Source organism: Arachis stenosperma, chromosome 2 (assembly GCF_014773155.1).
Source record: "Arachis stenosperma cultivar V10309 chromosome 2, arast.V10309.gnm1.PFL2, whole genome shotgun sequence".
In the NCBI taxonomy this organism is placed as follows: Eukaryota; Viridiplantae; Streptophyta; class Magnoliopsida; order Fabales; family Fabaceae; genus Arachis; species Arachis stenosperma.
This window is the reverse complement of record NC_080378.1, coordinates 114,128,369-114,272,547: the sequence shown is the minus strand read 5'-3', so window position 1 is coordinate 114,272,547 and position 144,179 is coordinate 114,128,369. Positions and strand designations below refer to the sequence as shown.

The window sequence follows — 144,179 nt, the reverse complement described above, 5'->3', positions numbered from 1 at the left end:
CATTGTATAAATATCTCATTGGCTCCTCATACTTTTTCTATCTCTTAATATATAAAGTTCCATATATAGGTACATTACCATATATATGACGACCAACCAGCTGGCTGATAATAATAATAATAATAATTATACTTATGCCCATTTTATAACACAGAATATTATCTATCTCTTTAATCTTGATATTGCCATTCACATATATATCTTTATTTTTAGTTTTTGTTACTACATTTTTGCTAAACAACAACTCATGAAAACTTTAGTAATTTAACTAGAATTCCATACATTTTTTATTCATAGCGAGTGTCACATACATGACGTTAACAAATCAAATCACAAAGTAGATTTAGAAGTAGCTGCATGAATGAAACCTTTGATCTTTTCACGCAAAGCCTTTGCTTTCTCAGGATCAAATAACTCCACAGCATGGAACCCATCGTCCACAAAATGAGCATCCACGTGCACCCCACGTGCCTTCAACAACCCAACTAACTCCCTCTGCTTGTCCACCAAAGGATCCCCGCCGTACCCGTTCACAAAACACAGAGGTAGCCGTCCGATCTTTTCTCCGTGAACCGCATCCGCAGCCGTCGGATTGCAATACTCGTGATCGCGGTCAGCCCCCTCGGGCAGCGACAACGCCCACATAAGGTCATTTGCGGGCAGGGGAAGAATCCGATCGTTGACCCAGCGAAGCTCCGAGGTTGACCTCTGGGTCCCACTAAAATAAGGAGCGTTCATTAATATCCCTCGAATGTTCAACGGCGAGAGATCAAGGTCGAGTGCACGTAGACCTGCGAAGTACACTATATTTCCCCCAGAGCTGCTTCCCATTAAGAAGGTTTTATCAAAATCCACGTAGTCGCGGAGCCATGGGTCAGATTGGGCCGGGTTTTGTGCTTGGGCCTGGGCCCATTTAATGGCATCGATTGCGTCATCGTATGCAGCTGGGAGACGGTGCTCCGGCGCGAGGCGATAGTCGACGGAGGCAACGACGGCGGGGAGGGAGGCGGAGAGGGAGTTGCAGGAGTAGTGGAAAAAGATGGTGGAAGGGTGGTAGAGGATGAAGCCGCCGCCGTGGATGTAGATGAGGAGGGGGATCTTTGACGGCGGAGGAGGGTGGGGGAGGTAGAGGCGGAGGGAGGTGTTTGTGGCTGGGTTGAGTGGGAGGTCTTTGGAGATGGCTTGTTGTTCTTCAGGTGGCGCGTGGGGTTCTACGACGGGGCAGGGAGGAACGGAGGGAACTTGGTAGTTTCGAGTAAGAGAAGCACCATCGGGGTTGAGCTCAATTTTGAGGAATTCATAAGGGTCAATGGTGGAAGAAGGTGTTTCAGACATTGTTGTTGTTTTCTGAGAAATTGATGAGAATAAGAAGATTTAGAATTAGAAGCCTCTGTGTGTGTGGTGCATGTTATGGTCTTGTGGCTGATTTATTGGGTGATAGTAACTGCTAACTAGTACTGTATTTGCTTTTTTCATTTCTTCAAAAAAAAATTGACATGTATTTTACTTTATTTTATACTAAAAAGTAAAATTGATACATAGTAAATAGGTTTAATTATCTATAATTAAAATTTTTTAAATAATTACTAGATGAAAAAACACTGATTTTTAATGCTTACTTATATTGAGTCAATCAATTAATATATTTAATTATCATTTTATATTTACAATCAAAATAATATGAAAACTATAGGATCCATAGAGGTTAAATTATTTTTGTTTGATTGTTTTTAAGTATCTCTATTTTCTTAGTTGGCATCCTTTGGGTAATTTTTTGAATAATGAAATATGACCAAGTGAGAAGTTAAAACGATAGATCCATTTTATCAAATAATATAAAAGAGTTTATATATAGAAATTATAGATATTAATTAAGAAAATATATAAAATATTTTTCTTTAATTAACTCATTAATGTTTATGTAAGTGATGATTGATTTGGTAAATTCTATATTATCAAATTATACTTTTTTTTTCGAATAATTTCAAGATGATAAGTGACTAATTTAATTTTTTTTTGTTTTTATTTTTTGTTTTCTATGGTATTTTTCAGTTCGATAAGTTAAGAATTAATCTGTTACGATACTGAATTTCATTTAAAGATTTATCATTAGTCAATAAATTTTTGCATACACAAAGTAAAATTCGAACCACAAACACTTATTTAAATAAACTATTGAACTGTCACCAAAAATAAACTATTGAACTAACTATTAAATCATTTAAATTTATTTTTATATTTAAGATGAAATTTGAATTCATAATACTTCAGTTAAGAGACTAAGTGATGAGCAATCAGACAAATTAAATGTTTTTCATTGTCGATTAATAGTTTATAAAGCATGTATACATTAAATAAAAAATACCTTTTTTTTTTACTAAAAATAGGAGATTCGAATCCGTAACCTCTTAATTGAATATGGGAAGATTTATGCCATTTGAGCTATTACTCATTGACAATAAAAAAAAATACCTTGTTAAAATTGTAACATGTATTAGATATTTAGTACTAAATGGTGTTATCATATTGATTTGTATACAAAGGTTGTTGGTTGTCATTTATATTACCTACTTTCATTTATTGGCCGAAAAATTTTAATATAGATTGCTTTTTATAGTTACGCGCCGAGGTGGTTTTGGAGGATGATATATTTAGTTGTGATATTTCCAATGTTTTCGTTAATAGCGAAATTATTTATTTTTATTTTTTAATTTTAAAATTATATATCTCGCATATAGGGAGTTAGAGATATTATAATCTAAGAAAAATTATAGGACCAGCATTTTTTTTAAAATTTGGCCAACACTTAATCATTAAAAGAAAAATGAGTGATCACATATTATTAAATGTAATTTTACACCATTAAAAATATCATTGATAACCAATTAATTATTACAAAATATAAAATTGGCTGTCCCCTAACACTCCTCATAATCTAATTATGGTGGTCTGATTATAAGTAGGTATATGATAAACTTTTGAAAGTATAGAAAAATTCTCTAAAATTTAATTTTAAAGTGTTCAGCAATATTTTTATTAAGAAAAGTGAATTAGAGCATTAAATTAATTTCTTACAAAAGCGGCTGGAAGTGATGAAAGATTCTCTTATGTAGCAAAAAGAGTGACAATTGATTAACAATTACAATAACACTCTCATACAAGAGAAATTTCTATAGATTCAGAAATTTAAAGAGCAGTGGATAAATTTCAAAGATAAAAATATCAATTTATTTCATGTTCAGAATCTGGTGTGGAGGAAACATAACAAAATTCATGGTCTACTTTTTTAGGATGGGATGTGAGAAATGGATCTGGATGTCCCTTATAGGGAAGTTGAGTCCTTTTTAAAAGTTTATTCTGCCAATTGAAAAATGTGGATTTGGAATGTCTTGGTGAAGTGCCGGTTCCTTCCCTAAATGAGGATGCTTGCTGTAATCTTATAGCGCCAGTTACATTAGAGGAAGTTAAGTCGGCTATTTTTAGTATGCATTCTTTTAAAGCGTCACGACCTTTCTTCTTAAAGGATTATTGGGAGATTATTGGTTTTGATGTTTGGACTATGATTAGTCAAGCATTCTTTGGTATGGATATTGATCTAAGAATAATGAAAACTCTCCTGATTCTTATTTTGAAGGTAGAAGTCCCCGGTTTTCATGAAAGATTTTAGACCTATCAGTCTCTATAATGTGGTTTACAAAATTATAACAAAGATCTTGGATAATAGACTTCGTCTTCATCTTACAGACATTATTGGGCCCTTCAAGGAGGTTTTATTCCAGGAAGGGAAACTCCTGACAACATTATTATTGCACAAGAAGTTTTTCACTTCATGAAGAAAATAAAGTCGAAGAAAGGTACTTTGGCCTTTAAGATTGATATGGATAAAGCCTATGACAGAGTTGATTAGAGATTTCTGAACATACCCTTGGAAGTTTTTGCTTTCCTACCCCTATAATCAATCTGATTATGCGTTGTGTCACTGCCTCGTCGTTGTCTATCCATTGAAATGGGGAGAGATTAAATAGCTTCACTCATAGCTGGGGACTCAGACAAGGAGACCCAGTATCGCCATATCTGTTTGTGCTGTGTATGGAAAGATTGTTCTACTTTATTAATCATCAAGTTAATAGGGGCTTGTGGAAGCCGGTTGCTGTTTTTAGAAGGGGTCCAAGAATTTCTCATTTGATATTCGCCGATAATTTGTTTCTTTTCTGTAAAGCTGAAAAATGGCAAGTTTAAAATGTAATGGTTCCTTTGAATAACTGCATCTGGGATGAAGGTTAATGTGGAGAAATCTAAAGCGCTATGTTCTAAGAATGTCTCAACAACAAGGAAAGAGATTTTTACTAGGGTATCATCTATCAGATTTGTCTAGAACTTGGACAAGTATCTAGGGGTTACCCTTTGTCACTCTCAGGTGACGTGAGCAACGTTCAATGATGTTCTGGACAAGATTCGAGGGAGGCTAACCAGCTGAAAAGGGAAATTGCTTAACAAGGCAGGAGACTATGTTTGATCAATTCAGTAGTGGCTGCGATTCTTTCTTACCGCATGCAAGTATCTTTCTTTCCTAAAGGGATATCCAATAAGATAGGATCTATGATGCAGAGCTTTCTTTGAAAAGGTCAAGATGATGGTAGAGGCATGAATCTGTTTAGTTGGTGACCCCTAAGAAGTTTGGTGGTATGGGGATTCGAGATCTGTTTTGTGCTAATGATGCTCTTCTTGAAAATATAGTGTGGCAATTTTTTTATCACCCAAATAAGTTATGGGTTCAATTGTTGCGGAAAAAATATCGTTCCTCTCTTGGAGACTATTTCAGTCAGTTTCGAGACACAGACTTTTATGTCTGAAAGAGTATATGTAAAACATGGGATCTTTTGAAGGCTTTGTTTGGTGCATTAGGGATCTAAACCAGAACTTCTGGTATTCTAATTGGAGAAAAGAGAGGCAGCTTTGTCATGAGATGAATTATGTTCATATTTCTTATCCGGATTTTCGGATCTTGGATCTTTGGTCATCTGGACAGTGGCACCTTCAAAATATATATTCTCCGCTAAACTAATTTTTGCAAAGCAACATTCTTTTCTATAATCTAGATGTGCAAGCGGGTTCAGTGGTAGGGTGATTTTGGTCTGGTGCGACGTCAAAGGTTTATAGATTACTTGTGACTCAGTAAGAAGAAATTTGGTTGGGAGTACCGGGGGAATTGGCTTTGGCGTCAGCGTGTTTTGGAAAACATAAATTCTTGATCTGGCTTTGTCTTAGGGAGGCTCTGCCCATTACTACTTTTCGTTTCAGGAGGGTATCTCACCGACGAATAGCTGTCGATGATGTTTTCTGGTAAGAAACCGGTTGTTCATTGTATTTGAAATTGTTCGAAAGATCAGCTAGTTTGGTAGGCTTTGGAGATTTCTAATCAACCTCTAGATTTGATGAACCAGTTTTTGCTTCATAGCAAAGAATGTCATTTTAGATTCTTTTCTGGTCTATAGCGGATTTGACGTTCTAGGAATCATGAGATATTTCATCCACACGAGTTTTGGCCCCTGAATAAGATTACTAATATGACTTTGTCCTTGGAAAAGGGAGCTTTAGAATATTTTTGAGTTGCAACGAATTTCTATTCCCTCTACCATTAGTGGCTCATGAATTTTCTCATCGGTAGGTACTTTTAAGATTAATTGTGATGCAAATTATCCTAGTATTGGTGATCGTGTTAGTTTTGCCTGTGTTAGCACTTAGCAGAAATTGGAATGGAGGTTGGCAACGAGACTGTTTGAGAACAATTGAGAGTCGTAATATTCTGCAAGGAGAATTATTTGCTATTTGGAAAGAATATCTTTTAGTTTGGGATTTTGGACAAAGAAATGCTATTTGTGAAACAGATTGTGTGGATGCCTTTACTGTTGTCAATAATTTCCAGAATAACTCTGGTTTTGTTGATTTTTTGGTGCTGAAAAATCAGGACATCATGTTTTAAAAATGACGTGTTGACCTCCAGTTAATCTTTATGACAGACATCATGACAAAGACGGCAACGAGGACTCATACTCACCAGATAAAGCTCCCGGTTGTCTTAAAAAAAATTTGAGAGTAGCATCTAGTAAAACTGTCTTACTTTTTAAGCAGTTTCTTATTTTTTATTTTCTTTTTTGTTTGTTTGTTCTGTAATTAGTTATTTTTTTAAAAACTTTTTAACTAGTAGCGTGATGAATAAAATTAATAAAATTTAATTTTTTAAACTGAAAACTCACTTCGTTAAGCATTATTAACAAATAAAACCAGTAATTAAACTATACGACTAAATACAGTGCAACAATAAAAATTAATTATATTAATGTTAATCATGTACAACAAAAATAATAATACTAACTACCAAAAAATATTATAAATTCTTTGACAATAACAAAAAAAACTTACATATTGAAAATTGTTTAAATGTGCAATAATATATTTTTCAAGTAAATTTTTATTTCGTACTATTTTTGCACCTTAAATAAAAAATATATAATATTTCACATATTCATTTTATAAACCATCAAATTTATGTCATTTATTACGTATTGATAATATTGTTGGATCATCATCAGCAGCAAGGTGAGACAATGGCACTGTGCGAAAGCGTTATCGCCCAAACTCTTTGCAGAATTCACCAGCATATAAGGATGGAGCATCGACGGCGAATGTGGTGCAAGTTTCAACGGAGAAAATTGTGCTGCAACTTGAGAGTTCATTAAAAGCGGGATCGTCGAAGATAGGGACATCATGTTGAGTCTCGAGTTTGTTATTGTAGTTCTCTTTTTGTTATTTTTTATGGATAGTTTCAATATCATAGCCTGGAATGTGAGGGGTGCGTCTAACAAGATGGCGTGTGTGTATTGTAAAAATTTGGTGAGAATATATAAACCATCTTTCTTCTTTCTCTTTGAGACTCATACTATGTTTAATAATTTGAAGAATTTTTGGGATAAGTTGGATTTTCATTGTGTTGGTATTGAAAAAGCAGTAGGACATAGGGTAGCATTTGATTTCTATCTTCTATTGCTAATGCTTCTTGTGTGGTTTTAGACCAAATTGACCAATGTATCACAGTAAAAGTGAGTGTGGGTAACTTAGTTTGGCTTTGTAGTGCAGTGTATGGGAGTCCTCAATTCGAAAAAAAGAAGTATGCTTTGGGATCATTTGCATTCTATTAATTCAGACCATAATGGACCATGGCTGGCTGTTGGTGATTTTAATAAGATTGTGGTGCCAGACGAGAGTATGGGTACTTATTTTTCTTCTCACAGAGCTAGTCTATTAGCTACTACTTTAGATGACTATGAGCTCTTTGATCTTAAAGTGACTGGTAGGAGATATACTTGGTATAGAACATTTCAGGCTGACAGAGACTTGGATAAAAAGTTGGATAGAGCTCTAGTTAAGGCGTGGATGACAATGTTTCTTGAGGGTTATTATAAAATTCTTAGCAGGCTTCATTTTGATCATTGTCCTATTTTAGTTCGTTGCCATGGTGGCCCCAAAGTGAAAGGTTCTCGTCCTTTTAGATTCCAAACTGCGTGGACAACACATCCTTCTTATAAACATGTTATTAGTAAGGCTTGGAATCAAGAGTTTGGAGGCGTTACTGAAAGGTTTAAGATGGTTCAACAGACTTCTTTGGACTTTAACTCAAAGTTTTTTGGAAATATTTTTGTGCGAAAAAGTAAGCTGGAATATCAGATTGATCAGATTCAACGGCGTTTGGAGGTTACCGATGTGTTATCTCTTAGAATTAAAGAAGCTGAATTGAGGGAAGATTACAATAGGCTTTTATTGTAAGAGAAATTTTTTTGGTACCAGAAATCTAGAGAGCAGTGGGTAAAATATGGGGATAGAAATACTAAATCCTTTCATCTTCAGACTTTGGTGCGTAGAAACCATAATAGAGTATGTTAGAGATGAGTCTTGGTCTACTGATCTAGATATTCTCCAGGAAGAAACGCTCTCTTTTTACAAGAATCTCTTTGGTACAACGGAAGATGTTAAGGTTGATTGTTTAGGGAATGTCTGATTCCCACTCTAAGCACCGAGGCTTGTGATATGTTAATTGACCCGGTCTCTTTTGCGGAAGTCAAGTCATCAGTATTCAGCGTGAGCCCTTTTAAGGCTCCTGGTCCAGCTGGCTTTCAAGCTTATTTTTTTTAAAGAATATTGGGAGATAGTAAGCACTGAGATTTGGAATATTGTCTGGAGTCCTTTTTTGGGAGAGTACTTAAATCCTAGCATCATGGAAATTCTGATTGTGCTTATTCCTAAAATTTATAACCCTACCTTTATGAAGGATTTCAGGCCTATTAGCTTGTGTAATGTTGTTTATAAAATTATCACCAAAGTATTGACTAATCGACTTTATCCTTTTCTTCCATATATTGTTAGTCCTTTACAAGGAGGTTTTATTCCGAGTCGTGGTACTCCTGATAATATTATCGTGGCCCAAAAAATTCTAAATTTCATGAAGCACACAAAATCCAAGAAAGGTACTCTTTCTTTTAAAATTGATCTTCAAAAAGCTTATGATAGGGTGTATTGGAGGTTTTTGGAGAGTACTCTCATTGCTTTTGGTTTTCCTATCATCACTGTTAATTTGATTATGAATTGTGTCCGTGCATCATCTCTTTCTATTATGTGGAATGGGAATAGATTGGATAGTTTTTCTCCTAAAAAAGGGCTTAGACAGGGCGATCCAATGTCTCCTTACTTATTTGTGCTTTGTTTGGAAAGACTTGCTTGCTATATATCTCATAAGGTGGTCGAGGGTGTGTGAAAACCAGTTTCTGTCACTAGGGGTTGCCCAAAATTTTTTCATTTGATGTTTGCAGATTATCTCTTACTTTTTTGTCAGGCTACAAAGAGTCAGGTCCAAATGGTCATACATTCTCTTAACGTTTTTTGCAAGGCATCTGCTATGAAAGTAAATCTTGAAAAGTCTAAAATTTTTTGTTCTAAAAATGTGACTGCTCGTAGAAGAGATATTTTTACTAGTATTTCTTCAATATGTTTTGCTTTGGACTTAGGAAGATATCTTGGAGTTAATCTTAATCATTTCCGTACCAGTAGGACTTCTTTTCACTCAGTGATTGAAAAGGTGAGGGGAAGATTTTGCCTGATCAATTCTGTTGCAGCATCCATTCATGTCTTTCATGTGCAAGTATCTTTTTTTCTAAATTGGGTTTGCGATAAATTGTCTTCTATGATGAGACAGTTCCTTTGGAAGGGTCATGTTGATGACATAGGTCTTTTTCTTGTTAATTGGAGGACCGTGATCACTCCAAAGAAATTTGGTGGCTTGGGTGTTAGAGATCCTGCGTGTGTTAATATATATTTACTTGGTGAATTGGTTTGGCAACTTTTTCATTGTCAAGACATTTTCATTGTCAAGACAAGCCTTGGGTTGCTCTATTGAGGGCAAAGTATCTAAGAAATGATGGAGTTTTAGATGGCCCTGTCCATTGCAACGCTTCTCATGTTTGGAAGAGTATCTCAAAGGCTTTTGGTGCTCTTAAGGATGCCTTCTCTTGGTGCGTTGGGTCACTTGATCAATCTTTTTGGTTTGACAATTTGAGTATTGAAGGTCCAATTGCTCAAGATGTCCATTTTGTACATATATCTAACTCTGATTTAACTATTAAAGATGTTTGGAAAGATGGTCAATGGAATCTCCATGATGTTTTCTCTAACATTCCAAAAGATGTTAAACAACATTTGAATGCTTATAATCTGAATTTGAATGTTGGAGAGAGTTCGGGTTGGTCGTAGGGTGTGACATCTTCTAGACTCTACTTAGCTAGAAGTAGGTACAGTTGGTGTAACATCCTAATTAGCCTAAGCCTTACCTCACGTCGTAAAGCAAAGGTTAATCAGAGATTATGATAGTTCTAAGCTCATACATATCATATATAGAAGGAATTAATAATATCTAGAAACCCGATGAAGGATATAGCTCAAAATAGAATTTGAAAAGCGCAAAACATACTAACGAAGCTACCAGCTTAAAGCACAAGATATAGATATGATATAACAAAATAATAGAGTATAATGTCATAAGAATCTAGCCACGGCTCGCGGAGTTTAAGCCGGCTAGCCATATACAGATATACAGAAACCAGACAGTCAAGACAGCTTATACAAGTTTTGTTCTCTCATATACAAGCCTCTAGGCAAAGCAAAATACAAAAGTGAGAGATGTATAAACAAAATAAAGCGAAATGACTCCAAAAGAATCCAAGATACTCCGCTGCTGTCACCATCCAAAGCAACTCACCGAGGTGGGTTGCGACCTGCATCTGAAAAACACAATAGAGATATAGTATGAGAACCAGAGGTTCTCAATATGGTAATAGTGCCCAGTGATGTAGGATATAAGACCCCGGGACGCCAAAGGCAATCCTAAGCTCCATATCCATCAAGAGATTTCAAACTTAAGCATTCTAAAACAGATAATCATAATATACCAACATTAACTTAATTAAACCAGGTAATCTATCTTAAGGGATTTTTACTCTAACCAAACACCCCTGTCCCACAGCCTTCACCAACCGATCCTCCTTGCGATCCCATCGCCACCACCTTCCGAACCACCTCAATCCCAGTAGAAAACACAGGTAATATACAACGCAAGTATAGCACAAGTAGAATCATATAAGGCAAATAATTCAAATAGCAAGTAAGCATGTTATTCAATTAGGCAAGCCATTACAAGTAAACAAAGCATACAAACAGATAGAAAATGCATATGATGAATGCCTGCCCTACTGGCTGTGATATCACATTGTCGGTTCAACTGCCAACCCGACACATTCCCATGGAGACGTCGCCCTTCAGATTTCTCATATGGGAACCCCCGAGATATAGTGCTCAGATCACTATCCAAGTACCGGCGCCTGCACGCTCTACAGATCCGAAGGGATGTGAGCAGGATACTCTTGCCTCAGACCTCACATCTCAATGTAAGCGGAATTAACCACCGTCCTTACGCCGCCGCCGCTACCTCAATAGGCGGGATTAACCACCGTCCCTGTCGGGCGCAAAGCGTCTCATAATCTCAGTAAAAATATTATTTCAGTGGTTTTCAAAAAGCATTTTCAGTATACTAAGATCCATCATCTCAATCTGAGTCCTTGACTCATCTCAACCACTATCCATCCATAACTCAAATTCCAAATATCAAAAGTTCATCATTCCTCATCTCATATATCAAACATCCTTCACCTAACGTCAAATTATTCTCAGCACGCCAAAAACCTAGGCCTCTGTTTTCAAATACTTAAAACCAAACCCAAAAGCCTTAAAATGGTGTTATAAAAGCTTACAACCTTGTCAAGAAGGTAAAATAGTTTAAAAACAAGTAAAATTTGAAAAACAGGACGTGTGCGGCCGCACAGGGGTCTGTGCGTTCGCACGCCCAGGAAATTTCAAAATGTGTGCGTACGCATAGGTGGCAAAACTTACAGAATCTGTTCACTCGCACAACCTGTGCCAGCGCCTCTAACAGATTGGCCTTCCCAACGTGTGCGTCTGCACAGGCCTGTGCGTCCGCACATATCAGAAATCATGAAATTCTGCAACTTTGCAGAATTTTAGATTTTTAACACCAACTTTGAACGATCATAACTTTCTCTACAAAATTCCAAATTTTGCAAACTTTATATCGATTTAAAGAATTTTCAAAGATCTTTAATTCTAAATAAATTTCAATTAATTTCAAAAACTTAGGCAAAAGTTATGATCGAACAAAGTTTACCAAAAATCCAATTTTACCAAACTTCACAATTTCCTCATTTTCTTACCATATACCTTCCAAAACCATACCAAACCATTCTAAACCCCACTTTTTTTTAAGATTAACCTTTGGATCATATTACAGTCAATCATACCACATTTCCTTTTACATTTCACTATCCACAATCTCAATTATAGCATATAGAACATATCCACCAATCATCATCATATCAACATCAATTCTCATCATCAACCCAACTATGATTTCAAATCAATACTTAACAATACTCATTCATCCCCACCCATCATATCTCAACTTCATCTTTTAACCACAGCAACAACATCAAATTGTTATACCTCATCAACACAAACAATCATCAACTACATAAAATTTCCAAATCTATCATATGGGTCACTAGTCTAAGTGTCCATGAATATTATATACTACATAGAGAAAACCGAAACCACACCTTGGCCGATTCTCTATATGCACCAAATCTCCAAATTAGCACAAACAAGCTTCCAACCACAATCCAAGCTTTCAACTCCACTCCAATAAGCACAATTAAGTTCCAATAGCTCCCAAAGCCACAATAATCAAACTATATATGCATAAACCATCATAAATCAACCTAGGGTTCATCATAAATCAAAATTTCACAAGGATTTAATGGTTCTTACCTTTTCCAACAGGTTTGGATGTCAAAACCCAAGTCTAAGCAAAGATTAGAGCAAACCTAAACATCCAAAATCACAAAACTCATTTAACCCAAAGCCCTAATAAACCCAAAATTTTGAAGAGAGAAACTGAGAGGGATTCGAGATTTCCTTACCAGTTTTTTACATGGATTTTGTAGAGCTCGTCACAAGGAATGCGTAGCCGTTGATGGCGCGCAAATCGAGCACCGTAGCTCAAGATATTGCATAAAGAAAAGGTGGGTGAATAGTGTTTCTTCTTCCTCTCCTCCCCTTTCTCTTTTCTGCTGTTTGTGTGTGTGTTTAATGGAACTGTGGCTGGTTTGGTTCACTTAATGAGCCTTTTATATGTTGGGCTTGGGCCTAACTTGGGTCCGGTCCAACCCATTAGCGTTTTTAGTCCGTTTGGCCTAACTTCGGGCCAAACTTTTAAAATTAATGTCTGGTTTTCAACTTCTAATATCTTTCTAAGGTTTTCGATGATTTTTCATTTTTTCTCGTGCGGTACCGGGCAGACTTGAACCGGTTCAACTGCCGGTTCGCAGTTTCTCACGGTTTTTTGCAGAAAACACATTTTCTGACTCAGAAAGACCCACTGAGTCCAAAAATCACCTTTACACCCTCAAATTCTCTATCTAACTTTTCGGAATCTAATCTGGGCAATTAATCACTAAATTAACCGGTTGATTAGTTGCAATTCTTACAGTTGGCTAGCCAAAAGAAAGTTTGACTGGAATGAGCATGATAATTGGTTGTGGGTATGACGACTGCATATTTTTTAGAAGTACGCGTTCTTGATTTGGCTCAGTCTTCATAATGCTATTCCTACAGCAGAGTTTCGTTTTGGTCGTGGCTTAGCTTTATCTAGCACATGTCATCAGTGTCAGAATGGTTCTGAATCCATTCTTCATTGTCTTCGAGAGTGCCCTAGTGCCAAGGAGGTTTGGAACCTTTTAGGCCTGTATTCAGATAACTCAGATTTACGTGATTGGCTCTACAGAGGTGCAAAGAGTGGAGATATTTTTCTTTTCTTTTCGACCATCTGGTGGATTTGGAGAAGCAGGAATCATGACTTATTTAATATAGATGACTCTGGGAGTGCTAGTAAAGTGGTGAGTTTGATTCATATTTCAGTAAGGGAGTTCCACACTATTTTTGCTATGCATCAATCTTTGTCTCCTCCTTCGCTTTGTTTGCATTGGGTTCCACCTCCAATTCATTCTGTTAAATTGAATTGTGATACTAGTTGTTTTGCTTCTTTTGGCTATGCTAGTTTTGGTTGTATCATTCGCAATTTTGATGGATGTTGGTTGAAAGGTTGCACTGGGAAAGTCGAAATGTGCAGTGTTCTTTTTGCTGAATTATTTGCAATTTGGAAAGGTTTATTTCTTGCTTGGGTTAGTGGATTTCGTGAGGTTATTTGTGAAACAGACTGTTTAGAAGCTCTTTTCTTGGTAAACAAAAGAATGCTTGGTAAGGATATTCTGAAATGAGATTTGGCAAAGCATATACTGGAGGTTATGAATTGAAATTGGAGAGTCTCTATTCTTTTAATTCAGAGGAATGCAAATAGTGTTGCAAATTGTATTGCTAAAGTAGCTGCTTCTGGTGCAGACATTCACTCGAATTGAAGTCAACCATGGAGTGAATTTCAACATCTAATAAATTTAAATATGAATCTAGCTAATTAATTTAGTTTTATCTTTATTTTTTTTTCTGTTTAGTCACCAAAAAAATACTGTTGGATCATGGATGCCTAAAATGCATAGCATGAATGGAGAAAAGAAACATTTTTTTCTCCCTTTATTTATTTATTTTTCGTTTTGACATCATGATGTCGGGTTAACTTGACCCAGATGACTCTGCAGATTTTTTGGGTTGATGCTTATAACTGAATCATCTGTGAACAACTGAACACAGGAATACCTTGCGTCCTTTTTTTTTTTGGTAATTGTGAGAATACTATGCGTTACATTGATAGTTTGGCAATGTAAAATAATTTCAAAATTGACGAACGAGATAATTTAAAATATTGTTTGGATCCCCACCCATTTTTTTTACATAATTTATACTTAACGAACGAGATAATAATAAAAAGAATTGGACTACCATAATCCCAAAAAGCTATTGGATTTCAGGCCTCATAAAGTTTTGAACATTTTAAACGGATTATGAGTTAATGGGTTGGCTTAAAATGTATTTGAACACCAACGTAAGTTAGCACAGATGGATGAGGGTCTGAGTCAAGAACGGATATAAGGGGGGCCGAGTGACGGCCTCGGCCCCCCCAAACTTTTTTTAATAGTAATAAATTATTATGCATAATTTAATTTTTTTTAAAAAATTATTTATTATTTTGTCTAGTATAAATAAAAGTTCAGTCTAATTTAAATATTAATAATTTTTAATATCTACAAAGTAAGTAACAATATTAAAGAAATCTGAAAAAGATATTATTGCTAATATTTTTTAATTAAATAAAATTTTTTAAATCTCATAAAGTGAATTCTTTTTCTTCTTGTGGCCGTCTTTTTTTATTCATTTGGTATTAATTTTCTTTCTTTCAACTGCTACAATTAAGAGATCTTTTTCAACTATGAATATTGTGAAAAATAACTTAGAAACAAAATAAAAGATGAATTTCTTGCTAATTGTCTTTTAGTTATATTGAAAAGAAAATTACTGAAAAATTTGACACAAATTCTATTATTGGTGAATTTTATGATACTAAGATTCGACCACTTCGTTAATAAAAAGTATACACATATTTTTTTTACTTTAAAATATATTCTCTGTCGGTATATTTTTGTAATACATCTTATATTATATAATCTTTTTATATAATTTTTAATATTATGTGTTTTTGCCCCCCCAAAATATCATTTCTGGATCCGTCCCTGGTCTGAGTCTCTTAACTATCTCTCCCAAGTTCGATATTCACTGAAAGATGGAAATGGAACTTGCTTACTTAGGAGGGTCGCCCACTTTGTGTGCCTCTGCAGTACCCAAGGAATTAGTCATTGGGCTTCCAGCTTGATGAATACCCTGGTGCAAACCCAAAAAAAAAATGTATTTGAACTATTACTTGGGCTCACGGAATTTTATAAATGGTGGAGTCATTTTCAACTTAATAGAAGCTTAATCTTCCCTTAGAAAAAAAAAAAGGCTTAATCGTTTCAGTAATCATCACATCTATATATTTTCAATTTCTTAAACTTCCGAATATATTTGTGGTTATTCCATAGACATAAATCTAATCACTTTTGTTTGGAAACACTTACATTAGAAATGAGTTTCATCAATTTTGGTCAACAAAAACACTAGTTTAACATTCTACCAACTATTTTATATTTTTATGTGTCTTAGATAAACTTATATCCATTAAAAAATAACACTTTCTTTTCGCATGTGTTACCATGATAACGTGTATCGGAAAATAATAGATCTTCTTAGTATTTTTTCGATTAATCTTATAGGAAGGATTTTAAATGTATCAGAAACACCGACCAATTATTTTAACCGTTAATTTAAATTATAAAAAATATATATAATATATATTAATTGAAATCAACTGTGAAACACCGATGTTCTCGACACACTTAAAATTTTTCCAATCTTATAAAGTGTGCTACTATATCATACCGTAGAAGATTTTCACTGACATGTCTATTACCTATTCCCCAGTTGCATTGGATTCGCATTGGCTCCCATGCCAAAGGAGCTACCGAAGAAAACAAGAAAGAACCAAAAGCCATAATGTATAGTCTATCAATTAATGCTTCCTTATGAATAGTCATGATAAGATGGTTTGTTAAGAACAAAGTACAAATTTTCTCTTAACCTCAATGAATTTCGTTAACATGACGTTAATATTCTCACTTTTGTTAAGTGACCTTGGTTAAAGTGGTTAAAAGTTATAAGAATAAGCCTCACGATTGAACGTTAGACTAAATGACGAAAAAGCACATAAGCAAGTGTCGGGGGTTCGAATCCCGCCTTGTGCATGCAGCAACCTATTAACCAGCGACAAACCCTTAAATGGAGCTCAGTACTGCGACGGATTAATTCTTGACCTGCCGAGTTGGGGGATACCGTGAAAAACCAAAAAAATAAATAAAGTGAAAGTGTAAGTGGATATTTCCCATAATTGACGACATTATATTCTTCAGAAACTAAACAGATAATTAAGTCCTAAACATGCGTATAAAAAAAAAATACTCAGTCATCACATGTCAAAAATATTATTTATATCTTAAAATTAGTTATTAAAATAAATTTTTATATATTTATTTATAAATATATATGTTGTTTAAATTATTTTTAATATTTATTTTATATTTTAATATATATTTTATACTAATAATTAATTTTAATATATATCTAATACAATTAATTTGTATGTAAATATATATATTTTAATTTATTTTCAACTATATTTTATATTTAAACATATATATATTCTATATCCACAGTTAATTTTATAACTAATTTTTTTTGTACCCATAGCGCCGGTAATATCCGTTAGAGCTACTAATAAACATGATGCACCTAACACTCAATTTTAAGGCACCATTGGCCCACGCGAGATGACAGACATAGATAGAATTGCAACTATTTCTGTGCATAATCATCATCTGATTCAGGGTAAAGAATTGTCTATAAAAAATTGAAAGTTAGATAAGATTTAATAGCTAGTAATAATACTGAAACAAAATTACTATATTTACGAAATTGTTAACGGTACTTAACAAGGTTACTTAAAATGAATATTTTAAAAAATAATAAATGTAAAGCATTAAAATATTAATTTTTTGTGTTTTCAATAAACTTTTTTATATTCAATATTTTGAGAACAGTTATTAGCTAAATCCATACGAAGAATACAAAGAGTTATGACTAAACGGAGTCCACAACCATTTTTTTTTTAAGGAATCTTATTATGATCAAAAGAAATATACAAATATATAGGAAAACAAGACTTGAGATCCTCTTTAGAAGAACAAAATCAACCAAGAGATCAATAGAGGAGAGAGACAAAAATAAAATAATCTAGCAATGGTTAGGGTCTGCCACTATACAATACAAGCATATAGAATTCACAACCCACTAAATTATTTTTACAAAATATAATATAACATTTATAATTTTATATACATAATATTTATAATTATATATTTATTATAATTAGAATGATATGTTATTTTAATAATAATTAATAAATATTAAATAAAATCATTTTAAATTATTTGTAATAATTTTTTATTGTCACTCGGATAGTATTGTTATTTCTGATTACAGTACATTAATAAATTATTGGAAGTTTGAAGTCTCCTATCTTACAGATAGATATCTATCTGAGGCCTTAACTCACATGATATGAGACAGTGACAGAGTGAGGAAGTGAGGACAGCCAAATTAAGAAATAGAATAAACCAGTATCACATGCAAAACTTCCTTAAATTTTATACAAGAACAAGAAACTGGTCTCTAATGTGACATTGTTTATAGATGTTGAATATTAAAAAAAGGGCTATAATCTGTTTCCTTATATAGAGCCAGCTATTTTTAATTCATTGTGTTTTTAATTCAGAAATAGAATTCATTGTATTCTATATGGTTCTGGTTATTGAATTCTTTTTTAACCATTCATTTGGTATAATTTTTTTTCCCCTTTCTAATGCCTGATTAGAAATGGTGAAATCTCATTTTAGGTGTACATGTGAACAAAACATCTAGTTAGAAGAATAGATCAAATTAAATGAAACATAAAGTGATGGTTAGAAATAGAAGAAAATCTAAGAAAACTTTGAAAAAAATAATCAAGGGAAATTTATTTCAAACATAATATATGATAGAATTTAATAGTGTTGTTATTCCAGCTATTTAACCAATATTTATTGTTGTTATTGTACTTAAAACTCAAATTGAACAATTTGGTATAGGTTTTTTGATTCCCAATTCCTTTTTCTTTTTTCATCTTTATCATTTATATCAAAACTTTATTACTAATAGTCCAACTTGAAAATTTGTAGTATATTCTATTCCGACATGAGTTTCTTTCTCTCCCAAGACATTAACTCCATAACTCGAAACATTGAAAATGGGTCAAGTTTCTATAATCCTTCCTATTTAAAAATCAATTCTTTTTATTTGTTCCAAGGAGCTTAAAGCTAAATATGCCAAAGCATGCATGTCATAGGTCCACTAACGATAAAATGATTTTATGATTCTCATCTCGTTTTCAGAGAGACAGTGCACTCTCCACTTAACACAAAGTAACATCATAATCACTTATAAAAAGGGAATAATGGGGCCAACATTTGTTCCCCCTCTCAACTGAAACTTATGCTAATTACAAAAACATTGGCATAGTCTGTACATAACTTTAACAAATTAGACCAACTAAAAAAAGGAAAAGATGAATATGATCACGAAATTCTTAATATTTAGAGTCAGAAGGCACTTGGCATATACATATTCATATATTCTTTAAAAAGTGCCAAATTGCTTCAAAGTAAAAATTAGTGTTCCCATTTAGACCAAGTGCCACAAATTTATCTAATTTTCGGTCCAGTTAAAAATTGAAAACAATGGAAACAAATAGAAACACAACTGTTTATGTATCAATTGTCTCTGTTTCTATATTTAGCTGCCAAAAACAACCCTAATATGTGATTGAAATCATGAACTCAAAAAGTTAATTAAGATTAAAAAGGAAGAACATGGTAAGAAGAAACAGTCCTATAAGGGAAGTACTTGATTTATCACTATTTTTCTCTTTTTTTTTTGGTTTTGTTTTGTTTAACATTAGTTTCTACAAATGATGAATAAAATTAGAATTGGACCTACAACAAATACACTCTTACAAGTTAATGAACAATACACTCTCTTAATAGAACTCACCGAGCCTTCTTCCTGGACTTGAAGAGAAAATTCGAGGGCGGCGACGGCGAGAACTCGAATGGCAAGTGAGGCGTGTCGGCCTCGCCGGAGAGCATCCCCACAATCTCCTTCATGGACGGCCTCTTTGCAGGCGATCTCTGGAGGCACAACAAGGCAATTGTGATGCAGAGCAAAGCTTGTTCCTTGTCCAATGAAAGAATGTTAGTGTCAACAAGATCCAAGAGCCTGCCGTTGTGAGCAAGTTGCCTAGCCCATGAAATCAAATTAGCCCTCTCGAATTCCGAGATCGGCGATGCTGTCACTTGAAGGGGTCTCCTCCCAGCAACCAAAACCAAAAGAAGAACACCAAAACTATACACATCACATTTCTCAGATAATTGGCCACCACCACCATATTCAGGAGCAATATAACACACAGTCCCCCTCATGCTTGGAGTACTGCTGATTCCACCACTCTTCGGTATGTCACCACTCACCTATGTTGCACAAATACAAATACTAAGTATTAAGTGCGACGAATTTAATACAGCGACACATCAGCAAAAATAACTAACTTTCACATTCATAGTGTGAATAATTATCTAAATGGATATGATTACACGATCAATGTGAGTGCATCAAAACTAAACTCTAAAATACGACACGGTACTATACATAATTACGGCAGTCGCATATTTGAGTAAAAAATTGAAGTATTTGTGCATTGTCACGGAACTCACCCAATCTTGGCTATTCCTTCTGCCATTGTTGTTTCGGATTAGTTCACCACTCAAACCATCAAGCCACCAATCAATGCTTCCTCTGCTGGTCTTGTTTTTCCTCTTCCTCTTCTGATCCTGAACCACCACCAAGTCCTCATCTTTGTTCTGCCACCAAGCTTCACCACCATTGTTATCAAGGCTCCTCTTCTTCTTCTTGCTCTTCTTCGCCAGCTCCTCACAGAACTCCTCCTTCCACCACTCCCTCGGCTTCCGATTCTTCTCCTTCTTCTGCTGCGGCTGATTCTTCACCTTCTCCTCGTCCAATGAAGCCCACCAATCCAACCTATTTTGCACAAATATGAATATAATACAAGCATTGAATACAATCAAACTTAAAAGTTTAAGATAGCAATATTTGATTCAGATATAGATACACAAAATCCAATACATTAGTAAAAATTGAAGTATTTGTGCATTATAGAATCCAACCTCTTTCTCTGCTTTTTCTTCTTGTTCTTATTCTTGTTTTTGGCCTCCGAATCCAATCTTTCAACACCCCCATTATTCTCTGCATCACAACTTATGCTACTTGGAGAAGCAACCCATTCATTCTTGGGCCTTTCTTTCTTTATCTCACTACCAATCCATTCCATAACATAATCCTTGACCCTCCCTGACTCTGACCCTCCACCATTGTCCTGTTTCCACCACCAATCCCTGCCGGAACCACCGCCATTACCGCCACCCTTCCTCCTCTGATTCCCACTCTCCACACTCACCCCATCAAACAACCCATCCGACAAGACGCTACCTTTCTCCAACCCGACCTCCGGCGAAGTCCCCGCCGCCGCCGGAGACGCATCTGAATCCAAAACCCTCACCGCCGCAAAACTTTCTGGCGACCTCTCCAAATCAAATCCGGCAGTAGTCCCAGTCGCCACACTCTCCACCACCGAACCACGATCACACTCTTCATCACCACCGCCGCCACCACCACAATCACCACCGTGAACTTCCTCCTCCACCACCACAACCCCAACCTCCTCCTTCACCCTGGCAAGCCCAAAATCCCCAATTTTAGCCCTAAACTCAGAATCCAACAAAATATTACTCGGTTTGATGTCACCGTGAATCACCGGAGGGTCACAACAATGGTGCAAGTACTCCAACCCTTTGGCCACCGAAACTACAACGTCGAAGCGCGTTTTCCAGTTCATAAGCTCGGGACACTTGCGATCCAAAAGCGCGTCTTGGAGGCTTCGATTCTTCATTAGCTCATAGACGAGTATGAGTTTGCGGTTTCTTCTGTCGGAAGAGAAACCCAAGAGAGAGAGAATGAAAGGTGAGTTGAGATTCGAACAGAGAGAGAGTTCATTGTGGAACTCGCGTTCGCCTTGGAGGGAGCCCGGCGAGTCCATGAGCTTCAGTGCCACGGTTTCGCCGGAAGGGAGGGTGGCTCTGTGGACGGAGCCGAAGCCGCCGTGGCCGAGTTTGGTGGAGGGGGAGAAGGAGTTTGTTGCGCGGCGGAGGAGCGTGTAGGAGTAGCGGCGGTGGTTGTTGTGGTGGTGGTGGTGGTGGGGGAAGGGGGTGGTGCGGTGGAGGGAGAGTTTCCGGTAGAGGAAGGTGAGGAGGGTGAAGAGGAGAGAGAGGAGGAGGAGGATGGTGAGGGAGAGGGATCCGATGAGAATGATTCTTTGGTTGTGGTGGTGGTGGTTGTGTTGGAGGGGTGGCGCCGCCGTGGAGAGTGGTGGTGGACGGGAGGGCATTTTGGTAATAATAGGCGGAGAGATGTGTTAACCATTCATGTGTGTAAAAGAGTTAAGAGAGAGTGTGAGAGTGTGAGTGATGAAATGAAAGTGAGAGAGGGTAAGTGAAACTTTTATGATATCATGAGCCTAGTTGTTTGCGTTCTTTTTGGGGCCAACCAATCTGGAAATAATTAGATAATAACTCAATCAAAATTATCTATATATTTACATATTCAACTCTATTACACTATTAGTGTAGACTGCTTCTTGCTTTTTTGTTTTTTTTTTTCCTATAATAGGATTCAGCTTTCAAAGTTTCCCTATTCCTACATAAAGAAAAAAAAGAAAAGAGAGAATAATAATACTTAGTGAAAATTAATGAGTCCTTTAAATAAAATATATATTAAAATAAATTAAATAAAATACACATATATATACATAATAATAAATTTGATAGTTGATTTTAGTATACATATAATATTTTTAAAATAATGATTGGTCAATATAAATTTAAATATGTAATTTTAATTTATTTATTATTGAATAATTTTTAATATTTCTTAGTGTAATTGGTATTTATGAATACAATATATGTAAATTCAATAAGAGACAAATATATTTAGAAACCAATAGAAGGTAGTACTAAAAACTAAAAATTAGGATGTTATGCAATATTTTAACATATTATTATTATAAAAGATTATAAATATATTGTTTATTATTTCATAGTATGAACACAAGTGTGAATTCTTTAACTTTTTTTACGTTGAGGCTAATAAATTGTGTATGTGGTGATGTGACCAGAATTAAACAGGCTAGTGGTTTTGTGAGTTATGATGAATGCAGATGTTGTGTCCTCATGGCCTATTTTCAGGCTCGTAAAATAAAAAATTAAATGGCATTGTCATAAGTAACATAGGGTCAATGTAAACTTGCAAATAAAATTTTATTTCACCGAATTAATTAATTAATACAGTTAGAATTTAAAATTATAATTATTATACACATGAAAGATGAAATAAGTCTATCCATGATGTAAATGGAGTGAGACCCACCCTCTTCTCTCTCTCTCTCTCTCTCTCTCTCTCTCTCTTAAAAGTCAGGTTGTCCCAATTTATGTATTCCAACCGATTATAATAAGGTTGATGTTTACATTTATTTTATTAAAAAAAAAAAGAAATACAACTAACGTTTAAGAAGTTGTGTTTAGAATACACCATGGTGGGTGTATCCTTTTAAAGTAATGTTTTCTTCTTTTTGGTTTTGGCTTGAGCTTTTAGTTTTTATTAGATGTAGTATCACATATTCAAAACTTGAGTAGAAGTTTAATCTTTAATAAAGATATTATTATGATTAGTTTTATATGAAAGTGAAATTATGTTAATTGCCATCATGATTAAATGTGAATAAATTTAATATATTAAACAAAAGAAATAGACAGAAATTCTAAACGATGAATATTTAAACCTCTTGCTGTTGGAAAAGAAAGAATTCAATTATCTCATTTGCAATTAGTAGATGATACTTTTTTTTTTTTGTGATGATGATATTGTGGAAGTAGTTTATGATATTATCAGATGAAAGAATGATTACTTACTAGTAAAGTATTTAAGAATTTTTTTAGGGACTAATCCGAAGAGGGTGAGTACTTGAAAACCGGTAATTAGAGAAAAAAAGGATAGATAGATTAAAGGGTTAAAAGGGTGAATATTTGTCAAAGACTGAAAATTTTGTGTTAATTAAATCGGTTCTAAATAGTTTACCTATACACTATTTGAACCTTTTTAAGATCCCTAAAAATGTGGCTACAAAGATTGTATCCTTGCAATCAAGGTTCTTTTGAAAAAAAAGATGGAGGAAGAGGTTTGGCAACAGTTAAATAGGAAGTTGTGCAAAAACCAAAAGATCTAGAACAATTAGGAGTTGGTGATGTTACTTTGAAGAATCCAGCACTTTTTATTCAAATAGTGGTGGAAATTCAACAAAAAAAAGAATGCCCAGTGTAGATGAAAATAGTGTAGATGTGGAATGTTTGGGCTTGAGTTTTAATGGTGCAGAATATATACTAAAAAATTTAAAGATTTTTTTTATTGTTGGATGGATTTTAAAATAGTAAAATTAGAAAGAATGAATGAATGATATGTTTTTTTTTTTGTCGTTTAAAACGTATGGAAGACTTGAAATAACAAAATTTCAATAATACTAATGTTAGTTTGTTTGGAATAGAGAAAAAAAAAATCTTATTTTAGAAGAACAAATAACTAAATGATTGTGAATTAAAAAAAAAAATGCTAAATTTTAAGAGTGATTTGATTAATATATGAGAATAATTACAAACATCATCAAACACATTGAAACATCTTCTATGTATTGTTATCTCTTGTTTAGTTGTGCTATCTTATTAGAATTTTGCTTTTAGAGTTAATGTTATGTTTTATTCTTGAATAGATATTTTGTTAGGGATGATATTGCTTGTGTAATATTTTTTAGTTTGTTGTGATGACTCTTACATTCTTTTGTAGAAGTTTTGTGACCTGTAAAGTATTAAAAAAAATTATCTTCTAAAACCTCCTTCAAAGTAATTTTTATTTGTGTTACTTATGCTCAAAGTAGTAGTAGTAGTAATAATAATAATAATAATAAAGTGTTTGATAAATAAAAAGAATTTAATAATACTAATTTTTGTTAATAATAAGGAAAAAAGATTTAACTAATATATATTTTAAATTTGTATCAACTAAATTTTAAATTTTTACTTGAAAGAATAAAATGTGATACTTTACTCTTAAATGTTTTTTTCTAATATTTTTTTGTTTTATTTATGAAATAAATATTGAGATATCATATTTTATTTTTTAAAATAAAATTTAAAATTTAAAAGATTTAAATTTATGTATTTTAAAGATACATAATAATTTTTTATTAATAAAAATTTTAAATATCTTTATTTAATAAATATAAATAATTTGTTTTATACTTTCAATAAAAAAAATTTTTTACTTTATAAATTTAATAAGTGCCTTTTAAGTTTTAACGGAAAAATGCTGCTAGAGTTGTGAGGTGTAACTGTGGATGTTTCATGTTTCATTGGATTATCAAAGTGAAGTCAACGAGGAAATCCAATTGAAAGAGCGAGTGAATCTTGTTGGGACTTGGAACGGACATCACGCGCCTTGAACTGCGCGTGGAAGGCATTCCCATGTCACGTGCATCAATCTCTGGAACGTTTACCTTCGCAGATGCAGTCACCACTGCCATGCCATGTTAGTGGGTCCCACAAGTGTAAGTTTGTTAGTAGTAGTAATTTAATTTCTTATTTTTATACAAAGAAACCGAAAAAGTGATCACTTTTTAAGAAGGCAAAAGTGAAGTATTTTTATATAAGAGAATAAAAGGTTTATTTTTTGTAGTGTTATTTTTAATTTTTCTTTTAGATAATATATTTTGTATATAAAATTAAGTAAAATTAAACCACTATTTTAACTTTGTTTTTAGATTAATTAATTTGATAATATAGATATTTTCTTTCTTTTTGGGTACTTTGTCTAGATGGTGATTAGCAGCGGTGAGGGATTTTACCCTTTGTATAGGTGAAGTTATATGATGGCATATAATAGTAATAATGAGAATAACATGTGCTTATAATGACATAATCATCTAATTATAAATAAAAAATAATGGCAAAAAAAATAAAAAAAAGAAAAACTTTCTTGATAAATTGTGGGACCAAGTATACTATTTGGTACAAATTTTTCATTCAAAGTGATGTTTACTTCATTATACTTAAAATGTTATAATATTTAATTTTTAGTCTTGATCATGAATAATCAAATTTCATTAAAAATATATTTATTTTACTAATAAATCAAATTTTATTATGAATAAATTTATGGATAATATTATAAAATTAGTATAATTTATTATTTTTTATCGGTAATTAATAATATTTAAAAGTGTGACAAAAAATATAATGAAATTACTAAATTAAAAATATTAAGCCGCTCACTAAAATTTTTCTCTAAATTTATTAACGTGCATCTTATTTATTGAGTGGCACGGAAAAAAATAACTATTTATGAAAAGATAAAACTTTAAAATTAAAAAAATATTAAAGTCTGCAAATTAAATTCTGTAATCAGTATAAAAATCTCAGACTTTGGCAGTTATATATGCAATGTTTTAGCAGAAAGTTATGCCCACAATTCAAATCATTGTATGTGTAGCAGCTTCAAATTAAAGGGTTGACTATTAAGTATGTTGTTCAAATATCACTATTTATTTTTTTGTACTTTTTTATAACTCCTCTTCATAAGATATATATCAAGTTAACTAAATATCAATCATAATTTTTAGATAAATTTGTTAGATATATAATTATTTATTTATTTTTTTTAATTTAAATTTAAAAAAAAATAATTTTATGAAAAAACAAATAAAAAATTGAAAACCAACTTTTTAAGCCAGATATTTTAAGAGAAAACTTTCAAGTGATGATCAAAATAAAATTTGTTTCACCAACTTTTAATTTTATTCTTTAACTAAATATTTTGACTAGTCTTAACAATATACCATCAGATATTATTAGCATAAAATTCTTTTGCATAAGTTAAATGCTTGATAATATTATAATAGACTACGTAGAGGAGGAAAATTGAATTTTTGTTGACTAGAAAGTTTCACCAAAATTCTGCTTTCTACAATCCTACTTATTATTTAATCAACATTGACCTAGCAAAAAATTCCGAAGTCAAAAGGCAATATTATTTTATATGAAAAATGAGCCCAGATATTGCATGTTTCAATGCCAAGTTAACTCATCATATATATATACTTATCAATTAAGTTACCTATGTTACTTTATTTGTTGTAACAAATTAATAATTGACATCTATTATTATGGACATATAAGGAAATGATTACTTGAGGAAAAAGATTATAACAAACTTACAAAGTCTTTGTCATGATAGCACATTACATACACTATTTTTTTCCCTATTTAAATGATGTTAATTACATAAATAAAGTTATTTGGAATAAGTACAATGTTTTTCTAATTGAAGATATTTTTTCGGTTCTTCTTCTTTTTTATTTACACCTTAGCAACCGAACTTACTTTGTACTTTAGAAAATGGAAAGTGTTAGGACATAATTCATTATTAATTATTTGTGCTTGAAAGTTCCGAGATTATGTAAGATTTAAAAATAGGTTATTGTTAACAAATGTTATTACCACAAGAAGAATATTTTTTTATAGAAAATATCAAGTAAATGTTAATATTTTAAGTTTTTATGTATTTACTATATTAAAAAAAAGTAAAAATGTTCAATTTTATTCTCTTAATAACCAATATTCTTACTAGAGCATCTTTTAGCTAAATCATTAAAAATATTAACATGAGCTCATTCTCAATATTTTCAAATATTGCACTATCATATATATCCAACAAATATGGGTTTAAATAAAAGTGACAAGATAATTAAGCAGTGTCTTAATTTATTTTCTTAATTAACTAAGAAAATTCTCCGAATAATTAAATTAAAAAAATATATAACACTTAAGAGTATTTGAGAATATTGTATCATAACTCATTATCTAAAGATAAATATTATGATGACTATCATTATAGCGGTTATAATGATTAAAAAATTTAAATAACACTTAAAATGTGCAATTATAATTAAGATAACACTTTTTAATTTTTAAAAGATATGCATGTGTTCAAATTAAAAAATATTGCCAAGTAATAACAAGTAGTTATGGCTTTAATTTTAACTATACTTTCTAAAAATCATCAAAATTTTATAATAATCATATCCACCACATATAATAACTATTCCAGAATAATTTACCATATCAAAATTCTCAAATCTCTCTTATATCATTTTTTCTAGTGCATTATTATTGACCCAAAAGCTTTATAGTATGATAATTATTACCAATCCACTAAGTAAAACGTGGAGAAGAAATATGGTTCATTTACATGCTATGAACAAAACATAATATGATAATATTTCAAAGTTAAATGAAGATAATTTTTAAAAGAAAAGTCAGTGATAGCAATATTATATTATATATGTACATGCATGGCACATCAAATGTGTTGTGTGGGTGTATGGTTCTTAAAAGATGAAACATTTCCTTATATTCCTATCAATTAAAAAGTTCCACTAAAAGCAAAATTACCCTCTCAAACAAACAATTTGATCATCCTTAATTAACAATATTATATTATTGAGAACATTTTAAAATCCTAATCCTCGCTTGTTCATATAATGATGACAAAGCATAAGATATGAGTGGAGCCAACAAAATTAAAAGATTCAAATTACAGTTTAATAAAAATATAAAATATAATAATTCAACATTATTTAAGGTAATTTGCTAGTACGACATCACAGTTCACACAAATACAGCATTTGACTTTTTTTGTAATAAACTTCGCAGGAAGAATCTAAAAGGTATCTAATTAAAAAACCAAAAATTTGGAAAAAGTAGCATGGTTGCTTTTACACCTTTCGAGATCAAGTTCCATGCCAAAGCATAAAATAAAACAAGGAAGAAGCCAAAGGTTAATTAAATAATCTATCACTCTTTTGTGAAATATATTTCTCATTTAAATATATTGTATTTGATTCTTATTTCTCTTGTAGAGAAAAAAGCTGAGCTCATGAATCATGATTCTACTGGATTTCTTGTCTTTTGAAACATATGATCGATGATCTTGTTTTATAGGGAGAAAAGATGCACACTTTTATTCCATGCAACAAACCCCACTATTTTATATCACTAGTTCACTGCTAAAAAATTACCTTTACCTCAGCGGTTATTTATTTTATTTTTATCAATAATTAAGTATTAGTCGTTTTATATTTTATTATTCAAAATTTTAAATAAAAACTTTTTTAATAATTATAAAAAATATATCATGATAATATAATATATAATAATATTATATTTATACAATAATATTATATTTTTTTTCTAAAATTATTCGAAATTTGCTATTTTTAAATGAATATCGAAAAATTATCATTTAAGTTATAAGTTGTTTGACCATGATCATTACGTTATTATTATTAAAAATATTTTTATTATAGTGTATACCCTAATCAACCTATGGATAGATTTATTTCAAGGTCTAATTTTTTTTTTTATAAAAATAAAAAAAAGTAAATATATGAATTATCATGTGAGACCCACTAGTTGGGAAGTGGTTGGTTCTAAAAAGTAGAAGCTCACTATTGTCGGAGGTAGGGCTGACCCGTGAGAGCGATATTTCCAATGCCCTTACTCATCATTATTATGTCCAATTCTTTACTTTATTACTTTCGTAGTAAAATCAAAAGAGAGAGAAAGTCACAGAGAATCAAAAGACAAATTTTGTTTTCCTAGATTTTTAATTTATTTATTTTATTTAATTTGGATTAGAAACAGAATTAACACTTAACACCCTTAAAATATTATAAAAAACGTTGTACAATTAACTAACTTCGACAGCTACATAAAGCAATAAAGATGTGTATTATTGATCTTAAGTAACATTGTAGCAATTTCAAAATATACAATTTTTTCTAAAAAGATATTTAAAAATTTAAAAGTTAAAAATACTTAACGAATATTGTATTCATAATTTAACATTATAATATAATTCAATTCAATTGGCAAGAAAGGTGCAATTGTTTCTGGACGAGAAAATATTCCTTTGCAAGATTGCCGCTGAGATATCAAAAGCTTCCAAGTGTCCATAAATGATCAAATGATTAAGAAGAAAGAGCACTTTCTCCTATTATATTTAGGGTAAAAAACCCAAATAAACCAAGCTGAGAAGTTTATTATCTAAATCAGCTAAAACAAAAATTTTTTCAGCAATCCACCAATGACCATTTAAATATAATTCGAATCATATTGATTCGAATTACAAATGCATGTAATTCGAAATAACTTGCTTCGAATTACGTTTGAATGGATATGCATGTAATTCGAATCAAGTAGAATCGAATTAGAGAAGGGTAAATCGAATTGATTCGATTCGAATTAGTAGGCTCACGTGACTTTATGGAGTTCGAATCATATTGATTCGAATTATTCAATGTTGTTGACACTAGGTAGATCGAATTAAGTTGATTCGAATTACTAGTGAGTTGCCTATATAATGCTACGTTAGTTAGATATATATCAATTTTTTTTTCACATTCTTACTTGGATAGTTGGATATATATCTTATAGGTGATACAAAAGATATTTACTGTATAATTTTATTTTTCTAAAAATATTATATATATATATTTTGATGATTACACAATTTTAGAAATATTTAAAAAGTATTATTAAAATTAAAATTATATTTTTTATTATTTGACAATAAAATTAAAAATTAAAAATTAGGGATTAATATTGCTAGGTAACCAGTAGTTGTGCTGGCAAATTTGTACCCTAACAAAAATATTAGGGATTAATATTGTTAGGTAGACAAAAAAAAAGTCAAAATTTATCTTATTTAATATTAATTATATAAATTTGGTTACAGAATATTTTATTAACAAAATTAAACTTTAATTTTGTTAATGAAATATTCTGTAACCAAATTTATATAATTAATGCTAAATAAGGCAAGTTCTGGCTGTTTTTTTGTCTACCTAACAATATTAATCCCTAATATTTTTGTTAGGGTACAAATTTGCCACCACAACTACTGGCTACCTAGCAATATTAATCCCTAATTTTTAATTATTAATTTTATTGTCAAATAATAAAAAATATAATTTTAATTTTAATAATATTTTTTAAATATTTCTAAAATTGTGTAATCATCAATATATATATATATATATATATTATTTTTAGAAAAATAAAATTATACAGTAAATGGTATCAACTATAAAATATATATCCAACTATCTAAGTAAGAATGTGAAAAATAAAAGTTGATATATATCCAACTAACGTAGCATTATATAGGCAACTCACTAGTAATTCGAATCAACTTAATTCGAATTACCCAGCGTCACCAACATTGAATAATTCAAATCAATATGATTCGAACTCTATAGAGTCACGTGAGCCTACTAATTCGAATCGAGTCAATTTGAATTACATGCATATCCATTCAAACGTAATTCGAAGCAAGTTGTTTCGAATTACATGCATTTATAGTTCGAATCATATTGATTCGAATTATATATAAATGGCCATTGGTGGATTACTGAAATAATTTTTGTTTTGGCTGATTTGGGTAATAAACTTCTCAACTTGGTTTATTTGGGTTTTTTACCCTTATATTTATTTGGATATGATTTGAATATAATAGTTATATATATTGTCGAAAAATCTAATAATGTGTTTATATGTATGTGGAGAATAATATTGTTTATTGCAATAAAAAATATTATGTATAAATAAAAAAATAATCATTATATATTTGTATATAAATATATATTATAAATTTATTTTTAATATATATTTTATATTTAAATATATTTTATATAAATAATTAATTTAATAATTAAAATTTAATACATATGTATCATTATTGTTATTGCAAATATAATTCTAATAAATTTATGGTGGTTACTTTAATTATAATATTTTTACGTGAAAATAATATTATAAATTATTAGATAATTCAATTAAATATATTTAGTTAAATTTATTAAATTATTTAACAATTCATAATATCATCATTACATTAAGTTGTCATTATTAAAATAATTACCTAAGTTTATATATATGTAATCTAGTCATATATCCGTAATATTACAAGAAATTACTTTTTAAGTGCTAACAAAAAAAAAATCATGTAAACGATTTCTTTTTAAATTTTGTGATATTATACACACAACTTTTCTTTAATTGTAAAAAATCTAAACTACTGAATAATGCAACTGTTGCAAGTTGCAACTGACATTTGGACATGGCTAGCTTGTGCCTTATGGATTCATGAATAACAATACATCTATCTTATATAGTTTAATTTCTTCATTTTTTTCCTCTAAAAATTAAATAAAAGGTACGTAGCACCACTTACATGATTTGGCCATTTTGATGAAAAAGAAAGGGACAGTAATATTTGTCTTTATATATATACAACATAACAGCTTTATATATATATCTCTTGCAGGACAGTGTGTATTGTATTGTTTTATAGTAACCTTTCTCAACATGCATTTGTATGTTAATAACGTTGAAAATGAGAGAATGAATGAGATGTTTGTCGTATTAAGATTTTGTGACACATCATTCGCCTCACTCTTTTTTGTTTTCATTATTGGATTATTGTATATGCTCCACTGTGTTCTTTTGTCCTTATTATTTTTCTTATTTATTTAAATATATATTTCATGCTATATATGCCTAGAAATTAATTAGTGTCATGATGATGCTACTACATCATTTTATTCTTCGACATTCTTATTCATTTCAGTGGTCCACGGGAAAATAAAATTACATTACAAAAACCTTTACACTACTACATACTACTTTTGTTTAAGGGCCAAGTACTTATATGTCAATTATTTAATTTGTCATATATTTATGGGCAATTTACCAATTTAAAATGATTGGTTGAATCCTTTACCAGATTACAACATTTGGAAATTGCATACCAATTTGTCTTGTTTAATTTTATATAGAAACCGTGGGAGGCAACCACGGTTTCAAAATCAACATAAACCGTGGCTGGTAGCCAGGTTTTACGAAGAAATCAATTTGAGTGTAAACCGTGGTAGGTAGCCACGGTTTACGTGAAGAAAGAGACAAGCATAAACAGTGGTAGGCAGCCACGGTTTATGAAGAAATGGTTTCGTACATAAAATCCTAGAGGCAGCCACGGTTTATACATGAGCGACTATGTGAAGTAGGGTGGCTGATAGAGAATTCGAAGAGCTTTGTGGTTTATAGAGTCAGCAAATTTATTTACGTTTTAATACGATTTGAATTGTATTAGTATATTTTTATTTTTTAATTAATTTAATTTTATATAAATAATTAAAATTTTAAATTATAAAATTTGTATTAGTTTGTAATTTAAAATTTAAATAGACATAATTTAAATTAATAATTTATAAAATTGTATGTATTCGTATTATTGTACTCATATGATTTATTTTTACTATTGTATTCATATGAATATTTGTAACTAACTATAACTAACTATAAGTTTATAAATATGATACTATAAATTTACAAATATGATACTATATAAATCAATGATATGTATAAACTTATAGTTAGTTATTGTAATTGTGTAAAGTAAAGTACTTTATAAGGATATTTATTGAAACTAATATGTTAATTATTTATATACTTAATCTGGACACTATAATTTTGCATTAAGATAAAAAAAAAAACTATTAAAATTATCATGGTTTATTATAATCAACTACTATTAATATTATTGCACATCATTCAGCCATTATATTTATAATTCAATGATTATAATGTAATTTGAAGTATTCCAAAGTCAAAATACATGATACAAGACATCCAACGTAATTACATTGTGAACTTTACATATATATGTACTAATATCTCAAAAACTCAGTCAAAGATCAATAGGCATATTTAACGATTGTCACTGAAGTTATTAAATACAATTCAAAAATTAAATTATACCACTCAATGGTATTATCATATGATAATTTAAAATGTTGAGGATAAATAAAAATAAAAGATGAAATTAGATGATAATTAAATACATTCATATTATTTTCAAATTAAAAGAATATACTTATTTAAAATAATATGATTACGTTTATTTAAATTTAAAAAATTTTAATAAGAATATGTTTATTTAAAATATTAAAATTTTAAATTTTAAATAAACCTGCTTATATTAATTTTAAATTTTATTTAAAATAATACAAATATATTTATTTAAATTAAAAATTTAAAATAATAAGAGTACATTTATTTAAAAAATTTTAATTTAAAAATAATATAAGTGTATTTATTTATTAGTTAAAAATTAGCAACTGTTATTTTTTTTAAATAGAATAAATATAATTAATCATATGAATACAATAGTAAAATAAATCATATGAGTACAATAATACGAATACATATAATTTTATAAATTATTAATTTAAATTATGTCTATTTAAATTTTAAATTAGAAACTAATACAAATTTTATAATTTAAAATTCTAATTATTTATAAACCGTGGGTTTTACGCATGAATTACATCCTTCATAAACCGTGGCTGCCTACCACGGTTTACATTCAAAGTCATATCATCATAAAACTTGGCTACCAGCCACGGTTTATGTTGATTCTAAAACCGTGGTTAGCTCCCACGGTTTCTATATAAAATGAAACAAGACATAAAGGTATGCAACTTCCAATTGTTGTAATCTGGTAAAAGATTCTCCAAATTCTTTTAAATTGGTAAATTGCCCTATATTTATTTGAATTTAAAATGTGATAGCATCTTAGAATATAACTCCTAGAATATATATATCTGTATATGCATGACTGTATGGATTTGAATATCTTCTTTCATGATAAAGCTTTCTTTGGTGGTTAAGAAATTAAGTATATCCATACTTAAAAGAGATAATTTAATTAAGGGTAAATATTGAGTAGCCCCTTGTTTCATTATATTTAAAGACAAGTATTCCTTGGTGAAATATTATTAAATACTTTATTTTTCGGTAGAGATAACAATAATGTTACATTTGCGTTGGTATTTTACATCTTTTATATATCATACATTGTTTAATTAATTATTTATATAATATTATAATCAATTTTATTTATATGTTTATATTATGATATTACCTCTTAAAGAGATGTCAAAGCCAAGGCACACATATCTAAATAAACTATATATAAAGATGATGTCTTTTTCCATTTTTTTTCTTAGAATAATGATAGGTGAATCTATAGAAATGAGTTAGATATATATATATATATATATATATATATATATATATATATATATATATATATATATATATATATATATTTGGCCAAATTATATGGCGTCTTATATTTAGTGTTTAATATTTGTCTAATTTAAATTTTTTAAGAAATTTTAAATATTTTAAATGTTTTAAATTAAAAATAACAATTAGACAATAATTTTTAAGTATTATAACAAATACATATATTTTTACAGTAAAAGAGAGAAAAAGAAAAGAGATACTAAGATGAACTAACAAACACTCCTACCCAATGTGAACTTTATGTTTAATGAACAAATTGTTAAAACAAGTAAAAATGATACTTTCGTGTAAAACCATAAGTATATAGTAATGAGTGCAATATAATCCAAATCTTTGCTAGATGATAAACAAGGCTAAGTTACTATAAATTTATAATAGGATATCTAGCATAGGCACGCATCATTCTTTTGATCTTTTCTTATATGATGTGAATCAAATAGTAATTAATTCCGCTACTTTATCAACAACATTTTTGTCAGTTTCTGCTAATTCTTGTTTATGACTGTATTTAATAAAAGTGTCTTTGTGAATGTGTCTAATAAAAATATTTTTTTATGACTATATCTAATAAAAGTGTCTTTAATTTATATATATATTTTTTGAATGTGTCTCTTTATACATATGTTTAAAATATAATAATTAATTATTATTGGCAATAAGTTGGCAAATAATATATTGGTACCCTATATTTTTCTAATAGTAATTAAGTATAGAATGTTAATTCAGATACTCCTATTTGATTAGATTAGTGCTATAATTCTTGGTATTTAAACCAAGAAAATCGTATACAGACTCATAATTCCATCGTCCTAACAAATTTAATATCGATAGATCTCGATGAACATTCAATATTTTGAAATGAAGGAAGTGAAATTGGAGGACGTGACATGCATGTGGCACATATATGTGACTCGTTTTCGATGTATGCAAGGACCAAATGAATTAAGAAACGGTATGAAGGCATATATATATATATATGAGTACAGTGGTTTGGTTTTGAGCTATTAAACTGTGACTTCATCACTTGATATATTTGCAGAGTTTGTGGACACATTATTCAAACTCAACATCATCATATCCAATTTATACACATCACAATGATCCCGTGAAAGGTTTCAGTAGACTTCCATTCCTCATAATAATTTCATCATGTAATGTATGCAATGGTCCCAATAAACACCCATATCTCATTTCTTCGATACAATATCTAATTATTTATTCTTATCTTTTATGTGGTTTTTTCTAAACACTTTCATGAAAAGTTGGCAAAAATGTTTGGTAATTAACAATATTAATATGTTATACAAAGAGTTTAGTATTGGTACTAAAATAATATGGGAGTTATTCTGATAAAGACGTCTAAAATGTCTTTTTTTTTAAAGATGTTTTTTAATAATTAAAATTTAATACATATAATCAATTATATCATGTTATTTTTGTCAAAATTAGGTCAAACAAATTAATTTGACCAAAAAATTGTGAATCAAATTTTGAATCGGTCTAAATTAATATTATTTTTTTTATAAAAAATGACTAAAATACTTTTTATTATATATATTAATTTTGAGAATTATAAATTCTAGCCTTTTTTTCTTTGTCATCGTACGGAAAGGATTTAGAATTTTTAATATTAATATATATAGGGATATTTTAGTTATTTTTTATAATAGGGATATTATAGTAAATTTTTATTAAAAATATTAATTTATATTAGTTCAAAATTAAATTTATTAATTTTTTTATTAAACTGATTTGTCCGATCTAATTTCAATAAAAATAACACAGTTTAATTGATTATATATATTAAATTTTAATTTTTAAAAAATATCTTAAAAAAAATGTTTTTAAAATCTTTATTTAAATGGCTCTAAACAATATATAAATTATTTTATAAAACCATCAAATTATGTTACTTTTTTAAAATGATTATTTATACGTAATTGTTAAATGAAGCTTTTTTTTTTCTTTTCAAAGTAGTAGATCCAAGGAGGAGTTTAGTTTGTATTACAATTATAGCTTGCTTAGCCCCTTCGCCATTGTCATTTATGGCAAAGTGAGACTAATTAAAAATAGTGGCCTAAATTACATACACTCAAATGATAAATCTAGTTATGTACGGTAATAGAAAGTTATTGTTACTGATGTAATGATGCATAATTAGATATATACGTGTAAATTCCATTTGTTTTAATTATCAGAAAATTAAATTTTAAAAAAAATTAGTATATATTTTTAGAAATCAAGAGGTGTTGGGTTATATATATGAAAAATATGGAAAGACAATGAATTTAGTGTATAATATGTACAATAACAGTAAAACTGAAATTATAATAATTTAATAATTAATTTAATTAATTCTTAATAATTTTGGATTTTAAATTTTAAAAATATTTGGTTATGGGAAAGTTATATATTCCTTCATTTTACGTGTGCGAAGAACGTGCTGCAATTTCTTCTTTTTTAGCAGTTTCTTCCACTCTCTCCGAATTGACGCCGCGAAGATCACCACCGTCTGCCGTCCAGAACGCAACCCAAAAACATCCGATGAAAACACCTCTTTCGCTCACGTTACGTCCGTCACGCAGCACAAGACCGCCATGGTCGCCGCTGCCTTCAACGACGTCGCGCCTGGATCGTCCTCGCCCTTTCTGTAGCACTCGCCGGAAAGGCCGACGGCAGCGGCGGCCACAAGAGCCCTTGGTGTTTATGTGGGTTCTCCTCTGGAGTTTGTCACGTGTTCGGATTGATGATTCTGAAGGGAGGGGATTTTGCGGAGAGGCTGATAGAGAGGATCGAGAATTTGGTGTTCGGGTTGTTGCTGCTATTGTACTTCGCTTCGAGTGGGTTGAAGACTAACGAATTTAAATGTTGGATGTTCAATTTATTAGGTATGTAAATAATTATTGTAATTCTTAATTGGATAATTATTTTGTTTGATTCAGTTTAAGTATATACAATTAACAAATGCTAGATGATCATTTCACTAAATGGCTGGTGAGGGAGGTTCTAATGTTGGAGAGGCCAGATGGGATGATTGATGAGGATGGAATAGCAGACGGTTGGGGGAAAAGAGAAAAAAGGTGTTTGGATAAATTTGATTGGTAAATTAGAATTGATATAATTAATTTTTTGAAATAACTATTTGATTTTTTTTTTATATTAGACCAAATTTAAAATCTATTGTACACATTGTCAAAATTTCTCATTATCTCTCTAGGGGAGTTTATATATTCATTTCATTTCTTTGGTGTGGCGTTATTATGAATGTCTTAATTATTTGTTAACTGTAATTAATGGACGCGCGCACATGATAACCATTGGAGATAATCCTTATTAATATGTCAATTACAACATAGAATTGAACTCCTTATAAGAAAATAATTAATAACACCATAAGAATTGAAAAACAAGGCATACTTTGTCCAATTTCAATTTGTTATATTCAATTCATGGTTTGAACCGGGGTTTTTGGAAGTGAATCACCTAAGGTTTATTAGGGAAAAGAAAAAAGAATAAATATATAATATAATTAGGAGAAGAAAAATAACGATGAATTAACTTATTAATTATCTCTCTACACCTAATAAAAGAAAAATAGACAAAGACGTTAGTGTGTTTGTAATAAGACATAGTTGTAAAACAACAAAAGTAGCTGTCGGTGGAATAGATGTAGAATTAACAAATGCGTATACATTACAACTCGTATAAAAGAAAATAAAAATTCAAACATATTACATATAAGTCCATCATAGTATTTAATTTTTCTGTTTTTTTGCAAACAAGAATTCATTATCAAATACAAGTAGAATTAAAGAAAGGTCAAGATGAAGCATATTTCCTAAGCGTGATAATGAATATTCAACAAATTGAGTGACATAATATAGATATTCTATTATTTGATATAATATAAGGTTAGTTGTTTTGTGACGAGACGCCACATTATTATGACGACTTTGAAATGATCATTATGGTGTTCACGGACTATGATATTGTTCAAGGCAAGATCCTATAGTGTTGGAATATTGAGAGTTTGTAGCCATAGGAATAACAAGAGAATCAAGATGACAAAATCAAAGATACGTATGTATCTATCATGATTTAAGTTATATATATACATTAAAGTAGTTAGTTCATTTCTTTTTATCGTTGAATAGATGTGAAATTGTCATTAAAAATATAAATAATAAAAAAAAAGAAGGGAATCAATTTGATGTAAAAAAAATAATATATACAAAAAAATCATTTTTCAATGTTACCATATGGGCTATTAGGGGTGGTAGTGGGGCGAGTTTTTGTCCTATCCGACCCCGTCCTGCCGTTCTATTATTTATATACTATCCATCCCATCACTATCTGTGAGAGTAAATTACAGAATTTGAACTCGTTCTATCCCTACTCGTTCCTATAAAATTTAAATATTTTAATTTTTACCTATTCATATATAAATTAAGATAAAAAATTAAAATTCATAGATAAATTAAAATACAAACATAAAATTCATACAATGTCATTAGCTAAAATAACTTGAAATAAAAAAAAATATTGTTAGATCACTATAAATTTAACACTATAATAAAGAAATTATAATATTAGATATAAAAAGATCTTTAACCCTTATTCTTGATCACTTTTAACATCTTCATCATCATTAAAAGTTTGCAAATCAAGATTTAAATATGAAAATCAAAAGAGATAACAATTAACAAATTAATTGGTACTATGTAAAAAATTGGACAATTCATTGATATAAGCCAAAGAGGGAGAAGGGGGGAATTTACACCAGTCAGCCAAAATCAAAACTAGTTCATGAATCAACCAAGATACAATTCTATATAGTTCGAATTACCCTAATTTGAACTTCACTCTCAATGTAATTCGAATCACATTGATTCGAATTACAGACACACGCACACATCCACTAATTCGAACCAGACTGATTCGAATTACACACGCGCGCAATCCAAAGTATAATTCAGGTTCAGTGCTATATTTGACTGCTGAATTTGATTATTTGTGTTTGCTAATTAAGTTTGATTATGCTCAAGTTCAGTGCTATATTTGACTATTGTGTTTGATCAAACTTTGATCAAACTCAGCAAACACGTATAATCAAACTCAAGAATTAAATATAGCACCTAACCTGAGTATAATCAAACTTGGTAAACATGTATAATCAAACTCAATTTATAATCAAACACAATAGTCAAATATAGCACTGAACTTGAGCATAATCAAACTTAATTAGCAAACACAAATAATCAAATTCAGCAGTCAAATATAGCACTGAACCTGAATTATACTTTGGATTGCGCGCGTGTGTAATTCGAATCAGCCTGATTCGAATTAGTGGGTGTGTGTGTATGTCTGTAATTCGAATCAGTGTGATTCGAATTACATTGAGAGTGAAGTTCAAATTAGGGTAATTGGAACTATATAGAATTGTGTCTTGGTTGATCCTTCTAGAGTTGAGACATTATCCGTTGCTTGTGGAGTTTCTGAAGTTGGATTAGCATTACTTTGAACTTCAATTTCATTATCATTAGGAGCAATACTGTTGCTTTGTGTATCTTCTATAACATTACTAGCCGTGAAATAATTTGAAAACACCTATATCAATAAAATTAAAGTTGATGAGGGTATAAAATTAACATAAATCATATCATAAATGCATAAAAATCAGAATGCATAATTACAAAATCAGAATAAAATCAAAATAAAAAATGCATAAAAATGATAATTCAAAACATAAATGCACAAAATAATAAATACATCTACTAATTTTTTAATATTTCTTTGTTCCTAATATAATAAGCTCACGCACCAACCTCCTGTTACTTCATGGCTTTTGCACGATCAAAATAATTAATTCCCATGTTACTATCTTTTTAAGAATTTTGATCCATTTTCTCTTTTATAACATCACATCATAGCTGCCCACTATTTGGTTTCATATCTTTTTTATTTTGTCTCAACATTTCATTTCTTTTGTCCTCATCCTCACATATACCTTCCATTTACCCCACAATTTAAATTTTGAATCAACAAAATTTTCATATTATGAACATACACATCACCACTTGCGATGTCTTTTCATTAGTATCTTATCAATTATCACTTAGTAAAACGACACCCAAGTAGCTAGCTAGGGATCTTAATTCCTTTTTCAGCTAAATATATGAAAAACAGAGAATTATTTCCTAAGATTCTTCGTAGTTCATACTGAAATGCACAATAATTATTTATTTATATTATATGCCCTCGATAATTATTCAAAAATGTAGATAAAAGTTAAAGTTGTTTATCAAAATGATGAACTATATAACGATATAGTTATATACAGGTTAGGATTAATGAAGTTAATTAGGACATAAGAAGATATATAGAATAGAACAAAAAATTATTGCTCTGATCTTTATTCTTAACAAAGGAAAAAGAACAGTTTGTGATTCTCTCCATAATTAGAACACCATGAGCATATTTCCTTTCATAAATCAAATCATTCTGATCTTGAAGGGTGCATTCAGTAATCAATGATAATTATAAAATCAAAATAAAATCAAAATCAAGAATTCATAAGAATGATAAAGAAGGCAAAACAACTTCTGCATATAACCAATCAACAAAGAAGCCAAAACAACTTCAATTTTTCAAGTTTTATTCCAACTAAGTCTGAGAAATTGAACCAACAAACATATTGCTCTCTGAATCAAGCTGTTTCAACTCACCAAACTTAATAACAAACTCAGGAAACTCTTCAAAGAATCTGTTATCATCCAAATAAAAAAACTAAGACTCTTACAAAAAGAAGAGTTAGACAATGCAGGTTCTGAAACATGCTCATAGAAGGAGTTTCCATGAACCCTAAGAGAAACAACTCTATCACATAATTTCCAAATTAAAGTAGGAATCTGTCCAGTCAAAAGATTTCATGCACTGGATTTTAAAGGATCTTTTGAGCATCAAAATTAATTTTAGTTTTTGCTTAACTATTTTAACATAAAACTTAAATCATAAAAATTAACTTAAAAAGAAAAATTAAAGAAGCAAAGAAGCAGTAAGTAGTGAGCGAAGAGTGCTTAGTGCTTACCAGTCACTAGAGAGACGACGACGAGGGATGAAGGAGGGACGAAAAAGACCAGAGACTACAGATCAGAGAGGCGAGTCGGCGAGGACAGTGATGGCGAGAAGCGGGAGCGACACCGACGTGGGGATTTGGTGAGGATCTGAGCCCTAATTCCTTGGGTTGGTGAGCGACGGCGGCTGTGACAACGTCGACTGGCTTACTGCAATAGAACGAACTGTGACGGCGAGTCGGCGACTGATTAGTGATCTGGTGTAGCTGAACTGAGGCTATGGTTCTTAGAGAAGAATTGAAGAAATGACAAAGAGAGTTGAAAACTAAATGGGAGTGACGATGAAAAGTGAGAACTAACCCTAATTTCTAAAATTATATATATATATATATATATATATATATATATATGCACTCTGGGACAGGTCTAGCCTGAACCCGATCCCGCCCCTCCCTGCACATTAACTCGCCATAATTCGGACCTGACCGGATAGGAGCGGGACAGGTACCCGCAAATACAGGTACTACTACCATTCCTATGGGCTATATGACACGGTGTTATTGAAGGTCGAATGAGAAACTTGAAAATTATGGTGCCAAGTGTGGGATGTGGACAGAAGTTTATGCATGGCTCAAAAGGCTAAAGTTTTTTTGAAGGAATTTGAACTTTGGAAGGAATTAAGTCATGCCATCCTTTAGAAAATGTATTTAAAAATCATTGTACGAATTTAAGGTAACAGATTTTCTCAATTTTTTTCTTTAATTATTTAATGGAATGTGATTTTTTATTTTACATTCTTTAAGTGACACTAAAAGAAAATATATAAAAAAATATTAAATAATAAAAGATTATACTTTACCAAATAATTTAAAAAAAAAATTAAAAGGATCTACTTCCTGAATATTAAATGTTTGTGATGCCACCCTTTTGAAAATTGTTTAAAAATCATTTTTTCTGGTTGTTTATTTTATTTGTGTATAATATTTTAAACTGAGATTATAAATGAATTATTATTGTAAATTTGTAATGAATAATTTTAGGTAACTAATTTTTTCAATTAATATCAGCTAATTTTTTAAAATTATTTTTACTTATTTTAAATTTTAAACCCTAAATTATAAAATTTTAATTCTAAATTCTAAACCCAAACCTTAAAATTAACTAATATGTACTAACTAAAAATAAATTCTCTGTAGTTTTTCTATTGTAATTTGCCCACTCATTTACAGGGTACTTCAAATTGTTGTTTGTAGATGCCATACCAAGAATATTCCCCTAACCAAACCAAACCCTTGCAATAATAACAACCAATGAGGCTGCACAATTCATGTTGTTTAAGCATATGCAAAAACCCTAATCATTTGATTAACCTCAAATTTCAATTCCCCTGTTTGAATCACTTTTGTTTTAGAATTAAATAAGGAATTTTACAATTTGTTCTTTTTTTCTTTTTATTACAAATCCATGTCAAACCACAATTTTACATACAAAGATGGTTCACCACCTGAACTAAATTGATATTTATGCTATCATGTTTCAATCTAAAATTAACAAAACAACCTTAGAGAAGAACACTATGAAAGAAAAAAGGTAACATAGATAATATATAATAGATTACTCTCATTTACTCTTTCAATGCAAAGGTTACATTACAAAGGCTTGGCACCACCACCACTCTCCTGTCCATTATTCACCGGTGTCGACGAGCCGCTCCTTCGGGAACCACTATGGCCACCTGTGATTGTCCTCCCCATGAACTTCCCGGCTTTAGCAAAGCCGCTACCAACTGCTCCAAGACCACTACCAACAAACCCAGCTCCAGCACCAAGACCACTTCCAACAAGTCCGGCTCCAGCGCCAAGACCGCTTCCAACAAGCCCTGCGCCGGCAACAACACCAGAACCAACAAAACCAACACCGGACCCTACTATCGACGCTGCTCCATCTAGTGCGTCCATCGTGCTTCCTATCACTCCCTCCGCCTTCAGTTTCTTCCTCGTTTCTAGTATCTCTTTCTCGGCTTCTAGTGCAGCCAATTGCTCTTCCTTGTTGAATTGGTGATAAAAGACCTGCAATTCCAACATGATTATATTTATCTTTCAATCAAGAGGCCAAATGGGATGGTAGGTGTTCAATAAATATGCCAATGATACTAAGATTTCAAAACCCAATAGGAAGACAAGAATTAGTAACCTTCTCTATTTTTAACAATCCATGAAACTTAAGCTGATAGGTTAAGGCATATAAATGAAGGAGTTCACATCTTAATGCATGATCTCATCCAATAACCCTTTGAGCTTTGGCTGTGTTTGCTAAGTTTCTTAGTAATAGAAACTTGGAAAAATTAACTACGTACAAACACATTTCGCTTTTTAAGTTATTTATCTTATTTTCCAAACAGGTTTGTATCTATCAGTGTCTATAATTTTTCCCTATGACAATTATCAAATGGAGGATAATGAACAAACTCAGTGACCTTGAACTAAAATTTTTGACTTATTTTAAGTATAAGAATAGAGACAATTAGGATCCAACTTCAAACTAGATGGTAACAGAAATTCTGTTACTACCACGGATCATCGCTCTTAAATGCGTAAATTGCTTTATAGAGAGTCTCATGACTTACTTTATAATGCAAGAACCTCTATATACCATGCAATAAAGCCCTCATCATAATGTTACAATCAAGTATATTTCCATATATACCTTTATAAACAAGGTTCCTCGATCCTTCTTGTCTTTAACCTTCAATGTATCGAGAGATGGCAACAGCCTCAATTCAAGATCCTTTTCAGTTTCTGCTTCCAGATCATTGAGGAGCAACTTTACTACTCCCAATCGCTTATCTTGTCCAATATCTTTATCAAAAACCTATTTCGAGAATCATGAACATGATGTACATTAGCTCTATTAAATCAAATCAATGTATAGCTATAATAAGACAGAAGAACCTCTTGTTTTCAATAAAGGGTATTACTTCTCTGACCAAGAATAAGTGCCTTTTCAGGTTTTAGCACAAAAGTCAACAAAAAATCAAAATCGAAAAATTGGGAGGGGGGGGGGGGGATGTATCATTATTGTTTCGACAAAACTGCCCGGGTTAATAAATTGTAAAAATGGCATAAAATTATAAACCTTCACCCCCGAAAAAAAAAACGAAAGAGACATTTATTCTTGGACAGAAGGAGTAGTCAGCAGAAGCGAGAAGCATAAAATAAGGTAAGCATTAGCAGGGTAAAACCTCAAGAATAAGTGACTGTGTCTCCTTGTCTTCTACAATCACATCAAATGTCTGATTCCAAACAGGATTCAAGTTGTTGTCAACAACCTTGGTTTTAACCTTAAATAAGGGTCGAATATACAAAACGACATAAGGATCTGATTTTCCAATCATTTCCATATTCTTTAACTCGTTCGCTTTGACTATGGTGACTGTAAGCTTTCCCTGTGGTTTAAGCTCCAGTTCACTGCAAATAAACCAAAATCACTTATGTAGCATGAATATATTTGAACATTGATGGTATTCCTAGTTCAACACGTTTTGATCGAAACAAGAAGGAAAGAAAACCAAAGGCAAACTATCCTGAAGTTCATATTTACCTAGTATCAACAGGTATGCCGCCAAGGGGAACAACAATCCTATGAGGCCATTGGAGCATATCAGTAACAATTGACTTCACTGTATCCTATTAAGTGAAGTGTAAATTATAGGAGTATTAGAAGTGCTAGTTTCAAAAATCAGTACAAGGGAAAGACACAAGTGCATGAATAGACAAGACTCACATCAATCATATCTGAAATTCCGGGAATTGCTGTCAAACTTCCACCAACAGCTTTCAAAGTGTAATCAATTTTGGGTTCCGGCTGATCAAATGTTAGTTGAAAAGTCAGTAATTCTGAGACTGGAAAATTGAAAGTAGCTTACCTGCAACTATCTTCAGTTGGAAATAATTCACCAGTTTTAATCATGTACATGGAATAAGAAAATGATTAAAGAAACCTCAATTGTAGAGAAACTTGGATATTTTACAATATTACCCTCATGACATAAATTCTCTATTTAGTATAAATAGGTAGCATTGTTCTCTATATCAAACACAACAATAAAAAATTCTTCATCTTTTCTTTTCTTATCCTTTCACAGTTTCATTAATATCCTTTTATACAAATTTATGGCTTCGTTTACCTCGGCAAGTAAGGCAACAACGACAGCAGAAATGCAAGGGATCTCTTCAGCAAGTTGGAATATAACTCGGATAATGGTGAAAACCTGTAGATCCTTCAACTGAAGCAAAAAAAAACACACAAGTAAAAAGTTTTTCCCAATTGTAGAAGGATCATGATGAAACTCAACATCGAGAGATACACTGCGGAGTGAGTCTAACCTGTATAGGGATTGATGCAACGAGTGCAGCTTCAACAGCAAGAATAATACTGGGATCACCACCCCAACGGAAATCAATGTCCATTATGATTTGACCTTTGGTAAGACTTTGAACTCGAATACCTGCATGGGTGAAGGAATCAATGGTACATATCTACTGGCATACAATGATTTCACAGAATATGGGTAATGAAACTTAAACTTGTTGGAATATTAATATGCCTAAAGGAAGAGAAAAGAGGTGGTTTCTTTTGGGTGGGGGGTGAGGGGCAGTTTTGCATATGTCACATATATATCTTTAGAATAGAAAAGAATATGCCGAAGGATACTATAGTTTTGATACCTTCAATTTTCGGAGCAACATTTCCAAGTGACAACTTGCTGAACTTCAAAGAAGTAATTCCAGGAGGTCTGTAATCTTCTAGTAGTGGTTCAACAGATTCTCTGATAACCAAAGTTGCTGCCTACAAGTGAACGAAATCCACCATCAACGAGTCAGATTTACAATGAAACTACAGCAGAAGTAGAGCCTAAGGACAAAGGGACATGGGATTCATGTCTAAGCCAAGGAAGGAAAACAATGTGTACAAAATCCGTACCTGTAATTTTTTATACATAAATTTGAGAGTGAAAATAAGGGGAGAAATGCAATTAGAGGGAGTAGTTCAGGAGAAACGGAAAAAGATGAACATATATTGAGGGTAATCCTGAAAATGGACCAACGGGGTAAATTGACCCCGAGGCTTTTCACATTAAGAGTATCATTCATAACCACTTAACATATTGATATTTAAGTTAAATTAACCATTAAATTTATAAACTCAATGGATAGAATGGTAATAATCCAAAGTGATAGTACATATTTTCTTGTACTGCTATTGCTTGAGACTAAAGCAAGAAAATACATCTGTAAGAAAACCGTTTCCTTCAAACAACATAGATTTGGAAGCAATATACTCAGCTACGAGAATAATTAGAACCTAATTTGATTAAGAACAGGAAATGTTCTCTAAAATAACATGCTCAACTACAGAAACGAGGGAAACGTCAAGTTCTAACCAAGAATAATCTTGTAAGAAACCAATGGATGGCATTACAAAACAGTCCTCAACTATTATATAAATGCATAATCAGCTTACTCACATCTGCCACAAATGGCCAAAGTTTGGACAGCTCCTTGTTTAGCCATTTCACCTTTAAAAAGCAATGCAAAGAAGAGTCATACAAAGAGAACAATTATACCAGATGACAACAACAGTAGCAACGAGAAAATATACTTGCTCATATGCAGGAAAAGATATCCACTCCGGCAAACTATCGCCACAAAGTTTCTTCAGATCTTCTCTGTTAAGGGATCCAAGGATTTTAATATCAGCTGCCTGCAAGGCAAATAAATAGTCAATGTCAAAGACAAGAAATATATGTATTCACAGATTAACATAGGACAGTTTTTGAAATAGAATATAAGGCCAAGACAATTTACATGATAATGTCATACAATTCATCACAATATGAACCCCCCCCCCTTTTTTTTTTGTTGGCTCGTCTGTTGAAGATTGACAACACGAACCATCCCACATTCTTCTACTTCGGTAGTTTAAATTAGGGTTGCTTTCAATCATCTAAAAATTCCCAAGCATAACCTAAGGATAGGAACTCAGTCAATAAGCAGATGAAGAATCTAATTAAGCTTCTTGAATGACCAGTTGCTTCAAGAAGCATAATCTGTATTCTCATCCAACCAATTTCTTTTTCAGGGTATTCAAAGTTCAAACTCAATATTGCTACTCTATATGATCCTTTCTCACAATGATTCCATACCTTCAATGAAACATATGATCCCCCAAATTTCACTCCAAATTTGACCAAGTCAAACACTGTTACATCTCACTAAACTCAACCATTTTCCCCCCAACATTGCTCAGAACAGAGAATCCACATAATCTACAACACTGTTCATCAGCAAAAACCAAAATCAACACAAATAGAACAGTGCCAATCAAAACCATACCTTTCCAATTCGCTTGGCGCTTCGGTACCTCATCATGCGCTCCCATGCTGCCATCAATGCTATGCCAAACAAGATACCCATGAAAATCCCAGAAATCAACCCCATTTTTTTCTCAGATTCCAAACACCACCTTCCCTGTCCGCACAGAAAAAACACAAGTCCAAAAGGGTCAAAACCAGAAAAAAAAAACCTACCCACATGAAAAAATCACAAATTTAAGACCAATCCATAGAGAAAGCATACAAGTCAAGCCAAAAAATTGAAACTTTATGTGAAATTTGAGGAAAGAATCTCAAAGAATCACCACCTTTGGAGGAAGAAATCCCAATTTTGGGTATGAAGTGAAATTCTGAAGAGAAGGACCAAAAGTTGCAAACAAAAGGGAAGAAAAAAAACCCAAGTTTCTCTTTCAGTTTCCTGTTTATGCCAGAAACTGTAGGACTCTGTCTCTCTCTGTGTATTATTTTTTGCCCCAAAACTGTGAAAATAAGCCAAAAAAAGAACAGTAAGAAAAAGAAAAGAAAATAATTTTCTTGTTTATAACGTCACTTTCAATGTTTATCTTCTCTTCCTCCACAAGAATCAGGATTTTACACAAAGCATTAAAAGCTTTTAAGCTTAGCTGTATATAGTTACATTACATAAGCCAATAAGGACTCACTCACATCTCATTCAACGTTAGTCTTCAATTATCTTACAAGATCGCATTTTTTTCTGGGATTTTATTTGTTTAATACAACTATACAAGTGTCAATTGCAAGGTTAAATTGAAAATGGATTTATATTATTATATTAAATATTAATATTTCATTCTAATTACTAATAAATAAGGTAAATTTTGATTGTTTTAAGTTTGAAAATATTAAGTATATATATTTTTTATTTTGAGAATTTATTCTAACGTTTTGCTATAATATTTATTTGAGTTTATCTTTATTCTTTACATAATTTTTATTACAATTAACAATAAAAAATGGAAACTTTTATTAAATAAAGTGTTTAAGTAAATAATTTATAATTAATTAATAATTTTAAATTCTTTTATTAGAATGGAAATCAATAAAATAGCAACATTATAAACAAAAAGTATAACATTATACTCAAGATTTACTATTGTAGTATTGTATGTAATTAAAATTGGTGTACAAAATGGAAAACAACTATTTTTTTTCCCATCAATAACCCTTTCATATTGAGAAATTATTTTGAATTTTACGATATATTTATAAATTAATATATTTAAATAAACTTTTAATTGATAGATTTACAAATGAAATGTTAAAATTATTTATTATTATGAAATACACAAAGTATTATTTAACTAAAATCTTTAAATTCTAGTTGGGACATATGACCACAAAAAAAAAAACAATTGGGACATATATGATTGGTATTTTGAATAGTTGAACAAATAGCATTCCAATAATTTTAGTACTATTGTATTGTGGTTTTTATTTTTGAGAATGAATAATTTTTTTTTCCTCAGATAATATTGTCGTGTAATTTTTTGTTATACACTTTTTAATAGATTAAAAATTATATAAAAAGTATTATATAATAAAAAATTACACTTTTAAAAACATATTAAAAAATTAAAAAAAATGATTTCCTAGCTTATGAACAGATATGAATGTCATGTCAAAGCAAAGCAATTAATCCAGAAAATTACTCTACTAGTATTGTTGACCGTTTGGTCCGTTATAGTTTTGGATATATCGAAGCATGAAGGAAAAGTGATAGCTAAACTAATAGCTTTATGCCATTTGGAGTTTTGTCTCTTTAGGTATGTCCAAAGAGCAATCATGCCCAAGAAGCAAACCACATTTTTAGGGCATACCATGTGTTGTGTGTTCCTTCCTTGACTTTTTCAGTCATGTTTCAAGGAATTTTTGTAGACACATTTGGCTTTACCAAAAGTCTATTACTCTATTACATCTACTTACTAGTTTAGGTAAATGAAATATGTAAATGTTAAGTTTAAATATCATGTCCATGTGGCCAATTACTTCACTACTAAGCTGGCAATTAGGTTTCTTTCTTCTTCTTCTTTTTAATTTTTTTATAGCAAAATCAAACTTTACTATATCAGGTATAGTGTGAACAAAGAAATTTTCAATATATATATATATATTTGATAACCAAAAAAATTAGCTAAAAATAACTCAAATTTGCCTTATTTAGCATTTATTAATTGTTACGACAATTAATAAATATTAAATAAGATAAATTCTGACTTTTTTTATCTCTCTATCATTACCGAATATATATATTTTATCAGTAAAATCTCAAAAAAAATTATGCAACAAAAAAATGAAAGTCAATTTAAAACAAATAAATCATAGAACAAAACCATCATCTAAGCATAAATTAACCAAACTACATTACTAATGCATAAATAAGTCATCAAGGCATATATAATTTAGCCTTCTTTAATATTTTAAAGTAGCATTGTTAATTATAATCAATATTACCTTTCAAAGAATATTAGATTTATTTAAATAACTTAATTGTTATATATACTTTCATATTCAACCATAAAGGGGGTGTAGTTTTTTTGTTAGTCCTTTTCTTGTTACCTTTTCTTATGGTGGGATTAATATTTATTTATTATGTCATGTGGCGAATTGCTTCATTATTAAGATGATAAATCTTTTTCTCCCCTTTTTTTTTCCACCATATATGGATTTATTTTAAATAATTTATTGTGATCCTTTCTTATTCGATAAAGGGGCCTACAACTTTTTTTCTTCTTTCAAACAATTTATTGTTTTTTCTTTGTGGTGTGTGGGGTTGGGAGAAGCATTAAGCTAAAAAATATTGTGATACATGCTAGTTGGAAATAAATACTGAACAAATATCTATACTAAATTATTAGTATTTGGTAGATGCCTAGATGGTGATTGGAAGAGAATTGAATGTGTGTAAATATCTTATTATTGGTTGACATGAGTTAATGAGGTCCCACTTTCCAGAATGTATGGATAAAAGCACAGTTGAGGTAAAAATTAAAACTCATATGGTGTAATGGCTTTAAAGTGTTGTGATAAGAATGAGCAACGTGGATGCCCATTTCCATGCAAGACTCATATTTTTAAAGAGAGAATGAAATTAAATATGTGTTGAAAATAAAAATCCCATGCATGTATAAATAGGAGGGTATGGTACGAGGTTTTACACACAACAAGAAAAACAAATATTCTCTCTTTTCTTTCTTACACAGAAGCAAGTAATAAGAAATCTATTCCCTCTTTATGCTACAATCAAATACTATTCTCCATATATTTCTACTACAATTCTTTCTCTTATTTTATTTTATAAGCATTTTAAATTCTATTTTCTATTACTCTTTACATATAATATTAATAGCAATATTAATCATCTTTATTATTTTGAGATAGTAACGATAAATAAATGCAATTCTCTCTCTCTTTATTTTTAATACTTTTTCTTATCTTTGTATATATATACACAATACAACATATAATATTATTATATATATATATAAATTATTGAGCTAATTATATTAATAATAGAGTCTTCTATTTATACATCTTTATTTTATATATTTTTTATTTTACAACATAAAGGATCCAAACAGAGGAAATTTTTGGAGAATTTTTGTAGTGCATCACATTTTTTTTAGTGAATATTCCATCCGACCCCTTACAATTATTTTAAAATTTAATTTGGTTTTTGATTTTTTTTTGGAGACTGATTAACTTATATGCAAAAAAAAATAACATTGACTTTTTTTTGTACAGAGACTAATCAATCCTATAAAAATAAAGTTCAGAAACTGAATTAGATATTTTTTTGTCAAGAATCTCGTTGTCTTTTGAGGTAATTATCAATAACTATTTTGGATTTTTTTTTCAAGTTATAGAGAATTATTAATTACAAAAGAATTATTAATCATAAAATTACACTTGAATAAAATATTTATCAATTTATTCGTCACCATATTTGTCATTTGAGATACGAATGACAAAAAGATAATTTTTTGTGACTAAAAAAATAATTTATAAATGACATAATACAACTAAAATTTTAGAGACAACATCATTTAGTTCATGTGTATTTTTGAAAAAAGAATCACTAACTACTAAAAAAAATTAAATTAAATCAGTCTCAACAATAATAAATTTAAATTCTTTATTCCAATATAATAGAAATCCTAAAAAAAATAGCATCAAACTTTTTCAATACATCTAAATTTAAAACTAAACCCCCTAAATTAAAGCCTAACAACCCAATCTTCATTTGAGTCCCTGAGGCTTTTTAATTTGCCAAAAGTTAAAAAAGGGAATGCTTTGTTTGTTTAATATCTTGATTCTTGAGGATGGGGTAAGCAAGCTTATTCACTTCCTAGTTCCTATTTGCATTGGAAAATCACATAGGGATCTCTTTGGTTTTTTGACTAGGGGATATTGGAAACTGATGCAAATTCTAATTTATGAATTTATCTAGGTATACAATAGAAACATACTAACTTTTAGGCGTGATGGGATAACATTATAACTATTATTACATGCAACTTAAAAAAGTTTTTGGATGTTACTTGTTTTCCTCCTCATCCAATGCACCTCATCTTTCTTTGTTTTTTAAGAAATATTGCTCACTTTTATATGAAGAAAAAAGAACCTTGGATGCATGATTTCTAGAGTCCTTAGATTGTATATAATTTTTATACACTTCTTTTTTTTTTAATTCTTTTCTATTAAATCTAATTTTTTATTTAAAATGTAATCACAAGCTCAAATAAATATAGGAGAATAAGTTTGACATTCTGAATTTTATACTTATATCAAATTATATACTACTATTTGGCATAAATACAAAAATTAATCAATCATTTTTACTAAATAATAGTACATATATTTTTCTAAAAAGTTTCCACACCAACAATGTATCATCATAAATTTCTAAATATAGTTTATAAAACAGAGTAGCAAACTTTTCAAAGATTTTTATTTAAAGATGTACTGCTCGCCACATGGATATAATCAATTATTTAGACACAAAAAAAAAAAAAAACTAAAATTCAATGATTTGCTGTGCCAACAGATTTAATATTATCTTAAGCTATATTATTCATTGTTTCACTTTTATACTCAACAAGAATTAAAGAAATTATATAATTGGTGGCAAAGAGTGTCTGAATATAATTGTTGAGCTCCCATTAAGTGACTTCTTATCACATTTAGTTTGGATAGTTTTTCACCTTTTTTTATCTTGAAATAATTTCTTAACTCTCAAGCCTCAAAGCTTTCAAGGGCTTTGTGTAAATACTAGGGGTTTTTATATGAAGGAGATTCCTTGTCAACTCAATACTCAAAAACCATTTATCATGAGCATTACTTACAACAATTTGCAGAATAGATTCATCAATTCTTCATACATGTCAGTTATTAGCTCAAATTTGTAATTGTATTTAAAGCAATTGTTATCTGAAGCATGCAAACGGCCTCATTTGCAAAACAATTTTTTTTAATTTTATTTTAGAACGTATTTAATATGTACTTTAAAGTTTAGGGTTTAGATTTATCCAATGCATGCAAATGGCCACATTTGCAAAACAAAATTTTTTATTTTAGCTAATTTTTTTAAATATGAAAAAAAATTGTGTGTAATTCATTATAATAGCTAATTAATGTGTTTTTTTTATATAATTTTTTTTTAATTTTAAATAACAAATCGGACTCTTGAATTTGAAGAATAATAAAATTTATGGATCAAATTTCATAATGCACAAATGGAGAGTCCGGTTTGTGTTAAAAAAGAATTTTTCCATCGTAAACCAAATCAAAGGGTCTAACTTGTATATTTAAATTTTTTTTAATACTAAAATACAAATCTTAGAATCAAATTTATATGTTTAAAATAAAATAAATCTAACTCTCAGATTTACATGTTTTAAAAAAAATTTAAAAGTTACAAATCTGACGGTTAAATTTTAAATTTGTGATCTTTATATATAAAAGAAACATACCAAATCTTAACATTGTTGAAAAATACTATTAAAAACACACCACCAAAATTAGAAAGCGACGTATTTAACATGTACCAAGAAACATCCACAATCACTCATTTTCATTTATAATGGTGACGGTTTTAGTTTTCACCTTAATGCCTAAAGAGTAAAGACATTCCATTATCTTGTAATTTTCTTCATCCAAGATGAGATAAGCAATTTCATAACTTGTTCGACCCCCTTTTTTTTTTTATGCACATGCTATCTGATCTCAAGTCTCAATAACAATACTCTTAGTGGCTCTGTCCTTTCATCTTTCTCAGCACTTTGCAAGTGATATCTTAACTTGAACATCAAACTACCTCTTCACCACTATGTTCCTACCACCATTTTATAGTTGATTTACTTTGGATGCTTCTGAACCGTTGACGAGATAATTGATAGTTTCAGATCTAATAAGCTAAAATTATATGCAAAACTACCGATATAATCTTAAACCATTAATTTTCTTATCAACCGTTTAGATGCAACACTGAACCTGAATAGGTCCAAATCCTACGAGGGCAGCCCGGGGTACAAATGTCCTGTTAATGCAAAATTCGAGAAAAGACCGCACTAAAAGGTGTAATATAAACAGATAATTGCATTGGTAGTTAATTCTAGGCTTGAATGATCTTAAAGACAAAGCTCCCTTTCCATAGATTCAAATGTAACATCCGAATTATTCAAATACTCTTAAGGTGAATTTATGATACATATATATAATTGAAAGAAAGTATTAAATGAAAAATATGAAAATGATTAAAATAAAATCGCGAATTAAAAGAAAGATAAAGCGTATTTGAAAAGTAATATAAAGTAAAGTATTAAAGAAGAATAAAAAAAAGACAGGATATGTATTATATATAGGAAAAAACTCCTCTAAACTGATCATGTTAGCAAAGTGATAAAATAATACTTTAATCACATTTGAATTTGTAACATTATTTGTGAGTCTCACTATTTTAATCCAAAGGTGATTAATGGTGTATTTTTTTTCTTTAAAGTGACAATATAACTTTAGAAGAGCCGGATATATATATATATATATATATATATATATATATATATATATATATATAAGTACATAGCCACTAGTCGCGACCTGCGAAGTTTAGGTCGGCTAGGGTTACAAAAATAAAAATAAGTTTGACAACAATATTTTTCTATCTCTCTTAAAATATATATAAAGGCCTGTATAGGCAAGTTTTCAAAATGAATAAATATATACATATAAGTTTTTCAAAATAAGTACAAAGATATTCTAAACAAAAGTAAATCAAAGACTCAAAGATCTTCACCATCTATCAAATGAATTATAGCTCATTGTTGAGCACCAGAACCTACATCTGAAAAACAGAAGATATATACGAAATGAGAACTCCCGACTCATGGGTTCTCAGTACGATAAAAATGTCAAATAGATACTGCATAAGGCAACACGAAATCACTAAGCAATCTTAAACTCCATACGGCGTCATATCTATCTTAAATTATCTCTAATCCATAAATTGGCAACTATCATAAAAGGATTCTAATTCTAACTCAACATTCTTCATACTTTCACAACTCTCAAACAGAATAAAAACTAGCCCTCAGCGTCAACCGACACTAGTATGACTGTATGAGGTACCTATCAAATAGGCAAACACGATAAATGCAAAGAAGGAATACACAAGCAAGTTAAAGTAAAGCAAATAGTATATAATCATATAATATATTCAATTAGGCAAACTAATACAATTAGACAAACCCAAACAAATAAAAAATACACAAATGATGTATGTCTGCCCTATAACCGATGAGTTTCATCTGTCGGTTATCAAGCCAACCTGACATGTCTAGTAGCGAACCCTAGAAAGTCCCTAAGTGCGCATCCCCAAGAATTTATGCTTATATATAATCATTTATCATTCAATCAATTTCATTTCATTGGGGGATCCAGGGAGTTTAAATGCCCGGTCACAACTTGGAGGCAAACCATTGCATCTACTTCGGGATGCTCAAACCAAATCCGGAGCAAGTGAATTAATACCACTGCATCTACACAGACAAGTATATCACAATCAGAATCATGTTTAACACTAATTTCATTATCAATCTCATTAACAATCTCCTCTTCAATCTCTTCTTAATTCATACTCAATCTTAATTAATCTCATTCATCATCATAATCAATTATCACATTCATCCTCTTCATACATCACTTCACACTTTGTTCCTCTCTTTCCAATTCATCAACTCATCTCTTTAATTCTCGTTTCTAACTCCTCTATCCTTAATTACATAGGCTCTAGACTCTTTTCGGAGTTTATAAGGATTTAAAATGTTCGAGGAATGGTTGAGAGCCTAAAAATTCACTTTTCGGAAAAACAAGGCTGGTCGCGTACGCATGCACATGTTTGCGTACGCAGAACGTTTGGGTAGGGTGACTTGCTCACGTACGCATGACTTGCGTCGCGTACGCATGAGTGTTTTTGTGCCAAAGTCGTGTACGCAGCCCATGTTTGCGTAGGCATGGGTGTTGGACAGAGGCCAACGCCCGCAACATATAATGCAGTTAACACTTTACCACCAATTTCACATTTACCTCTGATCAAAGTATCCGACTTGGCAGCATCATCCGTCGTTATAGCATATACACGACCTTGTTGCGCTCTCCCAGCATTCCGGTTGGCTTTTTCCAGACAGTTCTAAGACATGTGACCAGCTCCTCCACAACTACAACAAAGTCCCAATTCAGCTCTATATGGAGAGTTCGAGTGATAACTTCCATACCTCATGCAAGTCAAATCATTCTGAGGTTGTCGCCCATATCTCCTTTGATGGTTGTTGTTGTTCCCTTGGAAAGTAGCTCGATCACGTTGAGATTGTTGAACATATTCTCCTCTCTTGAAGTCCCAACCCCTTGGAGCAAAGGATCTTGCACCTCCTCCTCGGTCGTGGTAACCATGACGGTCAGTACTAGTAGTCGCATTCTTCTTAGAGCAATCCTCCACCACACGACTCTTATTCACTAACTCTACAAAGCTCTTAAACTCAAAAGGCGCCACAACTCGCATGATATCGTCCCTTAAACCATCCTGGTACTTCATACACTTCCACTCCTCAAATTCTTCAGGAGCACCCAGAGGTCCTTGACAAACTCTTGAGAAACAACACAATTCCTCGAATTTGCTTATATAAGCAGCCACAGTCATAGATCCTTGCCTCAATTGAAGCAGCTCCAACTCCTTAGCTTGTCTCACGGAATTCGGAAAATACTTGTTGTAGAATTCCTCTCTGAAAACCTCCCAAGTGATCGCATTATTCCCATTTCCTTGTTGCAGAAGATGGTAAGTTCCTTGCCACCATTGTTGCGCTTTTCCAGCTAGCTGATAAGCAGCAAGCTCCACCAATTGACCCTCAGGTACATGTTGCACTTGTAGTGCTCTCTCTATTGCTATAAACCAGTTGTCAGCTTCCATCAGGTTAGTTGATCCTCTAAATACAGGGGGATTAACCTCCAGAAAGGTTGCTAATGTCATCGGACCTCCTTCAGCTGAGTTTTCTCCAGATCCGTTATCATTTCCATTCATTCTTTCCATGGCTTGATTTATAATCGCCGCACTAGCTTGCATTGTGTTGACAATGTTGGTCATCGCCGCCAAGAATTCAGCTTGATTATGAGACGAAGCGGGTTCCTCATTTTCTCTCCGTCCTCGACCCTGTCCACGAGTTGCCATTTTGGGTCCTATCCATACAAACCAAGTGATATCAAGGTGATCAGTCTCAATATCTCAAATTAAATACTTCAATTTTCCAAAAATATACTCATGAACTTCATGCTAAACATATCAATTAGATATCCTAAATAGCACAGGTACAATTCAAAGTATACATTGAAGCATATGCAATCCATCCCTGAGATTCACGAAGATGAACTGCTCTGATACCATAATGTAACATCCTATTTATTCAAATCCTTATGCTCGAGTCATAAGTCAATGATAATAAGGCGATACGACTCTTAAGGTGGATTTATGATACATATATATAATTGAAAGGAAGTAGACTCACGAGGAGGAACTTTGCGTCGCGTACGCAAGCCATACCAGAACTTGAAAAAGCTTATGTTATAAAAACCAGTTTTTCAGCCCAAATTTCAAACCTTTATATCTTTTTCCACAAAATTCATTTTTCAACCATTCTTGAACATAGTTTTTGATTGCGGATGGCGGCTCATGGCGGTGAGCCAAAAATCCGCCATAAAGTTATAGCGAATGGCGTTGCGGAAAATGGCGAAAATGGCGGATTACCTAAAAAATACACATATATGTACAAAAAAACATGCAGAAAAATTGCAAATATAATAAACTATAAAATCTATCTATATAAGCAATTTTCTAGTCATAAAACATCTAATTAATATAGCAAATTTAGCAAATAAACAGGAGCAGCACCAACAGTAGGACCAGCAGAGGCAAGGGTAGGGGCATTAGAATCAAGGGCTTGTCTAGAAGTGGACATAGTATACTGAATGGGAAAAATGGAAGAAGAGAAGTTTAACACTGATTATTGATAAAGAAGGGGCAGCAGGGAAGAGAGAAAAGAAAAAACAGGAGCAGAGAAGATGAAACACGTACGAACCAGCAGTGATGAACAGGTGATGAGCAACAGTGATGAGAGAACAGAGACGAGCGGCGCGATGGGCGGCGCGACGGGCGGCTAGATGGGCTGCGACGATGGATGGCAGCGTGGTGAAGAAATCTGGGTCGCAGGGATGAGAGAACAGAGACGAAGAGAGGGATTTTTTTGAAGACGAGGCAAAGGAGGTAGTTTTTGAATGAGGGACTGAAAATTAGGGTTAGTGGTTAGTGGGATCTGACTTGGGTTTATTAAATTATCCAAACCACCCTCAAATTTTTTTGAAAAACCTGAAAAAACCCCGCTATTTCCGCCATGCAGATTGCGTCCCGCCATGGCGCCACCGCAATTGCGGCCGCCATGGCGCCCCCGTTATAACCCCATCGCGGCGCCGAGTAAATGGCGGCAGGGTCAAAACCCGCCACGCCATACCGTTATGGCGCCGCCATAACCGCCATTTAAAAACACTGTTCTTGAACCGTTAGAGAGATCGATAAATGAATTTTCATAAAAATCTAATTTTATAAAATTTTCTACTTCGAGGACTGAGATACGGCCTACCAAGTTGGCTGAAAATCAGTATTAACCAAAACCAGCATTTACCAACTTTTCCAATTGTTCACAAGGCAAAACAGTTTTTAACACTACCAAATGACCCCAAACCAACTCAATTCACACATTCTCAATTAACCAAAATGAAACCTATTTCATCTACACATTTCAACTCAATTTTATTCATTCAACACCTCAAAACCTCATTTTCCACTATTCCATCAATCATTCCAATTTCCACATATTCAACACCAATTTTTCCATTCAAACTCATGCATCATCACACAATTCAATCACCACTTGCCATTCTTACCTTTTTTCAGCCTTCGGCCCAATATTCATCTATCCAATATATATATAACTCATAAAAGCATAATTCACCATCCAACATCAATTCCAACACCACATCAACTATGCATAATTACACAATCTTCATCCAAATCATCAATTACAACATCTCAACTACACATCAATTCCAACCAAATATGCAATTCAAACCTAATCCTAGGAGCATCTAGCCTAGGATTTCATACTACATTATACGATATTTAAATGAAACTTAAACCGTAACTCTTGGAAGAAAAACTAAGCTCTTCACTTGTGAATCTCCACTCCAAGGTTCACCCAAAAACTTCTCAAGCTAATTGCAAGTTCCCAATGTGTACCCGAAATCATCCAACACTCTAATATACACAATTTCATACATAAATCAATCTAAGGTGCATAAAATTTCATAAATCACAAAGTTTTGAAGATCTCTTACCTTAACCCACGGAAATGGTTGATGAAACTCACTAATAGCTCATATTAGAGCACCCCTAAACAACCAAAACCATAAGATTTCTCAATACACAAAGCTTAAATTCGAATTTATCATGAACTGCGAAAATGGGGTATGAGAACTCGAGATTCTTACCAATCTTTTTTAATAGAATTGTAGAAGATGAGAAAGGCTTCGCGTAGCCGCAGACGATGCGACAATTGGAGCTCCAGAGAGAAAGTTATGGTGGATTTAGTGTTTAGGAGCTAGGGTTTCACTCATTCTTCCCTTCTCTTTCAATTTCAGCATGAACACTAATGAATGGTGTGGTGTTGTGCTGAATGGCCTTTAGTTAAGGCTTATATATGCTGGCTTAAACCCAACTTGGACCTAGTTCACATATATGGCCCATTTGGCCAAACTTTGGGCCAAAGCCTTTAAGATTAGCGTTTTAATCTACGTTTTAAAATTTTTACCTTCTCAAACATGAATTTTAACTTTTTAACATTTTCACACAATTAATTTTCTCAACTGCAGTTCCGGGCCAATCTCAACCGGTACTGCTAGTCAAATTTTCAGTGCGCATTTTTACGAAGAAAAATATGTTTTTCGACTCAGAAAAATCCTGTGAGTCCAAATATCATCTTTAAATTGTCAAATTTCGATTGCTAAATTTTTCAATCATTTTCAACCATATTTAATTAATTACTTATTTAATTAATTACTTATTTAATTAAGGTTTGACCAGGTTTTACACCAAACCCTATATTTTGCTAAAATTTTATTATTAATAAAGCTAGAAGAGCATACATACCTAGAGCTGTTACTGAAGAGATACAAAAGCATCCCTTTAGAAATTAGGAGAATGCTATAGCAATATTAATACACACCATCTACTATGATCAGATTAGACCTGAATGTAAGAGAAACATAATTCTAAAAAAGAATGCAAATAAAACCAGATCAAGGGGCCAAGGCAAGTACTATAAAGGTCATTCACACTTGTACAATCATCAACATTCACCATTACCTTGCTGAGCCTTTGACTCGTAAAAGAGCCTCACAGTAGAGTAAATGGTAGCTGGTTCAGCCATTGCACCATTGCCATAATCACCACAAGCTAACCGCTTTGTAACTGGGGGGATGAGAGATATACCGAGCTCATCAATGGCGATGAGATGTCGTTCCGTGAAAGGATTGTTCCACATGAAAGTGTTCATGGCTGGTGCAACAAAGAATGGCTTACTGTAGTCCCACGCTCGAACAATACATGTCAGTAGATTGTCACACAACCCTCCGGCAATCTAGAACAGCACATATAATCGCGAAATAAGGAAAAAAAAAGTAAAGCAATGATTGCTGATTGCTTATGCTGAAATAGAAATATATTTGTAAACTAATAAGATGCATAGTAAAACAAAAGATCATGGTTACAGTCGGAGACTGTCCCGGGACAGAATATGAAGACTTTGAAAGCCACTAACTTGTTTGCAAAGAGATAGACACAAAAATAGGTGAAATGTTTCTGTCCCAGAACATGGTTTCTCTGTATTTTCTATCCATCTAAAATATAGAGACAATGTGTACAGATTTTCTCCATCTATACTGTCCCAGTGCCTCTATGCTGAGACATTTACCAAACTGAGGCCCATCCGCCCATGTGATGCATTGAAACACAGATAATATTGTGTAAACTTGCTAGAAACGTAGTTTAAAGTGAAAGACAAACTAGTTTTAAATTCCACGTACGATAAAATATGTTTTGGGTTTAGGGGCAAAATGTGCAACATGTATAAATCTAATTACCTTGCCAAGAGTGTTTGCTGATAATGGAGCGATGACCATGATATCAGCCCATTTGCGAAGCTCAATGTGAAGCACACTATCTCCTAGTTTCGTCCAACTTGACCATTCATTCTCGTCGGTATATAAAACTATATCCTTAGGAATTGCTTCTCTGTCAATAAAATGCAGTGACGCAGTCGTTGCAACTGCTCTTACTTCTGCCCACTCAGAAAAACAATGACAAAGATTTGCAAATTTGACAGCAGCCACACTCCCACTAGCAGCGAGTAGAATCCGAGGCTTCCTTGATCCATTATCTACCGACATATTATCTCCTACTGAACTTACAGCTTCTGAGCGCGCCATCATCCAGAGATATCAACAACGATCTTGAATATCCATGATATAAACAAGATTTTTCATCTTTACTCATTCAAAACCTCCAGATTGTAAACTAGAAAACTTCTGTTCATGCCACATCAATGCAAAAAAGGAGAAATTTCCTTTGTTGTTCAAAAACGCCACGATAATACATCTAATTCATATAGCATATATGTGACTATGGCCCTGAATTGTTAACATATAATCATATATCTCCAAATCCATATAAAAGCAACAAATCAGTGAACCCGTGATAACAATTTTCATTTAGAATAACGAAAAAGAAAGAAGCAGTGCCCCAATTCAAACCAGATTTGAGACAACATAGTATGAAAACCGGAAGGAGGTTAACTTGAGCATATTGTCGAACACGTAGTGGGAATTAAAAAAAACCCATGATTTCTATTTTCAGGAAACGCGTAAACCACAACAAAAGATCCAATTTTTACTCTCTAAAATTTAATGGGTCGTCCAAACAAATTAAAATTAACAATTTTTAAAAGAGTAACAGAATGCATGAGTATCAGACCCTAAAAGGAAAACGAGGAACAGGAAGTGGCACCAACCTGTGAAATCTTGTCACAGACACAAAATCCTAAGTACTCAGCTTGAACCTCGAGCTCTTGCCTCATGCGCGTGTTTTGTGCTGTTGAGAAGAGACAATTTGAGACAACGTAGAACAAACATAGTAAAAGTCGAAAACATTGAGCCTCTTATAAGTCATAACGACTCAACCACTGTTTCGGTTTTGCTATTGACTCAGGTCCACATGGACATTCAGCTGAATGATACACAATAAATTTTACTTTGGTTTTGAATACGTTTCTAAAATATTTTACTTTTGATATTAAAAAAAAAACTTACGATTTGGCCAAGAAGTAAACAATATATATTAACTATTGAGTATTAACACAAATTTATCTTGATCAATTTTTTATCAAAAAAATATCTTAATTAATTTATGTATATCAAAAAGAGTTAAAAAATATTAAAAATGAGTAATTTGTAGTTTGAGATAGAAATCATAAAGGCATTGGTATAATTCTTTTATGATAATTTATAATTTATAGTTTCATAAATTTTTTATAGAGGAGTTTTTCGTCTATAACTCTATATCATTATATCCATTTTTTTTCTGAATTTATACACATGCCATCCGCTTAAGCTAAAAGCATGTTTGTGAGAGAAATTTTTAAATCCTCTATGGTGAATATGTTTTTTCTTCTTTATGTTAATACTAATTATACCATAAATGAAATTAAGAAAAAAGTATAAAAAAATATTATTTTTTTCATTAAAAATGAATATAGTTTATAAATCTCTTCTTAGGTAGAGTATTGAAGTTCTCTCATCGCCTTGAAAATAGATAAATATAAGACAATTCTCTAGTAACGACTATTTCAATATCGAATTTGTCTAACTTCTTTTTAAGATAAGTTTTTAACATTTAAAAAAAAATTCATATTATCTAAATTAAATATTTACTTTTAACTCTTTTTAGTAAATTAGATATCAAAGTTTAGGCACCAAAGTCATCACCTAAAACATAATCACAACCTCACATTGAGAACTTTAGTTCATGAAACTACCATCTTATGCCATTTGTTTTTCCTGTTTCTTTTTTTTTTTTCTCCTTTCCTTTTGATTCCAACTAGTAAAAGGTAATAAAAGTTGCATGATCAAGCTTGTGTTCATCCTGTTTACACATTCAAAATTTCATACTTGGAAGATTTTGAACACAGAACCAATCTACCTAACACAGTACAAAAAAATTCAGCTATATACATCATCCTTAACTTTCATGTTGCTTTGGCATTTCAAGGGTAACACAATGCAAGTAATCGTCCCGACAACCAACGAAAATCCGGCCTCCAATCATTAACGGCGAAGAGAATATATCGCCGAGCAAGTCAAGCCTTGCAAATTCCTGCACATCAATTTTCCCTAGAATTGTGTCATCGGAGGAATTCAGGTTCTCTCTAAGTAAGTGTATTCTTCCAGAACTTGAACAAATGCAGATTAACCTGAAAAGAGAAAAGGAAAAATCAACAATGCTTGAACTTGATGTATAAGATACATTTACCCCTTTAATTAAGAAAAAACCAATTAGATTAACCTGTCTGAGGAATGTGAGGCATCATCAGAGACTAGCTGCAAGTGCTCATCAACATAAGCAGATGAAGTTATTGGATCTCCAACATTGTGTTCCCATAATAAATCCCCATTCTCCTGGAGTTAATACAGCATAAGTATAAAAGAAATATAGACCCAAATCAATCATTTATATTGGTAATTTTTACTTGGAACTACATTTAGTAGAGCTAGTATTCATTAGTATTTAACTGAGACATAAATGCAGCAATTGTAGTTCATGTCTTGTAGACGATTATTGTAAAAATGATTTATTATTTTTGCTCGAAAATTTTCTTGAGAAACTTTTGGTATATAAACTGTATTGTATCTAAAATAAGATAATCCAACTATAAACACTAAAACTACTATGAATACAACACAGTAAATTCACCTTTAAGTGATAGAGGGAGAAGGAGGTGGAGAAAAAATATGAACAAGTTTATTGACTAGCTCTCACCGGTTTAAAAGAGTACACGCTTCCCTTTCTGGAGCATACTAGCACCTAGAATGGAATAAACAAAACGATTACTAATATAGATAAACGTTTCAATGAATTGCAAACGATTACTAATTCTCACAATATTTTGTAGATCCCACCAAAAGGACATGAAGTGGTAAAGCGGAAGATATTGAATTCATGAAAATAAAATTGATAATTAGCCAAGTAATAATCCAAGAAGAGTATGACATATTGACATACCTCATGAGGAAGTGTAGAAGGCATGCATGGCCCAGAAAATATAGGTCCATCAGTTGTTTGCTGAGCAAAAGTTCACCACTAATGCAAGTTAAAATTACTTCCATAAGCTGGTAACATAATTTAATACTGTAAACATAAATGAAGTTTATACCTTCCAAACTGTGGATCCGTTTGGATCCAATGCAAGAACATGGCCATCTACTAAGCAACATATTACTGCAACAAATGGCAAAAGGAAAAAGGAACATCTAGTATTTAGAAAGACAAACAACATAATCAAAAGGAAGAAATAGTGAAACAACAAATACCAGTTCCAATTTCGGTGATGGCCAGAGAACCAAAGACAGGGGCTTCCAAGTCATGTAGCCACAATACAGTAAAAGAAAAATCCTGGATTTAGTAAGGGAACATTTCAGTCTGAGTAGAACAAGCAATGAACTTCTACATGTGGCAGAAGTAACAGACTAATGCATGTCTAATTCTAATGTTCAATCAAAGGATTAATCTCTTGGGTATAAGTTAATCAAGTTCAATTCTTTCTTTCTTCTTTTCTTTTATATTTTTCCTTTTTTGTTCATATTCATTACTTAAAAGTCCTGACTGAAAAGCTCTTCTATGTAATTCACTACGCATTTCATACACATTTTAGTCCAAAGGTTATCAATAAGTCTACTCTTTAAATCCTTAGTCCACCTGGAAAAATCTGAGAGATTATATGCCCCATATAATCAATATCATCACAAAATTGCAGTCCCCTAAAGAAATGAACACTTTTGATTGTGTCCTGATAGAATTATCATCATACCGATATTGATATAGCTGTAATTCTACCACCAGTAGAAGCCACATAAAGCAATCCGCGAACCTACAAGAAAAATTAGTATGAGTAAATAAAATTCAACAATCTTTCTGCTTGCCACTAACTGATATAGATGTATGTCATTTGGAATAGAAAATTCACCTCATCAATTACAGGTGACCCAAATATACTGCCTCCACAAGGTAGTTTATAAACACAGCAATGATTTTTGTAATCAAGCGCATATAAGTTATGATCATGAGAGCCACACCTGTATATATATATCAAATACATGTTGAAATTTGAAAACTTCAAAAAGTTTCACAACAAAGCTAGACAAGCAAGGTACTAAAGGTCCAAAGCAGACATAATATGAATGGAAAAATGAATGCAGTAAATCACATTCTGTTTGGAAATCAGAAACACCATGTGTAGGTCACTAATGGAAAGCACGATCTATGGTCCAATAATGATGTGCAAAACTTATTTATATGAAAGAATACATGATTGATCAACATATAGAAAGATGAGCATAAAAATTTACCAGATCAAATGTCTTCTTGTGTCTACAACTGGTTGTGACTTTACCTTCATGAGTTTAAAAACATAATTAGAAATTAGTCAAATTAGCTACAAATAGAGGTGACAACGAGATATCCTCCAAAATAAAGGGGGAAAGGGAATATGATAAAAAAGATTAAAAAATTGCAGGACTGATGTGTATCTGCACATCAGAAATGACATTTTGTTCAAACAACCATGCACAGAACACCCTCATAGAAAACATGAAACATAATTTCATAATATTTTCATTAACAATGTAATACTCCAAATAATTTATAGAATTTGCAATCCGCTTTGATCACTACATCCTTTCACATGGTCCATGATCTTAAGACTTTCAAGCAAGACCAGGGAACCTCAAACAAGAAAGAACAAGTACAGGAATTCGATGAAACACTAAACCAGATACCTCACCAGACGTTTGAAAACTCCAACAGATGGTTCCACTTGAAAAATCTAGAAAATAAATTTTTCCCATGTAGCATCCAACAACCACCTAGAGAAATACGATGAGTTTAGAACAAGCGGATAGAATATTATGTTGTTATGACACTAGAATAACAAACAAATGAAAACAACCTGAGAGAAATCTGATACAATTGCTGCTGTACATTCAACGCGTCCATCTAGTTTGATCTCCCACTGGACAGAACCACTATATGAAGTAGAAGTTTTACAAGTACTAGAAGCAGAATTCTTTATACTTCTCTTAATAGTTCTAGCATCAATTGTGAATAGTACTTCAAGCGAATTAAGACCATTTAAAAACTATAATTTGTCTTACCTTCTGGCATTTATACAGAGAAATTTATGTGAATGAGATCCAATGAATAAATAAATGTCTGAGCCTTTAGACACAAGCATTGGGGAAGCATCAACACAAGATTCCATGTAAACTTTCCAACAGTCCTTTATATGACCTCTGCTGCCCCTTGGCGCATTTGCCAACCAAGTTGTTTGCTGAGTACCAGTAACTGCAGGCTGCCCTTTATGCAACACCTTGTTGCATCGGCTAAATGAAGATGATTCAAATATTGGAGAGAAATGCCATGGGGAAGATTCATCAGCACTCAACATAACATCTGTAATACCCCTCTTCAAGCGCTTAGAAGGTAAAGAATTATCATCATTACCTTTAGAAATCATCCATGACTCATGGGTATTAGAATTTTCAATATGATTGGATGAGACATGGTTATCTTGTCTTTCTGTAATTAGTTCAAAACAATCATCCAACTTGTTATGCAAAGCGCAGGATCCTCTTTTCTGAAGAAGAGCCCTACAAAGCTTAAAAGGACTTGGGTGGTAATAAAGAAATCTCATGTCGATCCCCAAACTGTGAGCAACATGTGCAGCAGAAAGAGAGTTACCACCCATGGTAAAGAAATCATCATCGTTGCAAACCTTTTCAACCATTAAAGCATCATGAAAGGCCTGTTAAAGTATTCATCAAATCAATATAAAGAAAATATTTGTCAGATAGATGAGGGATGAAGTGAAACTAAGAAGAGAATAATGAATCCTTCAAAGCAAGAAAAGCCAATATACAAAGGAAAATAAGCAGTCAAAAAGACGTGTAATTTCACAAAATATATTTACTTGCAAAAATAATTCAAGTCTTATGTAAAAGTATTCTTTGGAAAGTGAAATAATGCAAAGAAAGGCACTATTTCATTCCGCATGGAATGTGTCTGATTTGCAATCCTGTATGTTTGACAATGTCTTTCACTAACATAGTCTTGATGACAATGGAGAAATTGCGATATCTTTTCTTATAGACAAGATAATTTGTCACAAAATATGAAATAATACCTTTTGAATTCGTTGCAGAAGACTGCTGCAGTCAATGTTAACAACCTTATCCTTGACATTCATTGTCAATAATCTTGAGTCCAACAACAACTCATAATTAACTTTACCACTGGATGACACAGGAAATGAATCCACGAAGATGAAATAATTAGGAACCACAGCCGATGGAAGTTTGCTAATCATCCAACTTCTAATTGCAGGTATTAATGATTCGTCCAATCTTTCCTTGTCTTCTAATATTATAAAGGCTTCCAGAAGCAAAAGCTCTTCAATATTCCGACAAATTACAGCAGCATCATTTATATATGGATGTTTTCTTAACAAATCTTCAATTTCTTCCAGGGCAATACGATGACCATTGATTTTTACAATGCGGTCTTTTCTTCCCAAAAATACAAAGTCACCACTTGACAACTGTTTGACAAAATCACCAGTTCTGAAGTATAATTTGCTTTTGCAATCATTCACAGAATTTATCCCATAACTTTGAGGCAATTTTACAATTTTTTCAGACTTCATATTAGACTCGGTGTAGTATCCCCTAGAGATGCAGGAACCACCGACATATAACTCTCCCTCCTTTGATGAGGCATTTTCACCAAAAAGCACAACATCACAATCAGTAACGGGTAAACCTATTGGCACACTAGTTAGCGTATCTTCCTTCAAAACCAATGGCATTCTCTTGCAATCAAAATATGTACAGTCACCTGAGACCTTAAAAAATGGAAAAGGTAAAAGAAATCATTAGTCAATGGTAAAACATTGGATATATAGATTACATAACTTGCATTGACAATAAAATAAGAAAAGAAACAAAGCTAATAAGAGTGACACTAATAGTATGGTGCAATGTGAAGCTTCATGAAAAAATAATCAGTTGCTCTGACCTCGGTACTTCCATATAAATTCAAGATAAATGTGTTTGGTAATACAGTTGAAAGCTTCTCCCACAAGGTCAAGGGAAACAGTTCACCACTTAGCACGAGTAATTTCAGTGAACTTTGAACCCGCAGGCCAACATGAGTTTGTAATCCAGGAAGAATTGTCTTCATTAGCGATGGAACAGCTGTAAGCCTATTAATACGATAAGCCAGAAGAAAATCTATTATAGAATAGATGTTTTCTTTGAGAACACTGAAAGGAGGAATAACTAACATACAGGCCGTCAAAATAGCACTGAGGACTTCTTGCAGGTGATCAACGAAGCTGATTGATGTTTTAAACAACAATGACTCTTGCCCATTCAGAGGATACAATCCTTGCATCCACAAAAAGCGATTTGAAAGACCTAGAAAGAATATGAAACATACTGTGAGAATATGTATTATAATAGATTAAAAAGCATATGGTTCAGATTCATTTTAAGAACATATTATTTTCAGACAAATTTCATTTTAATGTTTCTCTGGATTTTCTTAGATCTTCACTTTTGATTTATTTTCTAGCTGGCAGAGAAGGCAAACAAGGAAAGTAAAACAGCAACTACACAAACCATGTGAAACTATATTAAAGAAATCTTGCTTCGTGTACTACAATAGTCACAACAAACAATATTAACAACTTACCTTGTTCAGTGCCACACACTCCTTTCGGCTTTCCAGTTGAACCAGAAGTATACATTAAATAACAGAATGATCTCTTCTTTTCATTGGCACAAGGCCATAACAAATCTGTCAAATCACTATATTCTTGAAGGCTTTCTTCGATGGAGACGCTTAAAACAGGACAACTTACTGACTTTACCAGCCAATGCGATTCATCAAGCTGGTCCAACTCACTACCAAATGAAGATTTGGAACCTATAATGAGATCAGCGCTTGAGGAAGCGACAATCGACAATAACCTTTCTTTCGGCCAATAAGGGTCCAAAGGCAAGAAAGCCTCCCCGCATCTCAATACAGAAAGAACAGCTACAATGTATTCCATAGAAGGTGGCATATATATTCCCACTATCTTTGGCCTATACTCTTCACTCGAGTCAACCACCGACTCTGAGCTAGACGCATTAGTTTCCAAGTTCTCAGCTGCATAAATAGTTCCCTTTTCATGGTTAACCGCATTGTCACCTGCAGCACAAACACCGGATGCCAATGCTGCATATCAAGCACATTTATTCCACACCCTAACACATGAACACTAAGGGCATGTCTGGTTGAGAGTAAAAATAAGGAAGAAAATTTCATACATAAAACTCATTCATAAAAGTTTCCATGACATAACTGTCCGCGGTAGAGTGAAAATTTCACTCAAATTAGTTACTAATTTGATTTGATATGTTACCATGTAAGCATGTGTAAACATTTTATATTACTTAGCCTCCAAGCTCATCCAACCAAAACATATAAGCAGCTTTACAACTAAAATAATTTCTAATCACTTTAATTAAATAAAAAATTAAATTAAAGGAAAACTTCGCTTCACAAACCAAATAAGCAACATTATCCAACTCATAAATCGAATTCCGAGTCATAGGAAAGCTTGAGTAGAAAATCAATCAAATGCGTGAAGTAATCCCAACCAACAATCTAACTAACTAACTAACTAACCAACCAACCAACTAACTGAATAACTGAATTTTGTGTTTTTGGAGTGAATAACGAACCTTGAGGTTTGGGCGTGATAAGGTGAGGGTCATCCGCACCAAGCAGGATAGAGCTTATACGAGAGGCGAGGGAATCAACGGCTTTCAAGAGATGAGAGTAAGTAAAGCAACGATCACCGTTGTAGACCGGGGGAGAGAGTGACTCCACGCGCTGTTCTAAGAGCGTGGAGATATTGTCATGGTTGAAGTTTGGGGAGGCAGGAGGAGGAAAAGGATGAGCAGTTTGGCGCAGGCGCGTGGAGAGGTGGGCGACGCCAGACGCGTGAATGACGGCGGTTTTGTTAGGATTGGCAGAAGCGACGCGGAAGAACTCGTGCGAGAGGCAGCAAAAGCGTGGTGTTTGTGTTTCTTCTTCTTCTTCTTCTTCTTCGGGGCTTTGAGCTTTCATGAGTTCGTCGGAAAAGGATGGTGCAAGAAATGATGCTTCTATAGTTCTATCGCTTTGTAATTTATAATTTTGTGAAAGAAAACTCGTCTTCTCTAACTATGTAATTGCAAATTAAAAATAAAAAAATTGAGTATATCAGCTATAGTGATATATTTTATCATTTTATCTTCATAATTATTGTCTTCTCTAACTATTAAGTTAAATTAACGATTTGATTCTGAACTATTTTATATTGGATAATTATACGAGCCAAGAGAATCATAAAATAAATAGCGGAACAATGATTTGAAATATTTGAATGGCTATTTGCAAATCAATTTTTATCAAAACTTCTATCTCAAGTTAAAGAGAGAGTGAAAGACCATGAAAAAATAATTTAACCTTATTTAAATATAAATTTTTGAATACTTTTTCTTTACTTTACATATCTAGAGATTGGTATGTGCATAATTGAGAATGTTTATTGCACTTCATACCTTTTTTTAGGTATATATATTGTATCATGAGAAATGTTAAAAAATTATTAAAATTTCTTTTTTATAATTATTTTAACTATCAATCTAGTTTTTTTAGTCTATTAATTTAATAAATTAATAATAGATTTTTTAGTCTATATTTTTAAATATTAATAGTTAATTAATAATAAAAAACAATAAATTCTGCCTAATATTTCTCTTGTATTAAAGAGAGCATTAACAAAAAAAAATTTATCAACCCAAAAAAACACTCAAATACAAATAATAACTATAGGTATAGCAACAACTTTTTATTATTTTTTTTTTATCGGATGGATTCAATAGTCCCAATCCTAAATATTAACATCACATATTCACACACTTGGTAATGGCCAAGATTTAAATTTAGATACAACATATTAAGAAATAACATATTTAACTATTCAACCAAAGTTTTACTTGTTTCTTTTTATGTTTTTCTTTTCTTTTTTTTTTTACACGGTATCCCCCAATCCGACAGGTCAAAAACTAATCCGTCGCAGATCTAAGTTCCATTCAAGGGTCTGCCGCTGACTAATGAGTTGCTACATGCACAAGACGATTCGAACCCCCAACACTTACTTAATTGACATGGATTGGAATGAGATTGAGTGGTTGAGCCTTACGTATAGTAAGTCCATACCTCTCACTCATATCTAACTCTTGAGGCTTCATTCCATTAACAATCTTCCAATCAAAATGGTGTAGAAGAGAGGCCAAGATGAAATGCACTGTTCTATGAGCAAGTGGAAGTGCTGGACACATTCTTCTTCCAGCCCCAAACGGAATGAGCCCAAAATCAAAACCCTTAACATCCATTTTGGACTCTAAGAACCTTTCTGGCACAAAGGAATTTGGGTCACTCCAAGTGCTAGAATTTCGTCCAATGGCCCATAAGTTAATTAGAACTTGTGTGTCCTTGGGAACTTTGAAGCCACATATTTCTACCATAGACTTTGATTTGTGGTGTAAAAAGGGAACTGGTGGGTGCAACCGAAATGTTTCCTTCACAATTGCATTTAGGTAATGAAATTCAGAGATATTTGATTCATGTGGCTTGCCATCTTTGCCAAGGACTTGTAGGAGCTCCTCTTTGACTCTAGCCATCTTTTTAGGGTTGTGCACCAATTCTGTCATTGCCCATTCTATTGTGCTTGTTGTTGTTTCTATCCCAGCAACAAATAAGTCCTGTTACATCAATACAACAAATTATATATTATGTGCATTCATAGATGTATATAAATATATAATTTTCTCTTCATTTTTTAGTTAAGGTCCTAAATTTTCATTCAATAACTTAATTAAGAGTTTGTCTGAAAAGTTAAGAATCGAAATTCATTCAAAAATTGAATTCTTTTTCATGTTTTGAAACAAATAAAAGTTAATAATTCAATTTCAATGAGAATTTTAATTCTCATATTTATTCTATTTATAAATCAGATCACTTTTTGTTTGATTTTCAATTCCATTCTCATTGTTATAATTTTAAAAATTGAAAGTTTTAAAATATCCTTACAAAAGTATTTAATTTTTTTAGTTAAAGACAAATTAGTAAAATCAAAATTAAAAAAATTGAATTCTATCAAGTTATGTATCATTCTAAATTATGGATTTAAATTAAAAATAGAATTGAATTCTTTTTTTAATAGAATTATAATTCTTTTCTCTAAACAAAACATTTCAAACACACTCCAAATATTTTAAAGAAAAAAGAATTTTATGCAAAAATACTCACCACAAATAAATGTAGTAAATGATGACGACTTAATTCTGTCGAACTATTTTCTTTGATGATGTTAATGAAAGAATCCAATACATCATCATATACTTCAAAATTCTTATTTGATGAAGTTTTTAGTAGCATTCTTTCATCGAAAATATCACCAAAAACTTTCAGTAACTTCAGAGTAATGTCATCTCCCCTCTTGCGGATGCCTTGTGGATCAAGAAATCGAAGAAGTGGGAAAAGATCCGCCACATTTGCCTTCCCAGCGTCTACCATTATGGACTCTACAGTCCCTTTAAAATTTTGAAATCCATCATCCCTAGTTCCATATTGAGAAAAATCCATGGAGAAAAGGGTGTTGGACAATGAATTCATTATTGTTGTGAATACAACCTCACCAATATCAATAGCTTCACCTTTTGAAGAGCAAGTCCTGAGAAAATCCACCAATTCTTGCACCTTTTTGTGGCGAAGTTTGCTAGTTGATTCTAGTTTCTGAGGAGAAAATATGTTTGTAGCACATAGTTTCCTTAGTGTTCTCCAATGATCACAAATTGGTGACCACACTAAAGAAACTTTGTGGTGGTCAAGTGCTCTTGTGATGTCAGGGACTTCCCTGTTGGAAAATGCTAAGTCATGTTTGGTTAATGCTTCTTTGGCTATCTCTGGTGATGAAATGACTATAGCATTTAAGCTTCCAAGCTTAAGAGTCATTAGAGGACCATAAATTTTGGAAAGATTAAAGAGTGATTGATGGGGTTTTTGGCCAAGTTCTAGTATGTTTCCTATTATAGGATAAGGGTAAGGCCCTGGTGGCATTTTTTTTGTGGGTTTAGAGGCTCTATTGAAGATTAGTAGTACTAATTTGAGGATTATAATGAGGAGCATCATTACCTCAAATATGTTGTAACACTCCATATATATGATAGTGGATACCTCAATTCTTATATCTTTGTTGCTTGGTTATGATTGTATAGCTCCGAGTGAAGATTATTGCACCTCTATGTATAGGTATATATAGGCTCATACAACAACGTGTTTAATATAATTCAAAAACACCGTGCTTCACGCATTGGGTGGATTCACATATTGCAATATTAATCTTACCTCATGCTCATGGAATAAAAGATATAAGTCTTTCTATTTTCATGTAGAGGTTTTGGGTTCGAGTTTCATTCTTAATTTTAAAATATATATATAGAAAATTTAGAAAGTCAGTACTTTTATTAAAATCTAACTAGTATTTAATTAACAAAAAAAAAGTAAATAATCTCACACTATTAGATATAATCTCACATAATTAAAAACATTAGTAATGACTAATTAATAATTACAAATTACAAAACTTGTTCTCCCTAACACTATATATATTATCAATAATGCCAGAGAACCAAGATGGTTCTAGTAAAAAACCAGTCAAATACCTTTGGCTGAATCCAAAACTTCTACGTAGATGGTGTTTATGCTAAGCATTAGGATTTTTTTTTTGTAAATTGGATGGTTATGAATCTATTTTCTGATTTATCATGTTTTAGAAATTTAGAGAGAAAAAGAGAATGAAGAAACGGAAGATAATTGAATCAGTTTTCGTGATTTACGTTGTAATGATACTGAATGTATCTCCTCCTAATTTAAATATAGTGACATATTTAATAATCAATATTTTAAATCATAAATAAATAAAACTAATTATTATATTTATAATTAATTAAATCGTTCCATTTTTGGCTGATTTAGAGTTATTTCATATACTTTTCCGTGTATTATTCGGCATTTACAATCCCACAACAACTTCACTATTGGCATTATTATATGCGAGAATCACGAATTACTACTATTTTTGGATAGTCTTCGTTGAACATCAAATCAGATATTTCCAGCTATATTTTGCCTTAAATTCTATAGACATTTTGTCTGGATCTATTTTCGTATGAATTCGGTAGTGTGATGTATGTTTAAATTAACTAGCACCACAAGTATGTATGAACCGGTTCACACTAGTGATATGTTAGCACCACTATTATGTATGTTAACTCATTGAAATGTGGAAACATTTGTAACACTGTACTACTGTAGTGATGATCTTTCATTTTCAAATATTCACGCTACATGCAAATTGAATCAATATTTTTAATTTCGTATATTAGTTAATTGGTTACGACTCTTACGCCTATAAATTAATACTGTTTTTTTATTTGTTAGTAATTAACACATCAGAAAACTTTTATGTCATAATAAGCTTCCACGCCTATATATTGTTCTAATTTGCTAGGCGAATGGAAAAGTAAATTAGTTCCTTTTGACAAACTAAACAAAATCACTTTAGAAATAGAACATATATATTGCATGCACATCAACAAGTATTAAGGACAATGTAACAAGCAAAGTCAACTTCACTTGCTCAAACTACAATTTTTTTTTTCAGAAATTAGAGAAGATTTTTCATTCACTAATAATTTGTGGCTATGATAGTTTAAAAATATTTATATAATTTAGATTAGCTAAAACAGAAAATCTAAACCTTTTAACATAAAGTCTAGTTCACTAATAAATAAAATAAATTAAAATATATTAAACAAAATATGTTAACAACTTATAATATATATAACATAATAAAATACGTACTAAAAATATAGAATTTGTTTGATTGTTATATTCTTCAACAAAAAAAATTAAAGTTTTCAATTTTTTACGTAGTAAAGATTTAATCATTTATGTGTTTTTTTCCATCATCTTATTAAATTTTTAAAAAATATAATTTCATGACATAGTATTAAAATTTCTTCAATTTAAAAATTTAGAGTTCAATTCTCGTTGATTCAAAAAGAAGAAATTCAACATAAGAAAAAAAATTATATAAAAAATCTACATAAACCAAAAAAAAAAAATTATATAAAAATGTATTAAATATATATATATATATATATATATATATATATATATATATATATATATACTTTATCTTATAAATTTAAATTTTTGTGGAAAGTAATTTCATAACCAACAATACATTACAAATCCCAAACCTTCAATAATAACAAAAAAAATGATTATATATCACATATCTTTGCAAAGCACTAAGAAAAACTATATATTACCAAATGATAATCCACCATATAATTTAAATTATACATAAATAAAATTTTTAGATAAAAAAAATTATAAAATTCACACACTAGTTATCAAGTTAAATATTTTTTTAGTTTTTTATCGTATCTTTTAATTTGATAGGATAAAGATTAATTTGTTATAATTTGAGTTTTATTTAAAAATTTATTTTTGATCAATAAATTATTACATACATAAAACAAAATTCAAACTCTCAATACTTATTTAGGCAGACTAGTAAATTAAAGACTAGTAAACTAACTACTAGACTAGTGCAAATTAGTTTCCTTCAAGCTAATATTAATTGGTAGAAATTGGAATGAGTAAAAGTGGTTGAGCCCTACGCACAGTAAGACCATATTCTTCTCTCATGTCTAACTCTTGTGGTTTCTTCTCATCCGCAATCTTCCAATCAAAACAATGCAAAAGAGTGGCTAAAATCAAAGGTACTATTCTATGTACCAATGAAATTGCAGGACACATTCTTCTTCCAACTCCAAATGGAATGAACTCAAATTTGTTATCTTTTGTGTCCATTTTCCACTCTTGAAATCTCTCTGGCACAAAGGAATTTGGATTACTCCAAATGCTAGAATTACGTCCTATGGCCCATAAATTAACTAAAACTTCTGCATGTTTGGGAACTTTGAAGCAATTGATTTCTACATTGGAATTTGATTTGTGGAACAAAATGGGAATTGGAGTGTGTAACCGAAATGTTTCCTTTACAATTGCCTCCAAGTAAGGAAGCTTTGATATGTCTGATTCTTTAGGGTTTTCATCTCTACCAAGAATTTGTAAAAGCTCTTCTTTGGCTTTAGCCATTTTTTTAGGGTTATGCACCAATTCTGCCATTGCCCATTCCACCGTGCTTGTTGTTGTTTCTAATCCAGCAATAAACAAGTCCTACCAAAAAATTCATGCATGTGTAACACATCCGAAATCAAATATATACTTTAATGTGAAAGTGTATATTTTGTGTAATGAAATGAAATAAATTTTGTGAAAACATAAATAAACTCACCGCATGATTAAATATTATATTATCATAACTCGATGATCAAATTCATTTTATAACCAAGTCTACTTATAATTAATTAATCACCTCTAATCGTTTTTTTTTAATCTTACTTAAACGATTATCTTCCCGTGCATATTTTCCTTTTTTTTTTGTTTGGGTCGTCTTCTTCTTGTCTTCTTCTCCTTGAATTTTTATTAATTCTTCTTCTACATTTTTTTTTTCTTTTTATGTATTTTATTTATTTTTCAGTTTCTTGATGTATTTTAAAAAAATTATAAAAAAATAAAAAAGAAAAAAAATAAAAAAATAAAAAAGAGAAACAAAAAAAATGAAGAAGAGAAGAAATTAAAAAATGCATAATAAGAAACATAGATATTCTTTATACAAAACATAAACATTTTGTAATGATAAATATAGAAATTTTTAGAAGAGAAATATATGAACATAACATAGGAATTTATTGAAAAAATATAAAAAAAATTAGTAACGATAAAACATATATTTTTTAAGATAAATACATTTTTTTATGAAAAACAAAAATACAAAATAAATTTTTTTTTATGATAAATATAAAAAATTTTTGAAGGTAAATATTAAACACATAAATTTATAAACCAGAAACACAAAAATTTTATGGTGACAAATACATAAACTTTTTAAAGATAATCACAACTTTTTTAATAGAAACATACGAAGAAAACATAGATCTATTAAAAAAAATTGTTATAATAAACACGTTAATTTTTTAAACATAAATATATATTTTTTGAAAAGAAACAACGAAAAAATACAAAATTTATTGACGATAAATACAAAAATTTTATGATGATCACGAAAATTTTTTGAAGGTATTGAGAGAAAATATAGAAATAATTTAAGGATGATAAGCATAAAAATGTTTTGAAATTAAAGTACATAATTTTTAAAGAAAAAGGAGAAAAATACAAAAAATTATTGATCATGATAAATACGAAAATTTTGTGATGACATATGTTCGTTAAAATCTTAAACTTTCTTAAAAAAGGAACTAGCTAGTGCCTTAGCAAAATAGAATAAAAAAGTTATCAGATACACATATAATTCTATATCTAGATTATGATTTGTACTCTCTACTTAATATATAATAATAGTGTGTGTATATATCTAAGACATAATTTATTCTCAACCGTCAGTAGTATTTTTTATGCGAGCATAAAATAATAGTTGTCACTCTAGTTTAGGAAACATTATTTTGGAGATCTTGTGTAGAAGTATTACTTACTAGAAATAGATGTAATAAATGGTGGCGACTCAGTTCTGAAGACTCATACACTTCGAGAAGATCCAAGGAAGAATCTAGCTAGTACATCATAACAAGTTCCTCCACTGCTTTTGTCGGACGATAATACTTTTAGTCGCATTCTTTCCTCAAAAATATCATTGAAAACCTCCAACAACCTTTTAAAAGATTCTTCACATCTTCCTCTAAGGCCCTGTAAAAGATCTACAATGTTAATCTTTCCAGCATCATCCAATATACCCTCTATAAGCTTCTTAAATTTTGAGATCCATGATCATCATCATCATCACTAGCTCCATAGTAGTGTTGGGCCAACCGTGGGGAGCTCTCGACAATCGGGGAGGAATCAAGTGAGAGAACATAAGATGAGATGACGCCACATCCAACTCAAAACCTTAAGGTGTCAAGTTAATGGGTCTCTCATCTTATAAACTCCTTACTCTTCCATGCTTTTTTAGATGTGGGACTAACTTCAACACTCCTCACACTTGCAACACTAACAAGTAGTGTGCAAGATCCATAGAAAAAAGGGTATTGGACAATGAATTCATTATTGTTATGAACACAACATTACCAATATCAATAGCTTCACCTTTGGTGGAACATGTTCCCACAAAATTCACCAATTCTTGCACATTTTTGTGGCGAAGTTTGCTAGTTGATTCAAGCCTTTGAGGGGAGAATATGTTTGTGGAACATAGTTTTCTTAGTGTTCTCCAATGATCACATACGGGTGACCACACCATAGAGACTTTGTTGTGGCCAAGTGCTGTAGTGATATGAAGGACTTGCCTATTGGAAAATGCTAAGTCATGTTTGGTTAATGCTTCTTTGGCTATCTCTGGAGAAGAGATTACAATAGCGGTTAAGGTTCCAAACTTGAGACTCATTATGGGGCCATATGTTTTGGAAAGATGAAAGAGTGATTCATAGGGTTTATGGCTAAGTAGTTCTAAAATGTTTCCTATTATGGGATAAGGGTAAGGACCTGGTGGCATTTTTATGGTGGGTTTGGAAACTTTCTTGATGAAAAAATGAAGGCATGGCCATACAAGGATAACCATCATCAAGAGAAATATTGGGTAATAATAAAAATAATACTCCATATATGATAATAATGGATGTTGGTGTGGCATATCTTGAACACGAATAAAGTAGATGATAACACATACGTATATATAGAATATTTTGGATAAAGAAATGTTAAAATACTATCAAAATTTATTGTTTTTAATTTGGCCATTAATTAGCCATAAATTTATTGAAGTGATCAGAGAAAATAAGACGAGGGAAAAGCTGTTTTTTCTTTAGCCAACTTGTTATATTATTCATTGAAATTGATTGCTATAATATTAGTTTTCTAACATTATTAAAAAGAAAACAAACAAATCTTAATGCACTCTTAGAGGTTCTGCTAACTTGTGCTGTCAGCCATGTGTATGTTAAATTTTGAAATGGAAGGTACCACTCATCATTGAATTTTCGGCATGCAAGGTAACAGTTTAGTTGGCGTGCATTGTTTTTGACAAAAAGAATACGTACAAAAAGAATTAAATGGACAATATATATTTCAACGATAATTCATACATGTTTAAAATCACACATACACCAAGTTACGTTGTCTTTAAGAAAATATTATTAATTGGTTTGAATTGGAATGAGTATGAGTGATTGAGCCCTACGTATAGTGAGACCATACTTTTCTCTCATGTCTAATTCTTCTAGTTTCTTCTCACCCGCAATCTTCCAATCAAAACGATGCAAAAGAGTTGCTAATAAAATCAAAGGTACTATTCTATGAACCAATGAAATTGGGGGACACATTCTTCTTCCAGCCGAAATGGAATGAACTCAAAATTATTGAAGTCTTTATTAGTATCCATTTTGCGTTCTATAAACCTTTCTGGCACAAAAGAATTTGGATTATTCCAAGTACTAGAATTTCGTCCTATTGGAGAGTGCATTCGGAAGATTTCCTTCACAATTGCATCCAAGTAAGGAAGTTTTGACATGTCTGATTCCTGAGGCTTTCATTTTTGCCAAGCACTTCTAAAAGCTCTTCTTTGGCTTTCACCATCTTTTCAGGATTACATAGCAATTCTCATTGCCCATTCCACTGTGCTTGTTGTTGTTTCTATCCCAGCATTAAACAAGTCCTGGTAAATGGTAATATACAATGAAAATAATCATACATATGACACCGAAAATCATATATAAAAAATTAAACTTTAAGCAATAATGCATGATTAGATTAGGGAGTCAACTTTTTGAGCGAATATCAGTTAATTTTTTAGTAAAGATTTGTTTCAATTCCTAATCATTTATTCAAAAAATAAAGCAGTCATTTACAATTCAAAATTTTTTATCCAATCTCTAACCACTCAAATAATTGATCTAAGTGGTTCCTGACACATGATAAATGGCTTTTTTATTGATATATGCATGGAAAATTCTTTATTTTTCATGATACGCACCATTGGAAACTTCTCCCAAAATGCGCATGGCCAATTCGCAACCCTCATCCGCGAAATGAAAATAGGCACCATTTTAAGCAACGTGGCCACAAAATGAGTGCTGCCATCGGACACATGTCATGCCAAGCTCGCCAACCACGAAATATAGAACACCTCAAGACTGACACACACAAAATGCCCAACTCACTAGCGGCACACACGGATTGGCTCATTCTACAACTGTCAGGCACGAAATGAGTTTGGGACAGTGAAGACAGCAACTCCCAGTAGTGACAGTTCCCGTACGAATATGTAGTGAATAGTTTGGGAGGCAATTTATTGTAATATTATGGGTGAAGCAATATAAAAGGGGGCGAAGGGGAGGGGACCACTTCGGAGGGTTGAATTATTTATTGCCCACATGCATCTGTTTCCTGTTTCCTATCCCACCAAAAACACAACAACACACTAAACCACACTACTTCTCTTCTATTTTCTATCCTCCGAATTGGTCCCTTCCATTCGCGCTCTTTTATATTGCTTCATTCACAACACTATAATAAATTGCCTCCCAAACTATCCATTGTATGTTCGTACGGGAATTGTCACCGCTTGACAGTCGTGGAATGGGCCAACTCATGTGTGCCGCTAGGGAGTTGGGCATTTCGTGTGTGTCAGCTTTGAGGTGCTCTCCGTTTTGTGGCTGGTGAGCTTAATTGGCATGACGTGTGTCAGATGGCAACACCTATTTTGTGGCTACCTTGCTTGAAATAGTGCCTATTTCCATTTCGTGGGTGAGGATTGCAAATTAGCCATGCGCATTTCGGGAAGAGTTTCTAACCGTGCGTATTATGAAAAATAAAGAATTTTCCATGTGTATATCAATAAAAAAGCTCATGATAAATAGGTCAATGTTCACAAAAATTGTTTAAACTCGTTAATTACATATGTTAGAATATAATTAAAATCAATTAGGATCAATTAGCATTATTTAGCATATTTCAATATTTATTATAAGATATTACGTCTTTATTATTTTGATTCTCTTAATACCTATAAATATCATTCTATATTGTATCGTTCTAGACAACTTGATTACATTCAATAATATACGAATCTTTTCTCCAGTTTAGTCTCTTGTTTCTAACATGGTTTCAGAGCCATGGCATCCTCCTTGAAGAGGATAGGTTATTTTTCTTGCGGTGAAATCACCGTAGTTTTTGTATTTTTTTTCTATGTCATTCTTCTTTCCCTTTTGTCACTCCTTTGATGCTTTTTCACCTCACCGACTAGCCTATTTTTAGTTGAATGATCAAACACTATTGTCATCCGCTACTTACCTATTCTCATGAAGAAATCATATAGTTTTTGCTCTCTTTCGGCAGTTTCGTCTATGTTCTCTCGTGGCAGTTTCGTCTGCGTTCTCTCGTGGCAGTTCCATTTGCGTTCTCTCGTGGCAGTTCCGTTTATGTTCTCTCGTGGCAGTTCCGTCTGCATTTCTCGTGGCAGTTCTGTCTGCGTTTCGTCTGTGTTACCTTGTGGCAGTTCCGTCTGCATTTTCTTCTTGCAGTTCCGTCTGCACCCGCGCGGCAGTACCATCTGCGTTTATTCCTTCCGACAGCGGCAGTTCCATCTGCGCTTTCTTCTGGCAGTTCCGTCTGCATCTGTTCTATTAGTTTATGTATTTTTAATTTCGTTGTTTTAAATATGTTTCAAACTCAAGTTGTCACTTGAGTTTGAGGGGGGATGTTAGAATATAATTAGGATCAATTAGCATTATTTAGCATAACTGAATATTTATTATAGGATATTACGTATTTATTATTTCGATTCTCTTAGTACCTATAAATATCATTCTATATTGTATCGTTCTAGACAATTTGATTACACTCAATAATATACAAATCCTTTCTCCAGTTTAGTCTCTTATTTCTAACAAAATAGTTGAGGATCGATTAGATCAATTATTTAAATGACTAAAGACGGATGATTACACATATATTTTTAAATTATAGAAAATTACTTTGTCTTTTAGACAAATAATAGTGAGAAATAAAAAATGATATTTATTTTTAATTTTTTAATATTATATTTTTATCTTAAATTTTAACCTTAAATTTTAGAATCTAAATTCTATATTTTAACTCTAAATTTTAAATGTTCCAAAAATAAAAATTTAAAAAAATTATAATAAAAAATTAATTAATATTAATTAATTAAAAGTTTAATTTCTTTTACTTATTCAAAACTTATTAAAATATTCTATTAGATACAGTTTCTTAATCACACTTTAAATTTTGTGACATTTCACATAAATAAAAAATTATTCACCAGTGTAATAGTTTAGAGTTATATAGATGTCATGCAATTCCAATTTACAAATAGTAAACTATATTAATTAGAGAAAGTATTAATTTATAAAATTTAGACGTTCTTCCTCAAATCCGCAATCTAGTTATTACTCACATCTATGAAATATTTTGACATGGAGAGAAGTACTACACTTACCATAAATAAATGTAGAGCAATACTAGGAACCAAAAGGGTATTAGTCAAAAATCAGCCAAATACTTTTAAGTGAATTCAAAATTTCTACGAGTTAATATATATGGATGTTTCTTCTGCTAAGTATCGGAATGTTTCTTTTTCATACTAAATGGATGTTCTTTTATATATTTTTCGAATTTTTTTGTATTGCAAATGTGAATGTCTCTATTTCTTTAAGAATTTTATAATTTTTTTAAATTTTATAGATATTTAATTATTTTTGCTAAAATATAATTAGATATTCCTTTTGTTAAGTATTAGGATATTTTTTTTCATACTAAATGAATATTTTTTTTTATATTTCTGTAATTGTTCAATTTTAGCTAAGATCAAGTGTGTAGCTTACGGTCTCTTTAATCATCAAAACGGCATCTAAATATCGACCAAACTATAGGAGAACGAAATGCGCATTCCCCCTACTCATCATCAAGAAGATCTAAGGAATATCAACACCCTTCATGAACCACAAGAAATCCGACACGTTGAACTTCCCGCTCAGCTCCACCGTGTCTTTCCCCACCTTTCTCAGCACCTCCGCTTCTCCTCCCCTTTCAGAACAACTCTTCTGCCTCATCGTCATCATCGATATCACGTTGTTGATCAGCATCATGAGTTCTGCTCCAATATCCACGGCCTCATCGGCCAACCCTTTCTTCGCCAAATCGCTAAGGAACCTCTTCCTCTCTTGCTGCCTCACGTGGAGGAGCTGGTGGAGCATTTTGCCGTCCAGGAGCTCCAACATGCACACCTTCTTCATGAACTTCCAATAGGATCCGTATGGTTTGTGTGTTAGGGAGTCGGAGAAGGAGGTTTCGTGGATTTTGAGGAACTCTCTGGCGGCTTCAGCGGTGGAAGCCATGACGCAAGGTGGAGAGGGTTGAGAGAGAGAGAGAGGGGGGTCTGTGTGATTTTTGGAAGTAGGTAGGTTAATGTGAGAGAGAAGAAGAAGGTTTTTATAGGTTTTAATTAGGTTTATCTAATCAATTTTAAATTTTTTAAAATTAATTAATTATTAATATAAATGAATGTGATTTTATTTAATTTTTAGCTGGTAAGCTTTTCGTTCCATATACTTTTCATAAATGTAACTAATGGTGGCGGCCCAAATCTGCGGAACCATTATTCACTTCGATGAAATCTAGAAAAGAATCTAACAGGTCACAAGTCCCTCCCAGATTCTTGTTAGAAGATGCTCTCAACCGCACTCGTTCATCAAAGATATCATGATCGAAAGCCTTCAATAGTCTCTTAAAAGATTCTTCACCTCTTCCCCTTAGGCCTTGTGGATCAAGAAATTTTATAATTGGGAAAAGATCTATTACATTAATCTTTCCAGCATCGTCCAATATTTCCTCTATAAGCTCCTTGAAATTTTGATGAGAACCATGATCATCATCATCACTAGCTCCATAGTTAGCAAAATCCATAGAGAAAAGTGTATTGGAAAATGAATTCATTATTGTTATGAATACAACCATACCAATATCAATAGCCTCACCTTTGGTGCAACATGTTCCCACAAAATTCACCAATTCTTGCACCTTTTTGTGGCGAAGTGTGCTAGTTGATTCTAGCTTTTGAGGGGAGAATATGTTTGTAGCACATAATATTAAACTATTTTTCTATCTTAGCCCATGATAACAATAAAGAAGTCTTGTGACCTATAAATTCAGTCTAACAAAATACATAAATTTAATTACAATTTTAATCTTTGTTATTTTATCTTTTCTTATCTTGTTATTCTTATCTTATTTTTATTTGCTTTTATCTTTCTTAAGTCAATGCTCTATATATATAATAAGGTGGAAGAGTAGTTTAATAAAAATTCTCAAAACACACTCAAAACCAATTGTGCCTTAATCTCGCTTTCTCTCTCTTTCATATCATCACTCTCTCCGATCAACGCTTCTGCCGTCGTAGCTCACCAATTGATCAGCTGCTATTTTGCTATTCTATTTTGTCAAAGAAGTGCACACAGCAAAATGGACGATTGGGAGGATGAGCAAATTGCACCTATTGACCTTAACAAAAAGGAAGTGACTAAAAGTAAATGGGATGATGAAGATGTGGATGAAAATGATGTAAAGGAATCATGGGAGGATGAAGATGAGCCTGCTCTGGCACCGGCACCTGCCCCTAATACAACCGAAAAGGCTCCTAAAAAATCTGAAAAAGCTGCTGAAAAGAAGGGAAAGAGTGTAGAACCAATAAAGGAAGAATCGTTGGATCCTGTGGCTGAAAAACTTAGACAACAAAGACTGGTTAAAGAAGCAGATTATAAGAGTACCAAAGAATTGTTTGGTGGTGGGGAAAAAGATGAGAAAAACCTTGATACTTTCATACCCAAGTCAGAGAGTGATTTCTTGGAGTATGCAGAGCTCATCTCACACAGGCTTCGTGCTTTTGAGAAAAGCTATCATTATATTGGTTTGCTGAAGGCTGTAATGAGACTATCTATGGTTCAATTGAAAGGAGCCGATGCAAAAGACATTGCATCTTCAGTTACTGCCATTGCAAAAGAGAAGATAAAAGCAGAGAAAGAAGCCAATGCTGGGAAAAAGAAAGGTGGCAAGAAAAAACAGCTTATTGTTGAAAAACCGGATGATTATTTTGCTATCAGTGATCGATATGAGGCTTTGGACGATTATGATTTCATGTGAAAAATTTTGGTTCGATTCCATTCAAATAGTCATGGGATTCTTCAACCTTTTTCAACATTGGAAGTTGGGACAAGACCCTTCGGCATATCCTTATTATCTAAAATTGATGAGAGCTGTCCTGTAATTTGTCCAATAAGTGTGTGCATCAGTGTCTTATTACTTGTCTATGTCGATTTTGTCACTATAACTACGTCTGTTTTTCTCATACTCGGAGGTAGATTTCAGTAGATGATTCATATAATTTAAAAAGTTTGAAGATGAACTTGGCAACATTCAACTTTACTTTTTGGGTAAATTATGTTTTTTTTTTTTTTTTTTTTTTGTCATCGGGTAAATTATGTTCTTGGGTTGTGAGAATTGAATTGCCTCTTTCTTCATGCCAGGTCCATTTATGTTAAAAGCTGCATGTTGGCTTTGGCACCATACTTTAATCCATTGATTTTTTATACATAACCAATGTTAGTAGTAATCCAAGCATAGAGCATTCCAATAAAAAAAAAAACAAATAAAAATAAGATAAAAATAACAAAAGATAAGATAAGATAAAATAATAAGGGAGCCACTTAGATAAAGACGTTTAAGGGAGCCACTTAGATAAAGACGTCAAAAACGTCTTTTTTTAAAGATGTTTTTTAAAAATTAAAATTTAACACATATAATTAATTAAATTGTATTATTTTTATTAAAATTAAACTGGACAAATCAGTTTAACAAAAAAATTAATAAATTAAATTTTAAATCGATATAAATTAATATTTTTTTATAAAAAAATTAGTACAATTATATATATATATATTAGTTTTGAAAACTTTAAATTCTAACTCTATAACGATAGAAAAGAAAATGGCTAGAATTTAGAATTCTCAAAATTAATATATATTATAAGAGTATTTAAGTCATTTTTTATAAAAAATAATATTAATTTAGACGAATTCAAAATTTGATTCACTATTTTTCGGTCAAACTAATTTGTCTGACATAATTTTGACAAAAATAATATAATTTAAGTGATTATATGTGTTAAATTTTAATTATTAAAAAATATCTTAAAAAAAGACGTTTTCTACGTCTTTATGGGAGCATCCCCAAATAATAAAGGTTAAAATTGTAATTAAATTTATGTATTTTGTTGGACTGAATTTGTGGGACACGAGACTTCTTTATTGTTGTCATGAGCTAAGGTGGAAGAGTAGTTTAATACGTAATTTTCTTAGTGTTCTCCAATAATCACATCCGCGTGACCACACCATAGACACGTGGTCAAGGGCTCTTGTCATATCTAAGACTTTCTTATTGGGAAATGCTAAGTTATGTTTGGTTAATGCTTCTTTGGCTATCTCTTGTGATGAAATAACAATAGTTGTTAAACTACCAAATTTGAGAGTCATCATAGGACCATATGTTTTGGAAAGTTTATAGAGTGATCCATAGGGTTTATGGCTAAGCTCTAAGATGTTTCCTATTATGGGATAAGGGTATGGACCTGGTGGCAATTTTATGGTAGGTTTAACTAATAATATTTTGGAGACTTTGATAATGTGATGAAACAAAGGAATTGCCAAAGGAGAAGTATTATCATCATCATCATCATTACTAGAAGTAGAAATATTGTTGTGCAACACTCCATAAGTATTATCATTTATATAAAATGATACAAACTTGCATTCGTATTTATATTTTTCAACCACTCTTCAATAACTATGTTCTTCTGTATATAACTAACTCCAGCTCATTATCACATTATCCATTTCACCTCTGCTTGCTGATTAGAACTCCACGTTTAAGTCCTGGTGCATAACAAAACATGACTTATTTAATGGCGAGTATTTGCAGTCATGAACAGTCCTTCTTAGTTTAAATACACAAATTTAGGTGTTAATGATAATACAGATACATTGCTTGAAAATAGAATTTATTTTTCTTTGGCATAGATGATTTTTTTTACAAATTTTAAAACAAAACACACAGTTAAGTTACAAGAAATTGTATCAGTACTCAGTAGGATTTATGGTACACTTACCTAATTATGAGAAAACACGTCTGGTATTGATATGAGGGGTCGTGCATATCATTTCTCCCGTTCTAAATTCCATTCAGACTTTGGGTTTTATCAAATGCAAATAATCACGTGCTTTGGGTTTGAACAGTTGAATGCTCTTCTATAAATCTGATGAGCTAGATTGAAGTTAATGTCAAACTATAAATCTTGGTAGCATAATGGCTGTTATAGCTAATAAATTACCTAATAAATTTTCAATTATTTATGACAGTTATTTCAATATGATCAGGTTTATTTTCTTTAAGAAGGAAAATTGAAGATGTTGTTCTCCGTGCTGAGATGTTCACATCAACAGCCTTAGAAATTGAAGAAGTTAAGCGAACTAAGCACGAAGAAATTCTACATGCTTTTGATATGTGGGATGATGATATAGCTAAATCCAATTAAATTCTTGTCAAGCTGGCTAATAACATCAAAGTAGTTGATTCTCTTAAAGATTTAAGATACATGGTAAACAATTCATTTAGGTATTCTTTAAAAGTTGTATAATATTTAACTTTTTATTACAATGATTTAAAAAAAGTAAAACAAATGCATCTAAAAATTATAAATAAATTTAGTGTCTTTTAAAAATTAAATACACATTTAAAATACAAACTAAATAAAATTAAAATTTAAAATTTCAATTTCAATTTTAAATTTCTGTTTCAGATTTAATATATTTAATTATTAATATATTACCATTTAAATATACATCTAAAAATCAAATTAGTTAGAGTTCAAAATTTTGAATTTATAATTCTAAAATAAATCTTAAACCATCTTAAATCACTAGTAAAATCTTCACTCCGTAAAGATCCAGAACTGCATCGCCTCTCCCTCCTCATCTGTGGCCGTTTTCGTCTTCTCCCACGTTGGACACTCCTCTACGACGATCTCCTCCTTCGGCGACGCGTTCCTCCCCGCGACGCGCACTTCCCCTGCGTACACCTCCGTGCCTCCTCCATCTTTATGTTGTTTATTTAATTTTAGATGTGTTTTTGGCATGAGTTTTGAATGTTTTGAATAAAAAAATTAAGGGAAAGTATGAGGAGCCAATGAGATATTTATACAATGTGTACAATGGAGGTTTATAGAGTATTAGAGATATAATTATTAGTGTTACATTTTCTCATCAGCTGAAGCTTTTGGATGAGTGGTATCATGACATGGTATTAAAGCGCTAGATCCGAAAAGTTGTTATGAGTTTTATGGTTTAGTTTGCAAAAAATTAATGTATTGCAAGTGGTTACAAATTTTACGGTGATAAGTATTCAAAATAAAAGTGGTTCCTTAAAAATAGGAAATACGATTAATTAAAAAACTAAAATAATAAAATATTAAATTTAAAAATTGAATAAAAACTGAATTTTATTGTACAAATAGTATTTTCCTATGATAAACTTATCTTTCCGTTATTTTTGCCAAAATTTTGATAAATTATTTATCTTTTACTCCATGATGGTGTGAGGATTGTTTTGACCATTTAAATAGTCTTATAAATTCTGATAAGCTGAAAATTTATTTGAGTTTCTTGCTGCTTCATAGTTTTTTCTTAATAAATTCATTACACATGTACTATAAGTAAGGAGTACTCTTAATTATAAATATATTAAATAAAATAATTATTTATTAGACTCATTTCTATATAAGTAAGGAGTACTTTTAATTTTATATTAATTAACTTTAAATTTTATTATTTTTAATAAAATTAATAAAAAATAATAGGGATAATTATTTAAATAATAAAAATAATTATTATTTCTAATATTTAAACAATTATCAAAGTATCTAATATGATATTTTAAAAACTTTTTCTAACAAATTATACTTTTATTATTTCGCATCAATAAGTTAAAATTTTCATCTATTTATTATTACATTTTTTCATTGGAATTAAAGATTCTCAAGTTAAAGATGATTAATTTTAATTGAATTACGTAGATATGAATTTTATTATTCTTTAAAGAATAAATAACCATTTATACAACAAAAGTGACTTGACAAACAAGCGACTTTACAACAATGACACTGTTCTATTCGAGAATTTTGCCGTCGGAGACTCCTAGGTTTGCGCCACAGTTGTGGGAATCAGGACGGCGTCGTGTTGGAGAACTGGTAAAAGCAAAGATTCCGACTTTTCATCTGGGTCGGACCGGTTCGCATCCATATCACCAGTAGGTTCGGGTTTTTCATGTGGTATTTTGAAGGAAAGTTCTCAAATTCGGTGTTGGGAAGTAACGCTTCCGTTCCAGATTCCATAGAAAATGAGTTTTGAAACATTTCAATGTTAAGCATTGTGGCTGGCGGTTCACACCTGTGGTTTGAATTCAACTGAGTTTTTAATGTGTAAAAGAAGTAACAGTTTTGGGCAAATTGAGGTTCCTCATCAAGGTGTTGCTTTTGAGTATTTTGGTTTGACTCTCGATGATTCTCATAGTTGTTCTATTAGAAGATCCAATGGTTCTGTTTTTTGTTGGGGGTGGTAACGGAATTTTCAATGCTAATTTCATAAAAGGTGTGTCTTTTAAACTTTAAAGTTATTGTTTCTGGATCTGATTTTATCTGGATTAACGACAAGAAATTTCTCTGTTTTGTGTTGGGGTCCTGGTTGGTTAAATGGTTCTGATTCTGATATGGTTCCTTTTTTTTGTCTCCGATTTTTCTGGGTCTTTGTGTCCAATCTTCTTGCAGTGAGTGCGGTATCTATCCTTGATCCGTTACCCAAAACCTTGGCCCACAACAACAATCTCGGAACCTAGTATGGCCCACAACAACAATCTCGGAACCTAGTATAGCTGGCAGAGATAATTTCTCTAGGATAACTACTCCACTCAAGGCTATCACTATCCTAATAAACCCGAGCAACGGCCAGCATAAACCCCCAACAACAAAGATACGGATAACAAACCATTCGAACAACCCACTATATAAGTGCTAACGAGTTGCTAATCTAAATGTACACAATTCATTCTAATTTCTACTCTGAACTCTCTCACACTCATACTTACTTGAGCGTTGGAGTCCCTTTGCGGGTATCCAACGCCGCTTCCCCACAAGAAGACGACGTTCCACACTCTTTATTCCAAGGAAAGTCAGTTCAAGCGTCAGCTATCCCTCAAAGTTCATTTTCACACAGGAACAATCCTCAATCTCAATACTTCTGTTATGGTTTTGGTAACATTTGTAAGCCTAAGCCTTGTGAGGCTCAAGTACCGGTGATGTGGTGGTGCCATTGCCGGCGGCGACGGCATCTTCTCGGTCAAAGACCTTGTCATAGTTGGAGTGCCACCTAGAATCAGATTCTCACGAACCAAGTTTAAATTTAAATTAGGACACTTTTATCACACGAAGGGCATCTATCATAGGTATAAGTTTAATTTCAAGCTATCATAAATACAAATGTCAGCGTTTTTATCTTATAGGTATAAATGGTTATTTATTCATACTTTAAAATTTCCTATGGTACTGTTATATTTCGAACCAAAGCCGTAGAACCTAAAGAAATGGTAGATGAGGCAAAGAAGTTCAATAATAAAATATTTATTTTATATACTATTTTTATTTTTTAAAAACAGTTTTTACTTTCTTTTATTTAATTCTTTTACTTTCTTTTATTTTAACGTTTTCAAAAGAGTACGTATTTTTGTGTTGTAAAATTTGGAAGTCTTTTTTTTTCATGTCCTAAATTTTAAATTATATATTTTTTAATGAAATAAAATATTTTTTTAACTTTAAAAAAATTATAATAAACTATATAATAATATAATATTTAAATATCTAATTAAATTAATTAATTAATATAATTAATTTATTATAATAAATTGTATTAAATCTGATTTTTATATAATAAAATAGATATTATTAAATTTTAAATTAGTAATAAAAATTTTACCAATACCAATAATCACAGCTCAAAATCTCTGATTTACTTCTATCGTCCCATAAATGGCAAAATTCCCTAGTCCAGAAAGACGGCAACGTCTTCTTCTGTCCCTTTTTTTCAACCTCTTCTTTTGTCACCTATAGTCTATCATGTAACTTTTTAGCTAGCTGCTCTATCCACCCGCAACTAACATCATCTCTTTCTGACACTTGTCCGATTTGCTATTGTTACAAAAATTGCTAACAGTTTATTTAAACAATTATCTCTATTTTTTTATTAATTTTATTAAAAAGTGATTAAAATTTGTTACGGCCTGGTCCAAACCATTCGCGGGCCGGCCCGACCCGAGCACAACCCGATCCGAACGGTCAGGAATGAGGCGCCTAATCGCCGACCCGGATACGCGTCCCTGACAACTTGCTACAACTGTGCGAAGGAAGCATCGAAGGAGGTGGGCCTGTCCTTGTAGGGCCCACCTCTGACACGGTATGTATGGGGAAGGTCCTACCCTTCCTCCAAGATACATCACATACTACTCACCCTTTTTCACCTGCAGACTTCACTGACTAGAGCGTCGGAATGTCTTTGCAGGTGACACCCCCTCCTCACACGAAGTGCTCGGGACGTCGTCTACTCCCTCTCCCACTCGAGAAGCCGCTCCCGACGAACAGCTAGCCCACGGTCTGAGCCCGAGAGCGCCAGGGAGGGAGAACGCGCAAGAAGACACCGCGACCCCATCATCTACACCAGGAACGATAGGCGTACCACAGAGCGAAACCGCGAGGACACTCGTCGAGAGCACGACGAGGGAAGAACAACCAGAACGCGGGGACCAGTGATAATGGGCGCAACCCCATTCCATCATTCCATACTCGAGGTCCGACTGCCAAAGCACTTTGACAAGCCAACGGACATGAGGTACGATGGAACCCAAGACCCGCAGGAGCACCTCACGGCTTTCGAAACCAGAATGAACTTGGAGGGAGTGGGAGACGAGGTAAGGTGCCGTGCTTTCTCGGTCACCCTAGCGGGACCTGCAATATGGTGGTTCAATAACCTCCCGCAGGGCTCGGTGACCAGGTTTTTGGACATCAGCCGCGCCTTCCTAGCCCAATTCACAACCAGAATCGCAAAGGCAAAGCACTCAATCAATCTACTTGGAGTGACCCAGAGATCCGGCGAGCCGACCAGGAAATACCTAGACCGATTCAACGATGAGTGCTTGGAGATCGACGGGATGACGGATTCGGTTGCGAGCTTGTGCTTGACGAACGGACTTCTAAACGAGGACTTCAGGAAGCACCTCACCACGAAGCCGGTGTGGACAATGCAGGAGATCTAATGTGTAGCCAGGGAGTACATTAACGATGAAGAAGTCAGCCAGGTCGTGGCTGCCAACAAATGGAAGCCCTCTTACAATCAAACCCAGCATCACGGGAGCGGAGAAAGACAGAAGGAACACGCTAGGGACGGCGGTCCGAGTAAGACGCCCAGGCCGTTTCCTCTAGTCGGGAAGTTCACCAATTACACTCCCCTCACCGCACCGATTATGGAAGTTTACCAACAAATAGCCGAGAAGGGGATCTTGTCGAAGCCCCGACCTCTGAAGGAATGAACAGGGGGGAACAGGAGCCTCTACTGTGATTACCACAAAGGCTACGGGCACAAGACACAGGACTGCTTCGACCTGAAGGACGCACTGGAGCAAGTGATCAGGGATGGAAAGCTAGCCGAATTCTCCCACCTCATTAGGGAGCCGAGGAGACGGAACCGCAACCACGAGGGCGAAGATAAGACCCGGGCAGCAAAGCGACGCCAAGAGCCGGAGGACAACGACCATGGCCTTACCATAGTGAACGTAGTAACAGCAAGAAACGCAGTGCCGAGATCGAAGTCGGCACATAAGAAAGACGCCAAAGTCCTGGCCGTTTCCTCATCCTCTGTGTGAAGCCCTAGGAAACTTCCATCCATTTCATTCGGCGCGGAAGACCGATGGTTTGACGAGATCGCGGAAAGCCCTCCCATGGTCATCACGGCCAGAGTAGGAACCGGCCTCATCAAGCGGATCCTTGTAGACACGGGGGCAGATTCGAACATCATGTTCCACAATGTGTTCGACGCCTTGGGCCTACGGGACGCAGACTTAAAGACTCACCAGCACGGTGTTGTGGGGCTCGGCGACCACTTCATCAAGTCGGATGGGATAATCTCCCTGCCGATCTCCGTGGGACAAGGCCAAAGGAGGAGAATGGTAATGGCCGAGTTCGTGATCCTACGAGACTCCACGGCCTACAACGTCATCCTAGGGAGGAAGACCATCAACGACCTAGGGGCAGTCGGTAGGGTCTGTAAAAGGAGACCTGAAAATGGCAGTCGCTTGCGACAATGCCAGTCTCTCATTAAGAAAAAAATCCAAAGAAACATCAGGAGTGTTCCTCGCCGACTTGGATGCTAGAATCGGCGACAAACCGAGACCCAAACCAGAAGGGAACCTGGAGATGTTTAGAGTCAGCAACACGGAGGAGAAGTTCACCTTCATGAACAGAAACCTACCTCACGAGCTGAAGGAACCTTTAGTGGAAATGATCAAGGCCAATGGCGACCTGTTCGCCTGGACACCGGCCGATATGCCGGGGATAGACCCCTAACTCATGTCGCACCATTTGGCCGTCAAGCCAGAAGCCAGTCCGGTGGCCCAGAGAAGGAGGAAGATGTCACAGGAAAGGGCAGAGGAGGTGGCCAAGCAGACGGCCAACCTCCTTGAAGCAGGCTTTATCCGGGAACTTGACTACTCGACCTGGCTGTCAAACGTGGTCCTGGTAAGAAAGCACAATGGGAAATAGAGGATGTGTGTGGACTATTCTGATCTCAACAAAGCATGTCCCAAGGACTGCTACCCCCTACCCAACATTGATGCACTCGTCGACGCGGCGGTGGGGTACCGGTATCTGAGCTTTATGGATGCTTATTCCGGCTACAATCAGATATTGATGCACCGGCCAGACGAAGAACAAACAGCATTCATAATGCCAGGAGGAATCTATTGCTACACAGTAATGCCCTTTGGCTTGAAGAACGCGGGGGCCACATACCAAAGGTTGATGAACAAGATATTCAGCGACCTCATTGGCAAAATGGTGGAAGTCTATGTGGACGACATCCTCGCCAAGACCACCCGTCCTGAAGACCTCTTAAGCGACCTGGGAAACGTGTTTGTGGCCCTTCGTCGATACGGCATGAGGCTTAACCTTCTCAAATGCGCCTTTGCCATGGAGGCCGGAAAGTTCCTAGGATTTATGATAACCCAAAGGGGGTGGAAGCAAATCCTGAAAAATGCCAAGCAATACTCCAAATGAAGAGCCCGGGCGGCATCAAAGATGTCCAGAGACTGGCGGGAAGGCTCACCGCGCTATCTCGCTTCCTTGGGGCGTCGGCAGCAAAGCCCTCCCTTTCTTCAACCTGATGAGAAAGGGGATAGCATTTGAATGGACCCTGGCATGCGAGGAAGCGTTCAACCATTTCAGAAAGATTCTGGCAACACCACATGTACTCGGTAAACTCGTGGTCGAGGAACCACTCTACCTGTACCTAGCCGTCACGGAAGAAGCGCTGGCAGCGATCTTGGTGCGGGAAGAAGGGAAAGTTCAACAACCGATTTACTTTGTGAGTAAAGCGCTGCAAGGACCAGAACTTAGGTACAGCAAGTTGGAGAAACTGGCACTAACACTCCTGACCTCTTCCCGCAGACTACGACAATACTTTCAAGGTCACCAAGTGGTCGTGAGAACGGACCAGGAAATTCGTCAAGTGCTCCAAAAACCCGACCTAGCGGGAAGAATGATTACCTGGGCCATCGAGCTATCCCAGTACGATTTGAGATATGAGCCTCGACATGCGATTAAGGCGCAAGCAATGGCAGACTTCATAGTGGAAGTAACCGGGGATCCAGTCGAGGACACGGGCACACGGTGGAAGCTCCACATAGACGGAGCCTCCAACCAGACGGTCGGGGGTGCCGAGATCATCTTAGAAAGCCCAGCCGGAGTCATCTACGAACAATCAGTCAAGTTCGAGTTTTCCGTATCGAACAACCAAGCGGAAAATGAAGCCCTCCTAGGCGGCTTGATCTTAGCTCGGGAAGTCGGGGCCACGAGGCTAGAAGTATGCAGTGACTCACAGATCATCACGTCGCAAGTAAATGGAAGCTACCAAGCCAGAGACTCGCTATTGCAAAAGTACTTGGAGAGGGTCAAAGAACTGAGCAAACAGTTTGAGGAGGTCACGGTCCAACACGTTCTAAGGGAAAGGAACACACGGGCAGATCTCCTATCCAAGCTAGCGAGCACGAAACCTGGAATCGGCAACCGGTCCCTCATTCAAGGCATCACGAAAGAACCAGTAGTTGCCCTCCACTTGACCAAGATAAGCCCCTCCTGGATGGACTCCATCACTGATTTTTTGCAGAATGGCAAACTCCCTATAGGTGAGAAGGAAGCTAAAGCATTGAGAAGGGAGGCTACCAAATATACGATCATACAAGGCCAACTGTTCAAAAAGGGACTCAGCCAACCCTTGCTGAAGTGCCTACATCCCGACCAGACGGACTACGTACTCAGAGAAGTCCACGAGGGGTGCTGTGGTCACCACATCGGGGGCAAAGCCCTAGAGAGGAAGCTCATCCGAGCCGGATATTACTGGCCATCAATGATGAAAGACTCCAAGGAGTTCATGAAAAAATGCGTTAAGTGCCAAGAGAACGCTAACGTCCACAGAGCACCGGCCACCGAACTGAGCCTGATGACGTCTTCCCGACCCTTCGCACAGTAGGGAGTCGACCTCTTGGGACCTTTCCCGGTTGGCCCAGGGCAAGTCAAATATCTCATAGTCGCCGTCCACTATTACACCAAATGGATAGAGGCCGAGCCACTGGCCACTATCTCCTCGTCCAATTGTAGAAAGTTCATGTGGAGGCAGGTGATTACTCGGTTCGGCATCCCAGAAGTCGTCATCTCAGACAATGGGACACAATTCACCGATAAGAAGTTTATAGAGTTACTTGCCGGCTTGGGCATCAAACAAAAATTCTCCTCAGTAGAGCACCCCCAGACAAACGGACAAGTCGAGTTCGCAAATAAGGTCATCTTGCTGGGCCTCAAGAAGCGGCTAGACAACAAGAAATGAGCATGGGCTGATGAGCTCACCTCAGTCCTCTGGTCCTACCGTACAACCGAGCAGTCCGCCACGGAAGAAACCCCCTTCCGCCTGACATACGAGGTAGACGCAATGATACCCGTAGAGATCGGCGAGCCGAGCCCACTGTTACTTCTCAAGGGGGTGGAAGAAGCTGTAGAGAAGGACCTAGTAGATGAGACCAGGGAGAAGGCCCACCTGTCAGAAGTAGCACTAAAGCAAAGAATGGCCCTGCGCTACAACACCAAAGTGCTCATGAGGGAATTTGAGCAAAACGACCTCGTCCTACGGCGCAATGATATCGGCCTACCGACCTAGGGAAAAGGCAAACTGGCGGCGAACTGGGAAGGCCCCTACAGGGTCAAAGAAGTGATTGGCAAGGGCGCCTATAAATTGGAGAAGCTCGATGAAAGGGAGGTCCCGAGAACTTGGAATGCGGGTAACCTGAGAAGGTTTTACCCCTAGCGCAAACATGCCGGACAGGCGATCTAACGAACTTAATCACTTACCTTTGTATCTGCCATGGTAACAGACTTGTTTAATTTCCGATTAATGTTTACTTGTCATTTCTAGCAATTTTACCTCTATTGTTCTCTTTTTTTCTACTTACACATCACACGACAACAAGTTCCACAACGCATTAAACGGAACCACGATAAGGCACCCCGGGACTGATCACCCCGGGAGCCACCTAAACTGAAGCCATAACAAACGGCTACAACGATAGCAAAAGGCCACGACCTGGCTTCGCCGAATTACCAACACAACGGTAAATAAACACGGGCGAAAAGCTCATACCGACAAAACGGTAACTAAACAAAACGAAAACGCTATCAGATAGGCAAAAGACAACAATCACAAGCCGACCAAGTGACTTTTAATGTATAACGAAGTAAGCTGCAAAAGTTCTACAACAAAACCACAAATCCATACAAAAGCATAAGGTACAAGAGCTCATTTCTTAGGCATGTTAACAATCTTGCGATCCTTGATCGTTTTGAAAACTCCAATTGCCGACGTATCGAAGTCGGGAGCCACGATCTTTACCTGAGCTTTAAGGGCCTCCTCAGTCATGAAGATCGCGTTCTTTCCCTGCTCTCTAGTCACCTTATGTTTCTTCTTAAGCTCCTCAACCTCAGCTTGGGCGGCCTTAGCCGATGAGACGGCCACGTCTCGCTCTTTCTCCAAAGCCACCACCCGACCTTGCGCGGCATTAAGTTGGCTCTCCACAGTCATCTCCCGCTCGGTTAAACGGGACACGGTGTCGTCGGAGGCCTTCCGCTTCTCCTCGGCAGACGCGGCTTTCTCCTCAGCGGCCTTCAGTTTTTTCCCCGACTCGGACAGTTGCTTCCGAAGAGTTTCAACTTGAGTTTTGAATTTGTTATTGGCCTTGACAGCAGATTCGAGCTTCCTGCGCAGCGACTGCATCCCCGACAACTTGAATTCAGCCTTCTGATCTATTGCGGCACCACGGAGAAGGGTACGGTACATCCACCTCACCTGCCCCGCAAGCTCGGTGCCAAGGAAGTGATCCTCTGTGCCGGGAAGCAGCTGCGAATCTATGAAGGTCCCAGCATCAAAGTTTCGTTCCATTACGGTAAGAACCCCTTCTGGGCTGGAAGATGCCCTCTGCCTTTTGGGGGTCATCCTCTTGCTGAGCGGAAGTCGAGTGCTCGGGGCCTGCCGCCTCCTCACGGATTGGAGAAACGCGCGCCCGTCAGAGTTCTTATCCGTCATCTTGGTATCACGGGGTGACGGCGTCGCCTGATCTTTATCCTCAGAAAGGGCCCTCCGATTTTCCATCAACCTTCTCCGCTTCCTCCTCATCGTTGTCCGCCAAGAAGGTCTTGAACAAATCCTGAAGCCCTGTCACAGAAGCAGACATCTCCACTGCAACAAAAAAGTAAACAAATTATTCGTGAAACCGGCACAACCAAGCGAATGAATAGAAACGCAAAAATACAAGGCAAAACAACTCACAAACGTAATTCCTGGAGACCTCCCGGTCACCCATCAAAAGGTGGGGATTCACATGATTCTTCCCAAAAACTGCCAACAACACGTCGGCAACCCTCTTATCCACAGCGGACATCCCCTTATAAGACACCTTAATAAATGTGTTGGATCCCGCCCCAAAGCTCCAGTACGTCGGAATGAGGCGCTCCCCTTCTAACGACAACCAAAAGGGGTGACGACCTTTGACCGGACGCACCTTAAAATATTTGTCCTTAAACCCATGATAAGAGTCCTCGAACAAGCCGAAGATCCTCCGACCCTGGGCAGATCGGAAGGACATGAACTCTTTCCTCGCTTTCCCCTCCTTGGAGGGATTCATGAGGTTGAAGAAAAAAAGGAAGACATCGACAGATACCGGCAACTCCAGATATTCGCATACCATCTCGAAACAGTGGATAGAAGCCCAACTGTTCGGATGCAGTTGCGACGGCGCCACGGAGATCCGGTTAAGAAGCGCCATTTGAAAATGAGAAAACGGGATGCGAACCCCCACCTGGGTGAACATGTATTTATAAAACCAGATCCAGTCGGGGACCCGAGGGGAATGGAAGTTAAGCTCATATAGCCGTTCATTGGGGGCAGGAACGAAGACGTCATAATTGGCTTCCTCGTCTGTCCCTCCGCACAAGTACTCGCCTTGGTAGAACTCCGTTATCTCCCCCTCGTCCATCTGATTTGGCGAGTCCTTCACGTCGCAAGTCACCCAAGCGTAGGGGTCGTAATTCGAGGCGGAGGGAGAGGCCCGAGAAACGATGCGAGGCATACCTACAGTGGGGTACCACTCCGTTAGTCTATGAGGCCGGGAGTCCGGAAAAAGCCCAGAAAACTACATTTGTCTTATTCAACAGCTAAGGTCAAGCATGGCTAAAAGCAAAATCCAAACAAAAACCTACCCTGGAATGGTAACCCCCCTAACGCACTTACTTAACGCTAAGACCATCTAGCAAACAAATCAAACAAGCAGCAAGAACACACAGCAAGCACAAGCAGCAAGCGCGCAGAAAAACTAATGATGAAGATAAAAGGACATTGAAGCAAAAAGAGAAGGGATTAATGTTTACTTGGATTAGTTGCAAAGACTTGAAAGAGAAAGAAACGTGCAGGGATGCAGAAATGAAGCTCTGGGACTGGGATACTTGGGAGAGGTGATGATGAAGATAGGAGAAGTGAAAATAGGAGAGAAAAACAAATGCAAACTGTTTAAAACGGCTACGCAAAGCACGAAAGGATCAAGGGCATAATGGTCTTTGCACACAGGGTTTTCCAACCCATTATGAGCATTTAATGCCCGGCGCGAGGAACGAGGCGACAAACAGTCACCTCAGCAACGAACAGACACGCGCGCAGGAGGCACGTCCCCTCCACACTAAACCGACCTGACGACAACACACGAAAGAAGAGATAACATGCCACCAACAGCCCTCACGACTATTGCTAGCATGTTGGGGGCACTGTTTCGGCCTGGTCCAAACCATTCGCGGGCCGGCCCGACCCGAGCACCACCCGACCCGAACGGTCAGGAATGAGGCGCCCAGTCGCCGACCAAGACACGCGTCCCTGACAGCTTGCTACAGCTGTGCGAAGGAAGCATCGAAGGAGGTGGGCCTGTCCTTGTAGGGCCCACCTCTGACAAGGTATATATGGGGAAGGTCCTACCCTTCCCCCAAGGTATGTCACATACCACTCACCTTTTTTCTCCTGCACACTTCACTGACTAGAGCGTCGGAGTGTCTTTGCAGGTGACACCCCCCTCCTCACACGAAGTGCTCGGGACGTCGTCTACTCCAGCTCGGTGACTTACGATCAGGCGAGACCCCCTCATCAAACAGGATACCAATCCGAACCATCCGGTACCCAATCTACCGAACAAATTTAAAACTAATTAATATAAAATATTACAAATATAAAATTAAAAGTACTCCTTACAAGAATGAGCATAATAAATAATTATTTTATTTAATATATATAATTAAAAGTACTCTTTACTTGTATGAAAAATATATGTACAAGATTGTATTTTAAACTTTTTTTTCGTTTGTAAGAACAACTATAATATAGTCGAGAGATGAGAAAAGTAAATATAAAGATTTGGTTTTATTTTTTATTTGGTTCGAATTTGGTCAGATATACATATATAGATTGAGGTCATAAAATATAAATTATTTAACATAATCTACTTTATTATATACATGAGTATATAAATGATAAATACATAAAATATTTAAAATATTGATTTTGTCAAACTATGCCATGATAAAAAGATGTTAATATAACTTGTGTGAAAAAAGAAAAATTAATACTAACTCTTCTATTTTTTCATTAGTTTTTTTTTTAAAATAATTAGATATGTAACACACTTAATTGGCTTTATCTTTTTATGCATATATTTTTTTAACAAAAAAAATGATGAATAACATTAATGTTAATTTAAATACTTTTGTTTATGGCAAGTGCTTAAATAATAGTTTAAAAATGAGTAAAGTATCGTTTTTGTTTCCAACGTTTGGGATATGTTTTATTTGTGTCCCTAACGTTTAAATCGTCATATTTGTATCTTTAACGTTTATAAAAGTGATTCAATGTTATCATACTATCAATTATACTAACAAATCAGATTATATTTTTCAATTATTCTCACTTGGATGTATTCACTCTCAATTAGGTCTCACTTGGATGTGTTCGATTTTAATATTATACCCACTATTTGTGTTTAGATTCAATTATGTCCCTAGAAAAGTAAATTATGTAAATGTTGTAGGAATTAGTTTCAACATTTGATGAGCTATTTTTCGGAGTAGATCATCGATTCTATCCCAGACATTTGTATTCTAACTTTAAGAAGCGATTTTTAAAACTCAAACTAAAGCGTTAATGATGTGTAATTGACAGCAGGATAACATTGAATCACTTTTATAAACGTTAGGGATACAAATAAGATTTACCCCAAAACTTTGGGGACAAAAACGATACTTTACTCTTTAAGAATTTAAAATACGTTCTTAGAATTAATTTAAAAGACTAAAATATTATTTTCGAGTTAAAATTGTTTAATTGTATTAGAAATAAAAAGTATCACATAATTTTTTTATTGTTCTCTAATAATCACATACAGGTGACCACACCAAAGACACTTTGTAGTGGTCAAGTGCTCTTGTCATATCTAAGACTTGCGTATTGGAAAATGCTAAGTCATGTTTGGTTAATGCTTCTTTGACTATCTCTGGTGATGAAATAACAATATTGGTTAAACTTCCAAATTTGAGTCATTAGAGGACCATATGTTTTGGAAAGTTTATAGAGCGATTCGTAGGGTTTATCGCTAAACTAATATGTTTCCTATTATGGGATAAGGGTAAGGACCTGGTGGCATATTTATGGTAGGTTTAACTAATAATGTTTTGGAGATTTTGACAATGAAATAAAGGCATTGCCATATAGGAGAAGTATCATCATCATCATCATTAGAAGTAGAAATAATGTTGTGCAACTAACACTCCATAAATATTATCATTTATATAAAATGATATATGCTTGCATTTGTATTTATATTTTCCAAACCACTCTTCAATAATCTTGTCTTGCTCTCTCATGCATATTTTTTTTTTCTTTTTTTTTTTTTAATTGTGACTACAGACTACTGATATGAATATATTCTTGTTGCAGATAATAACTAATAAAAAATTATTAAAAAATATAATATATTTAATTAAAATATTTAATGTAATTAATATATATTAATATTTTATTTATCACCTTTATTTGAGTAGTTTTTTTTTCTCTTTTTCCTCTCTTTAGATCTTTCTTATTTCTTTTCCATGTGTGTTCTAACACAAAAAATATACCTGCATCACGCTTCATGCGTATGCTCCAACCAAAAGGACAAAAAAAGGATCACTTGTCTTGACATTTATGCATGCACATATTAAGTATTAGCTTAATGTATCGTACCTTTAATCTTTCCGATAAAGAGTGAAGAGATTATTATTTTATCATAGACAAAAAAAGTCACTAAAAAAATTATTATGTACAATGTGTATTTTTTATAATAGGATTATTTATGAGTCGAATAATTCGATCACCCAACTAAAATTAATCCGATTTAATTTATATTAATTTTGTATTCAATGCATAATCAGGCACAATCGGGTCAAATTTGATTAAACTCTATTTTAATTTATTTGAATATTAGTTATGGGATATCGAAACTCAAACAAACCCGATTGTCCGATTAGATTAATATTAATTAAAAATATAATATATATATATATATAATTTAGTTATATTTAAAATTTAAAGTTGCTAAATTATAATATTTATTATATATAACTTTTAAGAGCATGAAGATCTATTTTCTTATCATCAACTAATGCAAAGTGTATTCGTATTTGAGAGTTGAGACATGGGTACATACATGTGTGAGTACTAGTTCAACAAACTCTAAATTTCGGATTCTAATAAAATAAGCAAAAACATAATTTAGGGTATTGGCCTTATTTGGTTTCATAAAAAAATTATTAATTTTCCAAAAAAAAATATCAGAAAACATTTTTAGAATAAATGTGACAAAAAAAATCCATTCACTAAAAAGTTGAAAGCCTAAAATTTATGACAATAGAAGAGATATGTAAGTATGAATTAGGATGTTGGCAAAGATCCCTAATAACATAAAACGGTTTTATTAGGGAATCAATTATATTAAGAGTGTAATCAATTAGAACTAACTAATTGAAAAATAAATTTATTATACAAAAAAAAGCAACTTTCTATTATCTTAATTTTTTAAAATTTAAAACTAAAAATAAAAAGAATTAATTTGAGTTGACTCTCTAAATTTTTTTAATATAAAACAAGCGTATAAGATAAATCTCATTTTTCATCCTTTATTTTATTTTTTCTAAATGGTGTTAATTATATAAACACGCTATGAGATATAAAACAATAAACTATAATTGTTTCTAATATTTTATAAAATATGATTCTGAATAATCTTATAATAAATATGACATAAATCACCCGTTGTTGATTTTCTTTCTTTCGTTTTGGGAAGGGATAAAATTTGGGAGAATAATTAATTATTTAACATACTAAAATAAAAATAAAAAATGATATTCGTACACTAAAATTAGTCATTAAAATCTGTCATTATTAATATATTTGTGTATAAATACATGTATTGTTTAATTTATTTTTAATGTATATTTATATTTCAACAAATATTTTATACTGGTGACTGGCTTTGATAGTTGATTTTAGTATACACATAGTATAATCGAATAAAAATAGTATATATCAATCAAATTGGGTTGGTATAGTAGTTAGTTCACCCTAACTAAACAATAATCTTATGGTATTCTAAAAAAAAAAAGTAGTTCACCAGTGTATATTGTATGATATAGTAAGAAAGAAAGAAAGAAAGAAAGAAAAACTACCACCCTAACTAAACAGTAGTTCACCAGTGTATATTGTATGATATAGTAAGAGACTAAGAGTATTATAATCTTATGGCCTGAAAATTTCAAAAGCTGTATAGATTTCTGTTAATTAGAAATGCAAGCTTAGTTTAGTTGGTTGTATTCTAAAATTATTATTATTAGTGCATCAATAAGTACCGATGTGGAAATAACAAAGAATAAATATTTTTTATAAATTATATATAATAAAAATTATTTTTTAAAAAATATACATTGATTTTCTTTATATTCCTATTATATATATATATATATATATATATATATTCCTTAATTTGTTGGTTTTTTGGTTATCTAATATACGTAAAAACCTAGTATAGAGGAGTTCAGAAAAGGATTGGTACTAGTCTGAAAATTCAAAAAGAAAAAAAACTAATTTAAATAAAATAAATTATTATTTTTATTTATAAATATTTAAAATATTAAAAAATTTATTCACAAAAAAATAAAAATAACTTTGTATTTATAAAAAATAAATTTTTATTAACAAAAATACTCAATTTTTAAAAAATTATCCAAAATTTTTAAACTATTATTCCTATTTAATTCCAATCATTTTCACAACCACTATCTAATAGTGAAAACTCAGGTGCAGTCAACTTGACGCAAAGTTGATAACTGAAAAATGTTAAATAATTTAATTGATTTAATTAAATTTTTATCTAATAACTCTTAATGATCAACTCTCAATTATTAACTCTCAATTATTAATTTCACCCTATCCAACTCCTTCCTCTACCAACTCTCATCTTTGCCGCAGCTGCCCAAATACCCCAAGAAGTAGGCATTCAAGAAAATACCTTGAAAGATGTTATTGCATTCAAGAAATTTTATAAAGTTAAACCCATAAAGTTTTACAGCAACCACAAAAATTTAAAAGAAAATACATAAATTAAACCATTTTTTCTGTTTATTTTATTTATTCTTCTTTTTTTTACCTCACTCAAAATAAAAAACAAGAGAAAAAAAATTATAAAAAGACGCAACAATTTTTTAAAGAAAAACTTTTTAGATACATAATTAGAATTTGGTTGAATGATCTTTATTCATTTAATATTATCTTATTTTGATTGGATCTAATATTATCTTATTAATATACAGAAATACTTAATAATTAATTCATATATTTTTGTTTTTTATAGTGTCGGGACTCTTCTCGATTCCCTGATGCATGAATCCAGATTTGAGTTTCATCATCATATCCTATCATATGTAAGCTAGATCGGCATCAGTTGAACTTGCAACCATATATATATTCAAAGAAAGACTATGATATGTCACGTCATTTGTTTCTTGCTAAAATACAAGATAACAATGCGAAAGATAAAGTCAACAAACTCTATAACCCCATAGTTGACTTTTTTTCCCCCAAATGGAGGTGATTTTAATTTTAATTTTTTATAAATATGTTGTGTTAATTAATTTTTTTTCTTATACTTAAACTTAAACTATTTTTTAAAAAATATCATATACTAAATATACACTATTAAATCAATTATTTATATATAATATATATTAAAATATAAAATATATATTAAAAATAAATTAAATAATATATATTTATATATAAATATATAATAATTTATATTTTATATATGTACGTTTAGTTTAGAAAAAATGAAATTAGGGTAGCCGCCTTACTTGCCGTCAATCTTATCTTGCACCATCATCGCTCGAAACACTTTGACATGAACCTCCGCTTTGTGAGGTATAGACTAAATGCAAAGCACCTTCATTAACCGAAAAATTATAACTACTTAATTAAAATTTCAACTAAATTTAAATTGACTTTTAAAAAGTTTCTGTTTAATGAATCTATCTAACTCAATAATTACAAGAAGCACTATATGAGGGGTGCACAGATCCGGTCTGGCCCGAAGATCCGGCCCAATTCTAAATACTTTAGGGGCTAATTTGGTGTGGTTTCATTGGGTTTAGAATTGGGTAAGGGTCTCAAAAATAGACCTAGTCATTATTTCGGGTCGGGTCTGGGCCATAGCTCGGGTCACCCGAAGTCGGTCCGGTGGCCCGGTCATCATACAGAATTAATATTTTGTGTTATTAGTGATGGATCATGACTATTCTTATGTGGAATTTAAGTATTGTAAATCTTAATATTTTGTGTTATTAGTCATTATAAGACTATAAGTTAATGTTTTATGTTTAAAATGCATAAGACTTTAGACTAATGCATAATATTGTGTTATTTGTATTGATTTAAATATTTGGTATTATTAGACAATATTAGTATTGATTGTAGTTTTGCTTTAGTATTGATTGTGGTTATGCTTTAATTTTAAAGAAGGGTTGGTTCTTATTATATTTTTCTAAGTAAATTTTACTATGTTAAATAATGGTTGGAGTCTTGGAAATTTAGATATTTTTACATGCTAGCTTACAAGAAGGTATCAACGGAATGTAATGTTAACGGCCCGGTTTTCACCCGGTTTTTACCCGGTATAATTGTGGCCCAAAAATATATTGGTTTCATCGAGTTTAGGGTCGAGTTCGGGTCTAATAAATAGACCCAGTATATATTTCGGGTCGAATTTAGGTCCATCAAACCCAGCTTCACCTGACAAATGTGCACCCCTACACTATATTTAAAAGCAAAATTAAGAAAAGTCAGACACAACTACAGAACTTATCAATTGGATCTGATGACCCAAATTATGTTTTGTTTCTACTACATATATACATGTATAATACAGGGTAGGGAAATTATATTATTATTGAAGCCAATAACCATATACCCAAACCACCATGAACTACCTACTACTTCTTCTACTTGCTTTCTTAGCTTGTGCAAGCATTCATGTTCTAATAATCTTCATCTTAGGCACCAAAAAATCCAAATCCTCTAAGGATCCACCAGGGCCTAACCCTTTTCCAATCATAGGAAACATCTTAGAACTTGGTAACCAACCTCACCAATCACTTGCTAAGCTTTCTCAAAATTATGGACCCATAATGAGCCTAAATCTTGGTAGCATAAAAACTATTGTTATATCCTCACCAAAATTAGCTAAAGAAATTCTCCATAAACATGACCTAATCCTCTCTAATAGAACAATCCCAGATACTATTAGAGCACTTGATCATCACATATTTTCAATGGTGTGGATGCCACCTACAAATCAATGGAGGATTCTTAGGAGAGCTTCTGCTAACAAAGTGTTCTCACCCCAACTTCTTGATTCTACACAAGTTCTTCGTCAAAAGAAGGTGCAAGAATTGTTGGATTTTGTGAGGGAAAAAAGTGAAAAAGGCGAAGCTTTAGATATCGGTGAAGCTACTTTTATAACGGTGCTTAATTCTATATCAAACACTTTTTTTTCTATGGATTTGGGTTATTACAATAGTTCTAATAAGCCACAAGAGTTCAAGGACATATTTTTTGGTATTATGAAAGAAGCTGGAAGGCCTAATGTTGTGGATTTTTTTCCAATGCTTCGCAAGCTTGATCCACAAGGTGCACGTGCAAGGATGAACAAATATTTTGGAAAGTTGATTGATTTTTTTGATGGTCTTGTTGAAGAAAGGTTAAGAAGGGAAAGGAAATTATCTAATGATGTGTTAGATTCTTTGTTGGAAGTCATGATGGAAGACAACTCACAAGTTACCCGCCCTCATTTATTGCATTTATTTTTGGTAAGTATCTTAAATCTTAATCTCCTTTTCTTTTGTTGGTAAGAGTAGAAAAATAATAAAAAATAGTCAATAATTCATATATATACAATTTATGTTGGATGATTGTTGATGGGATAACAGTATAACTCATTAACTCGTGTTTGCAAGTGGGGCAGGTTTTGTTCAGGATAGGGGGTGAGGTCAGGATCTGGGTGTTTGTTCTGTTTGGTTCAGTGCTAATTTAGTTTGATGTTACATGTGTTACTGTTTAATTTTTGTGTCTTTTACTTTCTTTTTTTTTTAGTCCTGCCTCACGTTTCCTGGTTTGTGAGTTAGTGAGAGTTATTATCATAAAAAAAAGAAAAGTAAATTATATTTTTGTTCTTGAAATCTGATAAAAATTTTAAAAATATCGCTAAATTTTATTTTGTTTCAATTGTATCTTTAAATTTTTTGATTTGCATCAAATATACTTCGACGGCTAAATTTTCAAAAAATTTAAGACCAATCTAACAATAATGCAAAAAATTATGTTTGATTTGCTTGTATTGAAGAGTTATTAAGAAATTGTTGTTGAATCGGTCTTAAATTTTTGAAAAATTAGCCGTTAGAGATATATTTGATGCAAATCAAAAATTTTTAAGATAAAATTAAAACAAAATAAAATTTAAAAATATTTTTAAAATTTTTGTCAAACTTCAGATAAAAAAATATAATTTACTCAAAAAAAAAATTATAGCCTTAGAAGAGAGGAAAAAAACATACAAAACCAAACTTAGCTAATTTTAAGGTTTAGATTTATAATTAAAAATTTAATTTTAAAAAATTATTTGACATTAAATTATAAAAAGTTAGTTTCCCAACATTATTCTATAAAAAAAATAGAGCGAATTAAAGTGCAAAATTTTACTGCTCACAGATAATAACAGAGCAGGATCTATATATAATTAAATTGGACAGAACAAATTGTGTAGTACGAAAATCTGACTTTATATAGATAGCATTGTCACTCTTGTTGGATTTTTTTATTAATAAGATTATTTTTTTATAGAAAAGTTATTCCTCTGTTTTAGCGATTGAAAAGTTTTAACTAACCTAGATATTCCTCTCTGTTTTTTTACTTTTAGAAAGATTTTATATAATTAAATATCTAAGCAAGGATCGTGCATGGACCATGTAAAAACAATGAAACATGCATAGTTTAGTCAAGGGAAAAAAAAAGAAGTAAACAACAAAACAATGCAAGGACCAATAACATTGTAATCTAGCCTTTAAATTCACATAAATTTCTTAATGTGTGTTAAAACTTAATTAGTAGAAATTTTTATCTATTAATTTTATTCATTGGTATTATATATTAGGATTTATTTGTGGCTGGAACAGACACAACATCAAGCACAATAGAATGGGCAATGTCAGAATTGTTATGCAACCCAGAAAAACTAGAAAAAGTTAGAAAAGAGCTTCAACAAGTGATTGGCAAAGATGAACAACAACAATTTGAAGAATCACATATCACAAAACTTCCATACCTAAGAGCAGTGGTGAAGGAAACTTTTAGGTTGCACCCACCAATCCCACTTTTGGTGCCACATAAATCAGAAGACAGTGTTGAAATATGTGGTTTCATGGTTCCTAAAGATGCACAAATTCTTGTTAATGTTTGGGCTATGGGTAGAGATTCAAGTATTTGGAGAAACCCAAATGAATTTTCACCTGAAAGATTCTTGGAAAATGATGTTGATTTTAAGGGCCAAGATTTTGAGTTAATTCCATTTGGTGCTGGAAGAAGAATTTGTCCAGGATTACCATTGGCTTCTAGAACCATCCACATTGTTTTAGCCTCTCTTCTATATAACTATGATTGGAAGCTTGCTAATGGAAAAAATAAAGAAGACATTGACATGACTGAGACATATGGGATTACTCTACATAAGGCTCAACCTCTTCAAGTTATACCAATCCATGCATAATATATATTATATATGTATTAATATTTATAATATATGATGATGATGTATCCTTCACAAAACTTAATTGATTTTCGTAATAATAAACTGTATCTCAAAGTGTTGAGATTTCAAGTTTCTGACAAGAATGCAGCAGAGTTTTGCAGTAACTTAGGAAGCAAGAAAACCAGAATTGAGAGAAATGATGAAGGAGCAATGTGATATGAATGAATTGTATTGAAATGTGTTCTCTTTTCATTAGTCTCATTCTTTTTATAGAAGAGAGTGAGACTAACTAATTCACTAACTCATAACTAACTACAACAGACTTAACCATATTCAAGATTAGTTTTAATCATGAGATATATATTAATAAGTTTGCACTCATTTTATCTTATTGTTGTATATATAGTAGTGGATTCATCATTTACGAAATTTCAGAAAAAGAAAATGTTTAGTGAAAATTATAAGAGAAATCCTTCCCAAAAAATTGTCAATGTCATGGTTCAACAGGTTGTGATTGTGCTTGGTGAGATTGTGGTTTGTGCAATAAGAACAAGAAGCAGAGTGAGAGAGAGGATATTATATATTGATTCTATGAAATGAAAAGCATACATGTCTATCATATCTCTATATCCCTTATATACTACACTGATATAACAGCATTTCCTAATTGGTCCTAACAGCTATAACTACTCTTAACCACATGCTATTCTTAGCCTTTATCCTTGATAATGGTTACATATCATATTGTTGTAAGTAGCTATTCTCTTAGACTATGTTTGCAAGGGAGATTGAGATTGAGATTGAGAGACAGATATTGAAAAATACAGGCTAAAAGATTGAAATTAAATTAAATTTTTGTATTGTATTTGGTGTAATTATGTCTCAATATCATGTTTGGTTTAAAATAAATATAGAGACAAAGGATAAATTTAAAATTTAAAAAGGTAAATGAGAGTATTTTTAGAAAAAAATATTATTAAAATTTTAGTTTCTTTGTCCTTAGAAATTTTAGCCTTCCGAATCTCTATTTTTTCGAGGTATTGAAATTATTAAATGACTGAAATTTTAATTCTAGTCACTGGTCACCAAAAATAATATTCAATCTCAATTCTTTCGTCTTAGTTCCAATTTTAGAAAACAAACATAACTTTAATTTCTAACGAAAAAGATATATTTTGAGTGCTTCTTTTAATTTTAAAAATACTAAATCGATTAATTGAGTTGGTGGTTATTACACTACTCTAGTTAGCATGATTATTAGTTAGTTCATCTAAGTTGATTGGGAATTGACTATCAAACTACGACCAATTCAGATAAAAAATCTGTTAAGGAACTAATAAAAATATTGATAAAAAGAACTAATTGTTAGGTCGAATAATAAGTCCAATTCTTTAGTGGTTAACGGTGGAAACCAGATACAGTCGATTTTACCTGAAGTTGATAGATGAGAGTCGTTAGATGGTTTGACTGATTTGACTAAATTTTCATCTAACGACTCTCAACTATCAATTTCACGTGAAGTCGACTGCATCTAAATTTCTACCTTTTAACAATCGGTTTCATTTTCAAAACCTTGTTTAACTAGTTTACATGAATTACATGTGCACGTTACTTTCAGCAAGTACATGTACAATGAATTGGACAAGTAATAGTCATAAACAACATGATTTCTCTGGCAAATAATAAAGACAAATTAAAAGTTGTTGAATATCAGACAACGTTTTTTAAAAGGGAAAACAACTTTAAATATTTTATTTTAAAAAATTATGATTATCACCACAACAAAAATATATCTTGGATTTGGTTAGGATAACTGGATAAGTACTACTTACTGGTTAGATGATACATATATGTTCCCACATCAAATATAAAGAAACTATATATTAACTCAAGATCATAAAGTTTTGAGGCCAATAATAATAAGCATGGAGTATCTTGAACTTCTTTTGCTTATTTCTTTTGTGTTAGCATGTATTCATCTTCTATTCTCCAACTTAGCAATGAAAACACCCAAAAATAAACTTCCACCAGGGCCTAAGCCTTTTCCAATCATAGGAAACATTTTAGAACTTGGTACCCACCCTCATCTATCACTTTCTAGGCTTTCTCAAATTTATGGACCAATAATTACTCTTAAGCTTGGTAACATAACCACCATAGTTATTTCATCTCCACAATTAGCCAAAGAAGTGCTTCATAAACATGATAAAACCTTCTGTGACAGGCAAACTCCGGATACTCTTACGGCGTTGGATCACCATAAAGTTTCGGTGATATGGTTGCCATTAAGAAAGAAGTGGAGGAATCTTAGGAGAATTTGCGCGGACAATTTGTTCTCAATTCAAAAGCTTGATTCTACGCAAGTTCTTCGTCAAAAGAAAGTTCAAGAACTGTTGGATTTTGTGAAAGAAAAAAGTGAAAAAGGCGAATCTTTAGATATGAGTAATGCGGCTTTTATAACGGTACTTAATTTCATATCAAACACTTTCTTCTCCATAGATTTGGCTCATTACGATTCCTTCAAGTCTCAAGAGTTCAAGGACATCGTTTGGGGCATTATGGAAGAAATTGGAAGGCCTAATGTTGTGGACTTCTTTCCAATGTTGAGGATGCTTGATCCACAAGGTACACGTGGAAGAATGAAAAGGTATTTCAAAAAGTTAATTAACTTTTTTGATGGGCTTGTAGAAGAAAGAGTGCAAAGGAGAGGTTTGGAAGGAGAATCAAATGGAAGAAAAGACTTGCTAGATTCCATGGTAGATCTCATGTTGGAAGATAATTCAGAATTGAGCCAATCTCAAGTGCTGCATTTATTAATGGTTAGTATCATGATTAACTAAAACAGTTTTGTTCATTTGGACATTGAATAACATAAAATATGTGTTGATTATTCATATATAATTTATTATATATTAAGCAAAATATTTATTTTATTCAATAATAGACAATTAATAAATTGGCACATATTTTACATATCATACATATAGTCAATTCTCATAAACAAAGAGAAAAAGTATTTAACAATAATGCTATATGTTCATATCTTATATTATTTTGAGAAGATAATATACAGATTTATATTATCAACAAAAATAATAAGGGTACTATATTTATGGTATTTGTCATAATAATAAAATTTGAACTCAAAATTTTGAATTCGAAGTATATATTATACAAGTTGCACACCTATTAAAGATAAGGTGCATGCTATGGTGTCTATATATATTTGCCTAACTTATTAAAATAAGATAAAATTTAATATTTAAATTAAAAAATATAAAAGTAAACAATTTTTTAATATTTAAAATTTATCATAAAAAGTAACTTCGACAATTTCGACACCAAAATTACAGGCACCATAGAATTAGCCTAAAGATAAAGTCTGTAAAAAAATTTATAAGTGTGAGACATTTTTTATTCAAGGAATTAGTATTTGAAGTTCACTCACTCAATCTCAATTCTAATATAATATTAAAAACTTATTATCAAATTTAGTATTGTTAAATAACTTATATATCTACAAATATTTATACTCCACATAAACATAACTTTACATAAATATAAGAGAAAATATAAAGAGACAATGACTTTAGTATAAAATATTTATACTTCACATAAACATAAGAGAAAGTATACAGAGACAATGAGTTTAATATAAAATGTGTACAATAAGAGTTAAATTAAAATTATAATCAATTAATAATTAATTTAATTAATTCCTAGTAATTTTTAATTTTAAATTTAAAAAAAAAATAAGAATTTGTTTATGGAAAAGTTACATATTTCTCCATTTTACATGTGCGAAGAATGTGCTGTAGTTTCTTCTTCTCCGACAATCTCTTCCACTCTCTTCGCACTGATGCCGCGAAGATCACCACCGTCCGCCGCCCAGAACGCAACCTGACGCCGCCCAGTTGTCCGAGAATGTTTGACGAAGACACCCACTTCGCGCACATTGTGTCCATCGCGCAGCCCACCAACGCGGTGGTCATACAGCCCACGGCAGCCGGCAGATTTTACTGTCCCAGCGTCTTCATCTGCGACATACAACAGGAGGGGATAGTGCCACATGTACGATGATTTAGAATTCGGTAGATTGTCTCCAGTGAATATGGTGCATCAGATTGAAGATATTAAGAAGGCGAGTGTTTTGTTTCATGGTGTTGCGGAGGTTTTCAGCTAACTTGGCTTTCTTGGATTTTGCTCCCTTTATGTCTTCAAGATATATACATGAACGGACAAATTTAGATGTTGGGTGTTCAATTCACTATGTATGTAGATGATTATTTTATTTGGATGGTTATTTTGTTTGATTTAGTTTAAGTATATACAATTAACAAATGCTGGATGGTTATTTCACTAGGTAGTTGGCTGATTATTTTAATAAGTACGTGGATAGTTGTTCGATAGCCGGTGAACGCCGGAGAGGTGGGATGATTGATGAGGGCGGGGTAGTAGACGGTTTGGGGGGAGGGAGAGAGGGTGTTTAGGTAAATTCTTTTGGTAAATTAGGATTGAGATGGTTAATTTTTTAAAATAACTGTTTGAATTTTTTTCCCCTTATATTAGACCAAATTCAAAATCCATTGTACATATTGTCAAGATTTTTCATTGTCTCCCTAGCGGAGTTCTAAACATAAAACATTTCCCACTATATGAGCTAACTTTCAAAGTTGAATTATCCTCACATCATTTCAATTCTATATTTGAGAAAGTTTAGAGGCAACACTTTTATTAAAATCTAGCCAATACTTAACCAGTAAAAGAAAAGTAAGTAATCCAACACCATTATATACAGGGCGAAGCTACACGTATGGGAAGGGGGCAATGCCCCCCAAATTTTTTATTTTTGTTAAAAAAAAAGAAATAATAGACATAGCCCAATTTTTTTTTATTTTCCAGTCCCCCCTCTTTTTTTTTGGGTATACTTTTTCAATCCTCCTTTCATTCATAAAAAAAATCAGTGCATTTTTATATAACATTAACAAAGTATAATAATTTTAGACTTAGTCTAATAGTTTATTTTATTTAAAAAATAAAATATAAATTTTTTTCTCTCAATATCTTCATCCACTCAAATTTCTTACTTTTACTTTACAGCAAGTAATAATTTTAATAAATTATTAAATACTACCCCCTCTAAATAGTTAGTCTAACTTTACCCCTGATTATATATTAGATATAATCTCACACTATTAAAAATATTAATAATAACTAATTAATGATTAAAAATCACAAAACATGCTATCCCAAACTAACACTCCTCTCTACATTTTTTATTTTGACTTTGCAAAACACATGAAAGTGGTGAGCTGTATTGTCCACATGCAGCTAACTAAAGGTGCAATTTTTTTGCCTTGACAAAAAAATTATGTACTTTTTTAAGTTTATATATATATATATATATATATTATAAAAAATGTTAAAAAATCTTAGTTTTATATATAAACATAGAATATACCTATATATATATATATATATATATATATATATATATAACTAAAAAAGTGGAGACCAAATAAAATTTAATCTTTATTATATATAGCCATATAGGTATAGAATATACAGCTTTTGTCTCACAAGATTTACCTCGTACGTGATAAATCAAGGTGAATTTATTTGGAGCCTTATTACTTTTTTTAAATGGATAGTATTCACATAGAGAATAAATATGCATGTACATAGAATATAGAGTATTGACATATTTGATAAAATTGATAGAACCCATATATTATTTGATTATTCATTCTTACTTTCATTCTGCATTTTTTATACAATTATTATCTATATGAGAGTAGTTATCTTTTTATAACAGTAATAAGAGATATTAATTATTTTCCACTATAATATATGGAATAATGGCTCTACATATGATGATGAAAATATGTTTTACATTTTCTTAAAATAACTTCTTCTTTCTCAATTGTCCAAAATTACAATACATATATTTTTATAGTAATTATACGTACAAATAAACTTACATTTATATACATAATAATCTTTTTTGTGATTTTACTAATGAATCTTATATTTGTGATACTAGGATTTATTTAATGCTGGAATAGACACAACAAGCAGTATGATAGAATGGGCAATGGCAGAACTTGTACGTAATCCAAAAGAATTAAAAAAAGTAAGAGAAGAGCTTCATCAAGTTCTTGGAAAAGAACAACAAATTGAAGAATCACATATTTCAAAGCTTCCTTTTCTAAGAGCAGTTGTGAAAGAAACGTTTCGCTTGCACCCACCAGCTCCATTACTACTACCACATAAGTCACCACAAGAGGACATTGAACTATGTGGTTTCATGGTGCCTAAAAATGCACAAGTTTGGGTCAATGTATGGGGCATGGGAAGAGATTCAAGTATTTGGACAAACCCAAATGAATTCATGCCTCAAAGATTCTTGGAGAGTAATATTGATTTTAGAGGCAATGATTTTGAATTGATTCCTTTTGGAGCTGGAAGAAGAATTTGCCCTGGATTGCCATTAGCTTTTAGAAGTGTTCATATTGTGTTAGCTTCTCTTCTATATGGATATGATTGGAAACTCCCAAATGAATTAGAGGCAAAGGATATTGATATGTCTGAAAATTTTGGGATTACCTTGCACAAAGCCCAACCTCTCCAAATTATTCCCATAAAATCATAGTACTTAAGAAGATTAGGGCTTGATTAAGCTAAGTTAATAAATGTAAGAGAAGAAGTAAAAATAAAAGTGTTTTTTCAAGAAACACAACTAGAAGTAGTGGAAGAATGGTATGTATTGAAGTGAAAATAAAGTTATATACTTTTTGTATGTCTTGGAATGTAATAATATAATTATGTATACACATACTTTTACTCTAATTAGATGTTATTAACTTATTTGAATGTGATATATAGATAATTTTTTTAAGTATAAAAAGTTAATTTTGATGTACTGATATTATTAAACTGTAATTATTTTTATCGCTATGGTGTTATGTAATTAAATTTATATATAAAATTACTTTACATATATTAAAATTAAATTTTTGCAATTTATGCATAAAAATTATTTTTCAATAAGTATTAAAATACTTTTTAATAAACATTTTTAGATAGAAAGGCCAGGTACTTTTTATCTGATAAATGTTATGAAAAGTTTATAATTATTTAATATATTTAATTGCAAATAATTAAAATTCAATTATAGTAAATGAAAATTAATAACTATATAAATATCTAAACAAAAATTAGGGAGTGGCTATTGATATTACTTCAATACATACATATATTATTTAAGTTTGATTTGTTAAAGTTTTTTGAAAAAGTGTTTGTACTTTTGTTTTGTGTTTAGTAAATTAAAAAGTTGTGTTTATGTCTATACTTGTACTTGTGTTTGTGTTTACAACTTTTAAAAGTTATGAATATTTTTTAAAGCATTTAAGAAAGAGTTTTTTAAAGTTGGCTTATGCTTATCAAAATAAAAAAATTTAATATAATCTTATACATTAATTAATATATAAATTTAATTCTTATATTAATATCTATTATAGTATTTTTAAATTTTAAAATTTTTTTATTAGATGCACTTATTATTATTTGTGCTTAATAAAAGCTATTTTTAATTTATTTTATTAAATATAGATATTACAATTTTTGAAAAGTTAACTTTTAAAAATAAACTTTTATAAACTATTTTTTAAAAAAATTTACCAAATTAAGTTTTAAATTATCTAAGAACTTATTGAACCAACCAACTCTAATAGGACATGTCTAGCTTTTTATGTTGAGAAAAGAGCTCAGTAAAACAAAGGAAAAAAGAGGCTTATTATTGATTACAAGCTATTCAATATTTTTTAGCAAGGCGATAAATTTCTTTTACCAAGAATTTCAGTTATCACACAAAGGTTAAGTGAGGCAAAAATATTCCGTAAGTTTGATCTAAAAGCTGAATTTTGACAATTGGACTCCATCCTGAATAAAGATACAAGACAGCCTTCTGTATTCTTGAAGCCCAATATCAGTGAACAATAATGTCATTTGGTCTCAAAGTGACCCCATCTCTCTTCCAAAAAATAATGATCAAGATCTTTAAGCCCATTTTATATGTCATACTAATTTACATTGATGACATCCTACTGTTCTAAAAAAATAATGAGATCCATAAGACACTTCTAGCCCAATTCACTCAAATCATAGAAGATCAGGGAATCATGCCGTCATAAAAAAAGAGTTTTATTGCCCAAACAAAAATTGAGTTTCTCGCTCGAGATGGTTTTTCAATACGGATTTTTTCAACCAGAAAATCATATTATATTGCTAAAGAATTGATCCACTTTCCTGATGAAAACATGACCGTCAAACAGGTTCAACAATTCTTAGAAATTGTAAACTATATCAGAGACTTTATCTCAAATGTGATCAGATATACCAGCTAACTGTCAAAATTTTTGAAAAAAAAACCCACACCATAGAAACTTGAACAGACCACAGCTGTCAAAAATCTAAAAAAAATAACACAAGATTCTCCTCCTTTAAAGATTCCTAGCACAAGAAAAAGAATACTACAAATAGATGCTAGTAACGAATTCTGAAAAGCTGTGTTACTTAAAAAAAACTGATGGGACAAAATATTACTCTGTACATATTAGTGGATAGTTCAAAGAATCAGAAAAACACTACCATGCCACTTACAAAGAAATTCTTGCTGTCAAGTGCGGAATAGAAAAATTCAATTTCCACCTCAGTTCCTATCATTTTACTGTGAAAATGGATAACACCTCTTTTCCATCAATGCTGAAGATCAAGAAAAAGATTTTGCTAGGCTCCCAGCTCTTATGATGAAAAGACTAGTTCTTCTGTTATAAATGTAAAGTAAAACACATAAAAGGATACCAAAACACTCTTGTTGATTTTCTTTCTAGACCTACCAACACTACAAAAAAAAGGCCTATGGTCACGGTAAAAAACCGTGACCATAGCTAGTAAAAAGGGTGGCCATAGATCTGTGGTCACGGTTTTGGACCTATGGTCACGGTTTTTTATCGTGGCCTATTCTCTCGTGGCCATAGGTCTATGGTCACGGTTTTTTGATCTATGGTCACGGTTTCAATTTTCAAAATCTGACACTTTAGGCCACTGGTGCACGAAATTGCAATAACACTTTTGCAATCCCGCACAACTAACCAGCAAGTGCACTGGGTCGTCCAAGTAATACCTTGCGTGAGTAATGGTCGATCCCACGGAGATTGTCGGCTTGAAGCAAGCTATGGTTATCTTGTAAATCTTAGTCAGGATATCAGAAATTATCAGGATTGATTGTAAAAAGCAAAAGAACATGAAAAAGGTACTTGTTTTGCAGTAATGGAGAATAGGTTGAGGTTTGGAGATGCTCCATCTTCTGAATCTCTGCTTTCCTACTGTCTTCTTCTTCAAACACGCAAGTCTCCTTCCATGGCAAGCTGTGTGTAGGGTTTCACCGTTGTAAGTGGCTACCTCCCATCCTCTCAGTGAAAGCGATTGCATATGCTCTGTCACAGCATAGCGGAATTCATCTATCGGTTCTCAATCAGGCCGGAATAGAATCCAGTGATTCTTTTGCGTCTGTCACTAACGCCCCGCCTTCAGGAGATTGAAGCACGTCACAGTCATTCAATCATTGAATCCTACTCAGAATACCACAGACAAGGTTTAGACCTTCCGGATTCTCTTGAATACCGCCATCAGTCCTAGCTTATACCACGAAGATTCCGATTAAAGAATCCAAGAGATAACTACTTAATCTAAGGTAGAACGGAGGTGGTTGTCAGTCACACGTTCATGGTTGAGAATGATGATGATTGTCACGGATCATCACATTCGTCCGGATTAAGGACAAGTATTATCTTAGAATGGAAGCAAGCATGATTGAATAAGAAACAGTAGTAATTGCATTAATCCATCAGGACACAGCAGAGCTCCTCACCCCCAACCATGGGGTTTAGAGGCTCATGCTGTGGAAGTACACAAAGAAACGTGTAAAAATGTCATGAGGTCATAAGGTACGGATACAATGTCAAAAGATCCTATTAATAGTAAACTAGTGTCCTCAGGTTTACAGAAATGAGTAAATGACATAAAAATCCACTTCCGGGCCCACTTGGTGTGTGCTTGGGCTGAGCAATGAAGGAATTTCGTGTAGAGACCTTTTCTGGATTTAAACGCCAGCTTTCATGCCAGTTTGGGCGTTTAACTCCAAATTTTATGCCAGTTCCGGCGTTTAACGCTGGAATTTCTGTAGGTGACTTTGAGCGCCGGTTTGGGCCATCAAATCTTGGGCAAAGTATGGACTATTATATATTGCTGGAAAGCCCAGGATGTTTACTTTCCAATGCCGTTGAGAGCGCGCCAATTGGGCTTCTGTAGCTCCAGAAAATCCACTTCGAGTGCAGGGAGGTCAGAATCCAACAGCATCTGCAGTCCTTTTCAGTCTCTGGATCAGATTTTTGCTCAGGACCCTCAATTTCAGTCAGAAAATACCTGAAATTACAGAAAAGCACACAAACTCATAGTAAAGTCCAGAAAAGTGAATTTTAATTAAAAACTAATAAAAATATACTAAAAACTAACTAAAAGATACTAAAAACATACTAAAAACAATGCCAAAAAGCGTACAAATTATCCGCTCATCACAACACCAAACTTAAATTGTTGCTTGTCCCCAAGCAACTGAAAATAAAAATAGGATAAAAAGAAGAGAATATACTATAGACTCCAAAATATCAAAGAAACATAGCTCCAATTAGATGAGCGGGACTAGTAGCTTTTTGCCTCCGAACAGTTTTGGCATCTTACTCTATCCTTTGAAATTCAGAATGATTGGCATCTATAAGAACTCAGAACTCAGATAGTGTTATTGATTCTCCTAGTTAAGTATATTGATTCTTGAACATAGCCAGTGTATGAGTCTTGGCTGTGGCCCAAAGCACTCTGTCTTCCAGTATTACCACCGGATACATACATGCCACAGACACATAATTGGGTGAACCTTTTTAGATTGTGACTCAGCTTTGCTAAAGTCCCCAATTAGAGGTGTCCAGGGTTCTTAAGCACACTCTTTTGCCTTGGATCACAACTTTATTTCCTTCTTTTTCTTTCTTTTTCTTTTTCTTTTTCTTTCTTTTTTTTTCGAAATTTTTTTTTTGTATTCACTGCTTTTTCTTGCTTCAAGAATCATTTTGATGATTTTTCAGATCCTCAATAACAGTTCTCCTTTTCCATCATTCTTTCAAGAGCCAACAATTTTAACATTCTTAAAACAACAAATTCAAGAGACATATGCACTGTTCAAGCATTCATTCAGAAAACAAAAAGTATTGTCACCACATCAAACTAATTCAACTAGTTTCAGAGATAAATTTCAAAATCCTGTACTTCTTGTTCTTTTGTGATTAAAGCATTTTTCATTTAAGAGATGTGATGGATTCATAGGACATTCATAACTTTAAGGCATAAACTTAAATTTTATTAATTATGAACTAAGAACAAGACTCAAATATAGATATAAGATGAAACTAAAAATAAAAAAAAGACGAAATAATTAAAAAAACGAAAAAGAATAGGCTCCTAATGATAGAGGTTTTCACAGAGTTAGGACTCAACAACCTTGATTTTGAGAAGTGGATGCTCCCTCAGCTTGAGAGGAGAGCTTTTGGCGTTTCATCTCTTGAATTTCACGCCCTTGCTTCTCTTGTTCCTTCCATTGACTTCTTGGTGATTGGATGTTCAATGGGTATGAACTCATCTACTCCCATCTTCACCCCAGCCTCTTTACAGAGCAAGGAGATCAAGCTTGGGTAAGCCAATTTGGCTTCAGTGGAATTCTTATTTGCAATTGTGTAGATCTCACAAGCAATCACATGATGCACCTCCACTTCTCTTCCAAGCATAATGCAATGAATCATCACTGCTCTCTTGATGGTGACCTCAGAACGGTTGCTAGTGGGCAATATGGAACGCCCAATAAAGTCTAGCCAACCTCTTGCAATTGGTTTGAGGTCTCCCCTCTTGAGTTGGTTTGGGACACCCTTAGAATTGGTTATCCACTTAGTTCCAGGGAGGCATATGTCCTCTAGAACTTGATCCAACCCCTTATCTACTCTCACCATCCTCCTATTAAAAGAATCAGGATCATCTTGCAGTTGAGGCAACTTGAAGATTTCTCTTATTTTGTCCAGATGGAAGTACATAACTTTCCCTCTGACCATGGTTCTGTAGGTATGGTAAGCGGTTCCAGTCATTCTTTGCTTATCTGTTAGCCACAGATTTGAGTAGAATTCCTGAACCATGTTCCTTCCAACCTTTATTTCAGGATTGGTCAGAACTTCCCATCCTCTGTTTCGAATTTGCTCTTGGATCCCCGGATATTCATCTTCTTTCAGATCAAATTTCACTTCCGGGATCACTGACCTCAGACCCATTATTTTGTGATAATGGTCTTCATGTTCTTTGGTTAAGAACTTCTCTTGATTCCAAAGATTCTTTGGATTATTCTCTTTCTTGCCTCTTAAATTGGTTTGTTTTCCCTTAGGAGCCATGATATTGATGAATCTTGGCTTAGTGATCACGGAAAAGCACACCAAACTTAGAGGTTTGCTTGTCCTCAAGCAAAAGAAAAGAAAGAAGAGAGAGAGAAAGAGGAAATTCGAATGGTGTGGGTAAAGGGGGTTCCAAACGTGAATTTATAAGGGGAGGGAGAAGAGATTTCGAAAAAAATAAGAATTTGAAAGAAAATTTGAGAAGATATGGAGAGAAATTGAGAAAAGGGTGAGTTTTTGAAGAAGATTTGGGATTAATTTGAAATAGATTTGAAGAATGGTTTTAATTTGTGAAGATTTGAAAGTGAATGATGAAAGGTTGAAGTGCATTTATGTAGAAGAGTATGGTTAAAAAGAGGAAAGTTTGAAAAAATTTGAGTTGAAAATAAAAATGTGGTCCCCCCACCTTTCTGGCGTTAAACGCCCAGAATTGCACCCATTCTGGCGTTTAACGCCCATTTGCTACCCCTTTTGGGCGTTTAACGCCCAGCCAGGTGCCCTGGCTGGCGTTAAACGCCAGAAATCCTTTGTCACTGGGCGTTTTTCCAAAACGCCCAGGATGCTGCACACCTGGCGTTAAACGCCCAGAATGGTGCCCATTCTGGCGTTTAACGCCCAAAATGGTACCATTACTGGCGTTAAACGCCCAGAATGGTGCCCATTCTGGCGTTTAACGCCCAAAATGCCCCTTACTGGCGTTTTTTCGCCAGTAAGCTCATTTTCTCTGCTTTTTGAGCTGAATCCTTCTGTAACTCTGTGAATTCCTTCATTTTTGATACTTGCCTCTGTAAGAACAATTCATACAACTTTCTAATGACTGGGTTGCCTCCCAGCAAGCGCTTCTTTACTGTCTTTAGCTGGACTTTTACTGAGAATCACTCAAGCCTCAGTTTTGAACATTCCTGCTCAAAATTTCCTTCAAGATAGTGCTTGATTCTCTGTCCATTTACAATGAACTTTCTGTCAGAATCAGTATCCTGAAGCTCAACATATCCATATGGTGAGACTCCTGTAATCACATACGGACCCCTCCACCGGGATTTGAGTTTTCCTGGAAACAGTTTGAGCCTGGAGTTGAAGAGGAGAACTTTTTGTCCTGGCTCAAAGACTCTGGTTGACAATCTCTTGTCATACCACTTCTTTGCCTTTTCCTTATAAATTTTTGCATTTTCAAAGGCATTGAGTCTGAACTCCTCTAGCTCATTTAGCTGGAGCAGTCTTTTCTCACCAGCTAACTGTGCATCCATGTTTAGGAATCTGGTTGCCCAGTAGGCCTTATGTTCCAGTTCTACAGGCAAATGACAGGCCTTCCCATATACTAGTTGGTATGGGGAGGTTCCTATAGGAGTCTTGAATGCTGTTCTATATGCCCACAGAGCATCATCCAAGCTCTTTGCCCAATCCTTTCTTCGGGCCATTACAGTCCGTTCCAGGATTCTTTTTAGTTCTCTGTTAGAGACTTCAGCTTGCCCATTTGTCTGTGGATGATATGCAGTTGCCACTTTATGGCTAATTCCATATCTAACCATAGCAGAGTATAGCTGTTTGTTGCAGAAATGAGTGCCCCCATCACTGATTAGCACTCTGGGGACGCCAAACCTGCTGAAAATGTTTTTCTGGAGGAATTTCAGTACGGTTTTGGTATCATTAGTGGGTGTAGCAATTGCTTCTACCCACTTAGATACATAGTCCACTGCCACCAGAATATAAGTGTTTGAGTATGATGGTGGGAATGGTCCCATGAAATCAATTCCCCATACATCAAACAATTCTATCTCTAATATCCCTTGTTGAGGCATGGCATATCCGTGAGGCAGGTTACCAGCTCTTTGGCAACTGTCACAGTTACGCACAAACTCTCGGGAATCTTTATAGAGAGTAGGCCAGTAGAAGCCGCACTAGAGAACTTTAGTGGCTGTTCGCTCACTTCCAAAATGTCCCCCATACTGTGATCCATGGCAGTGCCATAGGATCCTTTGTGCTTCTTCTCTGGGTACACACCTGCGGATCACTCCGTCAGCACATCTCTTAAAGAGATATGGTTCATCCCAAAGGTAGTACTTGGCATCTGAAATTAGTTTCTTTCTCTGCACATAACTGTACTCTTTGGGTATGAACCTCACAGCTTTATAGTTTGCAATATCTGCAAACCATGGAGCTTCCTGGATGGCAAAGAGTTGCTCATCTGGGAAAGTCTCAGAGATCTCAGTAGAAGGGAGGGACGTCCCAGCTACTGGGTCTATCCGGGACAGATGATCAGCCACTTGGTTCTCTGTCCCTTTTCTGTCTCTTATTTCTATATCAAACTCTTGCAGAAGCAACACCCATCTTATAAGCCTGGGTTTTGAATCCTGCTTTGTGAGTAAGTATTTAAGAGCAGCATGGTCAGTGTACACAATCACCTTTGATCCCACTAAGTAGGATCTAAACTTGTCAATGGCATAGACCACTGCAAGTAATTCTTTTTCTGTGGTTGTGTAATTCTTCTGTGCATCATTTAGAACACGGCTAGCATAATAAATGACATGCAGAAGTTTGTTATACCTCTGTCCCAACACTGCACCAATGGCATGATCACTGGCATCACACATTAATTCAAATGGTAATGCCCAATCTGGTGCAGAGATGACTGGTGCTGTGACCAGCTTAGCTTTCAGGGTCTCAAATGCCTGCAAACACTGTGTGTCAAACACAAATGGCGTGTCAGCAGCTAGCAGGTTACTTAAAGGTTTTGCAATTTTCGAAAAATCCTTGATAAACCTTCTATAGAATCCTGCATGCCCCAGAAAGCTTCTGATTGCCTTAACATTGGCAGGTGGTGGTAATTTTTCAATTACCTCTACCTTTGCCTTATCCACCTCTATTCCCCTGCTTGAAATTTTGTGCCCAAGGACAATTCCTTCAGTCACCATAAAGTGACATTTCTCCCAGTTTAAAACTAGGTTAGTCTCTTGGCATCTTTTCAGGACAAGTGCTAGGTGATTAAGACATGAGTTAAATGAGTCTCCATATACTGAAAAGTCATCCATGAAGACTTCCAGAAATTTCTCTACCATATCTGAGAAGATAGAGAGCATGCACCTCTGAAAGGTTGCAGGTGCATTGCACAGACCAAAAGGCATCCTCCTATAGGCAAACACGCCAGAAGGGCAAGTAAATGCTGTTTTCTCTTGGTCCTGAGGATCTACTGCAATTTGGTTGTAGCCTGAATAGCCATCCAAAAAGCAGTAATAATCATGACCAGCTAGTCTTTCTAGCATTTGGTCTATGAATGGTAAAGGAAAATGATCCTTTCTGGTGGCTGTATTGAGCCTTCTGTAATCAATACACATGCGCCACCCTGTGACTGTTCTTGTAGGAACCAGTTCATTTTTTTCATTATGAACCACTGTCATGCCCCCCTTTTTGGGAACAACTTGGACAAGGCTCACCCAGGGACTATCAGAAATAGGATAAATAATCCCAGCCTCTAGTAATTTAGTGACCTCTTTCTGCACCACCTCCTTCATGGCTGGATTTAGCCTCCTCTGTGGTTGAACCACTGGTTTGGCATTATCCTCCAACAGGATCTTGTGCATGCATCTAGCTGGGCTAATACCCTTGAGATCACTGATGGACCACCCAAGAGCTGTCTTGTGTGTCCTTAGCACTTGAATCAGTGCTTCCTCTTCCTGTGAATTTAAAGCAGAGCTTATAATCACTGGAAAAGTGTCACCCTCTCCCAGAAATGCATATTTCAGGGATGGTGGTAGTGGTTTGAGTTCAGGCTTAGGAGGCTTATCCTCCTCCTGAGGAATTTTCGAAAATTCCTTTGCCTCCTCTGGCTCTTCCTGATCAGTTTGAGCATCTTTGAAGATGTCCTCAAGCTCTGATTCTAGGCTTTCAGCCATATTGATCTCTTCTACCAGAGAGTCAATAATGTCAGCGCCCATGCAGTCATTTGGTGTGTCTGGGTGCTGCATAGCTTTTACAGCATTCAACTTGAACTCATCCTCATTGACTCTCAAGGTTACTTCCCCCTTTTGTACATCAATGAGAGTTCGTCCAGTTGCTAGGAAAGGTCTTCCTAGAATGAGAGTTGCACTCTTGTGCTCCTCCATCTCCAGCACCACAAAGTCAGTTGGAAAGGCAAATGGCCCAACTTTGACAATCATGTCCTCTATTATGCCTGATGGGTGTTTAATGGAGCCATCAGCAAGTTGGAGGCATATCCTGGTTGGTTTGACTTCTCCAATCAACCCAAGCTTTCTGATAGTGGATGCAGGTATTAGATTGATGCTTGCTCCAAGATCACATAAAGCTGTCTTGGTGCAAGTGCCTTCTAATGTGCATGGTATCAGAAAGCTTCCAGGATCTTGAAGCTTTTCTGGTAAGCTTTTTAGAATGACTGCACTGCATTCTTCAGTGAGAAACACTTTTTCAGTTTCTCTCCAATCCTTCTTATGACTTAAGATTTCCTTCATGAACTTAGCATAAGAAGGTATTTGCTCAAGTGCCTCTGCAAATGGAATCTTTATTTCAAGAGTCCTTAAATAGTCTGCAAAGCGGGCAAATTGCTTATCCTGTTCCGCTTTGTGGAGTTTCTGAGGATAAGGCATCTTGGCTTGATATTCTTCAACCTTAGATGCTGCAGGTTTATTCCTTACAGAAGTGGTTGAAGAAGCCTTGTTAGAGGGATTACTGTCAGCACTCTCAGATGTCTGATTTTCCCTTGGCGTTTGGACGCCAGGATTGGGTGGAAAATGGGCGTTTAACGCCAACTTTTCCCCCTTTTCTGGCGTTTGAACGCCAGAACTGGGCAAGGAATGGGCGTTTAATGCCAGCTTTCCTTCCCTTTCTGGCGTTTGAACGCCAATATTCCTCTCTGGGCTCTTACTGTCCTCAGAGGGATTTTGAACAGAGGTTTGGTTGTCCTCTGTCACTTGTTCCTTGTTTGTCTTTTTACTCTTTTGAACAGTGTTATTCAAGGTCTTTCCACTCCTCAATTGAACTGCTTGACACTCCTCTGTTATTTGTTTAGATATTTGCTGTTTTGCTTGATTCAACTGTAGTTCTATGCTCTTATTAGCAACTTTAGTTTCATGGAGCATCTCTTTAAATTCTGCTAACTGTTCTGTCATCAGGAGCAATTGTTGATTAAGCTCATTCATCTGTTCTTGAGGATTAGGATCAGTGACTAATGCCATGACTTCCTCCTTTGGAACGAACTCATTGCTAGAATATAAGTATTGGTTTCTAGCAACAGTGTCTATAAGCTCTTGAGCTTCTTCAATTGTCTTCCTCATGTGTATAGATCCACCAGCTGAGTGGTCTAAAGACATCTGAGCTTTTTCTGTAAGCCCATAGTAGAAAATGTCTAACTGGACCCACTCTGAAAACATTTCAGAGGGACATTTCCTTAGCATACCTCTATACCTCTCCCAGGCATTATAAAGGGATTCATTATCCTCTTGTTTAAAGCCTTGGATGTCCAGCCTTAGCTGTGTCATCCTCTTTGGAGGGTAAAAATGATTCAGGAATTTGTCTGATAACTGTTTCCATGTCTTTATGCTTGCTGTAGGTTGGTTATTCAACCACCTTTTAGCTTGATCTTTTACAGCAAATGGAAACAGTAATAGTCTGTAGACATCCTGATCTACCTCTTTATCATGTACTGTGTCAGCAATTTGTAAGAACTGTGCCAGAAACTCAGTAGGTTCTTCCTGTGGAAGACCAGAATACTGGCAATTTTGCTGCACTATGATAATGAGTTGAGGGTTTAGCTCAAAGCTGCTTGCTTTGATGGGAGGTATACAGATGCTACTCCCATATGCAGCTGTAATGGGGTTAGCATAAGACCCCAGAGTCCTCTTGGACTGATTAATTCCACTTAAGTCCATAATGGACAAAAGGGAAATGAGAATGATTGCAAAGAGATAAATTTTGTTTTTTTGTTTTTTGTTTTTTTTTTGAATTAAGCGAAAAATTAAAATAAAATAAAAAGGAAATTAAAAAGAAAAATTCGAAAATCAAAAAGAGAGTAAGATCAAAGCAAATTGAGAACTGAATCAATTAGTTAATTAGAAAGATTTTGAAAACAGCAATTAAAAAGATATGATTGAAAAAATTTTATGAAAGAGATTTGATTTTTGAAAAGAGGAAAGAGAAAAACACAAAAAGACACCAAACTTAAAATTTTAGAAAATCAAACACTAATTTTTTCGAAAATTTTAAAGGAAAAACACAAAGAGGACACCAAACTTAGAATTTTTAAAGATCAAAAAGAGACTAAGAACATGCAATTTCGAAAAACTAAAAGAAAAACAAAAGCATGCAATTGACACCAAACTTAAAATATGAACTAGACTCAACTAAAAGACTCTAAACCAACAAAAATAAAACAGTCCTAATCTAAGCAACAAAATAAGCCGTCAGTTGTCCAAACTCGAACAATCCCCGGCAACGGCGCCAAAAACTTGGTGCACGAAATTGCAATAACACTTTTGCAATCCCGCACAACTAACCAGCAAGTGCACTGGGTCGTCCAAGTAATACCTTGCGTGAGCAAGGGTCGATCCCACGGAGATTGTCGGCTTGAAGCAAGCTATGGTTATCTTGTAAATCTTAGTCAGGATATCAGAAATTATCAGGATTGATTGTAAAAAGCAAAAGAACATGAAAAAGGTACTTGTTTTGCAGTAATGGAGAATAGGTTGAGGTTTGGAGATGCTCCATCTTCTGAATCTCTGCTTTCCTACTGTCTTCTTCTTCAAACACGCAAGTCTCCTTCCATGGCAAGCTGTGTGTAGGGTTTCACCGTTGTCAGTGGCTACCTCCCATCCTCTCAGTGAAAGCGATTGCATATGCTCTGTCACAGCATAGCGGAATTCATCTGTCGGTTCTCAATCAGGCCGGAATAGAATCCAGTGATTCTTTTGCGTCTGTCACTAACGCCCCGCCTTCAGGAGATTGAAGCACGTCACAGTCATTCAATCATTGAATCCTACTCAGAATACCACAGACAAGGTTTAGACCTTCCGGATTCTCTTGAATACCGCCATCAGTCCTAGCTTATACCACGAAGATTCCGATTAAAGAATCCAAGAGATAACTACTTAATCTAAGGTAGAACGGAGGTGGTTGTCAGTCACACGTTCATGGTTGAGAATGATGATGATTGTCACGGATCATCACATTCGTCCGGATTAAGGACAAGTATTATCTTAGAATGGAAGCAAGCATGATTGAATAAGAAACAGTAGTAATTGCATTAATCCATCAGGACACAGCAGAGCTCCTCACCCCCAACCATGGGGTTTAGAGGCTCATGCTGTGGAAGTACACAAAGAAACGTGTAAAAATGTCATGAGGTCATAAGGTACGGATACAATGTCAAAAGATCCTATTAATAGTAAACTAGTGTCCTCAGGTTTACAGAAATGAGTAAATGACATAAAAATCCACTTCCGGGCCCACTTGGTGTATGCTTGGGCTGAGCAATGAAGGAATTTCGTGTAGAGACCTTTTCTGGAGTTAAACGCCAGCTTTCATGCCAGTTTGGGCGTTTAACTCCAAATTTTATGCCAGTTCCGGCGTTTAACGCTGGAATTTCTGTAGGTGACTTTGAGCGCCGGTTTGGGCCATCAAATCTTGGGCAAAGTATGGACTATTATATATTGCTGGAAAGCCCAGGATGTCTACTTTCCAATGCCGTTAAGAGCGCGCCAATTGGGCTTCTGTAGCTCCAGAAAATCCACTTCGAGTGCAGGGAGGTCAGAATCCAACAGCATCTGCAGTCCTTTTCAGTCTCTGGATCAGATTTTTGCTCAGGACCCTCAATTTCAGTCAGAAAATACCTGAAATCACAGAAAAGCACACAAACTCATAGTAAAGTCCAGAAAAGTGAATTTTAATTAAAAACTAATAAAAATATACTAAAAACTAACTAAAAGATACTAAAAACATACTAAAAACAATGCCAAAAAGCGTACAAATTATCCGCTCATCAGCCACGTTTTTTTACCGTGACCATAGGTTAATCTATGGTCACGGTAAAAAACCGTGACCATAGCCTTATCTATGGTCACGGTTTAGCCTCTATGGTCACCCCTCCTTAAAATCGTGACCATAGATAAGGCTATGGTCACGGTTTTCACCGTGGCCATAGCCTCTATGGTCACCCCTCCTTAAAACCGTGACCATAGCCCAACCTATAGTCACCGTTTTCACCGTGGCCATAGACTCTATGGTCACCCCACTTAAAACCGTGACCATAGCCTATCTATGGTCACGGTTTTTCACCGTGGCTATAGCCTCTATGGTCACCCCACCTAAAACCGTGACCATAGCCCTATCTATGGTCACGGTTTTTCACCGTGGCAATATCCTCTATGGTCACCCCTCCTTAAAACCGTGACCATAGCCTATCTATAGTCACGGTTTTTCACCGTGGCCATAGACTCTATGGTCACCCCCTCCTTAAAACCGTGACTATAGCCCTATCTATGGTCACAGTTTTTCACCGTGGCTATAGCCTCTTTGCCCTATCTATGGTCACGGTTTTTCACCGTGGCCATAGCCTCTATGGTCACCCCTAAAAAACGTGAGCATAGCCCTATCTATGGTCACGATTTTTTAAAACGGTGACTATAGCCTGTTGTTGTTTATGAGATTCAATTTTTTAAATTATAATCACATCCCAATATGATAATAATCACAAAATAAATCTAGAAATAAGAAATTGAAGAAATCTAAATCATAAAAGTTTCATTATAAGATAGATATGTTTAATCTTTAGTCTAAACAACACAAATCCAAATAGAGTGAAATTTTTTCAATTACATGTACTACCTCAAAAAGTACATAACACATCAAAATATTACATTTGCATAACTAATTAAGGTCATTGTAAGACCCATCCCATGTGATATTTGTATGGAACATATTTTCTTCATCACATCATGTCTTCCTGCACGTAAAAGAAATAAACATGTTAAATATCTTGCAAAAATGGTTTTGATGATGCAATACATATGCAGCAAAAGGAGATAAAATAATGAAACAGCAACATAGGATCAATAAACCAGTTTAGCAGCAGCAGCATATGCAATATAGGATCAATAACATATGCAGCAGCATCAATAAACCAGTTTAGCAGCAGCAGCATATGCAAAAGGATCAATACATATGCAATACATATGCAGCAGCATCATATAAACCAGTTTAGCACAAAAGTAAATCAATAAAACAGCAACATAGGATCAATAACAGTTTAAACCTAATCAACAGCACCAAGCAAACTAATTTAGCACAGGACAGATCAATAAACCAGCAGCATGAAACTAAATTAGAACAGGGCAAGTCATTACCAGCACAGAAAAATCAATTTCAGATAGAATAAACATCAGAGTTCAATCCTAAATCCACTACAAAATCAATTGACTACCTAACCACCTAATTCAACTATGCTAACCTAATATATCAAGATATTTGTTTCCATTAGGTGCTCTGCTTTATTAAAGCATTACTATGCCACTCTAAGGATCAAGTACATCTCAGTAAAAATCTTGTGATGTGCAGCTACCAATATCTTCTTCAAACCTTCCTGCCCAGTACTCTGAAGAAACAAAAAATGTGCCAAACTTCACCTCAATAAAGTTGATACAAAATTCTCATCATAAGCTTCAAAATTCAAATTGCAATATTAACAAACTTGACTCATTGTTCACTGGTTGCATCATACAACAATATAAAAAAAATTTATATTTATATCTTTCTTGAAATTTTGGGAAAGGGGGGAGGGAATGTTCTTAAAATTGAAACGATAACATTAAAAACTTGTTTCACTGATTAGAATAAAGTATTAAATTAGCAAATTAGAAAACTTAGCTAATTGAAATTATGAGATCAAATGCTCATTAGAATTGAAATTATGAGATCAAATTGAAAAAACTTAGCTAATTGTAAAAACTAAACTAATTAAATTGAAAAGAAAAGAAAGAAACTTACTTGGAATACTCAATGGTATGAATTAGTGCTGACACGAAGAGCTTTAAGGGCTATGCACACCAGCGGGGCTGATGCCCAACTTCACGGGTTGGAGCAAGACTTCGACGGATGGTGGACTTCGAAACTGGTGACCGGCGACTGGGTTTTGCCTATAACATACAACAAAAACCCTTAGGCCTCAGCAACCAATAAACTCAGCAACCAATGACAAAATAAATTAAGCTCAGCAAAAAAAAAGCTCAACAAACAAATAATGATAGAATAACAATAAGCTCAGCAAGCAAATAATAACCTAAAAAAATCATGAACAGAAAATCAGAAATAACAACCAAATCACGAATAGAGTAACAATAAGCTCAACAAACAATAAGCTCAGCAAGCAAATAATAACCTGGGCAAAAAAAATCATGAAGAGAAAATAAGAAAAAACAAATAAATCTATTCCAGCAAACAATAACCTCAGAAAATCCAGCTACTCAGCAAATGAATTATTAACAAATTACTAACAATAACCTAAGCTAATCCAGCTAATCCAGATAATCAGAAAATCAACTTCTAAACCCTAAACCAGCAAGCAGACACCAAGGAAATGGTTATAAAGTTTGTAAACAGAGTATTACTTACCGGCGGCGAGGAGGAAGGTAAGCAACGGCGACGGTAGAGGAGGCGACACCGGCGAACACAGAGAAGGCGAGCTCAGCGATGACAACGACGCGGTGGGGGCTGTGGTGGTCGAACCCATCGCTGCGGTGGCTACAGGACGCAGCAGCTGCTCGATTCGTGGCTTCTATGGACTATGGTCCTCAGAGAAGAAGAGAGGAGCGGTGGGGGCTGTGGTGGTCGAACCCGTCGCTGTGGTGGCTACAGGACGCAGCAACTGCTCGATTCATGGCTTCTATGGACTATGGTCCTCAGAGAAGAAGAGAGGAGCGATGGGGGCTGTGGTGGTCGAACCCATCGCTGCGGTGGCTACAGGACGCATGCAGCAGCTACTCGATTTGTGGCTTCTATGGACTATGGTTCTCAGAGAAGAAGAGAGGAGCGATGAGTTTGTGTCTTTGTGAAGAGAGGAGCGATGGCTTCTAACGGACGGGCATTGAAACGAGGAGAGAGGGGAGGAGGGTGCGCGTGGCTGGGCAGGCACTATGGTTCTCTTATTTCTTTTAACCCTAACTTAGAAGATGATGAGGAGGGAATGGGGAAATTCGGGGAGGGAATGGGGAAATTTCAGGGGGACACTCTTTAATTAGATGCACTCACTTTTCCAATTAGATAATAACATTATAAGACAATACAAACATATCAGTATCAGTTAAAATGAGATTGCACAGTTAAATACATTTATTTTATTGGTTTTTCTAAAATTAATCATCACATTATTAATAAGAAAAATTCATTCTTTTATTGATTTTTCTAAAATTAATCATCACATTATTAATAAGAAAAATCCACAACGAAGATGAAGATTTCATATTTTATATATAGTAACAATATAACGGAAATGCACACAAACAGACACACACGAAAGTGTTGATTACAAAAAAACTTAATTGGCTATCTAATTTTACATAAAAATTTATGTGAATGGAATTTATTAAAATTTATAAAAATAATAATTACTTAAAAGTTAAGAATGTAACTATCATGCCATTTAATAAAAATACTTGTATTTATTCAATTTTTGTGATGGATGTTGAATGGTTTGAGTAGTTTTTAAGGTGTGGCAATACAAAAAATTGAACGTCGATGTAATCTTTTTTTTTTTGCACTGTATATATATACATTAAATTAATTATATTCTTAAAAATGGATTTGCTAATATAAATTAAATAATAATAAAGATAATTTATTTAAATAAAATAATTAGCTTTCATATTTAAGCAAATAGAACATAGATACTTTTAGGTCACTCTAAAAAACCGTGACCATAGATACCTTTAGGTCACTCTTAAAAACCGTGACCATAGATACCTTTAGGTCACTTTCAAAAACCGTGACCATAGACCCTTTTAGGTCACCCTTTCAAAAAACCGTGACCATAGACTCTTTTAGGCCACTCACTAAAACCGTGACCATAGACCCCTTTAGGCCACTCTACAAAACCGTGACCATAGACTCTTTTAGGCCACCCCTAAAACCGTGATCATAGACCACTTTAGGTCACCCCTCAAAACCGTGACCATAGACCCTTTTAGGTCACCGTTTTTGAAAAACCGTGATCATAGACCCTTTTTGGTCACTGTAAAAAACCGTGACCATAGACCCTTTTAGGTCACTCCCAAAACCGTGACCATAGACCCTTTTAGGCCACCCCCCAAAACCGTGACTATAGACCACTTTAGGTCACCCCCAAAACCGTGACCATAGACCCTTTTAGGTCACCCTTTTTTGAAAAACCGTGACCATAGACCTTTTATGGTCACTGTAAAAAACCGTGACCATAGACTCCTTTAGGTCACCCCCCAAAACCGTGACCATAGACCCTTTTAGGCCACCCTTTTTTAAAAAACCGTGACCATAGGTACTCTATGGTCACCCTTTTTCTTAAAACCGTGACCATAGCTTTTTTTTTTTTTGTCACGGTAAAAAACCGTGACCATAGAGGGTCTATGATCACGATTTTTTACCGTGACCAAAAAAACCGTGACCATAGACCCAAAATGTTGTAGTGCAAAGAACCAATCCCAAAATTAGTCCTTTACATCTGCACAATAAATACACACAAATCCTCTATACACCATTCTATTTTTTTATTATCCGCTCCACAGAAATTCATACAGAAAAAATTAGCTCTTTTTTCCTTAAAACAAGATCTCAGACAGAATTTCAAATAGCCAGCCTAACCAGATAAACCCTATTTTGCTGGTTACACCAGCTTCTTGTTATAATCTAAATTCATCTAAACACAATGTATTTTAGCATGGACAAACCTTTCTGCATTATACCAATAATCTAAGAATCTATACCAGAAGAAATAATGTGGTACATATAGGATCTATCTTCTATATATACATGTGCTATCATATTCCCAATCTTCCTTAGATATCATATCTTGTATAATAGCACTCAGATACAATTCCATCTGATCCGATTATTCTCTATGTATGCTCCACTTGATGCATAGAAAGGAATGTTATACAACATGTTTGACCAACATTAACTGTGGGATAAACTTTTTCGGGCAAAATAAAAATTCTATTGTTTTATCATCCTACAGAGAAATTACCTTACTAACAAAAATAGTAGCCCGCACACCATGAACAAAATTGATATTATTGGATATTCTATTATATGGCTAACAGATAAAAAATCGGTCTTAAATGTCTTGGCCAAATATCGTTGTCAACTCTGACAACCTAAAATATATGGAGAAAGAGATGTAATTAAAGTACTCTCATTCAAATCAGATGTTCCAACCACACTTCAAGAGTTTCAGTCTAGTTTTATAACCTCAGAAATAATTAACCAATTTGGACAATACTTTTTTTACACTCCAAAATTAAGACAAAATTTTTTTGATCAGCCTAGCACATCCAGACATCTCTCAACTTCAAGCAGAAATCTTGATAAAGATCTGAATTTTGAAGATCTAAGTGCTAGAGTATATGCCTTACTACCTAACCCAACCAAGATTGATGCAGGAATACTCAATGATACTTAAGACCCATATTTAGACTTATATGACCCATATATGCAAGATATCCAAGATCCTAATGAAGAGAACACTGAAGATCTACTTACCTACTTACAGGATCCAAATATAAATTTTAGAGCTGTCAACTTAGCTTGTGATGATACATCATCTCCCACTATTATTAAGCACATTAAAATAAAGTGATCACTGTCATTTATCTTGCTAAGTCATGAAGAGATAAAACTTATCCTTCTCTTTCAGTTGACATTGTATAGTAAATTTGTTTAAATTTTGTAAAGATATAATTATCGATCAAAAACCTCTATAAAAAGAGGGGCTCATCTCAATTGTAAGAGCATCGAACATTATAAAATATTCATCATTTTTTATCTCATAAAATGTTTTATTTAAATTTCTTTTTTCTTTCTAAAAATTTAACTAAAATTATTTTCTTTTTCTTTATTTAGTATCATTAAATATACTCTGAGTTTATGTTTTGTTTTAGAAAATTCTGCTTATCAGAATATAACATAAATAGAGTTGACATAAATTTTTTATAATAAAAAAAAGCTCGATCTTATAACATTAAATTTTGTTCAAATCTTTAAAATCTCACTTAATATGATGATCGATAAAAATAAATATAATAGTGTTGTAGTATTACTTAAGGATCACCACTGTGGGCATTGACAACGAAAGAAGGTTATGGTTTATTTTTTCTTACTGAAGTTACTAATTGATGGGTGGAATCCAACACACAACCCTAATTAAGTATAAATAAAATGTATAAATAAAATGTCCCGTCCAAAAAAAAAGTATAAATAAAATGTGTGTATATAGAATACTTAATTACTAAATTGTATACTAATTAAATAGTACGTTCGAAAAGAAAAAAAAAAAAAAAGAAAAAGAGTATATAGTTATTTTCCTTTAGAAAATGACATCCTCTTTGCTGATCGATTTGCCCAACTTTGCAAAATGATGAGACTCAAAATAGTAGATATCTTATCTATCGGGAAAAAAAAAAAAAGATATGGTCTATATTATATTGTCAAGTACCGCCCTAGGGGAAGAAATATATATAGATTATAGACACATGTATTTTGTTCTTTTCCATCGCCATGGTTGCATACAGCTGTTTCTGCACTCAGCCCTACAAATTTGACTGTAAAATAAGGTTCACAGTTTTCTAGATATGATTGTTAATTAAGCTATATATTCATTTATTTTGTCTTTCCTATCATCAGTTTAAATTAAAAAAATATATATATTTTAATATATAATATCAAAATTTTAAATTTAAATAATTAAAATTTTTTTCATAAGTTTTAAAAGTAAAAAAATAAAATAAAATAAACTTATATAAAAATAAATAAATTTTAGACAAAGTTTTATTTAAAAAATAGTATTAAAAACATAATAATTTATGTTATTTTTTTCTATCAATATAAATTTAAAAAAAATATCATTACACTGATTATAGAAAATAGAAATTAATTAGGTATATTATTTAAATTTTCATTAATGATTTTTTATGTTTATTATAAAATATTTTGCAGATAAAGATATATTTTTAAAAGATATTGTTTGTAAAATCAACCTATAAATACTTTCTTAAATTAATATTTATTCTAATTAATATAAATTATTATTATTTAAATTTTAAAATAAAGATATATTATTTTCTTTCTTAATGAAAGTAAATTAGAACTAAAAAATTAACCTATTAATAATTTTTAATATTTAAAACACATACAGACACACATATAAATGCTTAATCTAAAAAATTATAATGCTATATGTTAATAAAATAAATTCATTTGGTTTTATAAATATACAATGTAAAATATTTTTGGATATATATATATTTATTTATTGAATATTATTATAATATTTTAGTATTTGTTATTTTTCCTTTATTTAATGGATAATTTTAATAGTTATTTGATATTTTTATTTAAAAATTTGAATAATTAAATAATATTGATAATAATAATAATAATAATATAATTTTAATTTTTTTTAATATTAATAAGATTGATATGACTAAATATTTTGTAACTTCACCATCGTATAAACAAAAATGACAAATAAAAACTACAAAAAAGTAACTATATCCTATAGAGTAGTGCATTTAAGAAAATCATATTCTAGAAAAAGAAAGTTAAATTAAATGAAAAGGGTGTGACACTAGTTATGTTGGTGGGTATGAGTTATGACTTATGACAACGATAACTACTGCCCAAAGGCGAGGGAGTGACTCCCATATAACAATTCTTTTTTATCCTTTGAAAAGTGAAGATTAAAACTAAAAAAGAATAATGCATACTTATGTTTTAAAAGCGCTCATAGCAAGAACTAAATACAATAATTTTTAGGCAAAACTTTATCATTTATATTTTTAGTGAAACAATGGAACATTATCAGTAAATATTATTATTTTTAATTAATATTTAATTAATAATAATTTATATTATATTATATATATTTTATATATATAAAAAATAATTTATATTTATATTTATTAAAATTTTATATACATAAATTAATATAATTTTATATTTATATTTTTTAAAAAATTTGTACATATAAATTAATAAAATTTATTTATTAAAAATAGTTTAATATTTATATTGATTAAATAATAATTAAAGATATTAAAAATTACTGATTTTAAAATTTTTTTTAGTATTAATGAATAATGAATAATAAAATAAATTGAAAAATAAAAAAATCAAATCTATGCTTAATATGGTCAATTAAGTTTAATCATTGAGATGATGATATATCGATATATAACCTTTGAATATATAAGAGAAGAAACGGTTGCATATCTAAATAATAACCATGTATTATATTGCTCTTCTTCTTCTAGTGTCATTTGTATGGGTAATAATTCATGTCCTAATATCAAATATAGGAATTAAAACACCAAATAAATTAAATATCCTAAAGTTCCAGCAGGGCCTAGGCTCTTTCCTATCATAGGAAACATCCTAGAACTTATTTGCAATTAACCTCACCAAACATCTGCCAAGCTTTCTTAAATTTATGGACCCATACCATGTTTAACGCTTGGCAACATAACCACCGTAATAATATGGGTGTTCAAATTCAAACCGATTTAAATTAAATTGTTTATTTAATCTAATTTAAATTAAAAATTAATTAAAATTGTATTAATTTAGATTTGATTGGATTCTATCTTTTATAAATTGTTGAATCAAATTTTAAATTTATTTTTCATAATTGATTTAATACAATTCAAATTGCACAATATGCTATGATATTATTATTTTATTATTATATTTACAATATTATATTTATAACATGTTCAATTTGTTATATATTTTTATATTATTTATATATTATTATTATTTAATAAATATTTTATATTCAAAATATTATTTATTTATTTATTTTAACTAATTTATAATTTTATTTATATTATTATATTATTGTTAGTTTTTTGAGATATTATTGAAACTTATTATGTTATTATTAATTATTTAAAATTTGATGTTGAGACTTCTTATATATATTTAATTTTTTTAATTTATAAAATTATAAATCTAATCCAATTTAAACCGCTTGAAATTGAATCGGATTGGATCGGATTTTTTTTAAAAATTCATCAAATCCAAACCGCATTATAAATAAAATTAATGTTCGAATCGAATGAGTTTTTGACTCAAAATCGATCAAAACCGCACTACAAACACTAATTTAACAAATGCTATAAATCAATTTGTTAAAAACCATCGCTATCTGGTTCTAAAATTGTCGCTATTTGTTAGAACTGGTGCAGTGCATCTCCACAACGTTAATGTGTGAGTTACGGATTACAGATTAATATGAATCACAAAAGTCACACCTAGAATCTAAATTAAATAAATTAAAATTCTTATAATTAGATAGAAGTTATAGTAAAATTTCAGGAACTAATATAAATTTTAATTCTAAAAAAATTTCAAAAACAATACTACATAACTAATAACAAAAATTATCATTTTTAACTAATATTATTTGACAATAAAAATATTTTGTACTAAATTTTAAATTTTAAATAATAATGATATAAAAATAAAAATTTGACCTAAAATATTAACTAATATTAATAAAAAATATTAGTTTTTAATATTTAAAAAATAAAGTTAATTTTCCAACAAGATTATTTAAAATCCTTGATTATTACAATATAGTATGAAAAGTTAGTTACTTAATTGGGAGTAGATTGCCTTGCTTTTATTTCCTCTGCATAAAGCCATAAATATCATTTCAAGCACTGTTCCTCATGAAGTAGTTAATCAATGAGGCCGAAATGAAGAATCACCATGTGGTAATAGTGCACTGCTAGCAACAGCCAATGTCAGAGCCACCATTCATCAGGACAAATATTAATCATTAATATAGTAATTATTAGTTACTGAAATAATGAATCACATATAGATAAGCCCATTTTTATTATAAAAAAGTATTTACTATAACAAATTGATTTAGCATTAAGGGTAATCAGATAAATATTATTAATCATGAATATATAATTTTTCAAATGTCAATAAAATACTATTAATTTTTTTAATATATTATATCTAGAAGTAGTGTATTAAATCACTACAAAGGAAGCGGAAAATAGTGGCGGTTATTGTAGTGATTTGCGACGGTTTTAAGCCGCTGCAAAACTGGATTCCAGTAGTTTATTAAGCGTCGCCTATTAAAAGGTGGTTATATGATTTTGCGGCGGTTCTCAGGAACCGCTGGCACAACTGCCACAAAACCCGGCAATTTGGGTCGCAATGTCTAGGGTGTTTTTAAACCGCCGCGATGTGGACAACAGTGATCCACACAAAATGTTCGGCGGTTTGAAACCGCCGCTATTTATTGGCAACGGTTTTGTTCAAATTTAATTACCGGCGATTTGAAAACGTTGCTGTTTAACGGCTAATGTTTTTTGAAATCTCCCAACCTGAATTTTCAAATTTCTAACGGCTAGTTTGTAACCGGCACTATTTTTCGGTTGAATGGCCGCAAAAATACTGTACTATACACTGGCAAATCACTCTGTTTTTTATTTTAATGTACATTTTTTCGTTTTTTTAATCCTTCTTAATATTATTAAGTTAAATTATTTTATATCCCAAAAAATAAATTGCAAGGTAAACGACAATAGCAAAACCATTAATTTAATTAATATAATTATTCAAATATCAACAAATTGTACTCCTTACTAAGAGTTGCATAATCAAGAACATAAAAGTCTATAACTGAAAGAAGAAAATGTTCCATAATCCTAAAATCTACTTTCTATTCTGTCCCTCCATTACACTCATCCATGCAGCGACGTCTGATGGCAGCTTCCTACCTTGCCCTTGAAGTAGACATATCAAAGCACTTTCCATTGCTTGCATCCTGACCTTCCTAGCTGCTACTTTATCCTCCACCTTCACTGCCTGTCTTTTGGTCTTCTCGGCTGCTACTTCATCCTCCACTACCTTCCTTTTCAATTTCTTTGCTCCTAACTCTGCTTGTAGTTCAAGTAGCACCCTTTGAGTTTTCTCCCTTTCAAAATCATTGATCGGCTGATGGGAATTCATACCGAAAACTTGACTAGAAGTCGGCCCCAACCCCATGCCACGCATCTTACTCGAGTGCTCCTTTCCGAGAGCTTGAGCAAGCGAATCATTCTGAGACAACAGTCTAGAGGATTCATCACGTTGCTCAATAGCCTCAATTCTTTCCTACACACATAGATGAGCAATTATAAGCATTTATTAGCAAGTCGCTAACCGCATAAACTTCCAATAAAATTTTAAAAACTAAAACATATGAGACACTACTTTCCGATTCTCAACACATTACTTACTCCAATAGCGCGAGCTGCATCATGGATATAGGTCCCATTAGATCTTTTGTGCGTTAAGAGATACAATTCTCCTCTACCAACTCTCCTCCCTTGTCGTTCCGACTGTACCAATAACCATGACAAAGTATTAAGTATAAGAACAGATAATTCAAAAGCATTCCCAAAATTGGGTTACCTCTTCTTCTCCGCACCTAGCCAAGTTTTTCGATCCGCCGGTGTGGGTGTAAAGCTGCTTTGATCGATTCTCAGCATTTTTCTTACAAATCGCCTGTCATGCCAACAAATTAAAAGTTACTGGACACTAGTTCTAACTAACTCAATGTGACATAAATGGACTTTTTCTGTTATAAAACAAAACTATATGACCTGTGTCTCGTCGCTATGGTGATAATTGAGAAACCATCTCCAATGGTCTTCAGTAATTCTATCTGGGCGATTTTCAATATTTTCTTCAAGTGAAAGTTCTTCGTCATAGAAGCGATGGTATAATCTGTTCTTTGTTTCCTTCCAAGCTCTTCCTAGCATTTTGAATATTATACGCTTTATAATTCCTCTACTATCTTCTTCAAAATGAAACATTTCCTGCAACATTAAAATTAAGCTGTGAGTAGTGTTCAAAGTATGAGTTTGGAATAGTACGAAGAAATAAAAATAACATTTTACCTTTACTATTTCATTATAGACCTTGTCCTTGGTGCGAACTTTTCTCCAGTTCCTCTCGCAGATTAAAAATTTGGTATAGTCAGATCCTAACAGTTTCATAACGCCGCTCAATAGACCTGCTTCATCTCCAACTGGTTGCAGTGCACTGTTAAACCTGAGCAATTCACCTAAATTACCAATCATTACATATATTATTATATATGAACAATATTACGTGGATAATAATTTATTTTATTTTTATTAATACTTAACTAATATTTTATATTTTAAATTTTAATAATATATAAATAAAATGTTAACTAAAAATATTATCCAATATCGATAAAAAATATTTTCATAACATTTTTCATTATATATAACGACATCATCATCACTAGTTATATATGACCCCATAAAATTCTTTAAGTAAGGACAATTTATTTTATCACAATATATCTAGAGAGTAGGGCCTAACTTTTTAAAACATAAAGTGAACAATAAAATACAAAATTTTCTCCTACGCATACATGCATGATTTTTCTCCATCCGCGGATACGATCTGTTCACATCATCGTGACTTACGCCAAAGTTTTCATATTTTATTCGGGAATAATTTTTTTGTGAATACTACGTATTGATAAGGATCGGATAAGGATAGAGATAATGTGTGTATGCGTATACCGTTTATATATATATGAATCTG

General features: G+C 33.0%; 14 protein-coding genes across 19 annotated transcripts; 5 read left to right on the top strand and 9 right to left on the bottom strand.

Moving 5' to 3' along the window:
* Positions 1-171: 171 nt before the first annotated feature.
* Positions 172-1,383, bottom strand: LOC130962017 (probable carboxylesterase 8). Its single transcript, XM_057888100.1, has one exon. It carries the CDS (start codon positions 1,333-1,335, stop codon positions 331-333), a length of 1,005 nt encoding a protein of 334 aa, XP_057744083.1. The 5' UTR covers positions 1,336-1,383; the 3' UTR covers positions 172-330.
* A 17,810-nt stretch (positions 1,384-19,193) lies between these two features.
* On the bottom strand, positions 19,194-21,894 carry LOC130960555 (receptor-like serine/threonine-protein kinase At2g45590). The gene is made up of 3 exons (XM_057885976.1): positions 20,553-21,894; positions 20,082-20,406; positions 19,194-19,838 (listed from the first exon to the last, which is right to left on the bottom strand). Exons 1-3 carry the CDS (start codon positions 21,827-21,829, stop codon positions 19,359-19,361), a joined length of 2,082 nt encoding a protein of 693 aa, XP_057741959.1. The 5' UTR covers positions 21,830-21,894; the 3' UTR covers positions 19,194-19,358.
* Positions 21,895-43,240: 21,346 nt separating this feature from the next.
* LOC130962294 (calcium-dependent lipid-binding protein) lies at positions 43,241-48,719 on the bottom strand. The gene is made up of 12 exons (XM_057888497.1): positions 48,530-48,719; positions 48,223-48,357; positions 47,489-47,590; positions 47,355-47,405; positions 46,555-46,675; positions 46,213-46,334; positions 46,014-46,112; positions 45,611-45,691; positions 45,428-45,513; positions 45,069-45,294; positions 44,534-44,698; positions 43,241-43,896 (listed from the first exon to the last, which is right to left on the bottom strand). The coding sequence occupies exons 2-12, from the start codon at positions 48,325-48,327 to the stop codon at positions 43,477-43,479; spliced, it is 1,578 nt and encodes a 525-aa protein (XP_057744480.1). The 5' UTR covers positions 48,328-48,357; positions 48,530-48,719; the 3' UTR covers positions 43,241-43,476.
* A 6,807-nt stretch (positions 48,720-55,526) lies between these two features.
* LOC130962097 (probable phosphopantothenoylcysteine decarboxylase) lies at positions 55,527-63,041 on the bottom strand. Of its 4 annotated transcripts, none has more exons than XM_057888191.1 (4): positions 62,903-63,015; positions 61,977-62,344; positions 61,201-61,474; positions 55,527-55,581 (listed from the first exon to the last, which is right to left on the bottom strand). In XM_057888191.1, the coding sequence occupies exons 2-4, from the start codon at positions 62,322-62,324 to the stop codon at positions 55,556-55,558; spliced, it is 648 nt and encodes a 215-aa protein (XP_057744174.1). In that variant the 5' UTR covers positions 62,325-62,344; positions 62,903-63,015; the 3' UTR covers positions 55,527-55,555. The 4 variants fall into 4 exon arrangements, with proteins under 4 accessions (XP_057744174.1, XP_057744172.1, XP_057744173.1 ...); XM_057888189.1 differs by lacking the exon at positions 55,527-55,581 and adding an exon at positions 55,896-57,965; XM_057888190.1 differs by lacking the exon at positions 55,527-55,581 and adding an exon at positions 56,320-57,965 and having other exon boundaries at positions 61,977-62,420; positions 62,903-63,041.
* Positions 63,042-63,899: 858 nt separating this feature from the next.
* On the bottom strand, positions 63,900-71,376 carry LOC130961797 (putative acyl-activating enzyme 19). Of its 3 annotated transcripts, XM_057887809.1 has the most exons (17): positions 70,950-71,376; positions 69,913-70,413; positions 69,507-69,635; positions 69,235-69,413; positions 68,345-69,061; positions 67,317-67,966; positions 67,112-67,187; positions 66,942-67,028; positions 66,513-66,556; positions 66,131-66,239; positions 65,975-66,034; positions 65,478-65,559; positions 65,321-65,385; positions 65,170-65,229; positions 64,927-64,971; positions 64,453-64,565; positions 63,903-64,360 (listed from the first exon to the last, which is right to left on the bottom strand). In XM_057887809.1, exons 1-17 carry the CDS (start codon positions 71,335-71,337, stop codon positions 64,129-64,131), a joined length of 3,537 nt encoding a protein of 1,178 aa, XP_057743792.1. In that variant the 5' UTR covers positions 71,338-71,376; the 3' UTR covers positions 63,903-64,128. The 3 variants fall into 3 exon arrangements, 2 of the variants coding, with proteins under 2 accessions (XP_057743791.1, XP_057743792.1); XM_057887808.1 differs by having other exon boundaries at positions 63,900-64,360; positions 69,235-69,635; XR_009079621.1 differs by having other exon boundaries at positions 64,280-64,360; positions 64,861-64,971; positions 69,235-69,635.
* Positions 71,377-72,069: 693 nt separating this feature from the next.
* LOC130961878 (cytochrome P450 76T24-like) lies at positions 72,070-74,526 on the bottom strand. The gene is made up of 2 exons (XM_057887915.1): positions 73,567-74,526; positions 72,070-73,019 (listed from the first exon to the last, which is right to left on the bottom strand). Exons 1-2 carry the CDS (start codon positions 74,473-74,475, stop codon positions 72,414-72,416), a joined length of 1,515 nt encoding a protein of 504 aa, XP_057743898.1. The 5' UTR covers positions 74,476-74,526; the 3' UTR covers positions 72,070-72,413.
* Positions 74,527-76,965: 2,439 nt separating this feature from the next.
* On the bottom strand, positions 76,966-79,963 carry LOC130963492 (cytochrome P450 76T24-like). The gene is made up of 3 exons (XM_057889601.1): positions 79,454-79,963; positions 78,997-79,218; positions 76,966-77,571 (listed from the first exon to the last, which is right to left on the bottom strand). The coding sequence occupies exons 1-3, from the start codon at positions 79,961-79,963 to the stop codon at positions 76,966-76,968; spliced, it is 1,338 nt and encodes a 445-aa protein (XP_057745584.1).
* Positions 79,964-84,401: 4,438 nt separating this feature from the next.
* LOC130963491 (3,9-dihydroxypterocarpan 6A-monooxygenase-like) lies at positions 84,402-84,824 on the bottom strand. Its single transcript, XM_057889600.1, has one exon. It carries the CDS (start codon positions 84,822-84,824, stop codon positions 84,402-84,404), a length of 423 nt encoding a protein of 140 aa, XP_057745583.1.
* A 978-nt stretch (positions 84,825-85,802) lies between these two features.
* Positions 85,803-86,777, top strand: LOC130962045 (uncharacterized). The gene has a single exon (XM_057888132.1). It carries the CDS (start codon positions 85,948-85,950, stop codon positions 86,623-86,625), a length of 678 nt encoding a protein of 225 aa, XP_057744115.1. The 5' UTR covers positions 85,803-85,947; the 3' UTR covers positions 86,626-86,777.
* Positions 86,778-93,462: 6,685 nt separating this feature from the next.
* On the top strand, positions 93,463-93,891 carry LOC130963490 (uncharacterized). Its single transcript, XM_057889598.1, has one exon. The coding sequence runs from the start codon at positions 93,463-93,465 to the stop codon at positions 93,889-93,891; it is 429 nt and encodes a 142-aa protein (XP_057745581.1).
* A 2,120-nt stretch (positions 93,892-96,011) lies between these two features.
* LOC130963489 (uncharacterized) lies at positions 96,012-97,376 on the top strand. The gene has a single exon (XM_057889597.1). The coding sequence runs from the start codon at positions 96,012-96,014 to the stop codon at positions 97,374-97,376; it is 1,365 nt and encodes a 454-aa protein (XP_057745580.1).
* A 10,556-nt stretch (positions 97,377-107,932) lies between these two features.
* On the top strand, positions 107,933-111,135 carry LOC130961372 (geraniol 8-hydroxylase-like). The gene is made up of 2 exons (XM_057887219.1): positions 107,933-108,874; positions 110,215-111,135. Exons 1-2 carry the CDS (start codon positions 107,987-107,989, stop codon positions 110,824-110,826), a joined length of 1,500 nt encoding a protein of 499 aa, XP_057743202.1. The 5' UTR covers positions 107,933-107,986; the 3' UTR covers positions 110,827-111,135.
* A 1,516-nt stretch (positions 111,136-112,651) lies between these two features.
* LOC130962268 (cytochrome P450 76T24-like) lies at positions 112,652-117,681 on the top strand. Its single transcript, XM_057888435.1, has 2 exons — positions 112,652-113,627; positions 116,852-117,681. Exons 1-2 carry the CDS (start codon positions 112,734-112,736, stop codon positions 117,458-117,460), a joined length of 1,503 nt encoding a protein of 500 aa, XP_057744418.1. The 5' UTR covers positions 112,652-112,733; the 3' UTR covers positions 117,461-117,681.
* Positions 117,682-142,268: 24,587 nt separating this feature from the next.
* LOC130963488 (uncharacterized) lies at positions 142,269-143,680 on the bottom strand. Its single transcript, XM_057889596.1, has 5 exons — positions 143,498-143,680; positions 143,201-143,416; positions 143,010-143,102; positions 142,835-142,936; positions 142,269-142,709 (listed from the first exon to the last, which is right to left on the bottom strand). Exons 1-5 carry the CDS (start codon positions 143,678-143,680, stop codon positions 142,269-142,271), a joined length of 1,035 nt encoding a protein of 344 aa, XP_057745579.1.
* Positions 143,681-144,179: the final 499 nt, after the last annotated feature.

Excerpts from the sequence above, each read along its gene's own strand:
- LOC130963488 (XM_057889596.1), bottom strand. The coding sequence starts at position 143,680 with ATGATTGGTAATTTAGGTGAATTGCTCAGGTTTAACAGTGCACTGCAA. Across the intron at positions 143,103-143,200 it reads ACCATAGCGACGAGACACAG|GCGATTTGTAAGAAAAATGC; the intron begins GTCATATAGTTT and ends TTGGCATGACAG. Across the intron at positions 142,937-143,009 it reads CTAGGTGCGGAGAAGAAGAG|TCGGAACGACAAGGGAGGAG; the intron begins GTAACCCAATTT and ends TTATTGGTACAG.
- LOC130963489 (XM_057889597.1), top strand. The coding sequence starts at position 96,012 with ATGAGAAAGGGGATAGCATTTGAATGGACCCTGGCATGCGAGGAAGCG.
- LOC130962097 (XM_057888190.1), bottom strand. The coding sequence starts at position 62,324 with ATGATGGCGCGCTCAGAAGCTGTAAGTTCAGTAGGAGATAATATGTCG. Across the intron at positions 61,475-61,976 it reads CAGCAAACACTCTTGGCAAG|ATTGCCGGAGGGTTGTGTGA; the intron begins GTAATTAGATTT and ends GTGCTGTTCTAG. Across the intron at positions 57,966-61,200 it reads CGAGTCAAAGGCTCAGCAAG|GACCCAAAATGGCAACTCGT; the intron begins GTAATGGTGAAT and ends TTGTATGGATAG.
- LOC130961878 (XM_057887915.1), bottom strand. The coding sequence starts at position 74,475 with ATGGAGTGTTACAACATATTTGAGGTAATGATGCTCCTCATTATAATC. Across the intron at positions 73,020-73,566 it reads ATTTACTACATTTATTTGTG|GACTTATTTGTTGCTGGGAT; the intron begins GTGAGTATTTTT and ends TTGATGTAACAG.
- LOC130962268 (XM_057888435.1), top strand. The coding sequence starts at position 112,734 with ATGGAGTATCTTGAACTTCTTTTGCTTATTTCTTTTGTGTTAGCATGT. Across the intron at positions 113,628-116,851 it reads AAGTGCTGCATTTATTAATG|GATTTATTTAATGCTGGAAT; the intron begins GTTAGTATCATG and ends TTGTGATACTAG.
- LOC130961797 (XM_057887808.1), bottom strand. The coding sequence starts at position 71,337 with ATGAAAGCTCAAAGCCCCGAAGAAGAAGAAGAAGAAGAAGAAACACAA. Across the intron at positions 69,636-69,912 it reads AGTGTGTGGCACTGAACAAG|GTCTTTCAAATCGCTTTTTG; the intron begins GTAAGTTGTTAA and ends TATTCTTTCTAG. Across the intron at positions 67,188-67,316 it reads CTCTGTATAAATGCCAGAAG|TGGTTCTGTCCAGTGGGAGA; the intron begins GTAAGACAAATT and ends TACTTCATATAG.
- LOC130962017 (XM_057888100.1), bottom strand. The coding sequence starts at position 1,335 with ATGTCTGAAACACCTTCTTCCACCATTGACCCTTATGAATTCCTCAAA.
- LOC130962294 (XM_057888497.1), bottom strand. The coding sequence starts at position 48,327 with ATGGGGTTGATTTCTGGGATTTTCATGGGTATCTTGTTTGGCATAGCA. Across the intron at positions 45,514-45,610 it reads GAATTTCAGATATGATTGAT|GATACAGTGAAGTCAATTGT; the intron begins GTGAGTCTTGTC and ends TTCACTTAATAG. Across the intron at positions 45,295-45,427 it reads GGCATACCTGTTGATACTAG|TGAACTGGAGCTTAAACCAC; the intron begins GTAAATATGAAC and ends GTTTATTTGCAG.
- LOC130961372 (XM_057887219.1), top strand. The coding sequence starts at position 107,987 with ATGAACTACCTACTACTTCTTCTACTTGCTTTCTTAGCTTGTGCAAGC. Across the intron at positions 108,875-110,214 it reads ATTTATTGCATTTATTTTTG|GATTTATTTGTGGCTGGAAC; the intron begins GTAAGTATCTTA and ends ATTATATATTAG.
- LOC130963490 (XM_057889598.1), top strand. The coding sequence starts at position 93,463 with ATGAGGTACGATGGAACCCAAGACCCGCAGGAGCACCTCACGGCTTTC.
- LOC130963491 (XM_057889600.1), bottom strand. The coding sequence starts at position 84,824 with ATGGCTTCCACCGCTGAAGCCGCCAGAGAGTTCCTCAAAATCCACGAA.
- LOC130962045 (XM_057888132.1), top strand. The coding sequence starts at position 85,948 with ATGGACGATTGGGAGGATGAGCAAATTGCACCTATTGACCTTAACAAA.
- LOC130963492 (XM_057889601.1), bottom strand. The coding sequence starts at position 79,963 with ATGCCACCAGGTCCTTACCCTTATCCCATAATAGGAAACATTTTAGAA. Across the intron at positions 79,219-79,453 it reads ACTACTTGTTAGTGTTGCAA|AAGCTTATAGAGGGTATATT; the intron begins GTGTGAGGAGTG and ends TCAAAATTTAAG. Across the intron at positions 77,572-78,996 it reads TCCTTGGATCTTCTCGAAGT|GACTTGTTTATTGCTGGATT; the intron begins GTATGAGTCTTC and ends ATTTTTTGGTAG.
- LOC130960555 (XM_057885976.1), bottom strand. The coding sequence starts at position 21,829 with ATGCCCTCCCGTCCACCACCACTCTCCACGGCGGCGCCACCCCTCCAA. Across the intron at positions 20,407-20,552 it reads AAGAAAAAGCAGAGAAAGAG|GTTGGATTGGTGGGCTTCAT; the intron begins GTTGGATTCTAT and ends TGTGCAAAATAG. Across the intron at positions 19,839-20,081 it reads GAAGGAATAGCCAAGATTGG|GTGAGTGGTGACATACCGAA; the intron begins GTGAGTTCCGTG and ends TGTGCAACATAG.